This window comes from Lepus europaeus, chromosome 19 (assembly GCF_033115175.1).
Source record: "Lepus europaeus isolate LE1 chromosome 19, mLepTim1.pri, whole genome shotgun sequence".
Classification (NCBI taxonomy): Eukaryota; Metazoa; Chordata; class Mammalia; order Lagomorpha; family Leporidae; genus Lepus; species Lepus europaeus.
In genome coordinates, this window is record NC_084845.1 from 3475440 (window position 1) to 3612089 (window position 136650).

The 136650-nt window shown below is 61.6% G+C and overlaps 5 protein-coding genes across 9 annotated transcripts; 1 reads left to right on the plus strand and 4 right to left on the minus strand.

Moving 5' to 3' along the window:
* Positions 1-10397: 10397 nt before the first annotated feature.
* LOC133748684 (immunoglobulin superfamily member 1-like) lies at positions 10398-38343 on the minus strand. Its single transcript, XM_062177617.1, has 26 exons — positions 38311-38343; positions 38115-38148; positions 37664-37948; positions 37216-37518; positions 36931-37014; positions 36563-36613; positions 36362-36458; positions 33256-33353; positions 32602-32889; positions 32196-32498; positions 31762-32061; positions 30085-30210; positions 25018-25251; positions 24304-24332; positions 23248-23345; positions 19822-19919; positions 18690-18767; positions 17946-17996; positions 17742-17838; positions 13965-14062; positions 13768-13803; positions 13311-13598; positions 12903-13205; positions 12470-12769; positions 10695-10853; positions 10398-10587 (listed from the first exon to the last, which is right to left on the minus strand). The coding sequence occupies exons 1-25, from the start codon at positions 38341-38343 to the stop codon at positions 10717-10719; spliced, it is 3849 nt and encodes a 1282-aa protein (XP_062033601.1). The 3' UTR covers positions 10398-10587; positions 10695-10716.
* Positions 38344-49857: 11514 nt separating this feature from the next.
* Positions 49858-84045, minus strand: LOC133748685 (leukocyte immunoglobulin-like receptor subfamily A member 6). Its single transcript, XM_062177618.1, has 18 exons — positions 83981-84045; positions 83603-83844; positions 82913-83016; positions 61117-61401; positions 60672-60974; positions 60035-60085; positions 59373-59495; positions 59005-59143; positions 58890-58927; positions 58616-58671; positions 57512-57576; positions 53611-53708; positions 52960-53247; positions 52554-52856; positions 52129-52410; positions 51610-51909; positions 50111-50161; positions 49858-50004 (listed from the first exon to the last, which is right to left on the minus strand). Exons 2-18 carry the CDS (start codon positions 83620-83622, stop codon positions 49868-49870), a joined length of 2643 nt encoding a protein of 880 aa, XP_062033602.1. The 5' UTR covers positions 83623-83844; positions 83981-84045; the 3' UTR covers positions 49858-49867.
* Positions 84046-85339: 1294 nt separating this feature from the next.
* LENG9 (leukocyte receptor cluster member 9) lies at positions 85340-87410 on the plus strand. Its single transcript, XM_062177619.1, has one exon. The coding sequence runs from the start codon at positions 85340-85342 to the stop codon at positions 87122-87124; it is 1785 nt and encodes a 594-aa protein (XP_062033603.1). The 3' UTR covers positions 87125-87410.
* LENG8 (leukocyte receptor cluster member 8) lies at positions 87400-96890 on the minus strand. Of its 4 annotated transcripts, XM_062177668.1 has the most exons (16): positions 96766-96890; positions 95236-95325; positions 94701-94872; positions 94342-94437; positions 93911-94021; positions 92962-93214; positions 92616-92757; positions 92185-92388; positions 91724-92002; positions 91302-91442; positions 90933-91218; positions 90622-90723; positions 90470-90538; positions 90243-90372; positions 89753-89960; positions 87400-88294 (listed from the first exon to the last, which is right to left on the minus strand). In XM_062177668.1, exons 2-16 carry the CDS (start codon positions 95271-95273, stop codon positions 88132-88134), a joined length of 2394 nt encoding a protein of 797 aa, XP_062033652.1. In that variant the 5' UTR covers positions 95274-95325; positions 96766-96890; the 3' UTR covers positions 87400-88131. The 4 variants fall into 4 exon arrangements, with proteins under 4 accessions (XP_062033652.1, XP_062033653.1, XP_062033650.1 ...); XM_062177669.1 differs by lacking the exon at positions 93911-94021; XM_062177666.1 differs by having other exon boundaries at positions 88202-89960.
* Positions 96891-101100: 4210 nt separating this feature from the next.
* On the minus strand, positions 101101-114690 carry TTYH1 (tweety family member 1). Of its 2 annotated transcripts, XM_062177700.1 has the most exons (14): positions 114565-114690; positions 112167-112345; positions 110401-110512; positions 109551-109771; positions 106503-106598; positions 105818-105890; positions 104440-104515; positions 104175-104230; positions 103972-104064; positions 103794-103886; positions 101788-101930; positions 101606-101651; positions 101416-101491; positions 101101-101310 (listed from the first exon to the last, which is right to left on the minus strand). In XM_062177700.1, exons 1-13 carry the CDS (start codon positions 114688-114690, stop codon positions 101453-101455), a joined length of 1353 nt encoding a protein of 450 aa, XP_062033684.1. In that variant the 3' UTR covers positions 101101-101310; positions 101416-101452. The 2 variants fall into 2 exon arrangements, with proteins under 2 accessions (XP_062033684.1, XP_062033683.1); XM_062177699.1 differs by lacking the exon at positions 101416-101491.
* Between the last annotated feature and the right edge of the window lie 21960 nt (positions 114691-136650).

Genomic DNA, 136650 nt, shown 5'->3' on the forward strand with positions numbered 1-136650 from the left:
ATTGGAACTGGTCTCTTCTTTGGTCCCTGTGTTTTCTTCGGGCAGTCTTTGACCCAGTGTCCTCTTTCTTTACAATAGGCACATTGATCTCTTTCCACCCAAGGCTTTCGTTTGTCTCCCAAGTCCCTATTCTGTCCTGGTCTACTCCTTTCTGTATCCTGCACTACGGTGGCCAAAATTCTACTAAGCTCTCGATTACGTCTTTTGTCTCTTTTGTCTTCCCTTTCCTCCTGCTCCTTGCGGATCCTTTCCTCCTTCTCCTCTCGGGTCTCCCTTTTGTTGTAAATCTTTTCTGCCTCCTTCATTAAATCTTGTATAGTATACCCCTGAAGCCCCTCTAGCCGCTGCAATTTATTGCGGATGTCCGGCGCTGACTGTCCTATAAAGGACATGATTACATCTCCCTGCCGGTCCTCTGCCAGGGGGTCAAACGGGGTATACATACGGTAGGCTTCCATTAATCTTTCTAGGAAGCCTGTCGGCGTTTCCTCAGCCCCCTGTACTACTGCACGTACCTTGGCCAAATTGGTGGGGCGCTTTCCAGCCCCTCTGAGACCCGCAAGGAGAATCTGGCGGTAAAGACGAAGTCGCTCCCTACCAGCAACGGTGGTGTAGTCCCAATCAGGACGGGTTGAGGGAAACGCCTCCTCGATTTCGTTTGGCAGTAGGGTCGGTCGGCCATCTGCTCCAGGGACGTTTTTCCGTGCCTCAAGGTAGACATGCTGCTTTTCCTCAGTAGTGAGGAGGGTCTGCAGAAGCTGCTGACAATCATCCCAGGTGGTAATGTAAGGCACCTGATCAGGGTGTCCATTGGATCCTGGCTGAAAGACTCGCGCCTTAATCTGTAAAATAATATCGAGGTTAAAAGTGCCGTTCCTTGGCCACGCTACCGGCCTTCGAGGTCGGCTGGCCAAGGAACAGAATTTTGCCCATCGTTTCCTTTTAACCTCCACTGAGAGGTGGCGCGCGCGTTCTCGAACGTCCTTCCAGTGATCTAGAGTGAGATTTAAAGGGGTGGTTATTTGTTGACCCATGGGTGCAAAGATTTCAGCCCAAACAAAAAGAACAGCCAATGCACAGACATATACAGTAAGCAAAACAAACCACATGGCTAGGACAAATCGAACGCTATTGCGCTATTTTTGGGAGCGGCTGCCTGACCAGCCCTCCCCGGGAAGGAGGGAGACTTGGTCTCCGACCCACCTCCAGACCACCCCGGGAGCGTCTTCCGGGGGAACGGACCGAGGGTTTCCCCTACTGGTCTCACAGACCGGAGCGTCCTCCGGGGAACGGACCAGGGGTTGCTGGGCACGCCTGCCTCCCCTACTGGTCTCACAGACCGGAGCGTCCTCCGGGGAACGGACCAGGGGTTGCTGGGCACGCCTGCCTCCCCCACTGGTCTCACAGAGTCAGGTACTGGCCAGTCAGAACACTCAAGACGAAGAACAACAAACAGAAAACACTTAATTATACCTCCAACTGGTCAGCAGGGAATGGGTCTGAGGGCGACCTAAAATCCCCGTACGGGCCACCAAATGTTGGACCTCTCAGTTGCAGAGATGCCCACTTGCTCGGGAGGACGCCCAAGGATCCAGACTCCAGACCAGTTGATGCAAAAAGCACGAGGTTTTTATTGAACGTTTGCGCAAACGGGCCCCCACCTCAGGCGGTGAGGAGCCCTGAGCGGCAGTTTCACACTGGTTATATAGGCAACGAATTAGCATATTCCTAATGCGCATGCATAGGATTGGTCAGTTCAGAGGGACCATTAGCATATGGAATGCAGTGGCAACACGGGATTGGCTGGTTCGGAGGGACAATTAGCATACCGGAGAATGCTGAGGAGAGTGCTGAGGAGAGTGCTGAGGAGAGTGCTGAGGAGAGTGCTGAGGAGAGTGCTGAGGAGAGTGCTGAGGAGAGTGCTGAGGAGAGTGCTGAGGAGAATGCTGAGGAGAGTGCTGAGGGAACGTGCTGAGGAGAGTGCTGAGGGAGAATGCTGAGGAGAATGCTGAGGAGAGTGCTGAGGGAGAATGCTGAGGAGAGTGCTGAGGAGAATGCTGAGGAGAGTGCTGAGGAGAGTGCTGAGGAGAGTGCTGAGGAGAATGCTGAGGAGAGTGCTGAGGGGAGTGCTGAGGAGAGTGCTGAGGAGAGTGCTGAGGAGAGTGCTGAGGGAACGTGCTGAGGAGAGTGCTGAGGAGAGTGCTGAGGAGAGTGCTGAGGAGAATGCTGAGGAGAGTGCTGAGGAGAGTGCTGAGGAGAATGCTGAGGAGAGTGCTGAGGAGAGTGCTGAGGAGAATGCTGAGGGAGAATGCTGAGGAGAGTGCTGAGGAGAGTGCTGAGGGAACGTGCTGAGGAGAGTGCTGAGGAGAGTGCTGAGGAGAGTGCTGAGGAGAGTGCTGAGGAGAATGCTGAGGAGAGTGCTGAGGAGAGTGCTGAGGAGAGTGCTGAGGAGAATGCTGAGGAGAGTGCTGAGGAGAGTGCTGAGGAGAGTGCTGAGGAGAATGCTGAGGGAACGTGCTGAGGAGAGTGCTGAGGGAGAATGCTGAGGAGAGTGCTGAGGAGAGTGGCAGCTCTGCTCTGGGCATGCCTAGAGGTTCTCTGAAGGGGATTGACTTTTCCTTCCCAGAGAACGTCCTGCCCGCTGGACTCTGGGGAACATCTAACCTCTTAAGAAGCCCCTGATATCTGCCTAGGCCTAGTTTCTTGTCTCTCTCCCCCATAAGGGTCCTTCATTTCTTTTCTTTTTATTTTTTTTATTTAATGAATATAAATTTCCAAAGTACAGCTTATGGATTACAATGGCTTCCCCCGCCATAACTTCCCCCCCACCCGCAACCCTCCCCTTTCCCACTCGCTCTCCCCTTCCATTCACATCAAGATTCATTTTCAATTCTCTTTATAAACAGAAAATCAGTTTAGTATATATAAAGATTTCAACAGTTTGCCCTCACATAGCAACACAAAGTGAAAAAATACTGTTGGAGTACTAGTTATAGCATTAAGTAACAGTGTACAGAACATTAATGACAGAGATCCTACATGATATTTTTTAAAAAAGATTGATTACTTTTCTATGTAATTTCCAATTTAACACCAAGGTTTGCTTTTTTTTTTTTTCATTTTCTATTATCCTTATATACAGAAGATCGCTTCAGTATATACTAAGTAAAGATTTCATCAGTTTGCACCCACACGTAAACACAAAGTGTAAAAATACTGTTTCAGTACTAGCTATATCATCACTTCACATTGGACAACCCATTAAGGACAGATCCCACCTGGGACATAAGTACACAGTGACTCTTGATGTTGATTTAACAATTTAACACTCTCGTTTATGGCATCAGTGATCTCCCTAGGCTCTAGCCATGAGTTGCCGAGGCTATGGAAGCCTTTAGGGTTCGCCGACTTTGCTGATCTTCTATTTTTAAATTCTGAAAACTTGGGAGGCAGAGAGAGAGAGTGAGCGAGCTCCACCTGCTGGGTCACTCCCCAAATGCTTGTGATGGCCGGGGTGGAACCAGACCAACGCTAGGGATCAGGAGCTCCATCTGTAATGCCCAGTTCAGTCGTCCCCAAAGGCCACCAAGGAGCCGATACCGCTGTAAAGCACACGAGAGTTTATTACAGGTCTGGCCTGGTCTCTCAATCAACACTGATGCAGTGGGTCTGAATTGAGAGCCCCAACCCATCAGTTAACAGGGTTTTTATAGGGTTTTCAGAGCCATTCTATACATCATGGTACCATTTAGCAAATCATCTCACCCCGCGGGAAATTCAAAGGACATCTCCTAGAATTGATAAGTACATCCAGCGGAGAGAACGGACCTGCTAAAGGTGGTTGGGTGGCTTTGGGGTGGATGCCTTTTGAATTGATTGGCTGAAGCATAGGGTCCGAGCTGCTGGGGTGTACGTGCCGAACTGCAGGGTCTCGGGAAGCTATCAATCACCTTATCTGCCCTGAGAAGACACCTGGGACTCTAGGTATTTCTCTGTTATCTGTTAATTGGCTGTTGCTAGTAGAGTTTATTGCAAGGTGAGCTCATTTATTTACTTCTGGCTTAGGGTTCAGGGCTTGGTCAGGCCCAATTTACAAGATGGAGGCCTAATTTAAAATAGTTACACCTTGATTCGGGCTCAGGTCTCACACATCCACACCCCGCATGCGGGAGGCAGGAACCCAGTTACCCAACCCGGACCATGACCAAGAAGCTGGACCCAGACCTGCAGCTGGGAATCGAACCCGGGCCTCCCTTTGCATCGTGGGGCCTTTGCTTCCTCAGGAGGTCGGTTGATCTCACTGAGGGTTCAGCTGCAGTGGGTTCTGATCCCCGTGGAGAGGGCCCAGTGCCCTTTGTGTGGTCCCCCCTAGTTCCCCCAGGGCCTGGGTGCCCAGCAGGCGTCAGCTCTCTGGCGGACGCTGTGGGTGTGCAGGTTCCCACCCCCCTCGGTCAGACTCAGCCTCGTGCTCTCGTGCAGGCTGTGGGTGTTGGGTTTTCAGGACTTTGCTTCCAGATCTGCAGGTGCGGGCTCCCCGCGTGTGGCCAGCTGGCGTGGTGACCGGAGCTTTTCCTGGAGGTCCGAGGGTCCTGACTGCTTTCTCTCCACAGCACCCTCTCTCTGGAGCTCTGTGGAGACCTTGGTTCCAAGCCCCCTCCTCAGGGGACTTGGGGCGGGGTCTCTGTTCCCTAGGAGTTGCTAAACCCCATCAGGGCCAACCTCCTGGGCAGCGTCTGCCGAGTACCCGCGCTTCGATTCCCACTCCAACCAGAAGGCTTTCAACTAAGCTTTTGTCTCCACCACTGGCTGCTTTATTTCTGTGCCCTTGAGGCCAGATACTTATGGAACCGTTTCTAATGTGTCCTGTTGTGTGTGCACGTGTGTGTGTATTTGTGCCTGCATGTGTCTCTGTGTGGGGTGTGTGTGTGTGTGTGCCTGTGTCTGGGTGTGGGCATTGTCTGCATGTGTGTGTCTCTGTGTGTGCACCTGAGTGTGTGTGCATGGGTGTGTGCATGTGCTGATGGGCGCAGCAGTCCTGTGCGCGCCCTGACCAGCACTTCCTCTCGCGCAGCTCTGTGCCCAGCGGAGGTCAGCACATCGTGGCCCAAGGACCACAGCCGGCCTATGGCCTCTCTGTGGATGGCCTGTGGACTAAGCGTGTTTTTGTGTTTCTGAGAAGAATTGAAAGAAGGCTGTCCTGGGCCGTGCGGACACACTGTGACACGCAAACTTCAGCTCTCACCTGGTTACCTGGGGCTTGTCCACGCTCCAGCCAGTGCACCGCTCTGCTGTCCCCAAGCCCTCTTGGCGCAGCTGACCTCCTGTCCCCAGGGATACAGCCTGGGGGACAGCAGAGGACGTGAGAGAATGTGGGGGGCGAGAAGCCATGCTCGTCTCATCCTTGCCCGAGTCACAAGGCCCTCTGATGTGTTCCCACGCTCCTCTGCACACCGCTGCTGTGGACAGGGCCCTGGACAGCCAGCCGCGAGCCTCTGCCACGGACACAGCGGGGCTGAGAGACAGCTACCTGTGACCACAGCTCCAGGGCACCACTTGGGGCTGCCACACCTGGGGGCTGCCACAGTGGTGACCACAGAGACGCGGGAGTTCCACACCAGAGCCAAGGTTGCCCAGCACCCCTGGCATCAGCGCTATGGCAGGAGCCATTTCCCTCTGGGCTCACTGGAACTTTATCCAAGAGGATGCTGGGGCGAAGTGACATGGCAGGGAAAAGTTCTCTCCTGGCCTCACCCCAGACCCTGAATCACGGACAAGAACCCTGAGAGCAGGGGTGAGGGCAGCACACTTTCTCCTTTTAAAGAATAGTTACTTTGATAGCCAAAAGTTGTATTTGTGTATAGTTGTCATGTAACATCAAAGACACAAACACACACACACACACACAGAGTGGAAGAGCTAACCCAGGCCAGTTAACGTGTGCCTTACCTCACAGACGTATTTCGTGCTGGGAGCATCTGAAACAGTTTTAAGCGGTGTCAGCTGCCCATGCAGTGAGCGTTATTAACTACAGTCGCCATGACGCACACTACACCTCTAGACCTCTTCTCCCACGTGATTCTGTAGCGCTGCTCTCTGACCTGCGGATCCCAGCACCCACGCCCTCCCCTGGTGACCACCACGCTGCTCCCCGAGTCCCTCACAGCCCACACCTGAGTGACTTCCCGCATGGGTTGTCCTCTGTGCCTGGCTTGTGTCACTTCCACAGTGTCCGCAGGGCCTCGGTTTGCTGCAAACGTCCGATTTCACTCGTTCCCCGGCCCAGTCTTATCCACCGTGAGGACGCCTTGCTTCAGGACCCATTCACCTCGGTTGATGACAGCGATGCAAGCTGCGCCGCAGGACGCGGGCGGCAGGTGTCTAAGGGTCTCCTCTCCTGTTAGGTCCTGCCCTGTGCCTGACCTGCGCTAGGAGAAGGGAGCCGTGGGGGTCTGGGCCCGGAGGGCTGGTGCAGCCCAGGATCCCTTCTCTGTCCCTCACTGTGGCGGACACGTGAGCCAAGGAGCCGCCCACGCACTCAGGGAGTGGGCGCCGTCGAGAAGTAAAACCAGGAAGCGGGCGTGGATCAAGGGCTTGAGGGGCCAGGTGGGCAGAAGGGGGAGCTGCCCTGTAGGGAGAAGGTTAATGGTGGACGGACCGGAACTGTCAGACGGGCTCTCCGGGAACCCGGGAGCCTCGGGCGCGGGTCTGGAGACCCCAGGCCCCTCTTCCGGAGACCTGCAGAGTTCAAACGAGCTCTTCCGGAAACCCAGGAGCCTCGGGTGCTCTCTGGAGACCCCACACACCAACTTCCGGAGACTCAGAGACCCCGCACTTCTCCTCCGGGAAACCCAGAAGCGCATTTGTAAAGCAAGGGACCCAGACCCCCCTCAGGATACACGGGCTGGGCCGCCCTGGGGGTAGAGGGACAGCAGAGGCTGGGCCGCCCTGGGGGCAGAGCTACAGCGGAGGCTGCGCCGGAGCTGGTGCATTGCGCTCCACTTCTCAGATGTGGGTTGTGTTGTGCCTAGATAAGTAGGTCCCCAAGAAGCCATCAGCGACCGGATCACACCGAAATGCAAAAGCAAGGTTTATTTTAAAAGTACAAGCCGCGGCAGGGACTTCATCTGACCAGCCGATGCAGCGGAGGTCAGAGGAACAGCCCCGGCCTTGGTTTGGGAGCACTTTTAAAGGAAAAAACCACAGGGTTGCATCAGCGGGGGCTTACAGTACGGGGCTGTTGGTGATTGGACGGGGCTGTTCTGGGTTTGCCTTATTCGAAGCAGGGGGTCTCCGTTTGCTTGGGTTCAGGGAGTTACCTCATTTGGTAATCTCTATGAGCTGCCCTTGGTCTGCTGAGCTGTCCCTGGTAAGCTTTAGTATCTCCGGAATGCCTGAATGCCTGCTTTTACAAGGACTCGGGTCTGCGATGGCAAACGGAGGCTGCTTTTCATTTTCTTTTCTTGAAATGGAGTCACTTTGGCTTTTCAGGTTGCACGCAGACTCCTTCCACACGGAGAGTGCCAGGGAGGAAGCATGATGCCACACTGGAGAACCAGGTGGCCCAGAACCGCAGCAAAAGCCATGCTCATGGGTCCTCGGGGTCTCTGCTGGGCGGTGGTGGGAACAGCTCTTTTCTCCCATCTTCTGCATAGTGACCCATCACCCAGTCCTGTCACACAGCTTCCCAGGTGGGGCATTCTTGAAAGTCTTTGGCCATGTTCCTCAAAACTGTCATCCAGGTCATCACCAACAACGGAATTAGAGGGCCTACAGAGAGAAAACCAGAGGCAGTGTGAGATCCTGGAGAAGATAAAGGATTAGCTTCCAACACAGGAAATCTAAATAAGCCATGGACTAGTTGAGCTAAGGGTGCTGGGAAGAAATATGCCATATTAACCTACAATGCTAACGGGGAGCTGGGTGAAGGGTCTATAGCAACCCCATGTGGTAACTTCTCATTTGTTCCCTAAAACCATTCTAGAAGTCTATTAAAAATCAGGTAAAATTCCCACATGAGGGCTGAAGACCTTGGATGTCTCCTTACCCAACACCACCAACTCTAGGCAACACTGTTGGCTGCCCAGGCTGATGCTCCTCTGTTGGCACTGGTAACACCCTGCAGTGTTGTATCTGTGGGAGTCCTCCCTATGTCTCACTGGTAACTCCCTGCATTGTTGTATCCTGTGAGTGCTCCCTCTGTCGGCACTGGTAACACCCTGCAGTGTTGTATCCGTGGGAGTCCTCCCTATGTCTCACTGGTAACACCCTGCCGTGTTGTATCGGTGGGAGTCCTCCATATGTCAGCACTGGTAACACCCTGCCGTGTTGTATCCATAGGAGTACTCCCTCTAGCACACTGTTAACACCTGGCAGTGTTGTATCCTGTGAACCCTCCCTATGTCTCACTGGTAACTGTCTACAGTGTTACATCCATGGGAGTCCTCCCTCTGTCGGCACTGGGAACACCCTGCCGTGTTGTATCCGTGGGAGTCCTGATGAATCAGCCTCCTTCTGCAACCCCAGTTCCTTCTCCACACCTCGTGTGTGGCTTCCCAGGCTCTCCTGTTGGTACAAGTAAGATACAGGGGGTTCCTGGCACGAGAACTTCAAACACCCATTCCAGGGAAATCACGGAACCTAGTATGGCAGATATGATAGGAATAGGAAAATTCCTTGGAAGACAATACAGCCTAGACTTTGATGGACAGTCAGAGAGAAACCATTTGTTCCCATTCTCGGGGAGGGGGCGGGGCAGAAATAAATTAAGATGAGAGGCCTATCGTTACTTTCTCTTAAAATACTTATAATTTTGTTTGAAAGGGGAAGAGAGAGGGGGAGAGAGCTCTTGTTTGCGGGTTCAACCCCCAAATGCTGGCAACAGCCAGGGCTGTGCTAGGCTGTCAGGAGCCTGGAGCTGCAGCCAGATCTCCCTCCCGGGGGCAGGAACCAAGCACTGAGCCACTGCCGGTCTCCTAGGGTGTGCAGTAATGGAAGCCGCCTCAGAGGTAGATCTGGACCTGACCCAGGCACTCTGCTGTGGGCTTCAGGCATCCCAAACAGGGAATTAACCACTTTACCAAACTCCCAGCCTATAATTCTGTTCTAAACAGTGTTAATGAAACCCTGTCATTTGTGGAGACATGGGTGTCACTGGAGAACGTTTAGTGAAATATGCCTGCCCAGGAATCCAGTGTAAGTTCTCCCTTCCACGCGGAAGTTGGAAAAGTTGATCTCATAGTAGCAGAGTAGGATGGTGATCATTGGTGCTGAAAGGGTCTGGGGGGAGACACGGAGGGAGGTTGGTCCACGGGTCCCAAAGTGGAGTCAGATAGAGGAATGGCTCTGTCTGCACAGCACAAGGAGGCAACTGTCGCTCACATAACCTGTTCTATGTTTCTACAAAGAACTCGAGGAGAGGAGCTGGGGCCCCAAACGCAAGACATGATGAGATGGGAACGCCCTGGAGTGATCAGCACACCTTCGAATCCCACGCTGCGCCTCCTACATCATTATGTGTTCATTTAAAGGGAAAAAACAGGTGGCAAAATGTTGTTGGTATTTGTGTCTTCCTTCTTTGTCGAGCTGAAATTCACACAGCACAGATTACAGACCTCACAGAAATTTACCTCACTGCTGTAGCTCCCTCTCACATCCACTGTGTCGTGTACCACCAGCACCTGACACAAACATCTTCATTAGTGGAGACAGAAACCCCAGACCCACTCAGCAGGAACCTGCACGCTCCCTCCCCGCCCGAGTCCACGTCCTGCCCTCTGAATCTGCACCCCGGGCACCTCTCAGAGCAGAAGCAGACCATGGTGTCTGTGTGACACCGGCGGATTTCTGTATTGTCATATCTTCAGGCTTTCTCCACGACTGTCCAGACCCTCGTTCTCTCCTAACAGGAAAGTATCAGCCGTGTCTACAAATACCACCTGTTGTTCACACATTCACCTGTTGTGCGTATTCTGGTTGCTTGCGTGTTTGGGCTCATGTGAATGAGGCTGCTCTGAGCCGTGGACCAAACAGCTGCCTGAGCTCCTGCCTCAATCCCTGTGGTTATACACGCAGGAGAGGAATTGGTGGATTGTAAGGTAATTCCGAGAATCAAAGACTTCCTTCTTTATTGAGCTGAAATTCACATGACACAAAACCAGCTCTTTAAAGTGTATGGATTGTTGACTTTTACTACATTACCAATGCTGTACACCACTAACTTTTTAAATAATATATTTTATTTATTTGAAAGACTTACAGAGCTAGATAGAGACCGAGAGAGAGAGCGAGAGAGAGAGCGAGAGAGAAGTCTTCCATCTGGTTCACTCCCCAAATGGATGGACCTCGCCCACCCTGAATCCGATTTCGCTCGTTTATTCTGGTACTGGGCGCAAGCTCCGTGTGCTTGGCTGGAAACGCGGGTTCTCAGGGCTGCGCACTGGGAACTGTATTCTCCAGAAACCAGCAAGAGGCTCCGTGAGGGCGGAGCAAAGCGGGAGGCGGGTGCGGATCCACATGCGGCCTGCAGGTGGCGCTGTCCCACCGGAGAGCCAGGCGGCCAGGGCACAGCCACAGGGCCGAAGTCCACAGCTGAATGGAGGAAGAGGCCCTGATAGCAGACAGCTCCCTGCACCAGACCCTGGTCCCCACTCTGCCCCAGACCCCCCCTCCCCCGCCCCAAGGGAGCGGCCTCTGACCCAGCGCTGTCCTCTCTCCAGGTCACTGCCGGCCTGCAGCCCGGGTCCGTCTCTGGCTGTACCAAGCCTCCGCCAGCAGCAGCCCGAGGCCCAGCAGGACCAAGCCCGCCACGCCCAGGCGGATGAGGTTCTCCACGGTGTGGTCCTGGGGCGCTGGGGCTGGGGGCGTGCACGGAGGGGTCACCGAGGCCGGCCAGACCCAGTCACCCAAGCCCCACCTCCCCGAGCAGCCTGAGCCCTGGGTCCAGCCTGTAGCTCACTCACCAGCGGGGGAGCCTGGCTGGGGGTGGGAGGGGCTGCTGGGCTCTGGTCCTCCTGAGAACAGGGAGGGGACATGAGGAGGAGGAGACCCCGCCCTCCCCATGGACTCAGCACTGAGGACCCGGGCCCACGGCTGGCGGGGGCCATCAGGGGCTCCTGAGTGTCAGACACAGAGGGGCAACGTCGAGGGCAGCCTCCCCTCCCCTCACCTTAGCCTGTGTACCTGCTGCTCCGCCCTCTTTATCTGTGGTCAACTAAGTCTTCAAGCACTTGGCCACAGCCACAATGGGACATACACACTCACACACACTCATACACTCATGCACACACACTCACACACACTCACACACACACTCAGACACACACTCACACGCACGCACACACTCACACACTCACACACTCAGACACACACGCACACACACTCACACAATCACACACCCACACACTAACACACACTCAGACGCACACACACACTCACACACACACTCACACACACTCACACACACTCACACACTCACTCACACACACACGTGTTCACTGAGTGGCGGTGCTGCCCGTGTGTTCCACAGTCAGGATTCCTAAGTGAGAAGACCAGGAACAACCAGGTCACCGTGTAGACCAACGGTGACTATGGACAGCTACAAGCACAGGACACCACTCCTCGCGAACATGGACACAGACAGCCAACATCACCGTGGACACTCCGCAGGGACACAGCTATGACGTGCGCACACTGACACAGGCCAGGCTGGGCAGGGATGGCGAAGGGAAATTTCCCTTCCCTCTGGGCTGATGGGAACTTGGTCAGGAAATCAGAGCCCAACCAGGGTCGGGGGAAGGAGGTCCCCACAGTGGCAGAAGCTCCACTGCTGCCCCTCCCACTGAGCTGTTCTTCAGGAGAGTAAAGGGTCCCGACCTCCCTGAGGGGTGTTACGGGGGCGGGGCTTGGGAGCCATGGCACCTGCAGGTCCCCCCCCTCCCCGGCCTGAGAGCCCAGAACTTGTGCAGGACTGGGCCTGGCTCTCCAGTTCTCTGACCTGAGGCAGGGCAGGGAGGGCGCCCCCTTGTGAGTGAGAAACAGCACCATGCCCTGAGCTCTGCTGTGCCCCAGGCCCGCGCTGGGTCTCTGCATCCCCACCTGAGCCGCCCCACCACACAGCCCACAGGGCCACCCTGCCCCTCTCCCCAGGGACCTGGGATGGGGGAGTCCCCGCCAGGGGCCGTGACCCGGGGCTGCGCACCTTTGTGTCTAGGGAGTGCCTCCATCCTCGTGGGCTCTGTGATTGGCCTGCACACCCAGCCCAGTTCCCATCCCAACTCCAGCGCCCTGATCCATCCCCCCCACTGCCCACCCAAACCCATTACCACAGAGGGTGACCCAGGCCCCAAGACTGAGAGCTCTGCTGTTGCTCACACCCTGGTGACCTCCCCCGGTCCCCTCCCCAGCCCAGCCCTCTCCTGGGGACAGCCCTGCACTGACCAGGACGACAGCAGGGACATGGCTGGGCCCTCACCTGACACCTCGAGCTGCAGGGAGTCGCTGGGCTGTGACCACAGGTAGGGGTCGGTGCTGTGGGCGCAGTAGCACCTGTAGGTTCCCCCGTGGGCCGAGGTCACAGGGCCCAGCATGAAGGTGGCCTGAGCAGCCATGGCCTGGCCTGGGACACGCAGGCGCTGGGGAGGGGCGCCTGAGCCCTCCCTGTGCAGGAGAAAGGTGTCCATCGCCTCCTGGGAGCCACAGCGCAGGGCCACCATCGCTCCCCAGGGCACCGAGGGCCCCGGCTGGGCCTGCAGGGAGGGTTTCCTGTACACTCCTGGGAGAGAGGACAGAGGTGTCGAGGGAGCATCCCACAGCTGGCTGGGTCTGAGCTGTTCACCGCCCACGCGGGGTCAGAGTTCCCGATTCCCCTGCCCCCACCCAGGCTCCCTGGGCACTGGGCCCCTCACCTGTGACCTGGAGCTCCAGGGGGTCGCTGGGCAGGGACCACACATAGTGCTCGGTAGTGTGAGCGCGGTAGCACCTGTAGATGCCCCCGTGGGTGCTGCTCATGGGGCCCAGGAGGAAGGTGGCCTGCCACTCCCCAACTCCCTGGGAAATCCTGGCTTCCTGGCTGTGCAGGGGGCTGGCTTCGCCCTCCTTCAGCAGATGGGCAGTGCCTGCCTCATCAGAGCCACAGGAGAGGGACACGTTCCCTCCTGACGCCACCACGGGGCTTGGCTGGGCTGACAGGGAGGGCGCCGGGAACATCCCTGCAGGGGAGGGCAGAGCCGTGTTGGGGTGGGGGCTGCCACATGTGCACCCCACTTGGCTTCCTTCTGTGAGCTGGAGCCTCTGTGGGCAGGGGACCCCCTTACCTGTTACCACCAGGATCAGGGGGACACTAGACTGGGAGAGGCCGAGCGGGGTCTGATACACACACCAGTACTGCCCTGAGTCGTGGGAGCTCATGGACTGGATGATGGCGAAGCTGGCCTTGTGTCTGGAGTCCTGCTGGGGCCGCATTTCCCAGGGCTGAGGGCTGTCCTCTTTATGCACACGATAGACCTCAGCCTGCAGAGACCCCTGGCACCAGAGGGTCACAGGGCTCCCCACGGTGACCAGGGGGCCTGGGTCAGCCCAGATGGAGGGCTTGGGGAGGGTCCCTGGAAGGGAATCAGAGCTGTAGATCCCGGGTGCCGCTCCTCCCCCGCCCCATTATCCAGCTCCACTCCCAGCCCCTCCCAGCCATCACCATCAGCCCAGCCCCCCCCGGGCTCCTTAACCCTGAGCTGCCTGGGCCCCGGGGCTGAGCCAGGTCAGGGGAGGACTCACCAGCCTGTGCCCCATCCCCTGGCGCCCGGCACAGCCCTGGAAGAGAGGTCCCCGTGAGAGCTGCTCCCCACTCCCCACCCCTGCAGAGACGCCCAGGCCCGCCCTGGTCCTCTGAGCCCTGGGGTCCCAGCTGGGGCAGGGCGCTGTCCCCTCCCGCACCTGTGAGGGGTCCCATTCTCCCCGTGTCCCCGGCTCACCCAGGCAGAGGAGGGCAGTGAGGGCTGGGGTCTGGGCCCCGCCGCCCATGGTCCCTGTGGAGCAGAGCAGCTGTGAGGGGCACAGGCCCAGAGCCCGGCTGGAGATGAGCGGGGAGACGTCACGGGTTCCTCATCTGGGGCCTCACAGGAAGGGAGCAGCCCCTCCCCGACCTCCCCCTGCTGTCCCTGAGGACAGGGCCCAGGACACAGCGGGCACTGAGGACAGCTAGGACCAGGCCTCCCCGTCTCCTCTGCCCCCTGCGCTGTGCCTGCCCGGCCTCTCTTCCCCACTCCAGCCCCACCCAGGGGTGCCCCTCGTGGGCGGGGCCCAGGAGCTGCCCTGTTAGAGTTCTTGGTTCTCTCTGCACAGGCCGGGTGGCCCGAGGCAGGCACTTCCCTTTCCTGAGCTGCTGAGTGCAGATGTGGGGGCTGGGCCCCGTGGGGAGGTGACGGAATCTTCCAGGCCTCTCAGAACTGTCAGGAGCGGATGAAGAAGGCAGACACTGCAGGGAGTGGCTGAGCTGCAGCCCAGCGGTGGCTGTGGCAGGTGCAGGAGGGCTGACAACAAGGGACATGGGCCTGGGGTGGGGTCCTGCTGGAGGCTGCTGTGCTGGGGCCTGATGAGGGCTTGAGGAGGGGAGAGTGTCTGGGGGCGGAGGCCCCGAGCTGCCCCGGGAACTGAGAGCATGGGGGTGCCCTAGCCCCAGGCCAGCCGGTCCCGTGCCCCACATCCTGTGCTGGGTTTCTCTGATGGAGGGGGACTGGGAGCAGGGGACTGGGCTCCTGTGGACCCTCACTCCGCGTGAGGCTGGGGTTCCCAGCACCTGTGTCCTGAGCCCCCCACGGCCTCTCCTCCCCTGATCTGAGCACCTGGGCTCCGTGCTCCTGGAAGACACGGGGGTGACGTCGTCCCCCAGCGTCTCTGTGGTGGGGAGATGCCCGATCCTCCCCTCTCTGGGTGGCCGTGGCCGCAGCACTCCGGTCTCAGTGTCCCTCAGTGTCCCTTCCAGATTCAGACGTGGGGACAGCACCGTTTTGGTAGGCAGCGCTCCTCACAAGTCCCTAGCAGCGCCCGCCGACCCCAGAGGTGAATCAGAAGCGGTCTCGGGTCCCAGACAGAATGGAAGACCCCATCCTCAGCCGTGTTTGGGGGTGGAGCTCTCAGCTGCCTGCTCTGGGGCGGGGCCCCACGAGAGAACACACGGTGGCTCGTCACAGCGTCGGGTGCAAAGGCACCGGCAGGCACCTGTCCTTTCCTTAGGCTGCGTCTGGTTGAGAGGAAGTCCCCCTCCCAGAAACAGGAGCTGGCAAAGCGTGCATTCAGTGGCGTTCACATTAAAGCCACACAAATGCTAGGAATACCTCTGTCCTCGCTCCAGGAGGAAGCCCCACACCATGCAGTGGGCAGCCCTGCAAGCCCCGCCCAGCCCCAGGACTCTGTGGGCTCCCAGCCCTGGGTGTTTCTGGGAACGGTGCTACCCAGGGCCTTTGTGTGTGGCTGCACCCCCTGCCGCACCCATCCTGACTTCACGGCTTCCTGGGCTCAGCAGAGTTCCCACGGAGCCAGGGACCCACCTCCCCGAGCCCCCATCCCCGGTGCACATCCGGCTCCTGTCCCTGGCTGGCCGTGCTTGGACGGATGCCTGTGCACACGCAGTCCCTGGATGGTTGTCAGAGCCTCCCCCTGGCCCTCGGCGGTGAGAACCCTCCATGGAGCCTGCACTCAGCACACTGGCGAGCGCTCGCCTGACCCTGACCCTTGTCAGGATGTGGGTGGACAGGAGCGCCTGACTCCGTGCAGGGGGTGGGCTGCCCCGTGCTGGGCCGACGCTGGGTCTGGTGCTTTGAGGAACTACGAGCCTCTTGCCACAGTGGCCGAACCATTGCACATCCAGCCGCATCTCAGGGCTGCGATTTCCCCACACCCTAACCACACTCTGCCTACTTTGTCTTGAGGAGTGAGCAGCGTGGTGGGCATGGGGGTGCCTCTCTGTGGCATTATTTTCACTTCCCTTCCCTTGTGCTGAGTGAGTTGCTCCCTTGCTTTTCCTGTTGTGGCTTCCAGATCTTTACATCATCTGTCATTGTCTTTCTGGCCCTTGAGAGCTGTCCATGGTACACAGAGTTCTGAAATTTGGGGATGATCAATGCAGCCATTTTCTCGTTTGTTCCTTGTACTTTTGGAATCACAGCTAAGACGCTGTGATGAAGTCTGAGGTCATATTTACCCAGGTGTTTCCTTCTAGGAGTGTTTAAAAAAAATTTTTGTAAACTCTGATTTATTTATTTGCGATGTAGAGACATAGAGGAAAGACAGCAACAGAGATTTCCCACCTTCTGGCTCACTCCCCAGATGGCTGGACCAGGCTGGAGCCAGGAGCTTCTTCTAGATCTCCCATGTGGGTGCAGGCCCCAAGCATTTGGGTCATCCTCTACTGCTTTCCCAGGCGCATTAGCAGGGAGCTGGATCAGAAGTGGAGCAACCGAGATTCGAACTGGTGGGCATACGGGATGCTGGCGCTTAAGGTGTTGGTTTTACTCCCCAAGCTACGCTGTGGTGGGGTGGAGTCCCAAGCCCCTTAACTGGAAACACTGGTGCAGAATCCACAGTGCTCTCTCCATCCCACCTCCCTGAACTGTGTGGGAAACACAGACTTGCACCGTACAGACATGCAGAGTAATCAGCCACCAGAGGAAGCCGGGCAGGCATCCGCACTCTCCCAGAACACCGGGTGCTGCCATCCGCCAGAGCCGCTGTGCTGTGGGGTTTACGTTAGGCGAGCATTGAGAAATCCAGATGACCTTGAACTTTCCAGGCCTGAAGAAACCCTGCACACACTTTCTGTCTTTCACTTCTGAGTGCTCCCCTCGGAGGGCGGAATCCCACGGTCATCTGGGATTTTACCTTAGAGTTTGATGAGCCACAAGTTTTAAAAAATATTTATTTAAAAATCAGAGTTACAGAGAGAAGGAGAGAGAGAGGTATCCATCTGCTGGTTTAATCCCAAATGGGCCCTCACAGCTGGAGCTTGTCTGATCTCCAGCCAGGAGCCAGGAGCCAGGAGCCAGGAGCCAGGAGCTTCTTCTGGGTCTCCCAGATGGATGCAGGGGCCCAAACACTTGGGCCATCATCTACTGGTGTCCCAGGCCATAGCAGAGAGCTGGATTGGAAGTGGAGCAGCCACAACATGAACCCGCGCCCGCACGGGATGCTGGCACTGCAGGCGGCAGCTTTTACCCACTAGCCAGAGCACCAGCCCAGATCCATTACTTCTGACCTCCCACATCTGACCCCACGTGTCATCACCTCCCTTGGTGACTGGAATGTTCAATCCATCTTGAGTGACAGGTGTCCCGCCCACGTCCTGGCCCACTTGCTGAAGGTCAGGGGAACAAATCCCGGCGTCGCCCTCTCGGTGGGCGGCTGTGCCCGCCCTCCTGTGGACACCCAGGGCCACTGAGCAACGTGTGGTCCCTGGAGAGCAACAGCACAGAACTGCAGGGAGCCCGCAGGGCAGGGCTGCGGGAGGCCGGAGCCCCTTCCCAGAATGCACGTGGGAGCCGGGGAAAGCAGCACCGCCCCCGGCCCACCCGGGTCCCTGCCCCTGAGCAGGATTCCTGCAACCCCAGGTGAGCTCCGCCCGCTTCCCGCGGCTTCTCACCGCGCATGCCCGGACTCCCCCATCCCCCGCCCCCAGGGCACAGCCTCTCTGACACAGTGCTGTCCTCTCTCCAGGTCACTGCCGCCCTGCAGCCCGGGTCCTTCTCTCGCTGTACCAAGCCTCCGCCAGCAGAAGCCCGAGGCCCAGCAGGACCAAGCCCGCCACGCCCAGGCGGATGAGGTTCTCCACGGTGTGGTCCTGGGGAGCTGGGTCTGGAGGCAGTGCATGGAGGGGTCACCGAGGCCGGCCAGACCCAGTCACCCAAGCCCCACCTCCCCGCAGCAGCCTGAGCCCTGGGTCCAGCCTGTAGCTCCCTCACCAGCAGGGGAGCCTGGCTGGGGGTGGGAGGGGCTGCTGGGCTCCGGTCCTCCTGAGAACAGGGAGGGGACGTGAGGAGGAGGAGACCCCAGTCTGTCCCCACTCCTTGATTTCGGGCCCTCACAGTGCCTGACACAGCTCAAAATGGCCCTCGGGTGAGCCTCCTCCACGTCACTCTTTTGGGCTGCCCTGTGCTCTGGGGCCACCAGCTGAGCTCCACAGGGGCTGATACTGGTGTGTGGACACATGTCACACCCAGCATGGAGGCCACCAGGGGAATTCCGCAGGGGCTGGACCACATGGACCCACAGCCTGGCGAGTTTCTCCCTACAGGAGCAGGTCTGGGGCCCACCCTGGGCCACAGCCAGGCCCCACTACACCTGAGCAGTCTCTCTCCTGGTCTGAGAGGCCCATGAGCCCCCGGGGTGTGAGGCCCGTCCTGGGCAGGGTCCTGTCCAGCGCTGCACCTGCTCCAGCCCCTGTGGGAGCCCGGACAGGGGCTGCCGGCCAGGGCGCTGGGCAGACCCCGAGTCCCTGTGTGACCCCGTCAGGCCTTCTGCAGGGACCACCGAGGGCCCTGCTAGGTCAGGAGGGTAGAGGGGCAGGTCTGCACGCTGGCTCCGCCCACATCCTTTTCCCTCCTGCCCTGCAGGTCCACCGCCCTCACTCTGGGTGCCTGGTCCAGGAGCCCAGGCCCCTCACCCAATTCCCATCTACGCCTCCTCTCAGCGTCCCCGTGACCTACCCAGCTCCTGCTCAGCTGTGGCTTCCTCACTGTCACCCCAGCCCCAGGGCGTCACTGGGCTCTGACCAGCCAGCAGCGCTGAGGCAGACACAGCGGTAGCGCCCCACGTACACCTCAGCCATGAGAGGATGCAGAACGTGGCCTTGTGTCCGGGCTCCAGGGGCATCGCTCTGTCCCAGGGCTCTGGGATTCCCTCTCTATACAGACGGTACTCCTGGGCCTCCAGGGTCCCCAACACCACAGGGTCCCAGGCCTGCCCAGGGCGATCACAGAGCCTGGCTCAGCCCGGAGGCTGGGTCTGGGGAGGGTCCCTGGAGGGAAACCAGAGGCTGGGTCCCAGGACCACGTCCCCTCGAGGCCGGGACCCTCCCAGACGCCCTCCGCACCAGACAGGGCTGCTGTCCCCCCCCCCCCCCCCCAGCTGCCCGGGGTGGCCCTGTCCATGGCGGGGACCCGGCACGGTGGGGGCACACTCACCTGCCTGCACTCGGGTCCTGGGGCCCGCCCGGCCCTGGAGGAGAGCTCCCCGTGCGCGGTTGGCCCCGACCCTGCGCAGGTCCTCTCCTCCCCGGGGCTCCTGTGACTGGGGTCTCCAGGGAGCAGGGCCTGGCTGGGGGCGGGGCGGGGTCCCTCCCAGACCAGGGGCTCCCCTCCCCGTCTTCCAGTCTCCCCATCAGTGCAGGACCACGAGGCGGGGTCAGGCGTCCTCCTTGCCGGCCCCGGCACAACGCCCGCGGGACAGACACACAGCGGGTGTGGACGCTCGCAGGCTGGGTCCTCCCAGCATCGCAGGGCGGTTCCGTCCGCACCCACAGGACGGGGACCTGCACCCACCCAGCCAGGCCCTCAGTGCCCCAGGATGGGGCCGGCACAGGCTCCCTGCAGGGCTGGGGGCCCCGACCCCGCCCTGACCCGGGGAGGCGCCCTCACTCCGCTCCCCCACACACCGCCTCTGCCCTGACCTTAGCTCCCTGTGTGGGCGGGAGACGGACTCTCCCTGAGGAGGCCTCGCGCAGACGCACACCGACTCTGGACTGCGCAGGCGCACAGCAACACGTGACTGCGCAGGCGCACACTTACACATGACTGCGCAGGCGCACACTTACACAGGACTGCGCAGGCGCACACTCACACAGGACTGTGCAAGAGCGCAGCGACATGCGGCGCTCAGAAGCTGCTGAGGGGATGCGCGCGTGCTTGTCGCTGTCTTCGTGGAGGACGATGCGGGTCCTTGTACGAGACGTGAGCCTGACTGCTGCTCCGCGCGGCCCTGCAAGTCCTCGCCAGAGCAGCTGGGCGAGAAGGAGCCACAGAAAGCGTCCGAATTGGGAAGGAAGAAGCCACGTCGGCTCTCTTGGCTGATGACGTCATCTTACTGAAAGACAACCTCTCTTTGCTGATGACGTCATCTTACCTAAAGACAACCAGACGGCTCAACCAGAAACTGCCCTCGCTGGTCACCGTCAGGTCGCAGGACCGCGGTCCACACACGAACCCCCGTCAGCGCTCCCAGGGAACCCCCACAGCTCCACCAGCAGAGCCCAGACATCCAACACCTGGAGGGGATTCCTTCCCTGCAGGTGGGGAGAGCAGAGACCCCGCGTGGGTTCACAGCCACGTGCAGCCCCGGAACAGGGGGTCAGGCCGAGGGGCGCAGGCGCGGGCGGCCCTGGGAGGCCACTGTGCCATCCACATGCAGGGCCGACGGGGGAGGGAACGGGGGTTCCGTGTCCCCCGTGGTAACGCCTCGCGGCCGTGGAGAGACTGGGACTCCGCACGGCACCGCCCCGTCTGGTAAAGGGAGCGCGGGCTTCCTCTCCTTCCTGAGCTACAGAAGGGCAAGGACCGCGGCCGTCTCCCTGCAGGTGCAGGAGGGAGGGTGGGGGCGGGAAGGCGCGTGATCTGTGTCCCAGGAAGTGAGGGCGAACAAGGCCCCCACCCGTCTGCCCGGCTCGTGCTCCCAGGGCCCTGAGTCCCTCCGTGCCTGGGAGCACTCGCCTTGGGGAGCGGACAAGGCTGGATCTCAGAGACAGCGTCGGGACCGAGGCAGGGCCGCTCTGGCTCCGGGGGTCCACACCTGGGGCTGGGTTTCTTCTCCTGTCCTGGGGCACAGGGACCGGCTCACCCCGAGCCCCCCCAACACGAACTCTGTCCAAACCCCGACCACCGATCTCGAGTCAAACCCTGGCGTTGTGAGGATGAGGCCAAAGTTCCCTCGGCTTCTCCCGGGGCGGGTTGGGGGGTCCTACTCTGAATTTCCCATGAGTTTCTGATCTTCTATTTTTAAATTCTGAAAACTTGGGAGGCAGAGAGAGAGAGAGTGAGCGAGCTCCACCTGCTGGGTCACTCCCCAAATGCTCGTGATGTCCGGGGTGGAACCGGACCAACGCTAGGGATCAGGAGCTCCATCTGTAATGCCCAGTTCAGTCGTCCCCAAAGGCCACCAAGGAGCCGATACCGCTGTAAAGCACACGAGAGTTTATTACAGGTCTGGCCTGGTCTCTCAATCAACACCGATGCAGCGGGTCTGAATTGAGAGCCCTGACCCTTCAGTTAACAGGGTTTTTATAGGGTTTTCAGAGCCATTCTATACATCATGGTACCATTTAGCAAATCATCTCATCCCGCGGGAAATTCAAAGGACATATCCTAGAATTGGTTAGTGCATCCAGCGGTGAGAACGGACCTGCTAAAGGTGGTTGGGTGGCTTTGGGGTTGATGCCTTTTGAATTGATTGGCCAAAGCATAGGGTCCGAGCTGCTGGGGTGTACGTGCCGAACTGCAGGGTCTCGGGTAGCTATCAGTCACCTTATCTGCCCTGAGAAGACACCAGGGACTCTAGGTATTTCTCTGTTATCTGTTAATCGGTTATTGCTATGAGTTTATTGCAAGGTGAGCTCATTTATTTACTTCTGGCTTAGGGTTCAGAGCCTGGTCAGGCCCAATTTACAAGATGGAGGCCTAATTTAAAATAGTTAAACCTTGGCTGGTGCCGTGGCTTAACAGGCTAATCCTCCGCCTTGTGGTGCCAGAATACCGGGTTCTAGTTCCGGTCGGGGCACCGATCCTGTCCCGGTTGCCCCTCTTCCAGGCCAGCTCTCTGCTGTGGCCAGGGAGTGCAGTGGAGGATGGCCCAAGTTCTTGGGCCCTGCACCCCATGGGAGACCAGGAGAAGCACCTGGCTCCTGCCATCGGAACAGCACGGTGCGCCGGCTGCAGCGTGCCTACGCGGCGGCCATTGGAGGGTGAACCAACGGCAAAAAGGAAGACCTTTCTCTCTGTCTCCCTCTACTGTCCACTTTGCCTTTCAAAAAAAAAAATAGTTACACCTTGATTCAGGCTCAGGTCTCACACATCCACACCCCGCATGCAGGAGGTAGGAACCCAGTTACCCAACCCGGACCATGACCAGGGAGCTGGACCCAGACCTGCAGCTGGGAATCGAACCCGGGCCTCCCTTTGCATCGTGGGGCCTTTGCTTCCTCAGGAGGTCGGTTGATCTCGCTGAGGGTTCAGCTGCTGTGGGTTCTGCTACCCGTGGAGGGGCTCCAGTGCCCTTTCTGCGGTCTCCCAGTTCCCCCAGGGGCTGGGTGCCCAGCAGGCGGCAGCTCTCCAGTGCACGCTGTGGGTGTGCAGGTTCCCACGCCACTCGGTCAGACTCAGCCTCGTGCTCTCGCGCAGGCCGTGGGTGTTGGGTTTTCAGGACTTTGCTTCCAGATCTGCAGGTGCAGGCTCCCCGCGTGTGGCCGGCTGGGGTGGTGACCGGAGCTTTTCCTGGAGGTCCGAGGGCCCTGACTGCTCTCTCTCCACAGCACCCTCTCTCTGGAGCTCTGTGGAGACCTTGGTTCCAAGCCCCCTCCTCAGGGGACTTGGGGCGGGGTCTCTGTTCCCTAGGAGTTGCTAAACCCCATCAGGGCCAACCTCCTGGGCAGCGTCTGCCGAGTACCCGCGCTTCCATTCCCACTCCAACCAGAAGGCTTTCAACTAAGCTTTCGTCTCCACCACTGGCTGCTTTATTTCTGTCCCTTGAGACCAGATACTTATGGAACAGTTTCTAATGTGTCCTGTTGTGTGTGCACGTGTGTGTGTATTTGTGCCTGCATGTGTCTCTGTGGGGGGGGGTGTGTGTGTGCCTGTGTCTGGGTGTGGGCATTGTCTGCATGTGTGTGTCTGCATGTGTGTGCACGTGTGTGTGTATTTGTGCCTGCATGTGTCTCTCTGTGGGGGTGTGTGCGTGCATGTATGTGTGTGTGCCTGTGTCTGGGTGTGGGCATTGTCTGCATGTGTGTGTCTCTGTGTGTGTGCACCTGAGTGTGATGCGTGTGTGCGTGTGCTGATGGGCGCAGCAGTCCTGTGCGCGCCCTGACCAGCACTTCCTCTCGCGCAGCTCTGTGCCCAGCGGAGGTCAGCACATCGTGGCCCAAGGACCACAGCCGGCCTACGGCCTCTCTGTGGATGGCCTGTGGACTAAGCGTGTTTTTGTGTTTCTGAGAAGAATTGAAAGAAGGCTGTCCCGGGCTGTGCGGACACACTGTGACACGCAAACTTCAGCTCTCACCTGGTTCTCTGGGTCTTGTCCACGCTCCAGCCAGTGCACCGCTCTGCTGTCCCCAAGCCCTCTTGGCGCAGCTGACCTCCTGTCCCCAGGGATACAGCCTGGGGGACAGCAGAGGACGTGAGAGAATGGGGGAGGGGCGAGAAGCCATTCTCGTTTCATCCTTGCCCAAGTCACAAGGCCCTCTGATGTGTTCCCACGCTCCTCTGCACACCGCTGCTGTGGACAGGGCCCTGGACAGCCAGCGCGAGCCTCTGGACACAGTGGGGCTGAGAGACAGCTACCTGTGACCACAGCTCCAGGGCACCACTGCAGGCCGCCACACCTGGGGGCTGCCACAGTGGTGACCACAGAGACGCGGGAGTTCCACACCAGAGCCAAGGTTGCCCAGCACCCCTGGCATCAGCGCTATGGCAGGAGCCTTTTCCCTCTGGGCTCACTGGAACTTTATCCAAGAGGATGTTGGAGGAGGAACAACATGGCAAGGGAATGCTCTGTCCTGGCCTCACCCCAGACCCTGATCCACGGCCAGGCAGGGCTTGTCACAGAAGCCTGAGGGAAGGGGTGAGGGCAGCACACTTTCTCCTTTAAAGAATAGTTACTTTGGCCGGCGACGTGGCTTAACAGTCTAATCCTCCACCTTGCAGCGCCGGCACACCGGGTTCTAGTCCCGGTTGGGGCGCCGGATTCTATCCCGGTTGCCCCTCTTCCAGTCCAGCTCTCTGCTATGCCCTGGGAAGGCAGTGGAGGATGGCCCAGGTGCTTGGGCCCTGCACATGCATGGGAGACCAGGAGAGGCACCTGGCTCCTGGCTTCGGATCAGCGAGATGCGCCGGCCGGTGCGGCCATTGGAGGGTGAAGCAACGGCAAAAAGGAAGACCTTTCTCTCTGTCTCTCTCTCTCTCACTATCCACTCTTCCTGTCAAAAAAAAAGAAAAAAAAAAGAATAGTTACTTTGATAGCCAAGAATAGATACTTTGATGTAAACATGACACTTAAATACACACACACACACACACAGTGGAAGAGCTAACCCAGGCCAGTTAACGTGTGCCTTACCTCACAGACGTATTTCGTGCTGGGAGCATCTGAAACAGTTTTAAGCGGTGTCAGCTGCCCATGCAGTGAGCGTTATTAACTACAGTCGCCATGACGCACACTACACCTCTAGACCTCTTCTCCCACGTGATTCTGTAGCGCTGCTCTCTGACCTGCGGATCCCAGCACCCACGCCCTCCCCTGGTGACCACCACGCTGCTCCCCGAGTCCCTCACAGCCCACACCTGAGTGACTTCCCGCATGGGTTGTCCTCTGTGCCTGGCTTGTGTCACTTCCACAGTGTCCGCAGGGCCTCGGTTTGCTGCAAACGTCCGATTTCACTCGTTCCCCGGCCCAGTCTTATCCACCGTGAGGACGCCATGCTTCAGGACCCATTCGCCTCGGTTGATGATGACAGCGATGCGAGCTGCGCCGCAGGAAGGCGGGTGGCAGGTGTCTGAGGGTCTCCTCTCCCGTTAGGTCCTGCCCTGTGCCCGACCTGCTCTAGGAGAAGGGAGCCGTGGGGGTCTGGGCCCGGAGGGCTGGTGCAGCCCAGGATCCCTTCTCTGTCCCTCACTGTGGCGGACACGTGAGCCAAGGAGCCGCCCACGCACTCAGGGAGTGGGCGCCGTCGAGAAGTAAAACCAGGGAGCATGCGTGGTTCCAAGGGCTCGAGGGGCCAGGTGGGCAGAAGGGGGAGCTGCCCTGTAGAGAGAAGGTTAATGGTGGACGGACCGGAACTGCCAGACGGGCTCTCCGGGAACCCGGGAGCCTCGGGCGCGGGTCTGGAGACCCCAGGCCCCTCTTCCGGAGACCTGCAGAGTTCAAACGTGCTCTTCCGGAAACCCGGGAATCTAGGGCTCGCGTCCGGAGACCCCAGGCCCCTCTTCCGGAGACCCGGGGAATCCAGAGCGCTCTTCTGGAAGCCCCGCACACCCTCTTCCGGAAACTCGGAGAGCCCGCACTTCTCTTCCGGAAACCACAGACGCGCTCCTCCGGAAAGCAGGGGTCCCAGACGGCTCCTCCAGCTACGCGGGCTGGGCTGACCTTGGTTTAGAGCTCCAGTGGAGGCATGGCCGGAGCAGGTGCGTTGCGCTCCACGTCTCAGGCGTCGGTTGCACGTAAACTTCCTTCCATGTGGAAAGTGCAGAGGAGGAAGGGTGACGCTCCTTTGGGAACCCGGTACCCCAGCTCCGCAGCACAGCCACGCTCGTGGGTCCTCTGGGTCCCTGCTGGGCGGTGGTGGGGACAGCTCTTTTCTCCCATCTTCTGCATAGTGACCCATCACCCAGTCCTGTCACACAGCTTCCCAGGGCGGGGCGTCCTGGAGAGTTTTTGGCCATGGTCCTCAAAACTGTCATCAAGGTCAAAACCAACAAGGGAATGAGAGGGCCTAAAGAGACAGAGAGAACCAGAGGCAGTGTGAGATCCTGGAGAAGATAAAGGATTAGCTTACAACACAGGAAATCTAAATAAGCCATGGACTAGTTGAGCTAAGGATGCTGGGAAGAAATGTGCCATATTAACCTACAATGCTAACGGGGAGCTGGGTGAAGGGTCTATAGCAACCCCATGTGGGAATTTCACATTTGTTCCCTAAAACCATTCTAGAAGTCTATTAAAAATCAGGTAAAATTCCACATGAGGGCCAAAGACCTTGGCTGTCTCCTTACCCGGCACCTCCAACTCTAGGGCAATACTGTGGGCTGCCCAGGCTGATGCTCTTCGATTGGCGCTGGTAACACCCCGGGGTATTGTATCCTGTAAGTCTTCCCTAATTCACTCTGGTAACACCCTGCAATGTTGTATCCGTGGGATTCCTCCCTACTTGTTACTGGTAACACCCTGCAGTGTTGTATCCGTGGGATTCCTCCCTACTTGTTACTGGTAACACCCTGCAGTGTTGTATCCGTGGGATTCCTCCCTACTTGTTACTGGTAACACCCTGCAGTGTTGTATCCGTGGGATTCCTCCCTACTTGTTACTGGTAACCCCTGCAGTGTTGTATCCGTGGGATTCCTCCCTACTTGTTACTGGTAACACCCTGCAGTGTTGTATCCGTGGGACTCCTCCCTCCGTCGCGCTGGTAACACCCTACAGTGTTGTATCCTGTGAATCCTCACTCTGTTGGCACTGGGAACACCCTACAGATGTAACCGTGGTAGTCCTCCCTATGTCGCACTGGGAACACCCTGCAGTGTTGTAACCGTGGGAGTCCTCCCTCTGTCGGCACTGGGAACACCCTGCTGTGTTGTATCCGTGGGAGTCCTGATGAATCAGCCTCCTTCTGCAACCCCAGTTCCTTCTCCACACCTCGTGTGTGGCTTCCCAGGATCTCCTGTTGGTACAAGTAAGATACAGGGGGTTCCTGGCACGGGATCTTCACACTCCCACTCCAGGGAATCACGGAACCTAGTATGGCAGATATGATAGGAATAGGAAAATTCCTTGGAAGAAAATACAGCCTAGACTTCGATGGACTGTCAGAGAGAAACCATTTGTTCCCGTTCTCGGGGAGGGGGCGGGGCAGAAATAAATTAAGATGAGAGGCCTATCATTACTTTCTCTTAAAATACTTATAATTTTGTTTGAAAGGGAAGAGAGAGAGAGGGAGAGATCTCTTGTTTGCTGGTTTAACCTCCAAATGCTGGCAATACCCCAGGCTGTGCTAGGCTGTCAGGAGCCTGGAGCTGCAGCCAGATCTCCCTCCTGGGGGCAGGAACCAAGCACTCAGCCACTGCCTGTCTCCTAGGGTGCGCAGTAATGGAAGCCACCTCAGAGGTAGATCTGGACCTGACCCAGGCACTCTGCTGTGGGCTTCAGGCATCCCAAGCAGGGAATTAACCACTTTACCAAACTCCCAGCCTATAATTCTGTTCTAAACAGTGTTAATGAAACGCTGTCATTTGTGGAGACATGGGTGTCACTGGAGAACGTTTAGTGAAATATGCCTTCCCAGGAATCCAGTGTAAGTTCTCCCTTCTACGCAGAAGTTGGAAAAGTTGATCTCATAGTAGCAGAGTAGGATGGTGATCACTGGTGCTGAAAGGGTCTGGGGGAGACACGGAGGGAGGTTGGTCCACGGGTCCCAAAGTGAAGTCAGATAGAGGAATGGCTCTGTCTGCACAGCACAAGGAGGCAACTGTCGCTCACATAACCTGTTCTATGTTTCTACAAAGAACTCGAGGAGAGGAGCTGGGGCCCCAAACGCAAGACATGATGAGATGGGAACGCCCTGGAGTGATCAGCACACCTTCGAATCCCACGCTGCGCCTCCTACATCATTATGTGTTCATTTAAAGGGAAAAAACAGGTGGCAAAATGTTGTTGGTATTTGTGTCTTCCTTCTTTCTCGAGCTGAAATTCACATAGCAGAGATTACAGACCTCACAGAAATTTATCTCACTGCTGTAGCTCCCTCTCACATCCACTGTGTCGTGTACCACCAGCACCTGACACAAACATCTTCATTCGCGGAGACAGAAACCCCAGACCCACTCAGCAGGAACCTGCACGCTCCCTCCCCACGCCCGAGTCCACGTCCTGCCCTCTGAATCTGCACCCCGGGCACCTCTCAGAGCAGAAGCAGACCATGGTGTCTGTGTGACACCGCCGGATTTCTGTATTGTCATATCTTCAGGCTTCCTCCACGACTGTCCAGACCCTCATTCTCTCCTAACAGGAGAGTATCAGCCGTGTCTACAAATACCACCTGTTGTTCACACATTCACCTGTTGTGTGTATTCTGGTTGCTTGCATGTTTGGGCTCATGTGAATGAGGCTGCTCTGAGCCGTGGAGCAAACAGCTGCCTGAGCTCCTGCCTCAGTCCCTGTGGTTATACACGCAGGAGAGGAATGGGTGGATTGTAAGGTAATTCCGAGAAACAAAGACTTCCTTCTTTATTGAGCTGAAATTCACATGACACAAAACCAGCTCTTTAAAGTGTGTTGTTCGCTGACATTTAGTACATTTTCAATATGTACAACTTTAACTTTTTTAAAAAATTCATTTATTTGAAGGTGTTAGAGACCTAGATAGAGACCGAGGCCGAGAGAGAGAGAGAGAGAGAGAGAGAGAGAGAGAGAGAGAGAAAGTCTCCGTCTGCTGGTTCACACCCAAATGGCCACAAAGGCCAGAGCCAGGACTATCCAAAGCCAGGAGCCAGGATCGTCTTCCCCATCTCCCACGTGGGTGCAGGGGACCAAGGACTTGGACCGCCTTCTGCTGCTTTCCCAGGTGCATTAGCAGGGAGCTAGAGCAGAAGTGGAGCAGCTGGGACTCAAACCCACGCCCCTATGGGGTGTTGGCCCTGCAGGCCGGGGACTTAATGTGCCGTGTACAATGCTGGCCCCATATGAACTCTTCCAGCTCCATTGTCACCCCCCCAAATGTCCCTCCCTCCCTAAGCTGCTCCCAGTCCCTCCTCGTCCCTAAATTACCGCTTGGCTTCCATGGCGTTTGCAGTTCTGCTTCCCCGGGAATCCCTCCCCACGCCCCACTGCTCTGCACTCTCAGAGGGCGGTGCTGGCGCTTGGAGAAACCACGCCACTGGCTCAGAACCACACTGAGACCACGCAAGCCCGGTCTGGAAGCTGGGGACATCTCCGTCCAGATTCGGAGCTTTCTACTCTGCAAGGGGCGAGCGCTCTGTCCTGGCACAGTTACAACCACTAATACAGGCCTGCAAAAGTGTGACTCGCGCTTTGTACAGGACAGAGGGTGGGCCGTGGGGACAGTGCCAGGAGCAGGATTCAGCCCGGGCTGTGGGAGGCCGGAGGCACGAGCCAGCAGCCTGGGTGGAGTCATTCAAGCCGCCAGCCCTGCACAGGGATTCCGCGTTGAAGCCCTCTGTTCTCAGCCGGCCCCCGACCTGGGGAGGCGCCCACCTCACGCTGGCTCCCCTTATCCCCGGGTTTCTCTGTTGGCCCCTCAGCACCGAGCCTGACCACAGCGCTGTGCAGAGAGCGAGGGGAGTGTGCCAGGTGCCCCAGGACGGTGTGAGGCAGACACACCCGGTGCAGGTGGGGCCTCCCCTAGAGGCAGGGGAGGATTCCTTGTACCTGGTGCCCTGACTAGGAAGTAGCACTGCCTTCACGCAGCAGGAACCCGAGGGCACAGCAGGCCGTGACGAGGGGGCCGCCGGCACCGAAGCCAGCTCTGGGCGTCTCTTCCCAGCCCGCATCACCGACCTCACAGGGGCCCCTGGAGGGTGGCCGTAGTGACGGCCATCGGCAATGCCACAGAAAGCATGCTTGTATCAGAGCGGCCGGCAAGCGGGGCCCAGACACCAACCCGTCAGCTCCCGGGCACTGGTTCCTGCTCGTGACGCTTCTGAGCCACCAACCCAAGGCGTCCCAAGCCCAGGGAAGGACTGGGGGCCTGAGAGGCCGTGAGCGTCCCGTGTGGGATGGACCTCGCCCACCCTGAATCCGATTTCGCTCGTTTATTCTGGTACTGGGCGCAAGCTCCGTGTGCTTGGCTGGAAACGCGGGTTCTCAGGGCTGCGCACTGGGAACTGTATTCTCCAGAAACCAGCAAGAGGCTCCGTGAGGGCGGAGCAAAGCGGGAGGCGGGTGCGGATCCACATGCGGCCTGCAGGTGGCGCTGTCCCACCGGAGAGCCAGGCGGCCAGGGCACAGCCACAGGGCCGAAGTCCACAGCTGAATGGAGGAAGAGGCCCTGATAGCAGACAGCTCCCTGCACCAGACCCTGGTCCCACTGTGCCCCAGACTCCCCCTCCCCCGCCCCCAGGGAGCGGCCTCTCTGACCCAGCGCTGTCCTCTCTCCAGGTCACTGCCGGCCTGCAGCCCGGGTCCTTCTCTGGCTATACCAAGCCTCCGCCAGCAGCAGCCCGAGGCCCAGCAGGACCAAGCCCGCCACGCCCAGGCGGATGAGGTTCTCCAGGGAGTGGTCCTGGGGCGCTGGGGCTGGGGCGTGCACGGAGGGGTCACCGAGGCCGGCCAGACCCACTCACCCAAGCCCCACCTCCCCGAGCAGCCTGAGCCCTGGGTCCAGCCTGTAGCTCACTCACCAGCGGGGGAGCCTGGCTGGGGGTGGGAGGGGCTGCTGGGCTCTGGTCCTCCTGAGAACAGGGAGGGGACATGAGGAGGAGGAGACCCCGCCCTCCCCATGACTCAGCACTGAGGACCCGGGCCCACGGCTGGCGGGGGCCATCAGGGGCTCCTGAGTGTCAGACACAGAGGGGCAACGTGGAGGGCAGCCTCCCCTCCCCTCACCTTAGCCTGTGCACCTGCTGCTCCGCCCTCTTTATCTGTGGTCAACTAAGTCTTCATGCACTGGGCCACAGCCACAATGGGACACACACACACACACACTCAGACACACACACACTCAGACGCACACACTCTGACGCACACTAACACACTCATACACACTCACACACTCACACACACTCACACACACTCACACTCGCACACACACTCACACACAACTCTCACACACACTCACATGCACACACACTCACACACACACACGTGTTTTCTAAGTGGCGGTGCTGCCCCTGTGTTCCACAGTCAGGATTCCTAAGTGAGAAGACCAGGAACAACCAGGTCACCGTGTAGACCAACGGTGACTATGGACAGCTACAAGCACAGGACACCACTCCTAGCGAACATGGACACAGACAGCCAACATCACCGTGGACACTCCGCAGGGACACAGCTATGACGTGCGCACACTGACACAGGCCAGGCTGGGCAGGGATGGCGAAGGGAAATTTCCCTTCCCTCTGGGCTGATGGGAACTTGGTCAGGAAATCAGAGCCCAACCAGGGTCGGGGTAGGAGGTCCCCACAGTGGCAGAAGCTCCACTGCTGCCCCTCCCACTGAGCTGTTCTTCAGGAGAGTAAAGGGTCCCGACCTCCCTGAGGGGTGTTACGGGGCGGGGCTTGGGAGCCATGGCACCTGCAGGTCCCCCTGCCCCGGCCTGAGAGCCCAGAACTTGTGCAGGACTGGGCCTGGCTCTCCAGTTCTCTGACCTGAGGCAGGGCAGGGAGGGCGCCCCCTTGTGAGTGAGAAACAGCACCGTGCCCTGAGCTCTGCTGTGCCCCAGGCCCGCGCTGGGTCTCTGCATCCCCACCTGAGCCGCCCCCACCACACAGCCCACAGGGCCACCCTGCCCCTCTCCCCAGGGACCTGGACCTGGGGGAGTCCCCGCCAGGGGCCGTGACCCGGGACTGTGCACCTTTGTGTCTAGGGAGTGCCCTCACCCTCGTGGGCTCTGTGAGAGGCCTGTGCACCCAGCCCAGTTCCCATCCCAACTCCAGCGCCCCTGATCCATCTCCCCCACTGCCCTCCCAAACCCATTACCACAGAGGGTGACCCGGGCCCCGGGACTGAGAGCTCTGCTGTTGCTCACGCCCTGGTGACCTCCCCCGGTCCCCTCCCCAGCCCAGCCCTCTCCTGGGGACAGCCCTGAACTGAGCAGGATGACCGCGGGGACAGGCCTGGGGCCCTCACCTGACACCTCGAGCTGCAGGGGGTCGCTGGGCTGTGACCACAGGTAGGGGTCGGTGCTGTGGGCGCAGTAGCACCTGTAGGTCCCCCCGTGGGCCGAGGTCACAGGACCCAGTGTGAAGGTGGCCTGAACAGCTTTGGCAGAGCCCGGGACACGCAGGCGCTGGGGAGGGGCGCCTGAGCCCTCCCTGTGCAGGAGAAAGGTGTCCATCGCCTCCTGGGAGCCACAGCGCAGGGCCACCATCGCTCCCCAGGGCACCGAGGGCCCCGGCTGGGCCTGCAGGGAGGGTTTCCTGTACATTCCTGGGAGAGAGGACAGCGGTGTGGAGGGAGCATCCCACAGCCAGCAGGGTCTGCAGCTGATCACCGCCCACGCGGGGTCAGAGTTCCCGATTCCCCCTCCCCCACCCAGGCTCCCTGGGCACTGGGCCCCTCACCTGTGACCTGGAGCTCCAGGGGGTCGCTGGGCACGGACCAGGCTTGGGGCTCAATAGGATGAGCGCGGTAGCACCTGTAGATGCCCCCCTGGGTGCTGCTCATGGGGCCCAGGAGGAAGGTGGCCTGCCATTCCCCAGCCTCCTGGGAGAACCTGGCTTCCAGGCTGTGCTGGGGGCTGGCTCTGCCCTCCTTCAGCAGATGGGCAGTGCCTGCCTCATCAGAGCCACAGGAGAGGGACACGTCCCCTCCTGACGCCACCACAGGGCTTGGCTGGGCTGACAGGGAGGGCGCCGGGAACATCCCTGCAGGGGAGGGCAGAGCCGTGTTGGGGGGGCTGCCACCCCGTGCACCCCACTTGGCTTCCTTCTGTGAGCTGGAGCCTCTGTGGGCAGGGGACCCCCTTACCTGTCACCACCAGGGTCAGGGGGTCACTGGGCTGGGAGAGGCCGAGCGGGGTCTGATACACACACCAGTACTGCCCTGTGTCGTGGGAGCTCATGGACTGGATGATGGCGAAGCTAGCCTTGTGTCTGGAGTCCTGCTGGGCCCGCCTTTCCCAGGGCTCAGTGCTGCCCTCTTTATGCACACGATAGACCTCAGCCTGCAGAGACCCCTGGCACCAGAGGGTCACAGGGCTCCCCACAGCGACCAGGGGGCCTGGGACAGCCCAGATGGAGGGCTTGGGGAGGGTCCCTGGAAGGGAATCAGAGCTGCAGATCCCGGGTGCCGCCCCTCCCCCGCCCCATTCCCCAGCTCCACTCCCAGCCCCTCCCAGCCATCACCATCAGCCCAGCCCCCCCCGGGCTCCTTAACCCTGAGCTGCCTGGGCCCCGGGGCTGAGCGGGGACAGGGGAGGACTCACCAGCCTGTGCTCCATCCCCTGGCGCCCGGCACAGCCCTGGAAGAGAGGTCCCCGTGAGAGCTGCTCCCCACTCCCCACCCCCGCAGAGACGCCCAGGCCCGCCCTGGTCCTCTGAGCCCTGGGGTCCCAGCTGGGGCAGGGCGCTGTCCCCTCCCGCACCTGTGAGGGGTCCCATTCTCCCCGTGTCCCCGGCTCACCCAGGCAGAGGAGGGCAGTGAGGGCCGGGGTCTGGGCCCCGCTGCCCATGGTCCCCGTGGAGCAGAGCAGCTGTGAGGGCCACAGGCCCAGAGCCCGGCTGGAGATGAGCGGGGAGACGTCACGGGTTCCTCATCTGGGGCCTCACAGGAAGGGGAACAGCCCCTCCCCGACCTCCCCTTGCTGTCCCTGAGGGCTGGCCCAGGACACAGCGGGCTCTGGGGAAGGCTGGGACCAGGCCTCCGCCTCCACTGCCCCCTGCGCTGTGCCTGCCCGGCCTCCCTCCCCCACACCAGCCCCACCCAGGGGTGCCCTTCGTGGGCGGGGCCCAGGAGCTGCCTGGTTAGGGTTCTGGTTCTCCTGCACAGGCCGGGTGGCCTGAGGCAGGCACTTCCCTTTCCTGAGCTGCTGAGTGCAGGTGTGGGGGCTGGGGCAGGGGGAGGGGGTGTTGGAGGGGGGCTGGATCCCATGTGGAGGTGAGGGAATCTTCCACGCCCCTGGTGCTGCCGGGAGCAGATGAAGAAGGCAGACGCTGCAGAGGTGTGGCTGAGCTGCAGCCCTGCTGTGGCTGTGGCAGGAGCAGGAGGGCCCACAACAGGGCACCTAGGCCAGGGGTGGGGTCCTGCTGGGGGCTGTTGGGCCGAGGGCCCTGGTTGAGAGAAAGTCCCCATCCCAGAAACAGGAGCTGGCAAAGCGTGCATTCAGTGGCGTTCACATTAAAGCCACACAAATGCTAGGAATACCTCTGTCCTCGCTCCAGGAGGAAGCCCCACACCATGCAGTGGGCAGCCCTGCAAGCCCCGCCCAGCCCCAGGGCTCTGTGGGCTCCCAGCCCTGGGTGTTTCTGGGAACGGTGCTACCCAGGGCCTTTGTGTGTGGCTGCACCCCTGCCGCACGCATCCTCACTTCACGGCTTCCTAGGCTCAGCAGAGTTCCCACGGAGCCAGGGACCCACCTCCCCGAGCCCCCATCCCCGGTGCACATCTGGCTCCTGTCCCTGGCCGGCCGTGCTTGGACGGATGCCTGTGCACACGCAGTCCCTGGATGGTTGTCAGAGCCCCCCCTGGCCCTCAGCGGTGAGAACGCTCCACGGAGCCTGTACTCAGCACACTGGCGAGCGCTCGCCTGACCCTGACCCTTGTCAGGATGTGGGTGGACGGGAGCGCCTGACTCCGTGCAGGGGGTGGGCTGCTCCGTGCTGGGCCGACGCTGGTCTGGTGCTTTGAGGAACTACGAGCCTCTTGCCACAGTGGCCGAACCCTGCACATCCAGCCGCATCTCAGGGCTGCGATTTCCCCACACCCTGACCACACTCTGCCTGCTTTGTCTTGAGGAGTGAGCAGCGTGGTGGGCGTGGGGGTGCCTCTCTGTGGCATTATTTTCACTTCCCTTCCTGTTGCTGAGTGAGCTGCTCCCTTGCTTTTCCTGTTGTGGCTTCCAGATCTTTACACCATGTGTTCCTTGTCTTTCTGTTCCTTGAGAGCCGTCCATGGTGCACAGAGCTCTGAAGTTTGGGGATGATCCTTTCAGCCACTTTCTCCTTTGTTCCTCGTTTTTGTAATCCCAGCCAATTCCCTGGGATTTAGTCTGAGCTCATATTTACCCAGGAGTTTATCTAAGAGTTTAAAAAAAATTTTTTTAAAGACTGACTTATTTATATCAGAGGGAGAGATACAGAGAGAGACAGAGACAGGTTTCCCATCCACTGGCTCAGTCCCCAGATGGCTGGGCCAGGCTGAAGCCAGGAGCCAGGAGCTTCTTGTGGGTGTCCCACGTGGGTGCAGGGCCCAAGCTTGGGGCATCCTCTGCTGCTTTTGCATGCTCTTTAGCAGGGAGCTGGATCAGAAGTGGAACAGCCAAGACTTGAACTTGTGGCCATATGGGATGCGGGCACTGCAGGTGTTGGCTTTTTCCCTGTGCTACACTGTGGTGGGTGGAGTCCTCAGCCCATTAATTGGAAACGTGGGAGAAGTATCCAGACGCACCCTCCACCCCGCCTCACTGAACTGTGTGGGAAACACAGACGTGCAGGGTAGTCAGCCACCAGAGGAAGCCGGGCAGGCATCCGCACTCTCCCAGAACACCGGTGCTGCCATCCGCCAGAGCCGCTGTGCTGTGGGGTTTATGTTAATTGTGCACTGGGAAATCCAGATGACCTTGAACTTGCGTGCCTGAAGAAACCCTGCACACACTTTCTGTCTGTCACTTCTGAGTGCTCCCCTCGGAGGGCGGAGTCCCACGGTCATCTGGGATTTTACCTTAGAGTTTGATGAGCCACAAGATTTTAAAAATATTTATTTGAAAATCAGAGTGACAGAGAGAAGGAGCAAGAAAGGTATCCATCTGCTGGTTCACTCCCCAATGGGCCCTCCCAGCTGGAGCTCGGCTGACCCCCAGCCAGGAGCGCAGAGCTTCATCTGAGTGTCCCACGTGGGTGCAGGGGCCCAAGCACTTGGGCCATCTTCTGCTGCTTTCCCAGGCCACAGCAGAGAGCCGGATCAGAAGTGGAGCAGCTGGGATGCAAACTGGAACCCACAGGGATGCTGGCACCACAGGCGGCAGCTTTTACCCACTAGCCACAGCGCCGGCCCGGATCCATTAATTGTGACCTCCCTCATCTGACCCCACGTGTCATCACCTCCCTTGGTGACTGGAATGTTCAATCCATCTTGAGTGACAGGTGTCCCGCCCACGTCCTGGCCCACTTGCTGAAGGTCAGGGGAACAAATCCCGGCGTCGCCCTCTCGGTGGGCGGCTGTGCCCGCCCTCCTGTGGACACCCAGGGCCACTGAGCAACGTGTGGTCCCTGGAGAGGAACAGCACAGAACCGCAGGGAGCCCGCAGGGCAGGGCTGCGGGAGGCCGGAGCCACTTCCCAGAATGCACGTGGGAGCCGGGGAAAGCAGCACCACCCCCGGGCCACCCGGGTCCCTGCCCCTGAGCAGGATTCCTGCAACCCCAGGTGAGCTCCGCCCGCTTCCCGCGGCTTCTCACCGCGCATGCCCGGACTCCCCCATCCCCCGCCCCCGGGGCACAGCCTCTCTGACCCAGCGCTGTCCTCTCTCCAGGTCACTGCCGGCCTGCAGCCCGGGTCCTTCTCTCGCTGTACCAAGCCTCCGCCAGCAGCAGCCCGAGGCCCAGCAGGACCAAGCCCGCCACGCCCAGGCGGATGAGGTTCTCCAGGGAGTGGTCCTGGGGCGCTGGGGCTGGGGCGTGCACGGAGGGGTCACCGAGGCCGGCCAGACCCACTCACCCAAGCCCCACCTCCCCGAGCAGCCTGAGCCCTGGGTCCAGCCTGTAGCTCACTCACCAGCGGGGGAGCCTGGCTGGGGGTGGGAGGGGCTGCTGGGCTCCGGTCCTCCTGAGAACAGGGAGGGCACGGTGAGGAGGAGGAGACCCCGGCCTGCTCCAAACTCCATGCTTCCCAGGCTCTCGTCTCGCGATGGTCCTCGAGTGAGTCACCCACACATCACTCTGTGTTCTGGAGCCGCCAGGCGAGCTCCGCAGGGGACGGTCCACATGGCACCCACAGCCCGGCAAGCTTCTCCCTACAGGAGCAGGTCCGGGGACCACCCTGGGCCATGGCCAGGCCCCACTGGGCCTGATAGTCTCTGTCCTACTCAAATAGACACCCCGGGGTGTGAGGCCCGTCCTGGGCGGGTCCTGACCAGCACTCACCTGCTCCAGCCCCTGTGGGAGCCCGGACTGGGCTGCCGGCCAGGGCGCTGGGCAGACCCCGAGTCCCTTTGACCCCGTCAGGCCCTGCTGGGTCAGGAGGGTAGAGGGGCTGGGGCTGCACGCTAGCTCCGCCCACACCCTTCTCCCTCCTGCCCTGCAGTCCCACCGCCCTCACTCTGGGTGTAAGGTCCAGGAGCCCCAGGCCCCTCACCCAATTCCCATCTATGTCTCCTCTCAGCGTCCCCGTGACCTACCCAGCTCCTGCTCAGGCTGTCACTTCCTCACCTGTCACCATGAGCTCCAGGGCATCACTGGGCTCCGACCACACAGAAGGATTCTCCCTGTTGGAGCCATAGCATCGGAACGCCCACCTGCGGCCGGGAGTCACGGGGCCCACAGGGAACAGGGCCTGGGACTGCGCGCCGGGGAGTGGCTCTGAGCTCTGGGTCCTGGCGGCCAAGGGTGCCCCCTCCTCTGTCAGAATGAACCTGTGGAATCCCAGCTGGGAGCGGCACTGGAGGGTCACACTGCCCCCTGCGGTCACCACGGCACTGGGCAGGGCTGAGAGGCTGGGCTTGCTGTGGGCTCCTGGGAGAGGAGGAACAGCCGTGTGAGGTGTGGCTCACCCCCCACGGTACCCCCAGGCTGGGCTGTGCTATGAGAGGGGGACCCCTGGGAGCAGACCCCTCCCTGAGGGCACAGGCTGTGGGCTGGGACCCTGCGTGATCCTCACCTGACACCCGCAGCTCCAGGGCGTCACTGGGCTCTGACCAGCCAGCAGCGCTGAGGCAGACACAGCGGTAGCGCCCCGCGTACTCCACAGCCATGAGAGGGATGGAGAACTTGGCCTTGTTTCCGGGCTCCAGTGGAATCTGTCTATCCCAGGGCTCTGGGATTCCCTCTTTATACAGACGGCACTCCTGGGCCTCCAGGGTCCCCTGACACCACAGGGCCACAGGCCTGCCCAGGGCGATCACAGAGCCTGGCTCAGCCCAGAGGCTGGGTCTGGGGAGGGTCCCTGGAAGGAAACCAGAGGCTGGGTCCCAGGACCACGTCCCCTCGCAGGCTGGGACCCTCCCAGACGCCCTCCTCACCAGATAGGGCTGCTGTCCCCCCAACCCCCAGCTGCCCAGGGTGGCCCTTGTCCCATGGTGGGGGACCCGGCACCGTGGGGGCACACTCACCTGCCTGCACTCGGGTCCTGGGGCCCGCACAGCCCTGGAGGAGAGCTCCCCGTGAGAGGTTGGCCCCTGCCCCTGCGCAGGTCCTCTCCTCCCCGGGGCTCCTGAGCCTGGGGTCTCCAGGGAGCAGGGCCAGGCTGGGGGCAGGGGCGGGGTCCCTCCCAGACCAGGGGCTCCCCTCCCCGTCTTCCAGTCTCACCAGGCAGAGCAGGACCACGAGGGCGGGGGTCATGGCGTCCTCTCCGCCAGCCCCGGCACAGCGCCCGCGGGACGGACACACAGCGGGTGTGGACGCTCCCAGGCTGGGTCCTCCCAGCATCGCAGGGCTGTTCTGTCCGCACCCACAGGAAGGGGAACTGCACCCCAACCCCCGCCCGGCCCTTAGTGCCCCAGGATGGGTCGGGCACAGGCTCCCTGCAGGAAACGTGGTGCCCTATCCTCAGGCTCTGCCAGCTTGCTCTGCCCTCCTCTCCCCAGGTCCAGGACCCAGCATCAAGGACACGGGGCCTCCCTTGAGTGGCCCTGCTAGTGGGCTGACTCCTGCCCCTGGGGGTCTGGTCTCCGCCTTCAGTTGCTGTGCACACAGCATGCAGGGTCCCAGCCCCAGACACATTTCCCGCCAGATGTTTCACAGGGGTCAACTTCCTTCCTGCTGTGTCCGGGCACCACGTCCCCACTGGGCACTGGGCGCCTGCACGTGTAGCCGTGTGCCAGCTGTGACATTTCATGGCCCAAAGTGACAGGGTCCTTCCTGGAATTCCCGGGCCCAAGACTGATGCAGGGAGTTGTGACAAATACTCGGATGGTGGGGGCTGGCCCTGTGGTGTAGTGCGCTGGCACCCATATGGGCAGAGCTTCCTCTTCCAAGCTGCACTTCTGCTCCAGCTCCCTCCATGGCCGGGGAAAGCAGTGGAAGATGACCCCAGTGCTTGGGCCCTGCAGCTGCAGCAGCTCCAGGCTCCTGGCTCTGGATCGGCCCAGCTCCGGCCGTTGCAGCCTTTTAGGGGACAAACCAGCGGATGGAAGACCTCTCTCTCTGCCTCTCTCTAACTCTGCCTCCCAATACAATTTAACAAAAAAGACTGGGGTGGTGGAGAACCCTGCTAGGGTTTTGGAGGTCGCTGTGCCAGAGAAAGAGGGGCCTGGATCCGCAAGGACAGGTGAGTGTGGGGGAGGGGCTTCCTGGGGGTGGTGGCCACCTGAGCCCAGCAGCATCTATGGATGAGCTACTCGGAGCCCCAGTGCCCAGCCCAGCACTCGGGGCTCTCAGGAGCGCTGAGACGGGAGCAGGTAAGGCGCAGCGCATAGGCAACGGGCAGCCCAGGGCTGACGCTGCCACAGGCAGCTTAGGTGGGCGGAGGGTGGGCGGCTGGGGAAGCAGCAGGGTCCCAGGGCCCCAACCCTAGTGCTGCTGGCCAGCTCCAAGCCATTGGCTGCCGCCTGGCCGCTCCGGCTGAGCCTGCACAAACAGCTCCAGAGCCACCAGGCCAGCCTTCCCACGGGCAAACCGCAAGTTCCACAATGTTGTACATGCAGAACTGGGCCAGCTGGCCACACCCAGGAGGGCCCCCTGAGGACACACCCCCGGACGACCATGGGGTCATCCCACGAAATTTCTGTGTGTGGGGGGGTCCTCCCACTCCCATCAGGACCCTCGACTCCCTGACACGTCTGGTTTTTCCAAAAAAGGGCCTGGAAATGGGTGGTGCTCAAGCCCCGCCCCAAACCCCACCCACTGTGACTATTCAATGAAGCCACACCCCAGAGTGAGCCCTACACCTCTGGCTGGCAGATGAGGTATGGCTATGAGGATGGGGCTGGGGACGGTTTTTTCCCAAGGGCCGTTTGGATGTTGGCAGATCATTCCGGGCCCGTCCTGATCATCAGCTCAAAAAATTCCCTGAGTTTGCGTCGCCTGTGGCTGCCGTGGCAGGGCCTGACCACGGGACGTCCTGGTCTCCCGTGGCCTTTGGCTGCGTGCTCCCCTCCCCTGGTCACCTGGGATCGCTGAGGGTCCCCGTGGAGGGTTTTCTCTACGGCGTGTGAGTTGTGCCGGTGTCCTCACCTCTTTCTCTCGCTCCAGCTGGCCTGATTCTGGGGTGCACTAATGAACCCTGAACCCCGCACCCCTGGAGGCCTCCACGGGCACCCTTCCGGGCATCGGGGAGGAAGCAGCCGTGAGCCCAGTCCGGGGACCCTGCTGCCCGCCACGCACGGAGCCGCCCATGAGGGGGCAGCCAGCACCCAGTGTTCACGTGGGCCCTGGGCGTGGTTGTGGTTGGGTTTGCTGTGTGGGGAGGGGACACGCGTGTGGGGGCTGCATCACCAGCAACGAAGGGCAGAGACACTGGTGTCTCGGATGGGGGAGGTGCAGACCGGCAGTGAGATTCAGACCGGGAAGGGTGGGAGATGGGTACGACGGGGCTGGGGGTGTGATGAAATAAAGTATTCACAGGCAGTGAGCAGGTGCATGGGGACTGGGGCGGAGCTGTCTGGCGGGGTTCACGGGTGAACAGGTGATGAGTGAGGGGCCCCTGCCTGTCCTGCTTCCACGCAGACATCACGGGGTCCCCGAGGAGGGGACCCTGGGCCGGGGCTCCTGTGACAGCCACTGACTCAGAGGGAGTGCCCCACAGTCTGGGCGTGTGGTTGTGTTGCTCCCAGCCTCCTCCCTCTGACCTCCTCAGTGCCTCCTCCTCCTCCCTCCATCACCACCTCCCAGTCATTTCTGCCCCTCAGTGCTCAGCCCCCTCCCTGTCTCACATGCTGCCCAGCGGGGCTCCGGGTGAACTGGCCTCTGGGTCACTCTGTCAGCCCCCTGTGCCCTGGGGACTCAGACCCGGGTCTGCCCTCAGGACCAGAGTTGAGCTGAGCCCCGGGGTCTCAGGCTGAGAGAGAAAACGGCCCAGGCCAGCGAGGGCGGAGCCGTGGGCGCTGCCTGCTCAGCCTGGGACACAGCTCAGCCCCTGCCCTGCCGAGCACTGACCAGGACTCAGCGCTGGGACCCGGCCCACGGCTGGGGAAGGGGGTGGCGTCGGGGCTCCCGAGTGTCAGGAGCTCAGAGGGGACACATCGGGGCTGCCACCCTCCCTGCACCTCAGCCAGTGCACCTGCTGCTCCGCCTCCCTCTGTCTCTGGCTGGCGCACAGCTCTGTTAGAAACACAGGCAGCACCCACAGGCGACTCGCGCTAACTGTGCCCCTCAGCCAGCTGCTGCCCATGGTGCACAAAACTGTTGGGGGGGGGGCGGCGCCTGGCGCAGCCAATTACGCTGCCGCCTGCAGCCCAGCATCCCATATGGGTGCCAGTTCATGTCCCGACTGCTCAACTTCCATTCTAGCTCCCTACTGTTGCACCTGGGATAGCAGTGAGGATGGCCCAAGTGCTTGGGCCCTGCACCCATGTGGAGGCCTGGAAGAAGCTCCTGGCTCCTGGCTTCAGCCTGGCCCAGACCTGGTCGTTGTGGCCATTTGGGAGGTGAACCAGCACATGGCGACCTCTCTCTGTGTCTCTCCTCTCTATCTGAAAGATTTATTTATCAGAGGCAGAGTGCGTGCGCACGCACACACACACACACACACACACCCCAGCCACCAGAGGGAGACCATGTTACAAACTCGGCACCGGATGTGATCCTGACAGCCAGACCCACGTCCTCCTGGGAGCTGAGCTCTGAGATAGACACACAGGGACACTGACCAGGCTGGTGAGGTGTCGGGGCCGTGATGGTGCTGCGATGGTGGTGCACGGACACACGTCACATGCGTAAATGCCAACATGCCCCGGGACCTGTGACAAGCCTGGAAAACAAGCACACAGGACAGACGACGGCGCCAGGCTTCCTCTGCAGTCAGGCGTAAACTACACGCACCCAGATACGGGAGAGGATTTCCCACGCTGACGCCACAACCCTGCGCAGGTCCTCTCCTCCCCGGGGCTCCTGAGCCTGGGGTCTCCAGGGAGCGGGTCCTGGCTGGGGGCGGGGTGGGGGGTGGGGGGCGGGGTCCCTCCCAGACCAGGGGCTCCCCTCCCCGTCTTCCAGTCTCCCCATCAGGGCAGGACCACGAGGCGGGGTCAGGCGTCCTCCCCTCCGGCCCCGGCACAACGCCCGCGGGACAGACACACAGCGGGTGTGGACGCTCGCAGGCTGGGTCCTCCCAGCATCGCAGGGCGGTTCCGTCCGCACCCACAGGACGGGGACCTGCACCCACCCAGCCAGGCCCTCAGTGCCCCAGGATGGGGCCGGCACAGGCTCCCTGCAGGGCTGGGGGCCCCGACGCCGCCCTGACCCGGGGAGGCGCCCTCACTCCGCTCCCCCACACACCGCCTCTGCCCTGACCTTAGCTCCCTGTGTGGGCGGGAAACGGACTCTCCCTGAGGGGGCCTCGCGCAGACGCACACCGACTCTGGACTGCGCAGGCGCACAGCAACACGTGACTGCGCAGGCGCACACTTACACATGACTGCGCAGGCGCACACTTACACAGGACTGCGCAGGCGCACACTCACACAGGACTGTGCATGAGCGCAGCGACATGCGGCGCTCAGACGCTGCTGAGGGGATGCGCGCGTGCTTGTCGCTGTCTTCGTGGAGGACGATGCGGGTCCTTGTACGAGACGTGAGCCTGACTGCTGCTCCGCGCGGCCCTGCAAGTCCTCGCCAGAGCAGCTGGGCGAGAAGGAGCCACAGAAAGCGTCCGAATTGGGAAGGAAGAAGCCACGTCGGCTCTCTTGGCTGATGACGTCATCTTACTGAAAGACAACCTCTCTTTGCTGATGACGTCATCTTACCTAAAGACAACCCGACGGCTCAACCAGAAACTGCCCTCGCTGGTCACCGTCAGGTCGCAGGACCGCGGTCCACACACGAACCCCCGTCAGCGCTCCCAGGGAACCCCCACAGCTCCACCAGCAGAGCCCAGACATCCAACACCTGGAGTGGATTCCTTCCCTGCAGGTGGGGAGAGCAGAGACCCCGCGTGGGTTCACAGCCACGTGCAGCCCCGGAACAGGGGGTCAGGCCGAGGGGCGCAGGCGCGGGCGGCCCTGGGAGGCCACTGTGCCATCCACATGCAGGGCCGACGGGGGAGGGAACGGGGGTTCCGTGTCCCCCGTGGTAACGCCTCGCGGCCGTGGAGAGACTGGGACTCCGCACGGCACCGCCCCGTCTGGTAAAGGGAGCGCGGGCTCCCTCTCCTTCCTGAGCTACAGAAGGGTGAGGGCCGCGGCCGTCTCCCTGCAGGTGCAGGAGGGAGGGTGGGGCCGGGAAGGCGCGTGATCTGTGTCCCAGGAAGTGAGGGCGAACAAGGCCCCCACCCGTCTGCCCGGCTCGTGCTCCCAGGGCCCTGAGTCCCTCCGTGCCTGGGAGCACTCGCCTTGGGGAGCGGACAAGGCTGGATCTCAGAGACAGCGTCGGGACCGAGGCAGGGCCGCTCTGGCTCCGGGGGTCCACACCTGGGGCTGGGTTTCTTCTCCTGTCCTGGGGCACAGGGACCGGCTCACCCCGAGCCCCCCCAACACGAACTCTGTCCAAACCCCGACCACCGATCTCGAGTCAAACCCTGGCGTTGTGAGGATGAGGCCAAAGTTCCCACGGCTTCTCCCGGGGCGGGTTGGGGGGTCCTACTCTGAATTTCCCATGAGTTTCTGATCTTCTATTTTTAAATTCTGAAAACTTGGGAGGCAGAGAGAGAGAGTGAGCGAGCTCCACCTGCTGGGTCACTCCCCAAATGCTCGTGATGGCCGGGGTGGAACCGGACCAACGCTAGGGATCAGGAGCTCCATCTGTAATGCCCAGTTCAGTCGTCCCCAAAGGCCACCAAGGAGCCGATACCGCTGTAAAGCACACGAGAGTTTATTACAGGTCTGGCCTGGTCTCTCAGTCAACACCGATGCAGCGGGTCTGAATTGAGAGCCCTGACCCTTCAGTTAACAGGGTTTTTATAGGGTTTTCAGAGCCATTCTATACATCATGGTACCATTTAGCAAATCATCTCACCCCGCGGGAAATTCAAAGGACATCTCCTAGAATTGGTTAGTGCATCCAGCGGAGAGAACGGACCTGCTAAAGGTGGTTGGGTGGCTTTGGGGTTGATGCCTTTTGAATTGATTGGCCAATGCACAGGGTCCGAGCTGCCGGGGTGTACGTGCCGAACTGCAGGGTCTCGGGTAGCTATCAGTCACCTTATCTGCCCTGAGAAGACACCAGGGACTCTAGGTATTTCTCTGTTATCTGTTAATCGGTTATTGCTATGAGTTTATTGCAAGGTGAGCTCATTTATTTACTTCTGGCTTAGGGTTCAGAGCCTGGTCAGGCCCAATTTACAAGATGGAGGCCTAATTTAAAATAGTTACACCTTGGCCGGCGCCGTGGCTTAACAGGCTAATCCTCCGCCTTGTGGTGCCGGCACACCGGGTTCTAGTTCCGGTCGGGGCACCGATCCTGTCCCGGTTGCCCCTCTTCCAGGCCAGCTCTCTGCTGTGGCCAGGGAGTGCAGTGGAGGATGGCCCAAGTGCTTGGGCCCTGCACCCCATGGGAGACCAGGATAAGCACCTGGCTCCTGACATCGGAACAGCGCGGTGCCCTGGCCGCAGCGCACTACCGTGGCGGCCATTGGAGGGTGAACCAACGGCAAAAAGGAAGACCTTTCTCTCTGTCTCCCTCTACTGTCCACTTTGCCTTTCAAAAAAAAAAATAGTTACACCTTGATTCAGGCTCAGGTCTCACACATCCACACCCCGCATGCAGGAGGTAGGAACCCAGTTACCCAACCCGGACCATGACCAGGGAGCTGGACCCAGACCTGCAGCTGGGAATCGAACCCGGGCCTCCCTTTGCATCGTGGGGCCTTTGCTTCCTCAGGAGGTCGGTTGATCTCACTGAGGGTTCAGCTGCTGTGGGTTCTGATCCCCGTGGAGGGGCTCCAGTGCCCTTTCTGCGGTCTCCCAGTTCCCCCAGGGGCTGGGTGCCCAGCAGGCGGCAGCTCTCCAGTGCACGCTGTGGGTGTGCAGGTTCCCACGCCACTCGGTCAGACTCAGCCTCGTGCTCTCGTGCAGGCCGTGGGTGTTGGGTTTTCAGGACTTTGCTTCCAGATCTGCAGGTGCAGGCTCCCCGCGTGTGGCCGGCTGGGGTGGTGACCGGAGCTTTTCCTGGAGGTCCGAGGGTCCTGACTGCTCTCTCTCCACAGCACCCTCTCTCTGGAGCTCTGTGGAGACCTTGGTTCCAAGCCCCCTCCTCAGGGGACTTGGGGCGGGGTCTCTGTTCCCTAGGAGTTGCTAAACCCCATCAGGGCCAACCTCCTGGGCAGCGTCTGCCGAGTACCCGCGCTTCCATTCCCACTCGAACCAGAAGGCTTTCAACTAAGCTTTCGTCTCCACTACTGGCTGCTTTATTTCTGTGCCCTTGAGGCCAGATACTTATGGAACAGTTTCTAATGTGTCCTGTTGTGTGTGCACGTGTGTGTGTATTTGTGCCTGCATGTGTCTCTGTGTGGGGGTGTGTGTGTGTGGGCATTGTCTGCATGTGTGTGCACGTGTGTGTGTATTTGTGCCTGCATGTGTCTCTGTGTGGGGGTGTGTGCGTGTGTGCCTGTGTCTGGGTGTAGGCATTGTCTGCATGTGTGTGCACGTGTGTGTGTATTTGTGCCTGCATGTGTCTCTGTGTGGGGGTGTGTGCGTGTGTGCCTGTGTCTGGGTGTGGGCATTGTCTGCATGTGTGTGTCTGTGTGTGTGTATTTGTGCCTGCATGTGTCTCTCTGTGGGGGTGTGTGTGTGTGTGCCTGTGTCTGGGTGTGGGCATTGTCTGCATGTGTGTGTCTCTCTGTGTGTGTGACTGCGTGTGTGTGCATGGGTGTGTGAGTGTGCTGATGGGCGCAGCAGTCCTGAGCGCGCTCTGACCAGCACTTCCTCTCATGCAGCTCTGTGCCCAGCAGAGGTCAGCACATCGTGGCCCAAGGACCACACCCGGCCTATGGCCTCTCTGTGGATGGCCTGTGGACTAAGCGTGTTTTTGTGTTTCTGAGAAGAATTGAAAGAAGGCTGTCCTGGGCCGTGCGGACACACTGTGACACGCAAACATCAGCTCTCACCTGGTTCCCTGGGTCTTGTCCACGCTCCAGCCAGTGCACCAGATGTAATCGTGGTAGTCCTCCCTCTGTCGGCACTGGTAACACCCTGCAGTGTTGTATCCGTGGGAGTCCTCCCTCTGTCGGCACTGGGAACACCCTGCCGTGTTGTATCCGTGGGAGTCCTGATGAATCAGCACCCTTCTGCAACCCCAGTTCCTTCTCCACACCTCGTGTGTGGCTTCCCAGGATCTCCTGTTGGTACAAGTAAGATACAGGGGGTTCCTGGCACGGGATCGTCACACTCCAGGGAATCACGGAACCTAGTATGGCAGATATGATAGGAATAGGAAAATTCCTTGGAAGAAAATACAGCCTAGACTTCGATGGACTGTCAGAGAGAAACCATTTGTTCCCGTTCTCGGGGAGGGAGCGGGGCAGAAATAAATTAAGATGAGAGGCCTATCATTACTTTCTCTTAAAATACTTATAATTTTGTTTGAAAGGGAAGAGAGAGAGGGAGAGATCTCTTGTTTGCTGGTTTAACCTCCAAATGCTGGCAATAGCCCAGGCTGCGCTAGGCTGTCAGGAGCCTGGAGCTCCAGCCAGATCTCCCTCCTGGGGGCAGGAACCAAGCGCTGAGCCACTGCCTGTCTCCTAGGGTGCGCAGTAATGGAAGCCACCTCAGAGGTAGATCTGGACCTGACCCAGGCACTCTGCTGTGGGCTTCAGGCATCCCAAGCAGGGAATTAACCACTTTACCAAACTCCCAGCCTATAATTCTGTTCTAAACAGTGTTAATGAAACCCTGTCATTTGTGGAGACATGGGTGTCACTGGAGAACGTTTAGTGAAATATGCCTGCCCAGGAATCCAGTGTAAGTTCTCCCTTCTACGCAGAAGTTGGAAAAGTTGATCTCATAGCAGCAGAGTAGGATGGTGATCATTGGTGCTGAAAGGGTCTGGGGGAGACACGGAGGGAGGTTTGGTCCACGGGTCCCAAAGTGGAGTCAGAGGAATGGCTCTGTCTGCACAGCATAAGGAGGCAACTGTCGCTCACATAACCTGTTCTATGTTTCTACAAAGAACTCGAGGAGAGGAGCTGGGGGCCCAAACGCAAGACATGATGAGATGGGAACGCCCTGGAGTGATCAGCACACCTTCGAATCCCACGCTGCGCCTCCTACATCATTATGTGTTCATTTAAAGGGAAAAAACAGGTGGCAAAAATGTTGGTGTTTGTGTCTTCCTTCTTTCTCGAGCTGAAATTCACATAGCACAGATTACAGACCTAACAGAAATTTATCTCACTGCTGTAGCTCCCTCTCACATCCACTGTGTCGTGTACCACCAGCACCTGACACAAACATCTTCATTAGTGGAGACTGAAACCCCAGACCCACTCAGCAGGAACCTGCACGCTCCCTCCCCGCCCGAGTCCACGTCCTGCCCTCTGAATCTGCACCCCGGGCACCTCTCAGAGCAGAAGCAGACCATGGTGTCTGTGTGACACCGGCGGATTTCTGTATTGTCATATCTTCAGGCTTTCTCCACGGCTGTGCAGACCCTCGTTCTCTCCTAACAGGAGAGTATCAGCCGTGTCTACAAATACCACCTGTTGTTGACGCACTCACCTGTTGTGCGTATTCTGGTTGCTTGCGTGTTTGGGCTCATGTGAATGAGGCTGCTCGGAGCCGTGGACCAAACAGCTGCCTGAGCTCCTGCCTCAATCCCTGTGGTTATACACGCAGGAGAGGAATGGGTGGATTGTAAGGTAATTCCGAGAATCAAAGACTTCCTTCTTTATTGAGCTAAATTCACATGACACAAAACCAGCCCTTTAAAGTGTGTTGTTCGCTGACATTTAGTACATTCTCAATATGTACAACTTTAACTTTTTTAAAAAATTCATTTATTTGAAGGTGTTAGAGACCTAATAGAGACCGAGGCCAAAAGAAAGAGAGAGAGAGAGAGAGAGAGAGAGAGAGAAAGTCTCCGTCTGCTGGTTCACTCCCCAAATGGCCACAAAGGCCAGAGCCAGGACTATCCAAAGCCAGGAGCCAGGATCGTCTTCCCCATCTCCCACGTGGGTGCAGGGGACCAAGGACTTGGACCGCCTTCTGCTGCTTTCCCAGGTGCATTAGCAGGGAGCTAGAGCAGAAGTGGAGCAGCTGGGACTCAAACCAACGCCCCTATGGGGTGTTGGCCCTGCAGGCCGGGGATTTAATGTGCCGTGTACAATGCTGGCCCCATATGAACTCTTCCAGCTCTATTGTCATCCCCCCCCAAATGTCCCTCCCTCACTAACTGCTCCAATTCCCTCCTCATCCCTAAATCACCGCTTGGCTTCCATGGCGTTTGCAGTTCTGCTTCCCCGGGAATCCCTCCCCACGCCCCACTGCTCTGCACTCTCAGAGGGTGGTGCTGGCGCGTGGAGAAACCACGCCACTGGCTCAGAACCACACTGAGACCACGCAAGCCCGGTCTGGAAGCTGGGGACATCTCCGTCCAGATTCTGAGCTTTCTACTCTGCAAGGGGAGAGGGCTCTGTCCTGGCACAGTTACAACCACTAATACAGGCCTGCAAAAGTGTGACTCGCGCTTTGTACAGGACAGAGGGTGGGCCGCGGGGACAGTGCCAGGAGCAGGATTCAGCCCGGGCTGTGGGAGGCCGGAGGCACCAGCCAGCAGCCTGGGTGGAGTCATTCAAGCCGCCAGCCCTGCACAGGGATTCTGGGTTGAAGCCCTCTGTTCTCAGCCGGCCCCCGACCTGGGGAGGCGCCCACCTCACGCTGGCTCCCCTTGTCCACGGGTTTCTCTGTTGGCCCCTCAGCACTGAGCCCGACCACAGCGCTGTGCAGAGAGCGAGGGGAGTGTGCCAGGTGCCCCAGGACGGTGTGAGGCAGACACACCCGGTGCAGGTGGGGCCTCCCCTAGAGGCAGGGAGGATTCCTTGTACCTGGTGCCGTCGCCCTGACTAGGAAGTAGCACCTCCTTCACACAGCAGGAACCCGAGGGCACAGCAGGCCGCGACGAGGGGGCCGCCGGCACCGAAGCCAGCTCTGGGCGTCTCTTCCCAGCCCGCATCACCGACCTCACAGGGGCCCCTGGAGGGTGGCCGTAGTGACGGCCATCGGCAATGCCACAGAAAGCATGCTTGTTTCAGAGCGGCCGGTAAGCGGGGCACAGACACCAACCCGTCAGCTCCCGGGCACTGGTTCCCGCGTGACGCTTCTGAGCCACCACACCCAAGGCGTCCCAAGCCCAGGGAAGGACTGGGGGCCTGAGAGGCCGTGAGCGTCCCGTGTGGGATGGACCTCGCCCACCCTGATCCGATTTCGCTCGTTTATTCTGGTACTGGGCGCAAGCTCCGTGTGCTTGGCTGGAAACGCGGGTTCTCAGGGCTGCGCACTGGGAACTGTATTCTCCAGAAACCAGCAAGAGGCTCCGTGAGGGCGGAGCAAAGCGGGAGGCGGGTGCGGACCCACATGCGGCCTGCAGGTGGCGCTGTCCCACCGGAGAGCCAGGCGGCCAGGGCACAGCCACAGGGCCGAAGTCCACAGCTGAATGGAGGAAGAGGCCCTGATAGCAGACAGCTCCCTGCACCAGACCCTGGTCCCCACTGTGCCCCAGACTCCCCCTCCCCCGCCCCCAGGGAGCGGCCTCTCTGACCCAGCGCTGTCCTGTCTCCAGGTCACTGCCGGCCTGCAGCCCGGGTCCTTCTCTGGCTATACCAAGCATCCGCCAGCAACAGCCCGAGGCCCAGCAGGACCAAGCCCGCCACGCCTATGCGGATGAGGTTCTCCAGGGAGTGGTCCTGGGGCGCTGGGGCTGGGGGCGTGCACGGAGGGGTCACCGAGGCCGGCCAGACCCAGTCACCCAAGCCCCACCTCCCCGCAGCAGCCTGAGCCCTGGGTCCAGCCTGTAGCTCACTCACCAGCGGGGGAGCCTGGCTGGGGGTGGGAGGGGCTGCTGGGCTCCGGTCCTCCTGAGAACAGGGAGGGGACATGAGGAGGAGGAGACCCCGCCCTCCCCATGACTCAGCACTGAAGACCCGGGCCCATGGCTGGCGGGGGCCATCAGGGGCTCCTGAGTGTCAGACACAGAGGGGCAACGTGGAGGGCAGCCTCCCCTCCCCTCACCTTAGCCTGTGCACCTGCTGCTCCGCCCTCTTTATCTGTGGTCAACTAAGTCTTCATGCACTGGGCCACAACCACAATGGGACATACACACACACACACACTCACACACACACTCACACACACTCTCACACACACACTCACACACAGTCACACACTCACACACGCGCGCAAACACTCAGACACACACACACACTCACATACACTCACACACTCACACACACACTCTCACTCACACATACACACACTCACACACATACACACACTCACACACTCACACACACACTCACACACACACGTGTTCACTGAGTGGCGGTGCTGCCCCTGTGTTCCACAGTCAGGATTCCTAAGTGAGAAGACCAGACACACCAGGTCACCGTGTAGACCAACGGTGACTATGGACAGCTACAAGCACAGAACACCACTCCTGGCGAACATGGACACAGACAGCCAACATCACCGTGGACACTCCGCAGGGACACAGCTATGACGTGCGCACACTGACACAGGCCAGGCTGGGCAGGGATGGCGAAGGGAAATTTCCCTTCCCTCTGGGCTGATGGGAACTTGGTCAGGAAATCAGAGCCCAACCAGGGTCGGGGGAAGGAGGTCCCCACAGTGGCAGAAGCTCCACTGCTGCCCCTCCCACTGAGCTGTTCTTCAGGAGAGTAAAGGGTCCCGACCTCCCTGAGGGGTGTTAGGGGGCGGGGCTTGGGAGCCATGGCACCTGCAGGTCCCCCCCCCCCCCCCCCGCTCCCCGGCCTGAGAGCCCAGAACTTGCACAGGACTGGGCCTGGCTCTCCAGTTCTCTGACCTGAGGCGCAGGGCAGGGAGGGCGCCCCCTGCGTCCAGTGAGAAACAGCACCGTGCCCTGAGCACTGCTGTGCCCCAGGCCCGCGCTGGGTCTCTGCATCCCCACCTGAGCCGCCCCCACCACACAGCCCACACGGCCACCCTGCCCCTCTCCCCAGGGACCTGGACCCGGAGGAGTCCCCGCCAGGGGCCAGTGACCGGGGCTGCACACCTTTGTGTCTAGGGAGTGCCCTCACCCTCGTGGGCTCTGTGAGAGGCCTGTGCACCCAGCCCAGTTCCCATCCCAACTCCAGCGCCCCTGATCCATCCCCCCACTGCCCTCCCAAACCCATTACCACAGAGGGTGACCCGGGCCCCGGGACTGAGACCTCGGCTGCTACCTGCTCCCTGGTGACCTCCCCGGGTCCGCTCCCCAGCCCAGCCCTCTCCTGGGGACAGCCCTGCACTGACCAGGATGACCGCGGGGACATGGCTGGGCCCTCACCTGACACCTCGAGCTGCAGGGGGTCGCTGGGCTGTGACCACAGGTAGGGGTCGGTGCTGTGGGCGCAGTAGCACCTGTAGGTTCCCCCGTGGGCCGAGGTCACAGGACCCAGCATGAAGGTGGCCTGAGCAGCCGTGGCCTGGCCTGGGACACGCAGGCGCTGGGGAGGGGCGCCTGAGCCCACCTTGTGCAGGAGAAAGGTGTCCATCGCCTCCTGGGAGCCACAGCGCAGGGCCACCATCGCTCCCCAGGGCACCGAGGGCCCCGGCTGGGCCTGCAGGGAGGGGTTCCTGTACATTCCTGGGAGAGAGAACGGCGGTGTGGAGGGAGCAGCCCCTCCCTCCCCTCAGCACAGTGTGGGTCTCCTGGGGTCCGTGTCCTCACTTGTTCCCCTCCTCTCTACCAGGGCCATGACCCCACTTGGCCTCTGGTCCAGGACCCACTCTCTGGTTACCACAGCCCCAGGGCACAACCCCGGGCCCAGCCTAGGGCAGGACTGGGCCAGCAGGGGCTCCCCACCTGCAACCAGCACGTCCAGGGGGCCGCTGGGGGCCGACCATGCGTAGGGGCCCTGGAGTCCACCATAGCACCTGTACCGGCCCCCAAGGGAGCCGCTCACAGGGCCCAGTAGGAAGTCAGGGCTGGGCTGCCCGGCAAGGTGCTGGGGGGGCGTGTCCCCCTCAGGCCTGGTCAGTGCGTATCTGTCACAGCTGGGCTCGCAGCGACACCGCAGGGTCAGGTTCTGTCCTGGGAGCAGCAGTGAGGCCGGCAGGGCCGAGAGGGAGGGCTCCCTGTGCAGCCCTGAGAGGGGCACGGAGCAGGGAGGGCAGGCTCAGCCACGCAGCCCGCAGCCAGCAGGGTCTGCAGCTGTTCACGGGCCCGGAGGGGTCAGAGTTCCTGAATCCCCGGCCCCCACCCAGGCTCCCTGGGCACTGGACCCTCACCTGTGACCTGGAGCTCCAGGGGGTCGCTGGGCAGGGACCACACATAGGGCTCGGTTGTGTGAGCACGATAGCACCTAAAGATGCCCCCGTGGGTGCTGTCCACAGGGCCCAGGAGGAAGGTGGCCTGCCACTCCCCAGCCCCCTGGGAGAACCTGGCTTCCGGGCTGTGCTGGGGGCCGGCCCCGCCCTCCTTCAGCAGATGGGCAGTGCCTGCATTATATGAGCCACAGGAGAGGGACACGTTCCCTCCTGACGCCACCACAGGGCTTGGCTGGGCTGACAGAGAGGGCGCCGGGAACATCCCTGCAGGGGAGGGCAGCGCCGTGTTGGGGGGGCTGCCACCCCGTGCACCCCACTTGGCTTCCTTCTGTGAGCTGGAGCCTCTGTGGGCAGGGAATCCCCTTACCTGTCACCACCAGGGTCAGGGGGTCACTGGGCTGGGAGAGGCCAAGCGAGGTCCAGTAAACACAGGAGTACTTCCCTGTGTCGTAGGAGCTCATGGACTGGATGATGGCGAAGCTGGCCTTGTGTCTGGAGTCCTGCTGGGGCCGCGTTTCCCAGGGCTGTAGGCTGTCCTCTTTATGCACACGATAGACCTCAGCCTGCAGAGACCCCTGGCACCAGAGGGTCACAGGGCTCCCCACGGCGACCAGGGGGCCTGGGTCAGCCCCGATGGAGGGCTTGGGGAGGGTCCCTGGAAGGGAATCAGAGCTGCAGATCCCGGGTGCCGCCCCTCCCCGCCCCATTCCCCAGCTCCATTCCCAGGCCCTCCCAGCCATCACCATCAGCCCAGCCCCCCGGGCTCCTTAACCCTGAGCTGCCTGGGCCCCGGGGCTGAGCCAGGTCAGGGGAGGACTCACCAGCCTGTGCCCCATCCCCTGGCGCCCGGCACAGCCCTGGAAGAGAGGTCCCCGTGAGAGCTGCTCCCCACTCCCCACCCCTGCAGAGACGCCCAGGCCTGCCCTGGTCCTCTGAGCCCTGGGGTCCCAGCTGGGGCAGGGCGCTGTCCCCTCCCGCACCTGTGAGGGGTCCCATTCTCCCCGTGTCCCCGGCTCACCCAGGCAGAGGAGGGCAGTGAGGGCTGGGGTCTGGGCCCCGCCGCCCATGGTCCCTGTGGAGCAGAGCAGCTGTGAGGGGCACAGGCCCAGAGCCCGGCTGGAGATGAGCGGGGAGACGTCACGGGTTCCTCATCTGGGGCCTCACAGGAAGGGAGCAGCCCCTCCCCGACCTCCCCCTGCTGTCCCTGAGGACAGGGCCCAGGACACAGCGGGCTCTGGGGACAGCTAGGACCAGGCCCCCGCCTCCTCTGCCCCCTGCGCTGTGCCTGCCCGGCCTCCCTCCCCTGCTCCAGCCCCACCCAGGGGGGAGCCCTTCGTGGGCCAGGCCCAGGAGCTGCCCGGTTAGGGTTCTCGGTTCTCCCTACACAAACCGGGTGGCCCGAGGCAGGCACTTCCCTTTCCTGAGCTGTGGAGTGCAGGTGTGGGGGCTGGGGCGGGGGGAGGGGGTGTTGGAGGGGGGCTGGATCCCGTGGGGAGGTGATGGAATCTTCCGGGCCTCCTGGAGCTGCAGGGAGCAGATGAAGAAGGCAGACGCTGCAGGGAGTGGCTGAGAGGCAGCCCAGCTGTGGCTGTGGCAGGTGCAGGAGGGCCCACATGGGGACCTGGCCTTGGGGTGGGGTCCTGTGGGGCCTGGCGAGCAGCTGTGAGGGAGGGAGGGTGGGGGCAGAGACCCCGAGCTCCCCCGGGAACTGAGAGCATGGGGGCGCCGAGGGCAGCCGTCCTGTGCCGCACACCCTGTGCCGGGTTTCTGGGTGAGGGAGGGGACTGGGAGGACAGCAGGGGCAGGTGTCTGTCCCCAGAGGGGCAGCCCCGCCCCCTCGCCAGGCTCCTCCTCTGGGCTCCTGCGCTGATCCCTCTGTGTGGGGCCGGGGGTCCCCAGCACCCATGGCCCCAGCACTTCCGCCCTGGACGTGGGAGCACACGGGTGGGGGTGGCCGTGGGGCCCGGGTCTGCTGCGTTGGGGGTCCAGGAGCGGCCGTGCGGGGCAGGGCCCTGTGAGGCCCGGGCAGGGGTGGGGCCCCTGCAGGCACCTCTGCCTGGCCAGGAGGTCCCGGTGCGCGGCCCAGGATGGGGGAGCCCGGACGCCGCCCCCAGCGGACGCCGCCCCCTCGCCCTCGGCCACAGCTTCCCCGGACCCCGACCACCCGCTGCGGGCCTGAGCCTCACAGGACCCTGCCCCGCCCCCCCCCCTGCCCGGCCCTGACCCGGGGAGGCGCCCTACTCCGCTCCCCCACACACCGCCTCTGCCCTGAGCCTCAGCTCCCCTGTGTGGGCGGGAAACGGACTCTCCCTGAGGCCCCTCGCGCTACTGCACAACGAGGAACACACAGGACTGCGCAGGCGCAGAACGACACGTGACTGCGCAGGCGCACACTTACACAGGACTGCGCAGGCGCACACTCACACAGGACTGCGCAGGCGCACACTTACACAGGACTGCGCAGGCGCACACCGACATGCGGCGCTCAGACGCTGCTGAGGGGATGCGCGCGTGGTTGCCGCTGTCTTCATGGAGGACGAGTGCGGGTCCTTGTACGAGATATGAGCCTGACTGCTGCTCCGCGCGGCCCTGCAAGTCCTCGCCAGAGCAGGTGGGCGACAAGAAGCCACAGAAAGCGTCCGAATTGGGAAGGAAGAAGCCACGTCGGCTCTTTTTGCTGATGACGTCATCTTACCTAAGACAACCTCTCTTTGCTGATGACGTCATGTTACCGAAAGAGGACCCAGCGTCTCAACCAGAAACTGCCCTCGCTGGTCACCGTCAGGTCGCAGGACCGCGGTCCACACACGAACCCCCGTCAGCGCTCCCAGGGAACCCCCACAGCTCCACCAGCAGAGCCCAGACATCCAACACCTGGAGTGGATTCCTGCCGGAAACCAGAGAGCGACGCCTGCAACCTGAGAGTCCTGAGGAAGGGAACTGAGCTGGACAGGGAGTAACGGGAGGTCGGCCGTGGTCAGCGCTGGGAGCCTCAGCACTGTTAGGCCCATCAGTGCTGCCCGGATATCTACAGGTCTGATGGAATTCCTGTCAGGATATGTGTGACGTCCTTCACAGAAACAGAAACCAAAACTCCGGATTTACATGGAACCACAAAGCCCCAGATATTAAAACCACCCTGAGACCACAGCCCCAAGCCGAGGTGTCTCACAGTCTGATTCCGGACACACGACACAGCTGCGGTGTCCACACGGCATGGCAGCAAATAAAAACACACGGGTCAGGGAACAGCAGGGAGAACGCAGACGGACGGTCACGTGTTACAGTCTACTGACTTCTACAAGGGCTCCGAGAACACTGGGAAAGGAGAGGATCGGCAGTGTGCTTTGAACACTGTTTCCATCTGCAGAAGACAGAATGAGAGCCCTGGCTCATCGTGTGTGCAAAGTCATGTCAACATCCAGGACACATGAACAGAAGCCCCAAAACTGTGAAACTAAATGAAGAAATTTAAGGGAAGCACTTCTGATCATTTAGGAAAAGATTATTTTGGGGGGATACACCTTAAAAACACAAGCAAAAAAAAGTGAAAGTTGGTCATTGGGAGTTGTCAAACTAAGAAACTTCTGTCCATCAGGGAAGCAATCAACAGAGCAGAGACAACCTGAAGAGTGGGAGAACGTATTTTCACATTATTCATCCGACCAGGGATTCATTTTCAGAGTGAATAAAGAATTGAAACAGCAAACACAGAGACAACCTGATTCAAAAATGGATGCATGACATCAGTAGATGCCTCCCATACGAGGATACAGAGAGGAGCAACGAGTGTATGAAGATGTACTCAACAGCACCAGTTGTCAGGAATGGACATCCAGTCCACAGTTACTGCCTCACACACACGGTCATCATCAAGAGAGGAAAGAGAGTCAGTGCTGGTGAGGATCTGGAGAGAAGGCAATCCCGAACACTGCTGGCAGAACGGCAGCACAGGTGTTCTGGAAAACAACATGGTGGTTGGGGCTAGTGATTGCTGTTAGTGCTGCCAGAGCTAACCTTCTCCTCTGTCGCGGTCTGCTTGTCCTCACAGGTGTTGCCACTATCAACGTTTCCTTCTGTGTGCTCTCATGGGGTATAACTTAGTATTCTTTTTAAAAACTCTTGTTCTGACCCTATGTTCATTGGATTTCTTGGTCTTTTTTCTTTTCTAATGTATCCATTGGTAGTTCTTGAATACCCAGGTTCACAGTTTCACATGTAATGCTAACATCCTCACTCACCTGAAAACATGGTCTGGGGCTGGGGCGTAGTGGGTTAAGCCACCGAAAGCAGTGCCACATCCCATGTGGGCGCCGGTTTGAGACTCGGCTACTCCACCTTCCACCCAGCTCTCTGCTATGGCCTGGGAAGGCAATAGAAGATGGCCCAAGTCCTTGGGCCCCTGCACCCATGTGGGAGACCAAGGAAGAAGCTCCTGGCTCCTGGCTTTGGATTGACACAGCTCCAGCTGCTGCAACCAACTGGGGAGTGAACCAGCAGATGGAAGACCTCTCTCTCTCTCTCTCTCTCTCTCTCTCTCTCTCTCTCTCTGTCTCTGTCTCTCCTCTCTGTGTGTAACTCTTTCAAATAAATAAATAAATCTTAAAAACAAAACATGGTCTCACTCTGTTTTCTCATATTTGACACTTATGGTTGAGAACCCTCTTGCTTTATTTCCAAAACAGAGACATGAGTTATCTGTGGCCGCAGAATCACGTGTGTCCCAGGGTTCCCCATCTCTCCTGCTGCTCTCCACGATGGGTCCAGGCTGGCCAGGGTCCTAACTTGGTGTCCCCCGGGGCAGCTCCTGTGCCCTCCGTGCAGTGAGGGGTCGGGGTCCTTCCTGGCAGGGGTCCAGAGCAGTGAACTCGCTGGGCTCAGGCAGGGCTCTACGGGCAGGAAGCTTGGCAGCTGCCTACTGTGTGGGCGTCAGACTGCACAGCTGGGCGTAGGTCACGTTCAGGGACGCCTCGGGGGCTACAGCCTGGTGAGGGGAGAGAGAGAGGGAAGCTACACAGCTGGGGGCAGGGCGCCGGTGGGGGGAGAGCACAGGACCCACCTGATGGTGCACCTGCCCGTCCACGGGGGCTGCAGCCTCGGGAGTGGAGAGTGAGAGGGAAGCTACACAGCTGGGGGCAGGGCACTGGGTTGGGGGAAGGCCGGGACCCAGGTGATGGTGCACCTGCCCGTCCTCTTCTGCTGGCCTGTCCTTCTCCCCTGGCAATCCCCTGTGCGGGTGGGAAGGGGAGAGGTCCCCTCCCCTCTGGAGTCTACAGGGGTTCACCTGGGCATACGTCACTCCCTGGGGGGCTTCACCCTGAGGGCTCTGCTGGGAAAAGACGGGGGGGGGGGGGCCTCCCTGATTCCACTCTCGACCCTTCAGTCAACTTCCCATCGGCAGCCAGAGTGATCACCTTAAAATGTCGACCCCATGTGTGACCCTCTTGGTGCGGTCTTCAGAGGATTCTGAAGTCCTCTGAGGGTCGGACACTGCCCCCTGCAGCTCTGAGCGCAGCCTGACACCGATCCCTGCCCACCTGGCGCAGACACACAGCTCCGCCTCCTCAGAGAGCCAGCTCCGGCTCAGGGCCTTTGCACAGGCTGTGTGGCTCCTCCGCCCCTGAGTGTGGCCCTCACTGCCCCCACACCCCTCCCCTTCCTGGGGTTACTTCCCTCTGCAGCGCCAGCGCTGGGCGTGGTGCGCGGTGTACACGCAATCTTGCCCACGGGTGAGCCCAGGGAGCTGTGGAGGCTTTGCTCACAGCTGTGCCTGCAGCTCCAAATGGAGCCTCATTAAGAGGGGCCCCCGGGGCCCAGGGATGAATGACTGCAGGGAACTGCGGGCCCAGGGGTGCATTAATTCACACCTCCTCCTAGGCCTGGGCCCTAGACAGGGAACCAGGGGCCGGGTGGGAGGGCCAGCGAGCCCGGAGCGGGGAGCTCACTGTGGACACCCGAGCGAGCTGTGCACAGGGACAGAGGCTCCTGCACTAAACGGGGCCGGGGCTCCTTGGAGGCCTCACCTGGCTGCTGACCAGCTCCAGCCTGCGCCCAGGTTGGCTGCCCTTCACGGTGGCATCTGCAGGGGCAAAGCAAGCGGTCATTTCCTGTCCAGGTCCTGGGAGCTCACAGCTCTCCCCTGGCTGCTCCACACGGGGACACTGGGCAACAGGGAGCGGGGATGTCCCCGGGCACAGTGTCAGGTTCACCCTGAGCCCAGGACGCCGCCCATGCTGTCCCCTCCCCAGCTGTCCTGAAACCCTGGCCCCGCCCCCCCAGGCGGCCCCTCCCTCTTACAGAGGTTTTCTTCCTGGGTGGCAGCAGCTGGGCCGGTGCTGGGGAGGACACAGGCGCGTTAGGGGTGAGGGGGGGCCGTGGGCGGGGCAGGCCGGGGTCCTGGGTCAGGACTCACCTCCTGGGCAGGCCTCCGGCCTTTGGCTTGGGCTGCACAGTCCCTGTGGGATGCTGCGCGCCAGCCTCCCTGTGGTCTGGGTGAGACAGACAGGGGGGCTCAGCCCCGGGAGGGTCAGCGTCGGCCCCTGCCCAGGCCCCTGGGGAAGAAGGGACCGTCACACCCATGATGCACACAGATGCTCAGGGGACTGCACGGAGGACAGCGGGAGCCGGACCCCACGCCGCTGCTGATGCTGGAGCTGGGCTGTGCATGCTGGGCCCTGCTCGGGGGTCCGGTTTCCCTGCGGCTGTACCACTGAGCCCACCCTGGGCCGTCCCACAGGGAACCCCCCGCCCCGAGCCCAGGTCACCGCACGCCCTGCTCACCCGACCTCCTGCGCTTGTCCTGACGCCGCTGTCGCAGGAGGAGGAGGAGGAGGAGGAAGAGGCAGAGCAGCAGGAGGAAGGCCGCGGAGACTCCGATCAGAATGGCCATGGAGCTTTGGGGACCTTGGGCGTGAGTGACGTCGTGGAGGGGGGTCACTGCACACCTACTGTGCGCTGGGCAGCTCAGCTCCAGCCCCACACGCTCTGCAACATGCGATTGCCCTTGCCCCTCCCCATTTCCCAGAGGAAGCAGCTGAGGCCCACAGGGGGCGCATCTCCTGCCCCAGGTCACCCGCAGGAAGTGACGGCTGGCGCTGCCCCGGGGAGGCCGATTTCCAGCCTTGTTCTCTGCGATGCCTCTGAGCTGGAGGGGAGGAGCCTGAGGGACCTGGACCATGGCCCTGGCCCTGCCCCGCCGTGGCACTGCCACAGAACTGGGTCCTGGGGCTTCCCGGGGAGGACGCCTCTCCCAGAAGGTCACAGCTGAGATCAGCACTGGATGGACCTCCAGGCTTGGGCAAGCCCCTCCCTCCTTCCTGTGCACCCAGAAACGCAACCCAGATCGGGGAAGGGCTTGTCCACATCACCATCTCCAGAGCTCAACCCAGAGCAGACCCCAGCCCCTGCCTCCCCTGGACCCCTCCCAGCACGGCCCCACTCACCACTCGGTGGGGCGGGCTCTGTGGGGGTGAGTGGCTGACCCTCAGGGCCTCCTGGGGTGAGGACAGGGACAGGGGAGAGGGCTGGGGCTGCCACGCTCCCCACTCAGCCTGCTGGCTCTCTCCCAGGCCAGGCCCCAGCACCCCCTCTGCCCCAGGCCCACCCTCGTCCAGCACAGCCCCGGGACCCCACCAGCGGCACTGCCAGACCTTGGGCCCCGGTCACAGCTGAGCTGAGACAGGAAATAGCGGGTCAGCAAGGAAGCTCATGGGGACACCAACACCCTTTGGACAGAGGTCCCGGGACCCACCTGCTGCTGAGATGGGGCTTGTGGGTGGGGGGCTGGGACTCCCACAGGAGCCTGAGGCTAAGGACAGGAGACAGGTGAGGGTGGGGGCTGCCCCTGGAGCCCCCCACTCCCAAACTCTTCTCCTGCATGTGCCCACAGCCTCCCAGGACCCTCCCTCACCCTGGACCCAGTATTGAGGCCTGGGGGGCAGTGGATGAGCCTCCCCTCTGGCCCATGAGCCTCCTGGATGACCCCCCCAGCGCCCCTCCCTCCCAGCCCCGCCCAGCACTCTCCTGGGCCAGGGCCCCAGGGACCCACTGAGCTCAGGAGGAGGAGGTCGGGGCCCTCACCTGTCACCCCCAGCTCCAGGGCATCACTGGGCTCCGACCACACAGAAGGATTCTCCCTGTAGGAGCCATAGCATCGGAACGCCCACCTGCGGCCGGGAGTCACGGGGCCCACAGGGAACAGGGCCTGGGACTGCCAGCTGGGGCGTAGCTCTGAGCTCCGGGTCCTGGCGGCCGAGGGCGCCCCCTCCTCTGTCAGAATGAACCTGTGGAATCCCAGCTGGGAGCGGCACTGGAGGGTCACACTGCCCCCTGCGGTCACCACGGCGCTGGGCAGGGCCGAGAGGCTGGGCTTGCCGTAGGCTCCTGGGAGAGGAGGAACAGCCGTGTGAGGTGCGGCTCACCCCCCACGGTACTCCCAGGGCTGCACTATGAGAGGGGGACCCCTGGGAGCAGACCCCTCCCTGAGGGCACAGCCTGTGGGGCTGGGACCCTACGTGACCCTCACCTGACACCCACAGCCCCAGGGCGTCACTGGGCTCTGACCAGCCAGCAGCGCTGAGGCAGACACAGCGGTAGCGCCCCACGTACACCTCAGCCATGTGTTGGATGGAGAACTTGGCCTTGTTTCCGGGCTCCAGTGGCATCTGTCTGTCCCAGGGCTCTGGGATTCCCTCTTTATACAGATGGCACTCCTGGGCCTCCAGGGTCCCCTGACACCACAGGGTCCCAGGCCTGCCCAGGGCGATCACAGAGCCTGGCTCAGCCCAGAGGCTGAGTCTGGGGAGGGTCCCTGGAGAGAAACCAGAGGCTGGGTCCCAGGATCACGTCCCCTCGCAGGCCGGGACCCTCCCAGACGCCCTCCTCACCAGACAGGGCTACTGTCCCCACCCCAGCTGCCCGGGGTGGCCCTGTCCCATGGCGGGGACCCGGCACCGTGGGGGCACACTCACCTGCCTGCACTCGGGTCCTGGGGCCCACACACAGTCCTGGAGGAGAGCTCCCTGTGAGAGGTTGGCCCCTGCCCCTGCGCAGGTCCTCTCCTCCCCGGGGCTCCTGAGCCTGGGGTCTCCAGGGAGCAGGGCCTGGCTGGGGGCAGGGCGGGGTCCCTCCCAGACCAGGGGCTCCCCTCCCCGTCTTCCAGTCTCACCCAGGCAGAGCAGGACCACGAGGGCGGGGGGTCATGATATCTCCTCCACCGGCCCTGACACTGCGCCCAGTAGAATGGACACACACTGGGTGTGGATGCTCGGAGACTGGCTCCTCCCAGTCACGAGGCTGTCCCATCAGCAGCCCCACAGGAAGGGGAACCACCACCCCCCACCCCCGGAGCCTGGCCCACATTCCCCCAGGGCTCCGGCTGGGGCGGGCACAGACTCCCTGCAGACTTTTCACACGCTGAGATGGGGCCACCCATCCTGGCCCCCGGGCTCTGCCGGTGTGGTTTAACTCTTTTTTATGCCCCAGTGTCAACAGATAATTATGAAACGTTTGCCACGTGCAGATTCCTCACTTGGAAGGAAGATTGAAACCTCAGTAGGGCCGGCGCCATGGCTTAACAGGCTAATCCTCTGCCTTGCGGCGCCGGCACACAGGGTTCTAGTCCCGGTTGGGGCGCCGGATTCTATCCCTGTTGCCCCTCTTCCAGGCCAGCTCTCTGCTATGGCCCGGGAAGACAGTGGAGGATGGCCCAAGTGCTTGGGCCCTGCACCCCATGGGAGACCAGGAGAAGCACCTGGCTCCTGCCATTGGATCAGCGTTGTGCGCCGGCCGCAGCGGCCATTGGAGGGTGAACCAACGGCAAAAATGGAAGACCTTTCTCTCTGTCTCTCTCTCTCTCACTGTCCACTCTGCCTGTCAAAAAAAAAGAAAAAAAAGAAAGAAAGAAAGAAAGAAACCTCGGGCTTACTGTAGTCAGGTTAGCATGGGTTAGTGACTTCCCGCACACCAGCTCGTGCTGTGCTCCGAGAAGTCTCCTCCAGCTCGCTGGCTGGCGGAACGGTGCAGGTGTGTCCCTCACCACTGCGCGGTCTCCCTGGGCTGGAGTCCCGCTGTGCTGGGGGCCCGAGAAGGCTCCTCCATGTTCCTCATGCAGCTCCTTCGCGTCTGCCTCTCGCTTTGCCTCTTCACCCGCTCCATCTCCATAGTCCAGGCTCCGCGTCCGTCCTCCCTAGCCCCCTCGCTCACCCGGACCCTCCTGCCTTCCTCTTTGACTTCTAAGGCGGCCAACGGTGTTGAACCCATGTCCAGGGTCCTTAGCTCCATCGCATCTGCCGGTCTCTTCCGCGTACGAGGTGACAGATTCACAGGCTCTGGGGATTGGCACGTGGACATGGTGGCAGGGTGGGGAAGGGGGCTCTTTACGCCCTGGAGAACCTCATCAGCCAACTCCCACACAAGCCGCCTGCCCGTCTGATGCCAGGGTGCTGCGGTGTCCCCGTCAGGGCTTTGTTGGTCAGTTGACACCCAGTTCACGACGGGCAGCTCGGGTCCAGAGGTGACCTGGCTACTTGTGGCGCCCAGGCAGCGACAGAGAAGCTGCTGCACAAAGTGAGGTTTATTCTCTGTGGAAACGGTGTGGGCTGGCCAAGTCCACGAGTGCTCCGCGGTGCGTGGAAGCTGCAGGCACTGCGAAGATGCAGAGAGCAGGAGAGGCCATCACAAGCTCGTAGCGGGACAGAGAAGGGGGGCAAAGCTGCAGCTGCTCGGCGGCCGGGCTCCAGTCTCCCACGCCCGATGGACGGCGGCAGTCGGCGATGACGCACTGTGCGTTTCAGAATCACCAGCAGGCACGACTTTGAGTGTGTCCTACCGGAAGAAGAAAAGCGGCCACGACTGAGGTGATAAATGTGCCAGCCGGCCTGGCTGGATCCTTGCACAGCGGCTGCAGGTGTCACAGTCTCACACTGTATCCCAGAAATGCAATTCCCACCTGTCAATCAAAAAACCTCAGTTCTCACCAACAGAAATGCTGAGGTAACACGTCTGTGATTCAGCCCATTTTCAGCCATCCCGCAGCGTACACACACTTCAAAGTCCCCCGTGCTACACCACCAACATGAAAACTTGTGGGAAATGCAATCAGAAGACAAGTTTCAGGGCTGGGTGCTGCGGTGCAGCGGCTCAGTCACCCCCTGCGACACCGGTATCCCGTAGGGTGCTGGTTCCCCCCTGCTAATGCACCTGGGAAGGCAGCAGAGGACGACCTTAGCCTCTGCCACCCACATCGGAGACTTGAATGAAGCTCCCGGCTCAGCCTGGCCCAGCCCTGGCTGTTGTAGCCATCTGGGGAGTGAACCAGCAGATGGAAGAATTGATTGATGGATCACCGATGCTCCATTTAGAACACGTATTACAGAAGAACCAGGTGACACCACGTGGGGATAATGGATGAGCAGGAACATGGTTAATGATTGGCCAATTTGTCTCAGATGCTTGATTCTCAAATATGTATAAAGAAACTTTGGAAGTCACATGCCAGTCAGAAGACGGCGGGATGCTATGTGAGTAGTGAAATCACTTGCGGCTGATTCCGTCGTCACCAACACCTGCGTTAAAACACTCACCGCTACGTGACGCATCAGTCACACGCCGGCCAGATGTCCCATTGTGGGGAACTGCGACCACGCACCGCGGGGCTCTTCCGGACACGGCGGGAGCGCGCGGAGCATCGGCCCTGCGTGGGTGTCCGTTCCTCGCCCTGATATGATCACAGGAAGCCGCACAGCGATTTCCCAACATCAGCCTCTGCTGTGGTCCCCAGAAGGCTCCGACTTCTGCTTTTATGAAGGCGATTTCTGGTGTAAACGCTCAGCCCATGTTTCAGACACTTTCCAAAACACCCCCACGAAGAAGGACCGGCAGCCGAGGCCTCAGCTGCAGGGTGGGCTCTGTGACGTCACCTCTCCCCACACCCCAGTGTCTGTGCCACGCCTCCCTGGGCCATGGAACCTGTCTGGATGAATCCTGTTTAACGCAAGTGTGCGAACAGAGCCTTTGGGTGCCCTTGTCCCTTGTTTTAATTATTAAAGATTTACTTAGTTATTTCAAAGACAGAGTGACAGAGAGCGGGATGCTATGTGAGTGGTGAAATCACTCGCCGCTGATTCCATTGTCACCAACACCTGCGTTAAAACACTCACCGCTACGTGACGCATCAGTCACACGCCGGCCAGATGTCCCATTGTGGGGAACTGCGACCACGCACCGCGGGGCTCTTCCGGACACGGCGGGAGCGCGCGGAGCATCGGCCCTGCGGGGGTGTCCGTTCCTCGCCCTGATATGATCACAGGAAGCCGCACAGCGATTTCCCAACATCAGCCTCTGCTGTGGTCCCCAGAAGGCTCCGACTTCTGCTTTTATGAAGGCGATTTCTGGTGTAAACGCTCAGCCCGTGTTTCAGACACTTTCCGAAACGCCCCCAGGAAGAAGGACCGGCAGCCGAGGCCTCAGCTGCAGGGTGGGCTCTGTGACGTCACCTCTCCCCACGCCCCAGTGTCTGTGCCACGCCTCCCTGGGCCATGGAACCTGTCTGGATGAATCCTGTTTAACGCAAGTGTGCGAACAGAGCCTTTGGGTGCCCTTGTCCCTTGTTTTAATTATTAAAGATTTACTTATTTATTTCAAAGACAGAGTGACAGAGAGCGGGAGAGAGAGACAGAGAGATCATCCAACCCTCTGGTTCACTCCCCAAATGGCCACAAAAGACAGTGCTGGGCCAGGCCGAATCCAGGAGCCAGGAGCTTCCTCCAGGTCTCCCACGTGGGTTCAGGGGCCCAAAGACCTGGGCCATCTTCCACTGATTCCGCAGGTGCATTAGAAGAGGGCTGGATCAGAAGTGGAGCGGCCAGCGCCGCGGCTCACTAGGCTAATCCTCCACCTGTGGCACTGGCACACTGGGTTCTAGTCCCGGTCAGGGCGCCGGATTCTGTCCTGGTTGCTCCTCTTCCAGTCCAGTTCTCTGCTGTGGCCCGGGAAGGCAGTGGAGGATGGCCCAAGTCCTTGGGCTCTGCACCCACATGGGAGACCAGGAGAAGCTCCTGGCTCCTGGCTTCGGATCAGCGTGATGCGCCGGCTGCAGCAGCCATTGCGGGGTGAACCAACAGCAAAGGAAGACCTTTATCTCTGTCTCTCTCTCTCACTATCCACTCTGCCTGTCAAAAAAGAAGGAGAAGGAGAAGGAAAAGAAGTGGAGCAGCCAGGACTTGAACACACGCCCATGTGGGAAGCCGACCTCATGGGCAGCTGCTCAGCCCACAGACACAACGCCAGCCCCTGCACACTGATTTGTAAGTGGCCCAGTTTCCCTCAAGACTGCAGCACCTGCGCCAAGGAGCCGGTGCCGACTCCGCCTCCGTCGCCGAGCCCCACGGGCCCTGCACTCAGGCAGCCCCCCAGAGAATGTCTCTCTCCTGCTCCCAAGCTCCCCTGCAGCCGTCCCTCTTCAAGCGCACCTGTGGCTTGCCAGAGGCTGCACCCGGGATTCTAATCATTTTCATTTTTTTTAAATTCCCAAATACGTTCTTCATAGGAGGGGACTTTATAAAGCTTGTGGGAAATGGAACTAAGATAAGCCCATTTTGATGCAAAAGTATTTTGAAATCCATACCTGGATTTTTCTCTTTTTTAAGATTTATTTATTTAGAATCTTGATGTGAATGGAAGGGGAGAGGGAGCAGGAGAGGGGAGGGTTGCAGGTGGGAGGGAAGTTATGGAGGGGAGAAAAAGCCATTGTAATCCATAAGCTGTACTTTGGAAATTTATATTCATTAAATAAAAGTTTAAAATGCATATTATGAGAAAAAAATTTTAAAAAGATTTATTTATTTATTTGAGAGGCAGAGTTATAGAGAGAGGGAGAGACAGAGAGCAAGGTCTTCCATCCACTGATTCACTCCCCAAATGGCTGCAGCAGCTGGAGCTGGGCTGAACCCAAGCCAGGAGCCAGGAGCTTCTTCCGAGTCTCTCTCATGGGTGCAGGGGCCCAAGGACTTGGGCCATCTTCCACTGCTTTCCCAGGCCATAGCAGAGAGCTGGATGGGAAGTAGAGCAGCCGGGACTCGAACCTGCGCCCACATGGGATGCCAGTGCTGCAAGCAGAGGCTTAACCTACTGGAAGCCCCTGGATTTTTCATAATGTGCATTTTTTCCATCAACTTCTTGAAGACCCACTTATTTGGAGACATTTTTCCCTCCGTTGTTTCTTCTGAGCCCCAACTAAAGTGGCCCACACCAAGACAGGGGCTGGAAAATGCCACGAGGTTTTGCCCTGGCGCTATCCCGTCCCAACCACAACACCCCTCGCCTTAACCAGGCCAGGCTTCCCGTATGTTGCTCATTCATCCATTCACCCCTCTCCACTTCAGAGATGTTTGAGGATGTCAACCTGTGGCCATCCCCGACATGCAGATGAAACCGCGCTGATACATTTTCTGCCCTCTTGGGAGGCCTAGTGTCCCAGGGGAAAAGGAGATTCATAAAATGACTACCCTAAACAACTCTAAGGTCGGAACTAGAATTCATCCTGTGAGGGAAATGTATAAAGTGGTGATAAAGACAGAGAGACGGGGATAAAGACAGAGAGATGGGGATAAAGACAGAGAGATGGGGATAAAGACAGAGAGATGGGGATAAAGACAGAGAGATGGGGATAAAGACAGAGAGATGGGGATAAAGACAGAGAGATGGGGATAAAGACAGAGAGATGGTGATAAAGACAGAGAGATGGGGATAAAGACAGAGAGATGGGGATAAAGACAGAGAGACGGGGATAAAGACAGAGAGACGGGGATAAAGACAGAGAGATGGTGATAAAGACAGAGAGATGGGGATAAAGACAGAGAGATGGGGATAAAGACAGAGAGATGGTGATAAAGACAGAGAGATGGGGATAAAGACAGAGAGATGGGGATAAAGACAGAGAGACGGGGATAAAGACAGAGAGACGGGGATAAAGATTAAACATAGAGACAGTGATGGAGATAGAAACAGACATGATGGAGACAGACAGAGAAATAGGGGACCACGAAGTGTTTGAAGTGCCTCTCATATATGGAAGAATTTTTTTATCTGGAATTTTCCCAAGTTTTCAGTTTGTAGATGGCCTTTTGAGTGTGGGAGACCAACGCAGTTTAATTTTTCACAAAACCTCCTTCCATCAAATTGTCCGTTCTCAACCTGAGTCACTCCTCTGCTCCACATGCCCAGTGTCTCTGAAACACTGGGCGTCTCCAGAGCTCCCAGGGGTGGACGCTCCCTCGACTTCCATCTCACTGCTGGTTTTAGGCTGTGGTGTGCAGGCTCCCCTCCTCCACTCTGTGACCAGGCAACACCAGTGCCAAACCCATGGGATGGCTGGAGCAGCATCTGCTGAGTGTAAGAGCTGAAACTCCTCCACCCCAGCACAGGCGACTGGAAAGGAGTACTGATGTCGTCTGCTCCTGGGCAGGATCCAGAACCCCCCAAGTATGCGTTCCACAGAGAAAGAAGAGAGGAGAGGAGGACTGGTCGGAGTTTACAGGGGAGTTGACAGGACCTGGGAGGCCAGGAAATCACTCCTCACACTGTTATCTATCTATCTATCTATCTACCTATCTATCTATCTATCTATCCAACCATCCATCCATCCAACTACCCATCCATCCATCCACCCACCCACCCATCCAGCCAGCCACCCACCCACCCATCCAGCCAGCCAGCCACCCATCCACCCACCCACCCATCCAGCGAGCCAGCCACCCATCCAGCCAGCCACCCATCCAACCAACCATCCATCCATCCAACCAATCAACCATCCATGCATCCATCCACTCACCCATCCAACCATCCATCCATCCATCCATCCACTCATCCAGCCACCCATCCATCCATCCATCCACCCACCCATCCATCCACCCATTCATCCACCCATCCATCCATCCATCCACCCATCCATCCATCCATCCATCCACTCATCCAACCATCCATCCACCCATCTACCCACCCATCCATCCATCCATCCATCCGTCCATCCACCCATCCATCCATCCATCCAACCATCCAACCAATCAGCCACCCATCCATCCATCCATCCATCCAACCACCCATCCACCCACCCATCCATCCGTCCATCCAACCATCCATCCATTCATCCGTCCATCCAACCATCCATCCATCCATCCACCCATCCATCCATCCAACCAACCATCCATCCATCCAACCAATCAACCATCCATGCATCCATCCACCCACCCACCCATCCATCCATCCATCTACCCACCCACCCACCCACCCATCCATCCATCCATCCACCCATCCATTCACCCACCCATCCATCAGTCCATCCAACCAACCAACCATCCAACCATCCACCCATCTATCCACCCACCCATCCATCAGTCCATCCAACCAACCATTCACCCATCCAGCCACCCATCCATCCATCCACCCACCCACCCATCCATCCATCCACCCATCCATCCAACCAATCAATCATCCATGCATCCATCCACTCACCCATCCACCCACCCACTCATCCAACCATCCATCCATCCAACCAATCAGCCACCCACCCATCCATCCATCCACCCATGCATCCACCCACCCATCCATCAGTCATCCAACCAACCAACCATCCAACCATCCACCCATCTATCCACCCATCCAACCATCCATCCATCCAACCAACCAGTCACCCACCCACCCATCCATCCATCCATCCATCCAACAAACCATCCATCCATCCAACCAATCAACCACCCACGCATCCATCCACTCACCCATCCATCCATCCATCCATCCATCCAACCAACCATCCACCCATCCATCCATCCATCCATCCACCCATCCATCCATCCATCCAACCATCCAACCAACCATCCACCCATCCATCCATCTATCCATCCAACCAACCATCCATCCATCCAACCAACCAACCATCCATGCATCCATCCACTCACCCATCCATCCATCCATCCACCCACCCACCCACCCATCCATCCATCCATCTACCCACCCACCCACCCACCCATCCATCCATCCATCCATCCACCCATCTATCCACCCACCCATCCATCAGTCCATCCAACCAACCAGCCAGCCAGCCAGCCAGCCATCAATAGTCTCTGTTTTTCTACCCCTCCATCAATGATCTATCTGGACATCTGTCTAACCCTCATGCCTTCCAGACACACAGATGGGTGCTACACTTCTTTCTCAGAGACAGTGGTGCCCTGGGTTCCAATCCTGATGCAGCCTCTCGTGAGCTGCATGTCACCAGCCAATACCACTTCCCTTCTCAGGGCCTCCGTATATGGGAATTTCTTCCCTGCCTTCAGTCACTCATCTGGCTGAATTTTTGCTGAGCCCTTAGAATGTTCTGGGCCCTGGACATGTACCAGTGAGGTGTTCACATGCCGCAGAGCTCCCGTGGTCAGAAGACAGACGCTCAGTACCTGATTGATTATTCATCGGAGAAAGAGAAGTATACAGAAAAATGAAAATGTGTAGTAGGAAATATGAGTTGTATGCCTGCATCCTATGACATTCTTTATTCTTTAAGATTTATTATTTATTTGAAAGGCAGAGTTATAGGGAGAAGGGGAGAGACAGAGATAGAGATCTTCCATCTGCTGGTTCACTTCCCACATGGCCACCATGGCCAGGGCTGGGCCAAAGTAAAGCCAGGAGCTTCTTCCAGGTCTCCCAGGTGGGTGCAGGGGCCCGAGCACTTGAGCCATCTCCTGCTGCTTTCCCTGGCCATCAGCAGGGAGCTGGATTGGAAGTGGAGCAACTGGAGCATGAACCAGTGCCCATAGGGGATGTCGGCACTGCAGGCGATGGCTTAACCTGCTGTGCCACAGTGCTGACCACAAGTTATATACTTTGAAAAAATCAACCCAGAGCCCTCCTGTTTGGTGTAGGAGTTAGGCGGCTGCTTTGGATGCCACACCCTGGATCACAGTACCTGGTTAGAGTCGTGGCCCCTCCTCTGTTTCTGAGCCAGCTTCCTGCTGATGTGTACCCCGAGAGGCAGCAGGTGAGGGTGTAAGTGCCTGGACCCCTGCCTCTGTGAGGCTCAAGGTCCTCGCCTCAGCCTGCCATACTCCTGGGGGGGTGAACCCACAGATGGACGATCTCTCTCTCTCTCTCTCTCTCTCTCTCTCTCTCTCTCTCTCTCTCTCTCCTTCTCTCCCTGTTTCTCTGCCTCTCAAATAAAAATGAAAATACATCAATACATTTTTAAAAATTTTAATCTAGCACTGAGTGCTACATGGGCATCCTTCTAAATGAGTCATGTAAACTGTGCTGAGAGGATAGGTCCTCTCAGGAACAAGAGGGAGGTTGGGAGGTGAGGGAGGCGTTTATGGGCTTGATGACAGCAGTGTCTCACAGGCGTAACCGATCCAACACGCAACAAGATGTGTAGTAAATACAGCCTTTTAAAGCTTCAGTTGTGGCTGGCGCCGTGGCTCAACAGGCTAATCCTCCGCCTGCGGCACCGGCACACCAGGTTCTAGTCCCGGTTGGGGCGCTGGTTCTGTCCTGGTTGCCCCTCTTCCAGTCCAGCTCTCTGCTGTGGCCCGGGAGTGCAGTGGAGGATGGCCCAAGTGCTTGGGCCCTGCACGCCATGGGAGACCAGGAGAAGCACCTGGCTCCTGGCTTCGGATCAGCGAGATGCGCCAGCCGCAGCGGCCATTGGAGGGTGAACTAATGGCAAACCAACGGCAAAAAGGAAGACCTTTCTCTCTGTCTCTCTCTCTCACTGCCCACTCTGCCTGTCAAAAAAAAAAAAAAAAAAAAAAAAAGCTTCAGCTGTGGAGTTGGGGCTGCAGCACATCAGGCTAAGCCTCCACTGGCAGTGCCGGCATCCCATATGGACGCCGGTTCAAGTCCCGGGTGCTCCTCTTCTGGTTCGGCTCTCTGCTATGGCCTGGGAAAGCAATAGAAGATGGCCCAAGTCCTTGGGCCCCTGCACCCGTGTGGGAGACCCGGAAGAAGCTCCTGGCTCCTGGCTTTGGGTCGGCACAGCTCCGGTCGTTGCAGCCATCTGGGGAGTGAACCAGTGGATGGAAGATCCCCCCCCCCCCCGCCGCCGCCTCTGCCTCTCCATGTAACTCTTTCAAATAAATAAGTAAATAAATAAATCTTTAAAAAATGATAATACTTAACATTCTTTGAAGAGGAACCGATCATGTGCTCAACAGCACTGAAAATGACAGAAATGCCAATCAAAGCCGCGGTGAGAGGTCCCCTCCCACAGGCCAGCTGGTTGCTCAGAAGGACCAGAGAGAAAGGGTTGGGAGGGTGTGGAGAAAGCGGAGTCTCTGTGCTCGCTTGGTGGCAACGGGAATCAGGCCGGCCATTGCAAATTAGAGGTGGGTAGGAGCCCAGGCGTCCACTCTGCTGGCCAGAGCAGAAACTTCAGCCCAGCGGGCGGCCAGCCCTGGCCCCAGCCCTGGGAGCCCCACTTCTCTGAGTGAAATGGGGGCGATCAGGACGGCAGCCCAGGAGGGCTGTGGGGGGAAGAACGCACTCCTGTTTGCGCAGGACTGAAACAGCAGGTGCTCTGCTGCGTGAATCCTGTTTCATTCTTAGAACACGCCTCAGCGTCCATCAGGTGCAACACTCCCAACACCAGCCTGCACTTGGCATGCGGCGTTCTTTCCCATAGCCAAATTCATCAAGATGACACTCTCGCCCCCTACTGGTCGGCAGGGAAATTTTCTGTTTAATCCCAGGGAGGGCCGTGCCCTGAATCTGCAGAGTGCGGGGCTCTGCACCCCAGCTCCTCCACTCCAGATCCGGCTTCCCGCTCCTGTGCACCCCGGGACGCAGCAGGTGGCGGCTCACGCAGGGGGGTGCCTGACCTAGACTGAGCTCCCGGCTCCCGGCTCTGGCCCGGCTCCTCCCTGACTGTTGCGGGCATCTGAAGAGCGCACCAGTGGACGGGTCTGTTTCTCTGCCTTACAAATAAATAATTTTAAAAAATCTAACAGAAAAATAACATGCAAATAGTCAACAATGCCAAAAATATATAAATACTTCCAATACATTAACAAATAAATATATTGAAGCTCTCTGTGGGGAATATGTGAAAATTCTACTGAAGAACATGAGACTGAAGTCTAAATCCCAACGTCTATCACGCTCATATAGAACACGAGAAACTCTTTTTTTAAAAAAAAATTATTTATTTATTTATTTGAAAGGCAGAGTTGCTGAGAGAGAGAGAATCTCTTCCGTCTGCTGGTTCACTCCCCAGATTGCCAGTGGCCAGCACTGGGCCAGGCTGAAGCCAGGAGCTTCATCCGGGTCTCCCACACAGGTGCAGGGGCCACTCCTGCTTTCCCGGGCACATTAGCAGGGAGCTGGATCAGAAGTGGAGCAATCGGGACACAAACCAGTACCCCTATGGGATGCCGGCCCCGCTGTGCCACTATGCCATAATGCCGGTCCCCACATCATGTTCCTTTATCAGCAGGCAAGCAGCGAGAGGAGGCCCCCGTCACCATCACTCATGGACGCTTACTCTCAGTGTCCTCACACACTAACTGCGCAACCGCCGAGCTTACAGATAGCGGCAGGAGGCGACCCGATGAACGCGCGCTCTGCAGGGACGCGCAGGGGCCACACAGGACACCCGTCCCCCCACCTGGCAGAAGCAGAAGCCGGTGTCGCTGGGACCAAACACCAGGGAGGAGGGGCCCAGGACCCCAGGCTGGGGTTCCGGGTCTGAGCTCCACAAAACGACAACACAGAAGACAGCATGCGACAGGGGATGGACGCGCTCCCCAGAAGCTGGACGTGCGCTGCTGTGAATGTGTGGCGCCCACGCAGGACGAAGACCGCGAGGCCCAAGCACAGCCAGGCAGCGAGGCAGGAGCCGCCGGTGTCCCCAGCGGGGAGAGAAGTGGGAGCTGCACACCTGCCGCACGCCCCTGGCGCTGCTGTCGGCCAGCCCCACACCTGACAAGGCCGCGTTCCACACAAGACGCGGGACGCAGCGGGGGAGAGAGCAGAAGCCGGCAGACCCTGCTGCTCTCCTGACCTCCGGCCTCCCAGAGGAGCCGGCGCGAAGCTTGAGGGCCTGGACGCCACTGAGGAGGCCACTCTGTGTGAACAGAAGACGACGTGACGGCCAGACTCATCCGGGAGAGACGTCAGCCCCGACCCCCCCGCTGCCACTGGCAGAGGGACCCCGTTAAAGAAAGGACCGCGTCCAGCGAGTGGAGCTCGAGGCTGTGCAGCGGGCAGGGTTGCCCAATGCAGGCCCGGGAGCAGGAACGCCCCTGGTGAGGAAGGCCGGGCCCCACCCAGCCTGGGTTAATAATGAGCCCATCCAGCAGAAGAGGTACTGGAGGCATGGACTTGAATCAGACTGGAGACTGAAACACAGACAGAGTTACTCTCGTTGCACCCAGAAAACCACCGCGGTTCCAGGTGAGTGCACACACAGAGCACATCAGGGCAAGTGAGGTGGGCCAGACAGAGACAAATACCCTGGGCTCTTACACACACGGATCCAAGAAGTCACACTCCCGGGCGCAGGCGGGAGAGAGGTCAGCAAGGGATGGGGCAGGACAGTGGGGAGAAGCTGGCCGAGGGTACGAGGACCCTGTTGTCCCGGGTGGTGAACCTGGAGACGCAGCACGGGGACTGCAGCCAGCAACACCGTACCGTGCAGGAGAAATGCCTGGTGCTCCCACCACGCCCACGCCCGCGAGCTGTGCCAGGTCACGCCGCTGCAAAGGTTGCTTCACGCTGTACAGACATCACAGCATCGAGCTCTGCTCCCTGCATACGCAGTGCCAAGGCACACCAACGACACGCACCTGGTCCTTGGACGAGATGGACGGACCCCTCCCTCCTGATCTCAGAATCGAAGGTACCTGAGAAACGCCAAGAGAGCGCTACCTCCTGCACCGCACTGCCTTTCTTGCTCTCCATTCCAAGGGGCGCTCTTTCCAGCATGCGGAAAGGAACCAGAAACAGGACGACTTGGCTGAACGCCACCATTTGCAGAAATTCAAAATCTCTCTTACACACAACCGAGAGGCAGAAAGGAAGAGAAAGACACAGACGTACGTCCTGGCAGTCACAAAGTCACCTTTTAATCTTTGGAAATAACCCCTGCATAGTCGCTAACTGAATTGCTCATTGCTAAGTAAAACAAAGTGTGTTTGGTTAATAGTCGTGAGTTTTGAAAACACACACATGCCAAGTAAAACCATAGATTACACTTTTTAGAGATGATGTTATCTTTGAAACGGCAGTGAAAAACTTATGAAAATGTGCTATTGTACCAATGAACCACGCAACTAAACAAACGTGGAACAAATATTGCAAGAAAACAGGTGTGAATGAGTCCCAAGGGAACGCGGACAAGCCACCATCCCGCATGCGGCACCACGACGCCTTAGATCATTCGACCAACGACGTATGTGCGCGTAAGCAGTGTGCTCTATAACCAAAAGCTGACGTTCCCAACTGTCCCGTGCAGATAAGCACAAATGAATGAATGAATGAGGAGAGGTAGCCAGAGATGAGGCTGATCGTAACAGGAGGAACGGTTTTACCAAAGATGTCTAAAATTAAAAGTATAACATGGGCCGGCGCTGCGGCTCAACGGGCTAATCCTCCGCCTAGCGGCGCCAGCACACCGGGTTCTAGTCCCGGTCAGGGCGCTGGATTCTATCCCAGTTGCCCCTCTTCCAGTCCAGCTCTCTGCTATGGCCCAGGAAGGCAGTGGAGGATGGCTCAAGTGCTTGGGCCCTGCACCCGCATGGGAGACCAGGAGAAGCACCTGGCTCCTGGCTTCGGATCAGTAAGATGCACCAGCCGCAGCGGCCATTGGAGGGTGAACAAGCGGCAAAAAGGAAGACCTTTCTCTCTGTCTCTCTCTCTCTCTCTCTCACTATCCACTCTGCCTGTCAAAAATTAAAAAAAAAAAAAAAGAGTTCTGAAATCCAGGCATGCAAGAGGTCCTCAAAAAGTTCATGGAGAAACTGCTGGGCGCCTTCTGGGCACAGTTACAGAGGACAGGTTAGAAACAGTCAGACGGGGAGAAAAGAACACACAGGCCACGCGCAGGCACAGACCTGCTCACTGTGTTCCTGGGAAGGAAACGTTTTAGGACATCAAACAGAAAAACAGCAAACGTTTAGGAGAGAGGGATCAGCAGGTGCTTACGACAGGGAGCAGAGGAACCGCACCAGCGAACTTCGGTTCCAGAGAACTAAACCCACGGAGCTGGAGGGAGAACAAACAATGGAGACGAGAAAGTGTCTGTGAGCCCTGGACGTCTGTGATCGGAGGTGCCCTGTGCCTTTAAGAACTAAAACCACTCCGGGGGAAATAAGGACTCTTCATTCCCTCACTTTTCTGAGGCACAGTCAGGGATGACTTCCTGCCTGGGAGGGCAGCAGTGCCCCAGCCGGGGCCGGGGCCGCAGTGCTCAGACAGACCACACTCACTCCTACAGGCGAGTGGAGAATTTGATCTCTAATCCCAGCAGATCCGGAGCAGGTGCAGAGGTCTGTGTGTCAGAGTCGCCTGCAGACCCCAACCCACGTCCTGTCCCAGACTGTGCGGGCTGGGCCTCCTCCCTACGCCTGGAGGGCGCTCGGTAACTCTCTGGGGAGGACATTTCCATTTCTCTAAGTGGGAAACAGGGTTTCCTCCTTCACACATCCTCTGTAAAGACAGAAGTATTGGTGCAAGAATAGTGTGTGGATCCTCAGAACCACGAGAAGGGGACCGAGGGGGTGCTTCTGCACTCACCCCAGGGGGGACCGAGGGGGGTGCTTCTGCACTCACCCCAGGGTTTTCAGACTGCCACAGCCAACCCCAACATGGCCACCAGAGTGTGAGAAACGTCCTAAGTAGCAATTGCCGTTAGCTACCGAGTCTACGAGCAGCAATAAATAACAGTAAAATATTAATATTTTGGAGTCAGCTCTGTGGCGTAGTGGGTAAAGCTGCCACCTGCAGTGCCAGCATCCCCTATGGGCACCAGTTCAAGTCCCGGCTGCTCCACTTCCAATCCAGCTCTCTGCTGTGGCCTGGGAAAGCAGCAGAAGATGGCCCAAGTGTTTGGGCCCCTGCACCTGTGTGGGAGACCTGGGGGAAGCTCCTGGCTCCTGGCTTCGGATCAACTCAGCCCTGGCTGTTGCTGTCATCTGGGGAGTGAACCAGCAGATGGAAAACGTTTCTCTCTCTCTCTGTGCCTCTGTCTCTCTGTAACTCTGCCTTTCAAATAAATAAATCTTTTTTAAAAAAGTAATAATAAATGTTAGCATGATAAGCGCACATACACACACACACACACACACGTTACTTCTCTGGAGAGCCGTCACTCACACAGTGAGTGTGGGGTTTCCTTTTGGGGTGACGAAATGTCCTGGAACCAGAAACACTTGATGGTTGCACGAGACTGAACTCACTAAGCGCCATGGAGCTGTGTAGTTTTAAGTGGTTAATGGTTAATTCCACTTTACGTGAACTTCACCACAACAAAGAAAAGCCAATGTGATATGTGCCGGCAGGCAGCAAAGGCTGGGCGTGTTCCGTAGCATGTCCATGGCGTGTCTGTGGCAGTTTTCGTGGCGTGTTTCGTGGCATGTCTGTGGCGTGTCCGTGGCGTGTTCTGTGACGTGTCCGTGGCGTGTTCCATGGCGTGTCCGTGGCGTGTTCCATGGCGTGTCCGTGGCGTGTCATCGCTCTCACAGCACACACTCACAGCGCGATGCTCCACAACCGTGCCACACCAGCAGTGCATCTCCGTCTGCTGCCTCTGCCTGCTCCAATGCAGAGCAGAAATGACCTCCCCGGACAGCGATAACCCCAGGTCCCTGTGGGCCTTGTCTACCCCTCCTGCTGACCCCGGCTCCTTCTCTGATGTCCCCAGAACAGTTCCCATGATGTAGAAACCTTTCTGCTTGCTGGTGGGGACCCTGCCCCAGGACAGTGTCTACTGGGGCTGCTGTCCATAGTGCTGGTGGGGAGTTACCATCCAACCCTAGTTCAGCACCATGGCCAGAGTGCACCATTTCCTGGTCTCTCCGTGGCCAAGTTTGGGGTCCCCATCTTTGCTCCTCCAACAGAGCGTCTCCTTGTAGACTCTAATAAACAATATCTACCCAGAGCATAGCATCCATCAGATGCTAGGCTAGGGGGTGCCCACAGCTAACCTGGATCCAAACTCCCCACACACCCCACAGGCCCTGAACAGAGCTCAGCGGCTCAGGGCGTTTGCTCCTGTCTCGGTCTATTCTCTGTGGCACAGACTGGGTAAGTTATAAAGAGAAGAGGTTTACTCTGGCACACGGTTGTGGTTCAAGGCCGAGGCACTGCATCTGGTGATGGTCTTGCTGCCGGCAGACCCCCGAGGGGGCTCAAGACACCACACAGCAAGAGACAGGGAGTAGGAGAGATCTACCCAAGCTGGCTTTCAGACAGACCCACTCTGGAAATGACCCATTAATCCATTAGCCCGTCGACCCCATGAGCAGATTAACCCACCCAGATCACCTTGGACGATCCCTGCTGTCCCCTTCTATCTCCTAATGAGAATATGAGGGGACAAACCCCTGCCTTGACAGAAATCTACAGGCGATGCCAGAAGCCTGGGGGCTCCTGAAACACAAGTCACTGAATTCTCCCCAAAGGGAGAGGGAAGGTTTCTCAGGATGGCAGCTTCTCGGATGATCCCAGGAGGAGAGGGAGGGCGGAGAGCACCCCTCACGCGCGAGGGCTCGATGGGTTTGGGGCAGGAGTGGCGGAGCTTCCAACAGGATCTGAGCCAAACACACTCAGGTCCAGCTATAGAGAAAAGCTTGTCTATGCAAATGGTGGGGAGGAGAAGTGATGACCAAGGGCCTGGGTGAGAGGGGCTTGGGCCTGGCTAAGGGGAGGTGGCACCGAGAGAGAGAGGAGGACGTGGTCTTAGGTGTTAAGCGAGATTTCTGCCATTTTCCATGGGAGGGCTGAGCACTGGGAGGGAGATACCCCAGTGCTGCAGTGAGAGAGGCTCCAACAGTGAGCACCACACAGAATCCGCTCCATGCTGGATACACGCCGGCACCCCAGGGCATGGGGTTTCATCCTGTGGGCACCAGGGAGCTCTGGACAGGATCTGAGCCAAACACACTCAGGTCCAGCTATAGAGAAAAGCTTGTCTGAGCAGATGGTGGGGAGGAGAAGTGATGGCCAAGGGCCTGGGTGAGAGGGGCTTGGGCCTGGCTAAGGGCAGGTGGCACTGAGAGAGAGAGGAGGACGTGGTCAGAGGCAGAAGCAGAAAAAACGCCATGACTGTCCAGGAGGGAAGAAGCCAAGTGTGGCTGGCCCACTCCAGGCAGGATACCCAGGAGGCCACGCGAGGGGACAAGCACCTGGGGTGGACACCCACACTTTTGGCCAGCCGTCTATACTTGCTGAGTCTACACCTTGCAAGCTCGCCTCCCCAGCGCCCCCTGCAGGAAAGGTGCAGGCTGTGAGCTGCCTCTCTCAATGAGAATGCACGCAGTGAGGCGTCTGGACGTCCAAGCCCTGGAGAACCAAACCCCACACAGAATCCCTCGGCACAGAAGCACTGAGGCCCAGTTCTCAAACGCACCTGTGGCAAAGTCCTCCTGCCGTGTCCCCGGCACCGGTGCAGAGCAGCTGAGTGTCCCAGCCCTGTGGGGGCAGCACTGGCACCTCCAGAGCAGTTCTGAGTGCTAGCCCGCCTGCTCCCCACCCCGCACGCCTGAGTCTCTGGTCTCACAGGGAGTTCTCCCCGTTCCTCTCAGATGCCCACCTCCCTAATCATCCTGATCGATTCGTACTAGTTGGGTGCCCTCGGTAGTTTATCTCGCTGAAGCCTCACACAAATCCTTAGTTTTCCCACTGTACAGACGGGAAGGCTGAGGCTAAGCTGGGTGGTGACCAGCCTGGGGTCACTCAGCCAGGACTTGGGCAGGCAGGATCCTGGGGTCCCCTCCACCATCCACAGCCGGGAGCCTGAGGCCCGTGGCACGGGGGCCGGAGTTCCCCTCTGCCTCCTCACTGTTCCTGCCGCCAGTGACACTCCCTGCCCTCAGTGAACCTGCCGTGGGCCCCCAGAAACTTTTCCTGATGGGATTGGACTGGGGTGGGGTGCGTGGAGGGGGGAAGGGCAGATGGCCCAGCGCCCAGGAAGCAGGAAGGAGCAAGGAACCGGGGCACCAGACAGCGCTCACTGTCCTCTCGCTGCCCCTCCTCGCTCCCTCCCCTCCTCTCTCACCCCCTTTGCAACCCTGGGTGAGCCCCACACTCAGCGGCCTCTTCCTCGCCTCTCCGGGGCTGCTGGAGAAAAGCCCTTAGCCGTCGCTTGGCCGTCGCTCACTGCAGCTTCTGGCCATCAGCTCAGGGTGGGGTCACAGTGAGGACTACACCATGGCCAGCTTGCAGCAGGTGCTCAGCCCCTGTGGACCTGGGCTGGGACCCAGCCAGCATCCCCTCCCTCCCAGCCCTGCTGACCTTCAGCTTGGTCCCACCCGCTCCAGCCTCCCACGTGCTGGGGCTGTCCGGCAGTGCCTCCCTGGGTGACCCTGCCTGGGCTGCAGTCCCCACCCCAGCCCCCCACTCTGCCTGTTTCCAGCCTCCCTCCCCCTGGGCTAAACCCTCCTCAAGACCCAGGCTGGCCAACTACTGCCCACTGGTGGCTATTCCAAATCAAGCCAACTAAAGGTAAATACAATTAAAATGTCAGCTCCTCCATCCCACTAGCCACACTGGAGGTGATCGACAGCCGTAGTGAGTGTGGTGTTGCACCCTGGAATCCCACCATTCCAGAACATTTATCGGGCTGGTCCCTGTCTTCTCCCCCCTCCCCACATGCCTCCCTGGTACCCCTCCGTCTTCTCCCCCTCCCCACATGTCTCCTTGGTACCCCTCCGTCTCTGTCAAGGCCAGCTGGCCTGACTTCAAACCCCACAACTCAGGCACTGGCTACACTGCCACGCGTACACTTCCGTGCCTGTGTCTCCACTGTAGCAGGGGAGATAACCCCGACTCCCACATCCTCCCGCAGAGGGGGAAGTCTCTGGAAAGGGCTTCCGGTAGGTCCTGGAACACTGGAGCCCTTGACCAATGCTATCGCCCAATGCTGAAACAGGCTCAGCCCCTTGGAAAATCTGTGAGTAGCAACAAAATAACCCAGAAGCCCAGATAACACAGAAGCGAGCACTCCCAATCACCCCACCCGTGTCAGGTGTGCCTTTAGCGTGGCACTCACTGCTCTTCTCCGAGCAGCGTCTCCGAGCAGCGTCCGCCATGCTGGCTCTCCACAGGGGAGATTCTCCCACCCAGGGGTGTTGGGGCGATGGCTGCGCCCCACCCCCATGCTGAAATGCTCTCTCTGGTGATGGGGGTGGGGCTCCTAAAGGAGACCCCAGAAAGACCCCCTGCCATTCGCACCGTGAGCAGGCCCCGCCGGAAGACAGCTGTCCACAGGAAGCAGCCCTGGCCAGACCCCGAATCCGCCAGAGCCTCCATCTCCGGCTGCCCAGCCCCAGCACGCCAGAGACAAATCCTGCTGCTCCCAGGCCCAAGGGCTCGGGGCGCTCCTGCGTGGGTGGATTGGGCTCCTGCCGCCCAGCCCTGGTGGCCCAGCTCAGGCGGGCAAGTGCACGCCCAAACCAACCCCAGGGCATGTGAGGAGGCCACCAGAGCCTTGTGAACCCCTCCTCTCTCCACAGGGAGGAAGTCTCCTTGTACCATGTGTTTCACTGCAAGTTACTTTAAAACAACGTGGTAAACGTGGTATCAATGTGGGCAGAACCAAAAGAAACAAAGCGCTCTCCCGGCCACCCTTGCACACAGCCCCGGGAGCCCCCTTCACAGGGGCTGTCTGAGCCACCCGCACCCACCACACACACACACCCTTGTCAGGGCCCCCAGTCAGGGAACCAGTGCCTCTCTGCGCTGGGCTCCAGCCAGCCAGCATCTGTGCTTAACCCGGACCGCAAGGAAGGGGCTGTGCACCGCCCCGGGCTTCAGTGAAAACCAATCCCCCACCCCCTCTCCTGCCTCAGTGACTCCCCCACCCCCCCTCCTGCCCTCAGTGACCCCCCACCCCCTCCCCTGCCTCCAGTGACCCCCCACCCCCCTCCTGCCTCCAGTGACCCCCCACCCCCCTCCTGCCTCCAGTGACCCCCACCCCCTCTCCTGCCTCAGTGACCCCCCACCCCCCCTCCTGCCTCTGTGACCCCCACCCCCTCTCCTGCCTCCAGTGACCCCCCACCCCCCTCCTGCCTCCAGTGACCCCCACCCCCTCTCCTGCCTCCAGTGACCCCTACCCCCTCTCCTGCCTCCAGTGACCCCCACCCCCTCTCCTGCCTCCAGTGACCCCCACCCCCCTCCTGCCTCCAGTGACCCCCACCCCCTCTCCTGCCTCCAGTGACCCCTACCCCCTCTCCTGCCTCCAGTGACCCCCACCCCCTCTCCTGCCTCCAGTGACCCCCACCCCCTCTCCTGCCTCCAGTGACTCCCCCACCCCCTCTCCTGCCTCAGTGACTCCCCCACCCTCTCTCCTGCCTCTGTGACCCCCCACCCCCTCTCCTGCCTCCAGTGACCCCTGCACCCCCTCTCCTGACTCTGTGACCCCCCACCCCCTCTCCTGCCTCAGTGACCCCTGTACCCCCTCTCCTGCCCTCAGTGACCCTTGCACCCCCTATCCTGCCTCAGTGACCCTCCCAACCCCTCTCCTGCCTCAGTGACCCCCCACCCCCTCTCCTGCCTCTCCCCACCCCCTCTCCTGCCTCTGTGACTCCCCACCCCCTCTCCTGCCTCCAGTGACCCCCACCCCCTCTCCTGCCCTCAGTGACCCCCCACCCCCTCTCCTGCCTCAGTGACCTCCCAACCCCTCTCCTGCCCTCAGTGACTCCCCACCCCCTCTCCTGCCTCTCCAGCCTCTCCCCACCCCTTCTTCTGTTCTCGCAGATGGTGAGCTTTGTCCCAGGCCTCTGTCCCCCCCTGCACTTTCCTCTGGAACTGGTGACTTACCTGTGGCGTCCACATCAAATGAGCCTGGACAACGGCCTCTGCTTCCAAATGATGACAAGTTTCAAATGGGCATCTGTCTGTCATTAAATGGCCCGGCCCTTCTGCGAGTGGGACCAGGACGCTGGACCCCTGCTGCACCGCCACTCCGCCCCTGACCTGGAGGTCACTGTGAGGAGCAGAGTGCCCCCACCCCTGGGAGTCCCTGGACCCGGGAGCCCTCTGCCACACAGCTGCACACGCGGTCGAGGCTGTGAGCCTCACTCAGCCTTGGTTTCCAGCCGCCCCGTGGAGTCCAAGCTTACCGGACAGGACCGCCAGCCCCGCGCTGTCTGCCGCGCTCCTCAGCTCTGCATGGATGTCAACATACGTGTGCGCGGCCCCCACACACGCTGCCATGTGATGGAACCTGGAAGACAGCAGAGCAGCTGGGCTCGCAGGGCTGCACGGGGCGTGAAGCCGGCACGGGCTCCATCTGTGGGCTGGGGAGAGACAGCGTCGAGGGCCTCCTTTCACATCAATCAGAAGTACTTAAGAGACTTGGAGACATCGTCTGCTCTGGGTGCTGATCCAGCCCGGGTTCTCGCGTGGCTCCCAGCCAGCAAGGTCCAACACATGTGCTGACCCCACGGCTTCCGGGCCAGACTGATGCTCCGCCCCTGTCCAGGCCGTTTTGGGAAATTCTACGTTGGGCAGGGGCAAGCCAGGGGCGCACCCCATCCAGCCCTGCCCGGTACACCCAGCCCAGCCTTGAGCCCCTCACTCAGCACCAGAGGCCCTGGCTTTCCCAGCTTCCGATCCTAGAGGCAAACTTTTAAGGGCTGGGAAGGCTGGGAGGGGCCTGTGCCTTTGCCCTCTCAGCTTGGGGGACTCCCCTCTCCTGGGTGCATGGTGCCACATGGGCCTCTGAGAGGGGCTCACACTGAGGTCACCCCCACACAGGTAAGGAACTGGCCGGGGTGCTGGCGCTGTGGCATAGCGGGTAAAGCCGCCACCTGCAGTGCTGGCATCCCATATGGGCAGCGGTTTGAGTCCCGGTGCTCCACTTCTGATCCAGCCTGGGAGAACAGTAGAAGATGGCCCGAGTCCTTGGGTCCTGCACCCACGTGGGAGACCTGGAAGAAGCTCCTGGCTCCCGGCTTTGGATCCGTGCAGCTCCGGCCACTTGGGGAGTGAACCATCGGATGGAAGACCTTTCTCTCTCCGTCTCTGGCTCTCTTTCTCTCTCTGTGTAACTCTTTCAAATAAATAAATAAATCTTAAAAAGAAACACATCTACACATACACAGATCTTTTAAAAAGTTTATGGAAAATGCGTATTAGGAAAAACTACACATGGATTTCAAAATTCTTTTGCACCAGAATTAACTTACCTCTAAAGTTATTTATTTATTTATTTCACTTTATTTAAAAGAGAAACAGCGAGCGAGCTCCATCTTTCACCCGCTGGTTCACCCCCCACGCGGCCCCAGCATCCGGAGCACAGTGCAGGTGTCGCGCGTGTGCGGGCCCGCGCCGGCTGGAAGCCGGGTGGGCAGCAGAGGGGCAGCCCCGAGCCGCTGACGCCGCCCCACGCGCGGCCTAGGGGCCATCCCCACGGCACCTGCCACCTCCCGGGCCAGGGAGTGGGGTCGGCCACGCCCCTGCCCAGCGTCCGGCACGGCCGCCCGGACCCACCGCGGCCCGAGGTCACCAGCGAGCGAGTCCAGCGCTGCACAGGTGCAGCCACGCGAGCCCGCTCAGCGGAGCGCCCCGGCCGCCGCTCCACGGACGCGGGGAAGCCGGGCGGCGGGCGCGGGCAGCCCGGGCGTGCGCGTGCCTGAGGGCGTGCGTCTGCGCGCGCGCGCCCCGGCCGCCGCTCCCGTCCGTCCGTCTGGGGATGCGCCCCGGGGGTGCGTGAGGGACGACGCGGCCGCCCGGCCCGCGGGGACGCTCAGAGCTTGGCTGGTCAGGGCGTGATCAGGGCGTAGCCAGTTGGTCCCTCCCCGGGGGCGTGGCCAGGCCGGCAGGGGCGTGGTCACACGGTGGCCCTTCCCAAGGGCGTGTCCGCGCCGGCAGGGGCGTGGTTATATAGTAGTCCTTCCCAAGGGCGTGGCCAGGCCGGCAGGGGGCTTGGCCATCTGGTGGTCCTCCTGGGGGCGTGGCCAGGCCGGCAGGGGCGTGACTACAGTGACAGTCTCAGATGCTGGCCCAGCGCCGCCGCGGGCCGCACGGGGTCCCGGGTTCGCACCGCGGGCTGGACGACTGGGGCCAGCCGAGGACTATGGCCCGCCGGCCTCCTGCCCGGTACAGCTCACGGGGAAAAGCCGGGAACTCTGGCCTGGCCGGGGAGGGCGGCGAGTAGACTTACCTGGGCAGGTTAACGTCCCCAGCCCCGCAGGCCGGGAGGGGCGGGGCGCACAGGTTGACGCCTGGGTGGGGGCGGGGCGCACGTAAAACAGCAGGGTTGGGGGCGGGGCCAGGCTGGGGCGGCCCCGGGGGGCGGGGCGCACACACGCCACTGGGAACGAGGCGGGGCCAGGCTGGGGCGGCCCTCCAGGGGGCGGGGCGCACACACGCCACTGAGAACGAGGCGGGGCCAGGCGGGGGGCGGCCCCGGGGGGCGGGGCTGTGACCGGTGCGGCCCCCAGGGGGCGGGGCGCGGGGACAGCCCTGGGCGGAGGGCCCAGGCGGCGCAGGCGGCTCCTCCGCGAGGGGCCGGCGGGGTCAGAGTCCCGCGAGCGCCCGGACCCATGGCGGCGGCCTCCGCCGAGCCCGCGCCGCCCGCCTGCCGCTTCTTCCTGGAGGGCCGCTGCCGCTTCGGCGCCCGCTGCCGCCAGCCGCACCCCGGCGCGCCGGCGCCGCCCAGCCGCGAGCCGCAGCCCGGGGCCGAGGCCGGGGCCAAGAAGCCGCCCATGCGCACGGCCGCGGCCGTCGTCCAGCGCATCCGCTGGGACCCGCGCCTCGACCCCGCCGACTTCACGGTGGGCTACGCCGACCGCTTCCTGGGCGTGCGCGAGGAGCCCTTCACCGCCTTCTGCTGGGACGAGCCGCTGGCCGCGCTCGGGCCGGGCGTGCTGGCCGTGCCGCAGCACCGCGTGCGCTACTTCCGCTTCCGCGGCCGCACCGTGTGGGACCGCGCCTCGCGCACCGACCTGGTGTTCGGCTCCGGCGCGGCGGCCGGCCGCGGGCCCACCATCCTCGACGCGCTGGACGCCGGCGGGGACGAGCGCGACGGCGGGGGCGCCCAGGACGGCGGGGGCGCGCACGAAGACGGGGACGAGCATGAAGGAACAGACGCCCAGGACGGCGGGGGCGCGCGCGGAGGCACGGACGCCCAAGACGGCGGGGGCGCGCACGGAGGCACGGACGCCCAGGACGGCGGGGGAGCGCGGCAGAACACAGACGCCAAGGACGGCGCGAACGGGAACGAAGACGGGGACGAGCATGAAGGCACGGACGCCCAGGACAGCGGGGGCGCGCGCGGAGGCACGGACGCCCAGGACGGCGGGGGCGCGCACGAAGACGGGGACGAGCATGAAGGCACGGACGCCCAAGACGGCGGGGGCGCGCACGGAGGCACGGACGCCCAGGACGGCGGGGGAGCGCGGCAGAACACAGACGCCAAGGACGGCGCGAACGGGAACGAAGACGAGGACGAGCATGAAGGCACGGACGCCCAGGACGGCGGGGGCGCGCGGGCGGCCCTGAACAAACAGAGGCCCGCCACTGGTCCTGCGGGACCGGAGGCCCAGGTTGCCCAGGGCGGAGGGAGTAGAAAGCCAGCATGGACAGGGCTCGGGCCGGGCAGGGTTCACGACCCCGGAACCCAAGCTCAGACACCGACCGCGGAGCTCCCAGGCCTGGAGGAGACGCAGGCCCCGGCAGCCCAGGGGTGGGGCTCGGCGGCCTGGCTCGTGGATGTCGGAGACACGGGTGGAGACACCGGTGTGGGAAGGGCGGCAGCGCCTCGTCAGCCCCGCCCCACGCACTTCGTGGCCCTCATGGTGACCGAGCCCAGGCTACAGAACGCGGTGGCCGAGGCCCAGCAGCAGCTGGTCCAAGTGGCCCCGTCCTGCGCCCCATTCCTGGTGCCCACACAGGCCCTGCACCTGACCGTGGTCCTACTGCGACTGGTGGGCACCGGGGAGGAAGCGGCGGCGACCGACGCTCTGAGACGGGCGCTGGCGGCCCCAGGCCTTCAGGCACCGCCACAGCTGACGTTTGGCGACCCGGTGCTCCTGGGCCACCATGTGCTCTGTGCCCTGCCCGACCCCCCCATGGACAGCATGGCGCAAGCTCTGAGCCGGAGGCTGGAGGCCGAGGGGCTTCGGGTACTGCAGCCTCCCGGCGGCCTGCGCCCCCACCTCACTCTAGCCAAGGTACCCCGCGGGTCCAGCGCCCGCCTCCCGCTCGCGGGGCGCGGCTGCAGCCTGAGCCGGGAGCTGTGGAGCGGGGCCCTGCGGAAACTCTGCCTGTGCCGCATGGGCAGGGCGGGGGGCGCCTACCAGCCCCTGGCTGAGATCCCCCTCGGCTGACCTGGGGGCGCCTCACACTGGAAGGGGCAAAGCGCGCTCTCTCTCTTTCTCTTTAATTTGGTTTCTCTCAAGCTTCCAAACGGTGTGCAGCGCTCCAAGGAAAGAATGGAGGGAGGAGAGGGGAGGGGAGGCGGAGGCGGCCGTCCGGAGGCGGCGGCCCGGTTTGCAAGCTCGCGCCTCCGTTACATGGCAGAAGAGGGAGGGAGGGCCAAAAGAAAGGGGAGGGAGAAGAAAAAACAACTGAAATCCACACACACATAAAGAAAGAGAAGGAAACATGACGTGAGCGGTGATCCATGGGGGGAGGGGCCGCTTTACCTGTGCTGAACCGAGGGGGGGAGGGGAGGGGAGGGAAAAATCAGAAGACATTGGGGCGGGGAGGGGGACACGGAGACAACTTAATACAACTTGAGACGAGGCGGCCCGGCCGGCGAGCTCCCGCGATGGCCTCCGGGGTCCTCCGTGCGCGGCGGCGGCGGCGGCGGCGTTTCTGGGGTGGGGGCGGGGTGGGGCACAGTCTCTACGCAGCTCCCCTCACCCCAAACGCTGAGGCCCCGGAGGGCTGGCAACAAGAGTCTGTGACGAGGCGGGCGGTGGGCTGGTTTGCGGCGCCCCCGCCGAGCGGGCCGGGCTGGACGGCCTGTCTTCTTCCCGCTGGCCCCCCGGCGTGGGACGGGCCGGGCGACGGCCGGGTGCCGGAGTGCAGCTCGAGAAAGAGAGAGAGAAAACACTGAGACAGCATTAGTGGAGGCCGAAGGCGGGCAGCCAGCCTGCGGACCACACCCGCCCGCCGCCCCGCCCTCCTCCCGCAACCCCACCCCATGAGGCAAAAAATAAAAACGTAGAAAAAATCTCTGTACAGTGCCCCGAGGCGGGGCGGGGCAGCCGCTCATCCTGGAGCCTGCGCCCCACGACTTAATTTACAACCCAAGTCCATGGCTCAAAAGCAAAATCTGCGGGGTGGCGCTGGGGGGCCGTGCCCGCCCCCGCCCCGCGCCGGCGGGTGCTCAGAAGGCGGACAGCTGCGCCAGGCTGAGGCGGCAGTCGATGCTGGAGTTGTCGGGGCCCGTGTAGGCCAGGCCCAGGGGCTCTAGGAAGGCCTGGCAGGCGGCCTCGCCCTCGAAGGCCAGCTCGGCCTGCAGGTAGGAGACGGGCAGCGCAGGGCGGAAGCTACGGAGACAAGAGGAGAACGTGATGAGGCGGGCAGGAGTGGGGGAGGGCCCCACCGGCAGGGATGGGCGCCCCCCATTCGGCCCCCCGGGACTCGGCACACTGTGCTCTGCTGCCCCAGCCACCCCACCTCCCCACCTCGGGGCTCGGGGGGGCCCGGGGTGGGGCTGGCGGCCCGTCCCCAGCTGTGCCCCCCCTCGCCCTCACTTACCTGCACAGGGGGGCCAGGAGGAAAGGGGGCGGGCAGGGGACGGCGGGTCTGGATGCTCGCTCACCAGGGGCCGGCCAGCAGCAGTTCCCTGAGCTGCCGCTAACTCGGGTTCCTGGCCTACGATGGCACCTGGCCACCCGGCCCAGGACTCGGGGGTGGCCGTGCACCCGCCGGCAAAGCCCAGGCTTCGCCGTGGCCCTGGGACAGGAGGGCCCACTCCCACCCTGCCCCACGCCAGCCTCTGGGCCCCCACAGGAGTGGTCACAGGCACGCCCCAAGGGGAAGGGCGCTGGGAGAGCATGGTCCAGGACGGACCAGGACTCCACCACAGGGGACACCCGTGGTTGTGTGGCCCGCCAAGGCAGCCGCACACAAAGGAGGCACGCGGAAGGCCGTGCGCTGGTGCCCAACGCTGGCTCCACATCTCCCAGGTGAGATCCTGGACAGCGGCTCTAGGCCACGCTGTGGCTCCCTAATCCCTCCCTGGAAAGGCCAGGCCAGCCAGCTGGCATTCAGGGACCCCCGGAGCAGCCACCAGCCTCTGGCCAGGGCTGCTAACCTCAGCAAACCAACAGGCAGGCCAGCGGACTCTGCATGGACACGGTGTCACCACCCCAGCTGTGACAACAGAAGTGTGTCCTGACACTGCCCGGCGTCCCCGGGGGCATCTGAATCCCAGGGCTGACAACCCTGGGTCTCAACAGGAGTCACGCCTTTCCACCAGCCCCCGAGGCCCCACCCCACAGACACCAAAGCCCAGTGAACCAAAGGATGGGCTCAGTGGGCGGGGCCCGGCCCATCACTGGCCATGCGCGCTGCCCGAGGTGTGGCTGGCCCGAGTCCCATCCGTGTCCCTACGCTTTTCTGGCACTCTCACAGGGAGAGGGAACGGGGCCTGGCCCCATGGGACCAGAAGCAGCCGGGAGCAGGGGTCGCCTGGTCTGGTTTCTCTCTAGAGTGGGGGTTAGCCAGAGGCTGCATGAGACCGGGCAGATCTCACAGGGAAGACGACACAGCAGGTGCAGGCTGCCCGGAGCAGGAGGAAGGGAGGGGCAGACGAGTGGGGGAGGGGGCCCAGGACGCAGGAGGCGGGCGTCCAGAGGCCCACGTGGAAGGAAGCAGTGAGGAGGGAGAGCTGACAGAGCAGCGGGGAGGCCAGCGGGCCAGGAGTCGTCAACGACAGGTTCGGGGGACCAGAGGCCGCGGGGCCACGAGGGCAGAGGGCAGGAGGGCGCAGTGCCACATACGTTTTGATCATTGCCTTGAGGGCAGCTTTGCGCTCCCGGTCTGCAAACTTGTCCACAAGGTAGCCAGACATACAGGGCGCGCGGCCATAGAGCCGGAAGAAGCGGTGATAGTTGCCCAGGGCCCAGGCCGCCCGCAGCGCCAAGGCGTGAGCCACGCAAGGGTCTGCCTTCAGCTCCCGCGTGAGGTACGCCAGCTCCGTGGTGATGTCTGGGCGAGACAGAGGAAGCGCAGCTCAGCCGGGCGCGCCCTGGGCGCTGTGCGCACATGCGCAGACACAGACACACAGGCACACACCCCACACATGCATGTCCATGCACACCCTACACACACATGCACACACCCCACGCACCACAAACACCACACCCGTCACATACATACACACGCCCACACGCACAAACACCACACCCGTCACATACATACACACGCCCACACGCACAAACACCACACACGTCACATACACACACGCCCGTCCAGGGCCACGCCTCTCACCTCCTGAGTTCTTGGTGAAGATGTAGTAGAGGATCCGGTAGGCCGTGAACTCGCCCACGTTGCCCGGCAAGTTCTCTGCGTACAGCGACTTGAGCTGTGTCTGGCACTGGTTAAACTCTTCATGGTCACCCTGGAGGGCAGGGGCATGGAGGGCACGGGCAGCAGCTGAGGCCAGGGCGGCGGAGGGGCCGCGGCAGGGCAGGGGCAGGCCCACACCGGCAGCTCACCTTCTCCAAGGCGATGCGGGCGTGGGTCTCGTACACCTCCACCGTGAACTCGGTGCGGACGCCTTGCACCTGGGGCAGGGGAGAGCGCGCGGGTGAGGCCGAGCAGCGCAGGGGCAGGATGGCCGCCGCCAGCCGCTGGGCCGCTGCCTCACCGTCAGGTCCTGCCGGATGGACTTCATCTGCTCGCAGGCAAACGCGTAGTCCTGCTTCTCCTTCCAGTGCGCCTTGACCATGCACAGCGACTTCTTCAGGACCTGGGAGGGGCCCGCGGCAGCTCAGGCGGCAGCTTCAGGGGAGAGCGGGCACCCGAGCGCGGCACACTCCAACCCAAACCCCCGGAAGGACGGCCGCGAGCCCACAGCTGAGTGCATCACACGGGAACCCCCTCGCAGGCAGGCAGGCCCGGACCAACAGGTGACCCTGCGAGTGCCTCAGGCCAGGCCCCCCCCGCCCCCCCACTCACCGCCACGGGGCGCACGGTGGAAGGGTCCGGGGCACAGGTGAGTCGCAGGTAGTGCTTGGTGATGTCGGGGCAAGTGCCCACGATCTGCAGCTCCTGCCAGTCGGGGTCGGCCCCACTGCTCTCCAGGCTGCCCATCTGCAGCACCAGGGGCTCCAGGCGCAGGCGGCGCGAGTGCCCGTGCTGGAAGCGCGCCGCGCGCCTCTGCTTCTTCAGTTCCCGCTCCGGGTCCTCACACTCCAGCGCGGCCATCTTCTTGCGGCTGCGCTTGGTGGGCGCGAGGTCATGCCTGGGAGGAGGGCAGGCGGGTGAGGGGCAGGCGCGTCCAGCTGCCCCCGGCCTCTGCCCGCCAGCCCTCCTCCACGGGCTCACCTCTTCCCGCGCTGCGCCCGGCCTCGGCCCCGGTCCATGTGGGCGCCCCGCCCGCCCCGGCCCTTGGCGGGTGGGTTCCTGCGGCCCACAGGGTGGCACTCGTTCCCCGAGTAGGAGCTGTCAGAGTCTGAGTGGGAGTCGCTGGGGGAGAAGTCGGAGGTCAGGCCCGCTGCGCACCCCCCACCCCGGGGAGCCCTCCCACCTTCTGCGGAAGTGGCAGGCTGGGGACCAGGAGGAGAAGCGGGAGTGGGAGCGAGAGTCCGAGGTCAGGCCCGCGCGCCCCCAGCCCCCCACCCCGGGAGCCCTCCCACCTTCTGCGGAAGTGGCAAGCCGGGGACCAGCAGGAGGAGCGGGAGTGGGAGCGAGAGTCCAAGGTCAGGCCCGCGCGCACCCCCAGCCCCCCACCCCGGGAGCCCCCGTACCTTCTGCGGAAGTGGCGGGCCGGGGAGCGGGAGGAGGAGCGGGAGCGGGAGTCGGTGCTGGAGGAGGAGCTGTTGTCCTTCATGAACACGTTGCGGTTGCCGAACTTGGCGAAGCTGCTGCCCCGGGCCCGGCCGGCGCCCCCAGCCCCCGGGGTCCCTCGCTGGGCCTGGGCACCCCCGCCCCTTGCAGCCGAGCCTGCCCCGCGGGGAGGGTGAAGGCTGCTAGGGGCTTCCCACCGCTTCTTCTTGGGGCTCTCGGCCACAGGCTCCCGGGTCAGCCTGAGGACACAGCAGGGCGGGGCGTCACCAGGCCGGCAGCACCTGCAGGAGCCTGCCCACCGCACCAGCAACCCCGTACCCAGGGCCCCCACCCAGGAAGCCCCCTTGGGGCCCTGCAGCCCAGACCTCCACTGCCAGGACCTGGCTTCGGCTCCCTCCTCTCTGGAGCTGCTGGCACTCACCCCGGCAGCGGCTCGCGGCTCCAGTCGATGGTGTAGGCCGAGCCGTCCTGCAGCCGGGCCTGCAGCACTTCCTTGAGCAGCTTCTCCGTGCGGTCCTTGTCCTCCTCCGACTCGCAGGCGGTGAAGCAGCGCTCCACATACTCCTTCATGTCCTGGGGCCAGTCGTCGGGCTTCCCAGACAGGCCGCCCCGGGCGGCAGGCCCACTGCGGTCCAGAGCAGACACGCACTCACTGGGGGCCGACCCCGTGCCAAAGCACCCAGGTGGCCGCGGCTCTGTCTCAGCGTGCCCAGGGACCCCGGGAGGGACCCTCTCCCGTTCCCACAGCGGGGCTAGAGGTAGGAAGCCAGCTGCTGGGCCGCAGCAGACCCGAGGGCATGCAAGACACGGGAGGGGCAGGGCAGGGCGGGGCGGGGTGGGGCGGGGCGTCACCTGTGGTTCTGAGCTTTCTCAGGGCTGGGCTGGGGGCCAAAGCCGCTGTGCTGGGCCTCGGCGCTGGAGCCGAAGCTCTGGTTGGTGACAGCAAACGGCCGCTTCTGGATGTTGAACTTGAGGCCTCCAGTCCCAGGGGCTGCTGTAAGGGCAGCAGGAGCTAAGGTCAGCCGCGCGCGCGCACGCACGCACGGGGCAGGGGGCGCCTAGGAAACGCAGAATGGGCCCTGCGAAGACGGGCAGAAGGCCAAGAGCAGCACAAGCCTCCCTGCGCCAAGTGCGGCTCCAGAGCAGCTCAGCCCGGCACGCCGGTGCGTCACCCCTGCCCCCCTGGTCGCCAACTCACGCTTCATGCGGTTCCACAGCTGCTGACCCTTCTTGGGCTTGGCCGGCTCCGTGTAGTTGTGCGGCCCGTAGGCCTGGCCCACGGCGGGCCCCGCCTGGCTGTGCTGTGTGGTGGGGGCTGTCCCGGGCTGAGGGCCGCTGCTCAAGGCGTGCGCCCCATGCGAGGGGTTGGAGGGCTGCGGGGGCTGGGCGGCCGGCAGCTGCTGGGGCGGGGCCTGGTAGCCCATGCTCTCCTCCAGGCCGGGGACCGGGGGCTGCAGGAGGAAGCAGGCGCTCAATGCGGGGGCGGCCCTGCTGCCGCCCTGTACCCACAGCCCTCAGCGCCCAGCTCGCCCTGGCCTTCCCAGGGACCCCTTCTGCACCCTGGGCGGCGCGGAGGGCCACGCGCTGAGAAGGCTCAGGCCGGGGACTGGGCAACTCCCCCACGGCCGGCCATTAGGTGGCAGCCACCAGCACCTAACAGCCACCCACGGCACGCCACACTGGCGGTGTCACGTCAAGACACACGCGTGACCACCAACGCTCAGTGAAGCGACGGCGAGGCTGCCGGCCCCCACCGTAGCTGAGAAACAGAGACAGCTACTGGCCTGAGTCGGAACGGGTGTGCGTGTGCGCGCATGCGTGCGCAAGCCTGGCCCAGACCCATCTACTGGCCTCCGGTGTCAGCTCCACCACTCCTCTGAGCTGCATGCCAGGCGGCGCACACGCGTGCACGGTGTGCGGGGCAAACAGGAGACGGGCTGCCCACGACCTCTCTAACACCTCAGCCCTGGCCTTGCCCGAGCCCTGAATCCACCCTGGGCCCAAGAACGTCACTCTGTCCCCTCATTCCCGGACTGGGCGGTGCTTGGCCAGAGACAAAACGGGGCCCCGAGCAGCTACATCATGCGGGCGACTCCTCACCACCAGCCCGCTCCAAACGCACGGGGCGGGGCGCGGCTGCGGGTTACCTGGTTCAGAGCCCCTTGGTGCTGGGGGGCTGACGGCTGCTGGGGTGTGGCTGAGCCATAGGAGCTGCTCATCCCATACTGCGAGGGGGAGCCATAGCTCTGGTACATGCTCTGCCAAGGGAGGGAGGGAGGCATCAGGGGCTGCGCGAGCCGCCCCACGCTCCCGCTCGGGGCCTGCACACCCAGGTCCTCCGCTATCCCTCACCCCTCGAGTTCTCGCCTCTATCAAATCCCCTCAGGCGTTTTCAAGAAAAAAAAGAAACAGAAGCCTCCCTCACCCCACGGGGGACGCTCCGACAACTGCTCGGGTGCAGCTCTCCTAACAGCAGGAGAGAACAGGAAGGGAACGGCAAAGCTGGCGCCTCCATGAGGGCCGCACTCAGAACACGCAGACGGGCGCCGGGCCCAGCGGAAGCACCAGGCGCACTCACCATGGGGTAGTAGTAGCTGTAGGGGTAGGCGTAGCTGTACTGCTGGTACCACTGGTAGTAGTGCTGCTGCTGCAGGGCCTCCGCCTGGGACACATACTGCGGAGACAGAGGCCGGCGGCGTGAGCCCCGCGGCCACCAGGGGAGCCTCTCTAGGGCGGTGACCCCTGCCAAGGCCGGCACCAAGCCCAGCCTGTCGGGAGCGCGCCCAGGGCCCTGCCCAGGACCACCACGTCTCAGCTGGATGCTTCCCCCTCGTGAGACTCTGTGACATACCCCCAGAGCGCTATCAGGACCCCAAGCCCTGGCTCCCCCACAGCAAGCCCCTGCTGGGGGTCCCCAGCCCTGTGCAGCCTTCTCACTTGTGCGCTGGTCACAGGCCCATTGCTGCTGGCCTTGGAGCTGCCGGCGGCTCCCGCCTTGCTGATGCTGGCCAGGGCCTGGCGAGCCTTCTCCCACTCCGGGTTCTCGTGCATGGGGGTGTCCATGCCATTCTCGCGGCCTGCCCCAGCCACCATGCTGTACTGCGAGGACCTGCGGAGAAGGGAAGCCGCGTCAGCACACAGGAGACCGAGTGGGGGCAACGGCCGGATCCTGAACCCCTGCGTGGGGGACAGAGACCGCCCAGGGAAGGTGCCACCCAGGCCCAGCACGCGCAGGCCAGGGTGAGCCGTGCCGAGGACAGACACGGCAGCCCGCGCAGGCGGCGGGTTACCGCGGTCTTGGAAACACGGGACTCAGTGCCGAGCACCGGAGGCCGCCTCCCAGTTGTAGCGGCCTGCGTGACTCTCACAGCTCCGTGACAGGAGACGGCCCCTCTCCTCACAGCACGCAGACAGCGGGGCGGCCACCCCCGCCCCACCTCCCCAGCCGGCCTGTCCCTCCAGCCCCACTGACCAATCCGTGCCACGCTGGTCACCCACGTTGGCCGCCATCTGGACCTTGGGGCACGAGGGGTGGACCTCGGGAGCCAGGCTGCTTCACTGTCTGTGAGAAGAAGGACGAGTTAGGGAGATCAGGGAGCGGGACCCCGTCAGGGGACAAGGGGCAGAGCAGACGCGGGCAGCACGGGCGTGGAGTGGGGGGGCTGCCACGACGTGGACACAGGGAAGCCAGCGAGACCCCCGAGTCTGAGGTCCACCTGGGGGGGCTCTGTCAAGGGGCGAGGGAGCAGGGAACCCCGGTTCCGGAGGCAGACACTGGAACCAGCAGGGGCTGAGAGCACTGACGGGGAGGGGCTGGCATGGGGAGACCCGGGACGGGGGGGGGGGGGCACGGGGCACCTCCCCGCCTCACCCCCAGCCCGGGGAACCCGTGTAAGGAAACCGGCCTAACAAAAACCTAGACTGACTTCAGAAAGACCCCCTGAGGGGGGAGAGTGAGAACCAGGGGTAGGCCTGGGTGAGAGCTGGCGTCCCCTAAGTTGGGGGTCAGGAGGTAAGGCCTTAGGGCTGCCTGGCCAGGCCCAGGACATCTTCAGGAAATCATTAAGTGAGGTGAAGGGGGCCGGCACCGTGGCACGGCAGATAAAGTCGCCGCCTGCAGTGCCAGCATCCCATGTGGGCGCGGGTTCGATTCCCGGCTGCTCCACTTCCCATCCAGCTCTCTGCTGTGGCCTGGGAAAGCAGTAGAAGATGGCCCAAATCCTTGGGTCCCTGCACCCATGTGGGAGACCCAGAAGAAGCTCCTGGCTCCCAGCTTCGGATCAGCGCAGCTCCAGCCGTTGTGGCCATCTGGGGAGTGAGCCAGCGGGTGGAAGACCTCTCTCTCTCTCTACCACTCCAATAATTAAATCTTCAAAACAAAAGAGTGAGGTGGAGAACACACGGACGGAGGGGCCCAAACTCCCAGGGGCCTGAGAAGCCGGGGTGGGGTCAAAGGTGAATCCGGCTGGGGAACCCAGAGGTCTCACAGGGGAGGGGAAGCACAGGGCTCTGGGGCTGGGGAAAGCCCTAGGGCCGGGCAGACGGAGCCGGGGCCCCGCGGGGAGGCTGGGGCGGCCCGGGATCCGAGGCTCACCCGCCGGGAGCCCCGCAAGGCAAGCGAGGGCGCCGGCTGCAGCCAGAGGCCGCGCGGGTCGCCACGCCGTGCCTGCGCGCCTCGTCTCCCGGAGGGCACCGCGCTCGGGCCGCCGGTCGCCCGGACGACACTGCCCCCACCCTAGAACCGCGAGGTCAATGGGCGCCGCCGAGCATTCCGGGGGGGGGGGGCGGGGGGCCGGGGCCCTCTGCGCACGCGCGCTGGCGGCCGGCCGCGCGCCCCCGACGCCGGGGCGCAGGCGCAGTGGCGGCCCCTGCTCCGCCACACCCTGGCGACGCTCGCGCACGACGTCCGTTGCGGCGACGGCCGAGGGCCTCGGGGCGGCGGGGCGTCTGTCCGAGGGGAGAGGCGGCTGCAGCCCACCCGCCCCCGGCTCCCCGTCCCTACCAGAGCCGTTCGCTCCCGAGATTCGTCTGCAACGGCCCAAGGCGATCCCACCGCGGCCGCGACACCGCTCGGCCACCCGGCTGGCTCTTGTCTTCCTTGGGCTTCGACGTCCTGACCGCCGCGTCCTGACGTCACACGGAGGCCTGGCCCCGCCTCCATCGGCCCGGCACAGCCAATGGACGCCGCCCGCTTGACTTGAGCCCGCCCCCCCGCCTACGCGATGACGCGGCGAGCTGTTTAAGGCGAGCCGGAAGCCGGGCCGGGGACGGTGGCCCGGAGGGGACAAGCGTGGCGCGTTGGCCGCTCCCGCGCCCCGGCGCGCAGGCTTGTTTGCCTGTGCCTTGTTGTGACCGAGGTGGTGTGACGAGCCTGAGAGGAGGCCGGGCGCGGGCAGACCCCGAAGGACCAGCCACGTCCGGCGCCGGAGCGCGGGCCCCGCGCGTGGCCGCTCCGCAGGTAACCTGGCGCGTGGGCCGCGCGGGCGGCGGCGGCGGCGCTTGGGCTGCTGGCCGCCCTGGTGACCAGGTTCCGCCGCCCCGGACAGCGGCCGCCACGCTGGGCTACACTGCGGTGTCGGCCTGCTGCCGGGTTTCTACTTAGCCCGTCGCCTTTCCCTGCCCTCCCTCCGCTTTCTCCTTGTGCTTCCGTCTTTTGCTTTTTTTGTGTTTTTAAAATAGTTTGAGGGGCAGAGGTCTTCCGTCCGCTGGTGCGCTCCCCAGACGGCCACAGCACCCGGGCTGCGCCGATCCGAAGCCAGGAGCCAGCAGCTCCATCCGGGTCTCCCACGCAGGTGCAGGGCCCAAGCGCTTGGGCCATCCTCCACTGCCCTCCCGGGCCACAGCAGAGAGCTGGGTCAGAAGTGGAGCAGCCGGGGACCTGTGTCCATGTGCGATGCTGGCCCTACCACGTTCTGCGTTGAACTTGCAAAGCGGCCACCTGGGCCGTACTTCTGGTTTGAGGTTCACCACACCCTGTGGAAGCAGAGTTTCCCCAGCGGCGGCCAGCGTGGCCCTGCGCTGCCACAGGGCGTGGGTCCCTGCAGATGCTGTCACAGGCCCGAGCTGGCGCACGTCGCCGAACGGGAACACGCGCCTGTTTTCACTCAGGAATGCGCACCTGGGGCCCTGGCCGCACCCCGAGGCCTGGTGTGGCCCAGTGTGGCCCCGGCAGCACCCCATGGTCTGACGTGGCCACTCCATGGTCCAACGTGGCCCAGCGTGGCCCCTCCGTCCCCCTGGCCCCGGCAGCACTCCGTGGTCTGGCGTGGCCCCTCCACCCCCCTGGCCCCGCAGCACTCAGTGGCCTGCCATGCCTCGGCTGCCTGCACTGCCGCCGGTGAACCCTCACCCCCGTGTGCCGGCGCCGGGCCGGGGCTGGGTCACCAGGGCAGAAGCTTCCCACGCGGAGTCCCGAGAGCTTGCTTTTCCCCACACCCGGTGAGGACAGCTTGGGGGGGCCAAAGGTGGCCCTGCAGGCCGTGGTCTTGCACCCCCCGGCTGTGTGAGAACTATTTCAGCCGTGTAGACTGCCCAGGGGAGGGCGTGGGCCTAGGGGACGCCCTGGGCTCAGCTTCCTGGGAACGCGCACCCCGGGAGGCAGCCCTGGTGGCTTGGTCCCTGCCGCCCAGGTGCGAGACCAGACCGCGGTCGAGTTCCAGCTCCTGGGTCAGCCCTGTGCAGGCGTCTGGGGAGCAGAGCAGCAGGCGCACTCTCACGCGTTCCCTCCCCTCGCGCCTCTGCCTCGCAGGTGCACAGGTGGGTTTGTGAGGTGCGGCAGGGCTTCAGCAGACAGCAGGTGCTCCTGGAAACCACGGAGGCTTTGCTGTGCTGGGGAGCTTTTCCGCTGCCCCGTGGGGAGCCGGCTGCCTTTGCATTCCTGAGCCCAGGAGGTGCTGTGACCCTGGCGTGGCCATGGGAATCCTCCCAGGGCGGAGCCTTGGGCGAGTGATGCCCCCAGACTGGCGCTGTGCCCCGTGCCAAGGCCTGGGTGAGCGCAGGGTGGGCGGTGCTCCCTGTAGCCCCCTCTCTGGCAGAGCACCAGTCTCACGGTGCTGGGGCTGCAGGTCCAAGAGGAAGGTACTGGCAGGTCCGGGGTCTGGTGAGGACCTGCTTCCTCTCCGGGGCCAGCTCCCATCTATCACCTGGGGGCCAGGATTTCAGCGGGGGGGGGGGGGGCACAAGCGTCTTGTCCTGGACACAGCCTTGAGTTCATTCCTCACCCCCCCACACCAGTCCCCGCAAACACCAGAGGCCCCTCCCCTCTGAGCCTTGCGGCCCCCTTCTCCCTGGCGCCCACCGCCTGCTCCCCTCCAGGACCTCCCCTGCCCGGGACTCAGCCCCCCACGGCGGCCTGTGTTTGCTGTTTTGGGTGTTCCTAGGAGAGTGAGCCCAGCGCCTGCTCCTCCGCGTTAATTGGAAGTGTGAGTGACTCTGTTAGAATAAAAGCCAGATCTCCTTTCAGAAGCCCAGCCGCGTGGCCTTCCCAGGCCGTGGCGCCTCCAGCAGCTCGCAGCACGGAGAGCAGTGTGACGGCCGGCAGCACAGCGGGTGCTGAGCGCGCCAGGCAGCCCCAGCGCTGTGACAAACACCCGTGCACTCCCCACACGGCACGAGGTAGCCGGACACTTGGCATCAGCACGGCCCAGCCTCTGGGGCCACTTGTGCTTTGGGATTGCAAGGGCAACAACACCCCGATGCCCAGGTGGCCGTCTGAGGTCCCTCCTTAGCGTTCTGTGGAGACGGGGCGCCCGGCGGCCACGAAGCCCAGAGTGGCTGCCCCGCGAGTCGGCGACGCTGTCTTCAGAGCTTCCTGGATTTAACTTAACTACTCAGGACCCCCATGTGATGGGCGTGGCGCGCAAGGCCCAAGCCCACCCTGGTCCCCTCTGCTGTTGTCTGCCACACCGAAGCCTCCACCAGCTCCCCCACGAGCCCCCCGCCCCCCGCCGGCATTGAACTGATAAAGGTGTCCTTGTCACACACAGCTCTGGACAAAGTGCTCTCTAACCTGACTGCCAAGGGCCGGATGACCGGCGGGGGTGGGGGGGGGGTGGGCTCGGTCCTAACCACGTGGGGGAGGTGGGCTTCGAGCCGTGTGGCCTCCCGCGGCCCTGGCCAGCACGGGGGTGCCGCTCTGTGACGTGGGAGAGAATAGCCTCCAGTCGTCGCAGGTTGCATCTTGTAGTCATTGGGATCTGAACGCTTTTTTCTGTTTGTGGGCGTTGGAATTTTTGCTTCATTGAGTTTTCATCTTGCTTGCTTTTAAACCAGACTGTCTTTTCCTTAGTTTCCAGAAGCTTTGGGGATTGTATTCTGTATTAAGAACAATATAGGAGGGGCCGGCGCTGTGGCCAGTGGGTAATGCCCTGGACTGAAGTGCGGCATCCTGTATGGGCACCGGTTCGAGTCCCGGCTGCTCCACTTCCCATCCAGCTCTCTGCTGCGGCCTGGGAAAGCAGTGGAGGATGGACCAAATGCTTGGGCCTCTGCACCCGCATGGGAGACCCAGAAGAAGCTCCTGGCTCCTGGCTTCGGATTGGTGCAGCTCCAGCCACTCTGGCCATTGCGGCCAATTGGGGAGTGAACCATCAGATGGAGGACCTCTCTCTCTCTCTGCCTCTCCTCTCTCTGTTACTCCAACTTTCAAATAAATAAACAAATCTTTAAATAAAAAAAGGAACAATATAGGAGATGGGTTTTCAAGAAGTTCATGGAAAATGCATATTTTGACAACGCTGTGTGTGGATGGCATTTTTTTTTGCACCAGAATAAACTGACCTTTCAGTCGCACGTTCCATGCGCGCTCTGAAGTGCCTCGCGGTTCCTCACCGTGTGTGTGGGGCAGACACGCATCACCGCGTGTGCCAGGCAAGCGCCCACGTGCACGCGCACGCACACGGTTCCTAGAGTAAGAGTCTGCCTGCCTCCCAGCCGTTTGCCAAGGAAGCGGCCTTTCCCAGCCCCGCGGTGACGTGCTGCCCACCCTCCGGCCGCCAGCCCCCCTGGTTCTCGCACGTCATGTTTAGAGCTTTGCCCAGCCAGCCAGTGAGCCCAGCACTGCCTCCCAGCCGCGCGGCTGCCTGCCCCCTTCCATCGGGCACGCACACGCTGGGAGCTATTTCTGGGCCTTGTGTTCTGTCGCAGGGAATCTGCTTCCTCCCGCGTCAGGACAAGTGGATCAGTGTTAGAACCAGGGAAGAAAGGCATTAAAAATAGACATGAACCCCTCTGCAACCGTGGTCCAGCACCGGGCACCCACAGGACCACAGATGTGTGCAGGGGTCCGGGGGAGGCGCTGGAAGGGCCCAGGTGCTCGTGAGATAAAAGTCTTCCCGTTTATTTCAAACCAGCCCTTGTCGCGTTGGCACCGCAAGTTCAGATCTGGGACGCGGCAGAGCCGGGGGGTTCGTGTCCCCCAGCCCTGGTCCCCGGCCGGCCCCCTCTGAGCCCAGGCTAGGGACGGAAGGGGGCAGCCCGGCGTGGGTGTCCGTGGTCAGAGCCCCGCCGGCCAGGTTAGTGGGGTTTCCTCCGGCAGCCAGGGGAGGAGCTGCAGAGAGAGGCAGAGGGGCCTGAGGCGGGCTGGAGGCCCGGGCGGTCACACCCACCCGGCCTGGCTGCGGCCCGCGGGGCTGGGACGCCCCTGGGAGCTCACCGGAGAGGCGGGCAGGCTCCGGGCCGGGAGGAGGGGCTCAGATAGACGACTGCCACTGCACAAAGCGCTTGGACTCCTGCCCAGAGACGGGGCCTGAGCGGCTGGCGGGGTCTGCCTGCCCCGGGCCAGCCCTCCTCGTCCACCCCGGGCCCCGCCCCCGCCCCCGGCCCCGCCCCCGCCCCGCCCGCACCTGAGGGTTGAAGGGGTCGTCCTCGTCCGCGTCCTCGTAGTCGTCACTGGGGTGCGATGCGGGGCGTGGCAAAGAAGCAGGACGGGGGACCCGTCAGGAGGCCGCCTCCCCCCCAGCAGTGGTGCCCTGGTGCTGCCCGCCTGTCCCCTCCCCCGGGGCTCTGCGCGCTCTCCCCTCCTGACCTGGGCGGGAAGAGGGCCCAGGCGCGGGGCAGGCTGCACAGGGCGGTGGCCAGGGCCCCCGCCGACAGGAGGGAGCAGAGCAGCAGGAAGAGCAGGCCCTCCAGGGCGTCCTCGCACAGGCCCCGCAGGGCAGCGCCATAGTCCTGGGGGCGGGGGAGGGGGTCAGCCCAGGGCAGCTGGACCCCTCCCCCAGCCGGAGCCGCCCAGTGACCCCCCGGCCTAGTGCTGGCAGCCCCTGTGCCCACAGAGCCCCAGGACGGCCCCACAGCGCTGCCTTGGCCACAGCGCAGCCGAGCAGGGGCTCCTCTGCTGGGTCCCACGGGGCCTGGCACGGGAGCCAGCAGCTGCCCCTTCCTGCACCTGCGACCACACGTGGCCAGCATGGCGTGGAGGCGAGGAGCACGCAACACAGGGTAACACAGGACAGTTCCACTCGGCACGTCGTGCACCCCCCACTGCCCCGGACACTGGTGCCACAGCCATCATCCCGGAGTCCGGCGGGCTCCGTTCACCGGACATCACGTGGACGTCACGACGCAGGCAGGCGCTAAAGGCCCGCACCGCCCCCGCGGGCCCCAGACACCACTCCCGCTGACGACCAGCCGGCGCGAGCAAGGATTAGAGAGCCGGGCAGAGGCCGCGGGCCGATGTGCGCCCTCCGGAAGGGGGCCCTGGGCCGTGTGTGCGCGAGGCTGGAGCCAGGCGTGGCCAGGGCTGGCCACACAGGCCCTGGCAGGTCAGGGGAGGGGCCGTGGGCTTAATCCACGGGCAGAGGGACTCCAGGGCTTTAAGCAGAGGGAGCTGATCGGATTGTTTCCAAAGCACCATGGGCTGCTGGCCGTGGCGTGGCGGAGGGGGCGGGGAGAGGCCCCGGTGTCACAGCAGGGCAGAACCGCGGTCCAGTCCAGGCGGCCGTGAGGGCTGGGGCTGCGCACCCGCCTGGCCCCGTGGCAGGCGAGGGGCAGTTCTGCCTGCAGGGCGCCAGGCGGCAGCGAGTTTGTTCCCACAGCAGCCCTTTGCAGGGCCAGGAGGCCGCTGCAGGCCCAGGGGGCAGCCACTGGCCCAGGATCACACAGCCGGGACACCCTCACATCCCTAGGGGGCCCTGGAGCCCGCGTTGCTGGCAGCAGATTCCAATCCATCTCCCCGCCGCACGTGGCAGTCTCGGGACCCTCGTTCCAGTCCCGGCCTGCTGGGACCACCGAGACGTTCCCCCGTGGGGCCTCATGGGGGTGTCCCCAGCCCTTCTCAGCTCACTCCAAGTGCTGAACGCGGCCCTGCAGGACCGAGCGGCCACGTCCACCAGGGGGCGCTGGGCCGCCTCGGAGCTTCTGGTGTCCAGCCAGTAACCCGGGTCCCGCAGCCCGGGAGCAGAAGGCCGAGGACGCGGTGCAGGTCCCCTCGGGGACAGGGCAGGTGGATGAGGACTTTCCTGAAGCAGAAGGGGGGCCCGGGAGGGAGCTCTGCGGCCCCCATGAGGACCTGTCCCCTGTCTGCGGCCCTGGACTCCGGACTCCACCCCTGCCGCCCTCCTCCCAAGTCCACAGCAGTGATGCTGGGGGAGTCAGGGGTGCGGGCGGAAGACGGCAGAGCAGGTGAGCGCGGGGAAGCCGCGGGCATGCGGGGGCCCAGGCCTCACTCAGCCGCCCCAGCAGGGTGAGGCCACCAGCAAAGAAGGTAGAGGCGGGAGACCACCGCCCAGCCCACAGCACAGACACGCTGTTTCCCCGAGTTCCCTCCTGCCTGCTCGGCCCCGGAACCCCAGCTCTGGGAGTGCGCACCGGGCACGCAGGAGTTGAGGCACCTGCCAGAGCCAGGCCTGGGGCCCAGGCGGTCTTGCTCCAGAGGGGGGGGGAGGGGCGGGGGGGGCTGGAGGTGACAGGTAGACAGCAGGTGGCAGCTAGGGAGAGAATAGATAGGTGACAGCTATAACACGGGTGGGTGGGTGCCGAGGCAGTGGGAGGAGGCCCCTGGGGAGCAGCAGCTGGGGAAGCGCTGGGGGTCACCTTGTGCAGGCCGCGGCAGTGCAGCAGCGCCACCAGCTGGTGGAAGTTCCCTTCGGTCACGTTCAGCGTCTCCTCCAGGGACGACAGGGGCGTCTGCAGGACAGGCAGCGGTCCCACCTGCTCACCCGGCCCTGCCCACTACCCACTCAGGTCAGGGCGGAGCCGGTGTGCCACTGACCTGCGCAGAAGGAAACTGAGGCACGGCTTCCCGCTCCAGGCCCTGCAGCTGCGCGTGGATGTTGGCCAGCGCTCGCTGGGACAGGGTCAGCCTCTGCAGAAAGACAGGGCCAGGGGGGCCCCCCGTTGTCGTCGGCGCCCCAGGCCCCTCCCTGCGGCGGCCACCTCTGGGTCCCCTCAAGCCCGCCCTTGCCCCGCCCTAACCTGTTGGAAGGGGTTGGAGACGGCCTGGTTGCAGAGGAAGTAATAGTTCAAGATGTCTGGAACAGAACAGAGGGAGAGGCCGTGAGCGGGACCCCCCTGGGGTCCCCAGGGCCAGGCACTGAGACCCCACGTGCCCTCCCTCCCCGCCCCCCGACAAAGTGCTGCCTCCAAGGCCCAGGCCCACCCAGGGAGGCACAGAGCGGACTCCCCCCCCCCCCCCCCCCGGCCAGGCCTGTACCCACAGCCCTGCGGGCTCGGGCATCACCTGAGCTCAGCCCGGTCTCCTCCTGGGTCAGGTTCAGCACATAGGTGTCTGGGTTGGAGCAGAAGTCGCTGAGGCCCTGAGCGAGCAGCAGGAGGTGGGGCTCAGACACCAAGGTGCCCAGTTCCCACCTGGCTGCCCAGCGCCTCCCCCAGACCCAGGGGCCAGGCCCAGTCCCTCCTCCCCCAGACCCAGGGGCCAGGCCCAGCCCCTCCTCCCCCAGACCCAGGGGCCAGGCCCAGCCCCTCCTCCCCCAGACCAGGGGCCAGGCCCAGCCCCTCCTCCCCCAGACCCAGGGGTCCAGGCCCAGTCCCTCCTCCCCCAGACCCAGGAGTCCAGGTCCAGCCTCCTCCCTCAGGCCCAGGAGTCCAGGTCAAGCCTCCTCCCTCAGACCCAGGGGTGCAGGCCCAGCCTCCTCCCTCAGACCCAGGGGTCCAGCCCCAGCCCCTCTTCTCTCAGACCCAGGGGCCAGGCCCAGCCCCTCCTCCCCCAGACCAGGGGTCCAGCCCCAGCCCCTCTTCCCTCAGACCCAGGGGCCAGGCCCAGCCCCTCCTCCCCCAGACCAGGGGTCCAGCCCCAGCCCCTCTTCTCTCAGACCCAGGGGCCAGGCCCAGCCCCTCCCCCCCCAGACCCAGGGGTCCAGCCCCAGCCCCTCTTCCCTCAGACCCAGGGGCCAGGCCCAGCCCCTCTTCCCTCAGACCCAGGGGCCAGGCCCAGCCTCATCCCTCAGACCCAGGGGCCAGGCCCTGCCCCTCCTCCCCCAGACCCAGGGGTCCAGGTCCAGCCCTTCCTCCCCCAGACCCAGGGGTCCAGGTCCAGCCCTTCCTCCCCCAGACCCAGGGGCTAGGCCCAGCCCCTCCTCCCCCAGACCCAGGGGCCAGGCCCAGCCCCTCCTCCCCCAGACCCAGGGGTCCAGGCCCAGCCCCTCCTCCCCCAGACCCAGGGGCCAGGCCCAGCCCCTCCTCCTCCTCAGACCCAGGAGTCCAGGCCCCAGCCCCTCCTCCCTCAGACCCAGGGGTGCAGGCCCAGCCCCTCCTCCCCCAGACCCAGGGGTGCAGGCCCAGCCCCTCCTCCCCCAGACCCAGGGGTGCAGACCCCACCTCCTCCCTCAGACCCAGGGGTGCAGACCCTACCTCCTCCCTCAGACCCAGGGGTGCAGGCCCAGCCCCTCCTCCCTCAGACCCAGGGGTGTAGCCCCAGCCCCTCCTCCTCAGACCCAGGGGTGCAGGCCCCACCTCCTCCTCAGACCCAGGGGTGCAGGCCCCGAGCCTCTGCCCCCAGCCGCAGCACTGTCATTGTGTCCTCCACGTCCTCTCTAAACCCAGGCACCGGCAGCCACCTACCCCACGACCCAGGAGTGGGCCCCGGGCCCGGCACTCACCACGGCCGTGGCCGCCTCCAGGCCCATGGAGCCCCAGCTCAGCACAAGAACCAGGAAACTCATCACGGTCATCCTGGGGGGGGGGGGGGGGAGGGCCTGGTGTTGTTAATCCCCCCTCCCCCCTGGGGCCGGGATCAGCACTGGGGGCGGGGGCGGGGGCTGCTGAGGGCAGACGACATCTGGTGCCTCCTAGAGGGGTTGGCGTCCCCTGGGCCTGTGGCTGCCAGACCCCAGCTCAGCCTTCCTGGGATGCTGGCGGGGGAACTGCCCGCTCTGGGCTCACTGTCCTGGGCCCAGCAGGAGCCGGCCCCCCCACCGCGCCCAGTCTGTCCCCCACTGCGGTGTCTGGGGCTGGAGGCTGCCTCCTGGGCGGTTCGGGGCTGGGGCAACTCTGGAGCCGGCAGTGGCACAGGAACCCTGGGGCCCCGCCCACACCTAACCCTTCTGCCTCAGTGGGCCGTGGGTAGCGGGACCAGCGGAACACAGCGCTCCTCCATGGACAGGCTGGTCTGCCTTGACCCCAGACCGGAGGTGCCAGGCGGCGTCACGGTGAGCAGGGAGCCTCCCGGGGCCTGCAGGCCTCACCCTGCAGAGCCGCCTGCTCCTGTCCCCCTGCCTGGCCAGGACCCTGTGGGTCCCCCCCACCGCGGAGCCCACTGCCCTCGGCGGGGGCTGCCCCACTCACACGACCACCAGCCACTTGCTCTGCTTCGCCAGGCCCAGCAGGGTGAAGAGGCAGACCAGCAGCTCCAGCAGCAACAGCAGGACGTAGGCCAGCCACCTGCGGGGGGGACAGCAGAGCCGGCCTCAGGGCCCGGCTCCCAGTGCGGGACTCACGGACACCAGCCGGCCCCATCCGCCCAGCTCAGCCCAGACCCGGGGACACCAGCCGGCCCCGTCCACCCAGCTCAGCCCAGACCCGGGGACACCAGCCGGCCCCGTCCGCCCAGCTCAGCCCAGACCCGGGGACACCAGCCGGCCCCATCCGCCCAGCTCAGCCCAGACCCGGGGACACCAGCCGGCCCCGTCCGCCCAGCTCAGCCCAGACCCGGGGACACCAGCCGGCCCCGTCCGCCCAGCTCAGCCCAGACCCGGGGACACCAGCCGGCCCCCGTGCACCCAGCTCAGCCCAGACCCGGGGACACCAGCCACGCCCCCGTGCACCCAGCTCAGCCCAGACCCGGGGACACCAGCCGGCCCCGTCCGCCCAGCTCAGCCCAGACACAGAACACCAGCCAGCCCCCCGTGCACCCAGCTCAGCCCAGACCCGGGGACACCAGCCGGCCCCGTGCACCCAGCTCAGCCCAGACCCGGGGGACACCAGCCACGCCCCCGTGCACCCAGCTCAGCCCAGACCCGGGGACACCAGCCAGCCCCGTCCACCCAGCTCAGCCTGGCTGTGTAACATCCTTGCTGCCCAGTGTCTGTTGGCCGCAGCCCAGCGCGTCTGTGACACGGATGCACGGGGACACTGGGGCAGTCTAGAGTCCAGGCCCTGGTGTCCAAATACCTGAACGGAGCCCACACGAGCCCTGTGAGCACGCACGGGATCCAGACTCTCTGGGCCCCGCCGTGCCCACCCAGCCCCGCAGAGCAGAGCAGCTCCCTCTCGGGCACGCACCAGCATCTCCTCACCCGGGTGGGGGCAGAGGCAGCCCTGCCCCTCCAGCAACCAGCCCTGTGGGTCTGCTCCTCCCTACAGGGAGGGACGAACAGCCGGGATCTGCTTGGGAGACAGGCCCACGGGCGCGCCAGTGTCCGCTTGGACACCAGTAAGGGAACTGTAGACGTCATTTAAGAATCAAATAAGAGGCTGGTGCCACGGCTCACTAGGCTAATCCTCCGCCTACGGCGCTGGCACCCTGGGTTCTAGTCCCAGTTGCTCCTCTTCCAGTCCAGCTCTCTGCTGTGGCCCGGGAAGGCAGTGGAGGATGGCCCAGTTCCTTGGGCCCTGCACCCGCATGGGAGACCAGGAGGAAGCACCTGGCTGCTGGCTTCGGCTCTGCGCAGCACTGGCCGTGGCGGCCGCCACTAAGGGGTGAACCAACGGAAGGAAGACCTTTCTCTCTCTCTCTCTCTTACTGTCTAACTCTCCCTGTCCAAAAAAAAAAAAAAAGAATCAAATACTAGGGGCCAGCGCTGTGGTGCAGCGGGTTGACGCCCTGGCCTGAAGTGATGGCATCCTATTTGGGCGCCGGTTCGAGACCCGGCTACTCCACTTCCAATCCAGCTCTCTGCTATGCCCTGGGAAAGCAGTAGAAGATGGCCCAAGTCCTAGGCCCCTGCACCCAAGTGGGAGACCCGGAAGAATCTCCTGGCTCCTGGCTCCGGATTGGCGCAGCTCCGGCTGTTGTGGCCAGCTGGAAAGTGAACCAGCAGATGGAAGACCTCTCCCTCTCTCCCTCTCTCTGCCTAATTCTGACTATCAAATACATAAATACATTTTTAAAAATAAAAAAGAATCAGATATGAGGGGCCAGCGCTGCGACACAGTGGGTTAAAGCCCTGGCCTGCAGTGCCAGCATCCCAAATGGGCTCAGGTTCAAGTCCCAGCTGCTCCACTTCTGATCCAGCTACCTGCTGATGACCTGAGAAATCAGCGGAGGCCGTCCCAAGCACTTGGGTTCCTGCGCCCACGTGGGAGAGCCGGAGGAGGCTCCTGGCTCCCGACTTCGGATCGGCTTGCGGCCATTTGGGGAGTGAACCAGCGGATGGAGGGCCTCTCTCTCTGTCTCTACCTCTCCCTGTAACTCTTTCAAATAAATAAAATAAATCTTAAAACAGGTATGACCGAGCACGTCCCCGTGATAAAAGGAGAAAGTCCACGATGCTAAGGCACCTGGCCCGGCACCAAGCAAGCATCCAACTACCAGCATCTCTCGGGCAGGCGCCCCGCCTGCAACCCTGAGACAGCCGCATTTGTTTGCCGGGGCCTCTTACACCGGTGCTTCCAGAAGGCACTTCCTGGGACGAGGGGCCTGTCCCACCCTGCCGTCCTCCTCAGCCACCCCGCGCGTGGCCGCAGCACAGGCCCTGCCTGCCTCCCGTGGTCGGTGCCCTCCGGTGCATCCTCTGCTTGGCCTCTTTCAGCTCCATCTGCCGGCCCCAGGAGCACAGAATCCAGGCCTCAGTGTGCCCTGTGTCAGCCCGAGCCCCGTGGGCAGGGTCCCCAGGGCGCTGCGTGAGTGAGAGCAAGCCAGCAATGAGGACACGGTCCTGCGGGCCGCTGGGAGGGACGGCTGCCCCTTCCTCTCGTGGAAGCATGGCCTTCCTGCACGCCTGCGCACGCCTGGCTTGGACCCCACCCCTGTTCAGTGTGTCTCGAGCCCCCTCCCAGACGCCTTTGCTGACTGCCCCCTATGCCCCCTGCACTTGCTGGTGGCTCCATCCCCACCCCGGCCGCCCTGCGCTGGCCGCTGTCCCAGGCGCTCCACAGACGCCGGCTCACAAGCTCCCAGCAACCACTTCACGGGTGGGGAAACCCTAACCCTAACGCGGGGCGGGAGGGGCCTGTGAGAGGCCGCGGGGTGCACCAGCAGGTGCCACACGGTCAGTCCGTGAGACAGGGCTGAGTGAGCCAGGTGTGGGTGCTGGGCGGGAGGAGGGATCCCGTCACAGTGACAGGTGGGACTGGACTACCCTGCTGGGGGAGGGGACCACACCCCTCCCCCTAGCTGACGACCGAAAATGGCTCCGGCACTGTCCAGTGTTAGAGAACCCTGCCGCCGCTCACCTGTACTCCTCCACGAAGGACACGTCTTCGGCCACCTGCAGGGGGCTCAGGGGCACGCCCTGCCAAAAGGCCAGCCCCCGCAGCTGCAGGGCCACCACCTCCGCCTGCCGCCGGGCCCCCCGGGCGGCGGCCACCAGCTCCGTGCGCTGGGCGAGCACCTCCTCCAGGGTGGTCAGCTCTGTGCTCACCGCCTGGCCCAGCCTCTCCACCGTCTCCAGCGCCTGTGGGAGGACAGGGCTCAGCCGTGGGGGGCCATCCTCAGGGGCGGGGGAGCCGAGGGCCAAGGGGTGGGCTCGGGGGAGAGTGGTGAGCGGTCACTGGGTCTGGGGTCTGGCAGGACCCTGGGTACTGGTTGGTGGAGATCTGTGTCCTCCAACAGGAGCTACAGGTGATCAGGACTGGGATTACATCGGGGGTCTTAGCCCTCCCAAGTCTGGGACTTGGGCTCCGATGCCCAAGGTCTCTGCCCCTCAGGGTCTGGAATTGAGGCTGGGTGGACCCTCGGGCTTGCATTGGGCCCCTGTATCTGACTGCAGGGCAGGAGCTGGGGTCTCCGGTGTCTGCGCTCTGTCTGTGTTTATAACCTCTAGTCCCAGGCCAGGCCAGGTGTGTGAGACCCAGGCCCAGCGGGGGTTCCGCAGGCCCTGGGGGACCCCCTCCATCTTTGGTCAGGGCAGGGGTGGGGAGCAGTCCCAGGCCTGCGGGTCTGAGTGTGTCTGGGGCCCTACAGCTCACCGCCGGGGTCTGGCTCTGAGTTTGGGTCCCATTGTCCCTGGGCACAGCCCCCACCGCCCCCACCCCCGCCGCTTTCCCTGTGGGTCTGGGGTCTGGCCCGGCCCTGGCCCCTCACCAGGTGGTCAATGGCGCTGAGCGTGTGGTTGGCATGCAGCAGTGCCGAGCTGAGCTGGGACACACCATCGCTAGTCTCGCTGTTGCCATAGAAACCGATGCCAATGCCGGTGCTGAGAGGGAGGGAGGGGAAATCTCATGGTCCCAGGACTCTAGGAGGGGCCTCCACCCCACCTCCTCATCCACCCTTCCACCCACCCCGGCTCCTGCCCACCCCACATTGGTCCAGTCCGCCGTGGGAAAAGATCTGCTCCAGCCAGGCCCCCACCAGTCGCCAAGGCAACAGGGAAGACCTCCCTCCCCCAATGCAGGGACGTCATTGTGATGCTAATGGTGGGCGGGGTGGGTGTCGGAGGGAGGGGAGGGAGGGAGCCCCATTTAACTCGCGCCTCCCTGGAGGGGGGGCCCACCCAGTCCAGCCCTGGGAAGAAAGGTCATGCCCTGCTGTGACCCCTTCCTCTCCCATCCCCACCATGTGCCAAGCGTCTGGCGTCCTGTGCACCTGCTCCAGGCGGCCCTGGGCCACAGGTGATCCCTGCCGCACCACCCCAGTGCTCCCCGGGGGCAGGGGCTCCCAGCCACCACCAGCTCCTGGGCACCAGAGCCTGGGGCTCCCAGCCTTGGCTCGGCCAGCAGGGAATGTGGGAGGGAGGGTGGAGGACGGGCCGGGGAGGGGGCCGCCCAGCCAACACACAGAGCTCCATTGTGGGCCTGAACACCCCCCTACGCCCCGTCTGTGTCCCGCGGTGGAGGGGGCGAGAGCTGGACGCCCTCACAGTTCCCAGCCTCAGGGCTGCACAGGCCCCCACCCCATCCCTCGGGTCGGACGCCCAGTGCCCCCACCCCATTGTTCAGAGCCCCACAAAGCTCCTCTTGTTCCCGGGCTGTGGGGACTGGGCTGTGTCACTCCCCCACTGGGCCTTTGTCCACCGCCCCATCCACCACCACTCTGAACGGCCTAATGAGGTGGCATCGCGGATAGAGGGTACCCAGCCCCCACTCACCCCCAAACAAACAGTGGCTGCCTGGGGGCTGCTGGAGTCACCGTGCAGGCTCCTCCAGGGCGCCCTGTGGGGTCCAGTGGTGCCCGAACCTGCAGCACAGGGCAGCGGCCCGAGAGCCCGTGGCTGCTGCCGCCAGGAGGGGCCCTGGGAGTTCACAGAATCAGCCCCCCACCACGAGTGCCGAGTGCCGGAATCCACACGCCCTGTGATGGAGACTTTGCCTCCTCTGCTCCCCCTACCCCTCCTATCTCAACACTAGGCAGCACCACCCTGGACTTGAGCACCCCGCTCAGCTTTGCCCAGGTCTCCCTGACCAGGCGTAAGCTGCACGAGGGGTCCCTTGTCTGACTGGCTCAGGATCTGGCGCACAGGAAACACAAAATAAATCGCTGTCGTGTGAACAGCCGAGTGGATGAGTGAGTGGCGCCACGAGGCCACACGTAATGACAGCCATGAGTCACGCACTGTGCCTCCTCTCACACGCTCTCGCCGTAACTGCAGATGCGTGGTGCCAGAAGGCCCATTTCACAGGTGTGGAAACTGAGGCCCCGGGGATTCCCACGGCTCCCCAGGCCGCACAGCTGTTCAGCGGCAGAGCCACCGGAACCAGACAGTCTGACTCCTCCCCCCTTCCCTCTGCAGCCTCAGTTTGTTCCTCCATCAAATGGGGACAACTGGGACAGGACTGGCTCAGCTCCAGGCCAGCGCTGGGGGGCTGGGGGCGCCCTGCCCCCACATCCCACCCACCCGGGGACCACATTACCAGCCGACGAGAAGGGCGGTGATGCAGCTCCAGGTCACACAGCCTCCCCCGGGCGGGGGGCTCTTAGCCCCCGGCGGCTCTGGGGGCCGGCAGCAGCAGAAGCGGATGAGGTAGACAGCGATGAAGACGAGGCTCAGGCCCAAGCCCAGGCCCGCTAAGGCCGCCACCAGCAACAGGGCCTAGGGAAGGGCAGGGCAGGGCATCAGGCGTGTGTCCCGGATCCAGGGTGTCACTGGAGATGGGCGGCAGCCTGGCCAGACTGGGGCCAAGCCTCTCCCAGGCTGGCAGCTGGGCTCCAGGACTTAGTGCCGGGAGCTCCCGACTTGGGGCAGGGGGGAGCACTCGGGCTCCAGCCCTGCTCGGCCCTGCGAAGGCTGTGTGGCCGTCAGCAGGGGCCTCCTGTCTCTGGGCCCGGCTTTCCCTCTCCTGGCAGCCGGGAGCCTCTCCCCAGGACCTGGTGCCGTGTGCACCGCGGGGAAGGCACCTCCTCATCCCTCCTCCCTGTCCTCCCCACTCCCACTGCAGGGTGTGTCTGTCACCCAGGGGCTGGGGCTGTGTGCAAGAATCAGAGATGGAGAATGGGTGAAGATGGGTGAGAGAGACAAAGAGAGAGAGAGAGAGAGAGAAGATGGGGAGAGAGAGAGAGGATGGGCCGGGGGCGGGGGGAGACAGGGGAGGATACAGGCAGAAAGGCACGGCCAGGAAGAGAGACAAGAAACTGTGGTGCAAAGACGGAAAAAGACAGAGACCAAAAGGGTTCAAGTCAGAGATGGAGAGGAGAGCAGGGAGCGGGAGGGGGCGGGGGAGGCTGGAGGGGGCCTGTGCGCTGGAGCTGCCTCGCCCCAGAGCAGGGCTCTCTGCAGGTCAGGCTTCTGCCCCCACCTGCACAACCCCACCTGTACAGGCCCAGAGAGGGCCGGGGTTTGCCCTGAGCTGCACAGAACACAGGGCAACCTCAGGATGGGAGCTCACCTCTGTCCTCACAGTGTGTGTGTGCATGTGTGTGTGCGCGTGTGTGTGTGCACGCACGTGCGTGTCTGGCATGAGTCTGGGCATTTTATCTCTGAATGAAGTTGTCTGCCACGAGATCTGGATACACCCGAGTGTCGAGGGCACACCTGTGTCTGCAGGTGAGCGCAGCTGTGTTCTGAGCACGGCTGCAAGCCCCAGTGGTGTCTGGGGCCGTGCGTGTGTGCGTGTGTGTGTGTGTGTGTGCGGCGCGGGGCAGTGTGCCGAGTGCAGCCGGCTCAGTGTACGTGTACTGCGAGTGTGCAGCCTGTGTCTGTGTCTCCAGCTGTGCCCCTGGGTATGGGACGGTGTGACTGTGAGTGCACTTGTCCCCGGCCGTGACCCTGCTGCGACGGTGGGGGCAGAGTGAACCTCCCGGGTGCCCTAGGCGCCGCCTGGAGCCGCAGGACCCCTGTGTGGCCCGGAGCTGGGGAGCGGCCTTGGAGGTTGCGATTGTGTAACGGGCGGCTGTGGGCGAGGGGACGGCCGTCCCCGCTCGGTGGGGAGAGGGGGCGGGTGGAGGATGCAGGAGGAGCTCAGGGCTGTGCCAGCCATGACCCAAATAGCTCAGGATACAGCGCACGTCCCCTCCCCCGCCGCGGTTCCCGGGACCCCCCACTCCTTCTGAGCGCGCCAATTCCCAGCCCCCTTTCCCAGGGAGCAACACTGGACAGACGGGAGGGGCTCAGGCCCCCGCAGCCAGGGCTCAGAGCCCATCCTGGGCCCAGCAGGACTCCCCCCACCCCCTACACACACACACCTGGTCCAGCCAAGCCCTTCTCCTCATTAATCTCAAAGTCAAGGTCTTATATTAAACTGGGTCAGGGGACAGCTCCTTCCCCCAGGGCGGCTGGGCCCCTTCCCCAGGGGCCTGGGCCTCTGTAAGGTGCCCTCCCACCCTCCAGGACCCAAGTCCATCGTCTCTCCCCCACAGCCCCCTGACCACCGCTCAGTCCTGGGACAGCTGGGAGCGACCTGCTCCAACCTGCTCCACTGCCTGTCCTGGCCCTAGTCCCCCACCCTCCCCCACTCCGGCCGTACCCTGCCTTCCTCCTCCCTCCTGGGTCCCACCCTAACTGGGACACATTCACCTGCTCCAATCCCATGGGGGCGGAGTCCTCTTCCGTGACACCCAAAGGACCTACCCCCGAGGCTGGCTCCCCAGGCAGCCCTCAGAGACGCCTCTGCTCAGGAACTCCGGGGCCCAGGCCCCCAGCCCTCGCCTGGTCCCCCTGTGCCTGTCCACGTATGGGTGCCCTGCACTCCTCCTCCCTCGGATACCCCAAAGTCCTGGCCCAGCCCCCAGCCCGGGAGAGCCCAGGAGTCTGAGACCCAGTCCCCCGCCCCCGCCTGGGCCGCTCCGGGCCCCAGGACCCCAGCCCAGCCCCACCTGCTGGTATCCCTGCTCCTGGGGCGCAAAGCCGCTGGGCACCGGGCGGAGCTGGAAGTCGGCGCGGGGCAGCTGGTGGAGGAGATGCACCCAAGCTGAGGGCCGGTAACCGGGGGGCGCCCCCATGGCCCCCGGGGCGGGGGCAGCGGGGCGGACACCGGGGCTGCGGAGCCTCCGGAGCCGAGCGGGGCGCGGGTGGAGCGGGGTCTGGCGGGGCTCTGGGGAGCGGGCGCGGGGGGAGGGAGGGGGCGGGGGGCGGAGATTGGGGGGAGGCGCGCGCCGGGCGGGGACGGTGCTGCCCCTGGCGGCCGCGGCGGGCACTGCGGGCGCTCCGCCCCAGCCCGGCGGCGGCCACCTGCTGCCGGCTCAGGTGTCCAACGCAAGGCGCCGGTCCTGCTGCCCCGCCCTCCAGCCTAAGGACCCCGGCACCCTTACGGAAGAAGCTGAGTGCCCGCTGCTGTGTGGGAGCTGCTCTTGGCTGGGAGGGAAGCCTCCACGGGGGAAAAGCCGCCTTCCGATTAAAACAAAACAAAAAAAAACCCTGCTGGGACACAGCTTCTACAGCCCTGTGTGGACAGAGCTTTCAACACTCACCCCGGAGTCAGGCTCGGCACGTCCGCGCGAGGACCCCTACCTCCTGTGCGAGGCCCCTCCAAACCGACTCGGGAACTTCTTCCGTGTAGACGGCCCCTTGCCCCCTGCCAGTCACCGTTCCCAGCTACTGCCCACGTGGACTCTCACCAGAACCCATGATTCCCCCCCCCCCGGGAGGGACTGGACTCCCTGACCGCACACAGTCACTCGCCCCCCTGCATTCCCCTCGGGAAACACCAGGACGCCCTGAGCCTCTCTCGGCTTGCCCCTGGCTCCCGTGTCCCTCAGGTCACCTGTCGCCCAGGTGGTTCGGGTCCCAGGAGACAAGCCCCTCTAGAGAGCGGCGCTGGCGCGCACTGCGCAGGCCCCCGGCTTGGTACAGGTGGTTGCAGCTCTTTGGTGTGAGTCAAGGCTCGCCACGTGGGAAGAGGCACCCAGCCTCCCCAGCTGTTCCAAATTTCCCAAAGACAGAAATCTGGGTATTTTTAAAAGCAGAACCCCTCAGCTCTTAAATGTTAAAACTAATTCAAATACAAAAAAATAGTACTGTGTGGGCCAAATAAAGCCTGCCTTGTGGGCTGACGCTGGGCTGGCTGGTTCGTAAGCTCTGGCAAGCCAAGGAGGGAGGCAGCCCAGCGAGGCTGGGGAGGAGCAGCCAGAGGTGCGAGGGAACCAGGGCGAGGGGCTGCGCCACCTCCTCCAGGGAGGCCACCTGACCAGCCTCTCCTGGCGGAAGGCAAGGGCAGGGCTTAGCTGAGGGACTCAGTGTGGTCACAAGGGGCCCAGGACAGACAGCTGAGCACCGAGTCCCACACCCAGGCCACCGTCAGCGCTCGGTAGATGAGAACCACGCGCGGCCTGATCCTCTGATTCGCTGCCTTGCTTGTCCCACACCTTACAGTCTGGGGAAGCCTCCCACCGAGGCCGCTGACGTCCCCGGAGTGGGCAGGCGAGAGGCAGCAGCCACAGGATGCTCACAGCAGGCCCGGGCCCCCGTGAACCCTCGCTCTGCCGCCCTCGTCCTCGCCCCTCCACGTCTCAGTCTCTGTCCCTGGGTAACCTCAGCGGCGTCCACGGACCGACTGTGACGACCGAGGGGCACGGGGAAGGGGTTCACACCGCAAGTGCTCAATGGCCATCAGCTGACCCCGATGACTTTTCCATCACCGCAGGGGCCCAGCTCCCTGACAGGGGAGGACAGGGTCGGTGAACGTGCCCACAAGGAAATAGGAACATGTCAGGAGGAGCACAGATGGAGACCCACCCCGGGTCCCTCTCATCCTGAGAGCAGTCTCTCTTTCTCCCCGCCCCCATCATCTAGTAAATGTTGAGCACCTGTGTTAACAAGCCCTGGCCTCTGTGAATTAAAAACGCCAACTCCTGCACTCACTCGTTCTGCAGGACTCAGGGACGCCCACCGCTCGCCAGGTGCGGCCCAGGCCCTGCAAATCCAGCTGGGAGCTGGACGGATGGACACCCCTGGTCTCATGGAGCTTCCGGCTGGTGGCGGAAAGAGGGAGCACACTAAGAAGCCAGCTTCGTGGGCTGCTGCCCTGGTTAAGTGCGTCCGTTAGGCCTGAGGGACGCCGGGCAGAGATGCCAGCTCAGCTGTCTCTGTGGAGATGTGTCTGAACCGCTCGGCCTCTGATTCAGCCCCTGAGCGATGACAGCCGCGCTGCCCAGAGCCGGGGCATCGTCCGACCTGCTGAGGGCCTGGCCGGGCAGGGGAGGGGACTCCTCTCTCTCTTCTGGAGCTGGGCCCCCATCCTTCCCTGCCCCCCGACACCACAGCGCCTGGCTCTCGGGCTTGCACCATACTGCCAGTTCTTCAGCTCGCAAGTGGCCTATCACTGGGCCATTTAGCCTCCAATTTGCATCATGAATCTCAGGCTGGAAGCAGCCCGCATGTGCCCGTGGCGGGAGGCATGTGAGCCCGTGCGCGTCCACACGTGGGGCAGCATCCCGCACGTGGATGACACGGGCCTCCAGAGGACGGTGCCGAGCCAAAGCAGCCAGACTGGAGGAAGCGCCTACTGTGCACAGCCATGCGGGGGCTGCTCCAGCACCCACAGAACTAACGCACGGTGCTCGAGGTGATCAGAGCAGCGGTGTCCCCCAGGAGGGCGGGGGCAGGGCTGACTGGCCGGGGGCCGCAGGGCTCTCGAAGGTGAGCGCTGCTTCGTGTCTCAGTGAGGGTTGGGCTGTGCCAGAGTCTGCATGTGTGGCTCGCCTGAGATTTGTGCGCTCCACCGCGTGCGAATCTTCCTCATGTGCTGACGATGTGCGGGCTCCGGTACATGGGAGGATGCGCTGTTGTCTGCAGTTTCTCTGAAATGGAAAAAAAAAAAAAAAAAAAACAAGAATGGTTGGCGGGATAGAAACGTGATGGACAGAAAAATGTTGTTTAAAGATTGATTGAGGCCGGCGCCGTGCCTTAACAGGCTAATCCTCCACCTTGCGATGCCAGCACACCGGGTTCTAGTCCCGGTCTGGGCGCCAGATTCTGTCCTGGTTGCCCCTCTTCCAGGCCAGCTCTCTGCTATGGCCTGGGAAGGCAGTGGAGGATGGCCCAAGTGCTTGGGCCCTGCACCCGCATGGGAGACCAGGAGAAGCACCTGGCTCCTGGCTTCGGATCAGCGCGGTACGCCAGCCACAGCGTGCTGGCCGCGGCGGCCATTGGAGGGTGAACCAACGGCAAAGAAAGACCTTTCTCTCTGTCTCTCTCTCTCTCACTGTCCACTCTGCCAGTCAAAAAAAAAAAAAAAAAAGATTGATTTATGTATTTCAAAGGCAGAGAGACAGAGAAACAGATCCTCTCTCCACTGGTTCACTCCCCTAGTGGCTGCAACGGCCGGGGCTGGGCCAGGCGGAAGCCAGGAGCCTGGAGCTCCATCCGCGCCTCCCACTTGGCTGTGGGGGCCCCAGCACTCAGACCATCCTCCGATGCCTTCCCAGGCGCCCTAGCAGGGAGCTGGATCAGAGGTGGAGCAGCCGGGACTAGACCCAGCGCCCATATCAGATGCCAGGGTCACCGGCGGTGGCTTTTTCCGCTGCACCACAGTGCTGGCCCCCCAACAAAGAAAAATGCTGACAGACTCCAGGTGGTAGGGATCTAGATATTCACCATAATATTCTCGATTTTTTAAATGTGCTGCTTAATTTTGGGGATAAAATGAAGAGAACAGGGCAGGGCAATTGAACTATAACCAAAGTATGAAAAACACACATCTAGGAGCCAATAATGACAAAGAGGGCAGCGCTGTGGCGTAGTGGCTAAAGTCACCACCTGCAGTGCTGGCATCCTCTACGGGCACCAGTTCAAGTCCCAGCTGCTCCACTTCTGATTCAGCTCCCTGCTAATGGCCTAGGAAAGCAGCAGCAGTAGATGGCCCAAGTGCACCCGTGTGGGAGACCTGGAAGAAGCTCCTGGCTTGAGCCTGGCCCAGCTCCGGCCATTGTGGCCATCTGGAGAGCGCAGATGTCTCCCCCTCTCTCTGTAACTCTGACTCACAAACAAACACATCTTTTTTAAAAATAATAATGATATAATGACTGAGTGAAGAAAGTAGTACATGGGGGCAATGGGCAAATAGCTTAGCGGACTCCGGTCCTTGAGTGCGTCCCGGGCAGCGACTGCCTTCCAAAGGGCACAGCCCAGGAAGGGGACAACGTGAGGCTGAGAAACTGAGACACACGCCCGGGCAGGGCGGAGGCCAGGCTGGCCCCTCGGGGTGGGGAGAAAGCATCGGCAAACTCTCCCAGCGGCCCGACCGGCAGCTCTCAACCCCATCACGGTCTCCAGAGACAAAGAGTCTCAGAAGCCGCCACCGCCGAGGAGCGGGAGGAGACGTCCCCACAGCTGACAGCAGTGACAGGGCCCGGGACAGAGCCGTGAGCTCGGGACAGAAGCCCCCGGCGACGGGGCCCGGGACGGAGCCGTGAGCTCGGGACAGAAGCCCCCGGCCCCCCTCGCAGCCCTTCTGTCCATTTAGAGCCACCCGGAGTGTGAAGTCTTACTTTCAAAGGCAATCTGAAATTGCGTTCAGTGATGGAAGAGTTTAAACATGAAGGAACTTCCTGGCTGCCCCACTGTCAGGGACCAGCAGACCAGCTGTCCGGAAGTCCATGCGTTGTCCAGTGCACAGCTGTCCCCTTCTCCTGGTGGACACTGGTAGCTTTGGGATCCGCATGGAAGGAAGGCCTGTACTTCCGGGAATCGAAAGACCCTACCTGTACTTGTGGGGAAGAAAAGTCCTTGTCCCCGCATGGGAGACCGGGAGAAGCGCCTGGCTCCTGGCTTCGGATCAGCGCGGTGCGCCGGCCGCAGCAGCCATTGGAGGGTGAACCAACAGCAAAAAGGAAGACCTTTCTCTCTGTCTCTCTCTCTCTCTCACTATCCACTCTGCCTGTCAAAAAAAAAAAAAAAGAAAGAAAGAAAGAAAGAAAAAAGGAAAAAGAAAAGTTCTTGTCAAGGTCCCTACGGGTGCCTAAAAGTCAACCAATGAGGATCAGACCCGCCCCAACCTTTAACCCCCATGCCCTGAATCAATAAAAGGAGCCCTCCCAATCTCTGACGCGCGACTTCCCCAGCCCCCGCTGTGTTGCTCTGTTGGGGCCGTGGAACCTGGCCCGGGAGCGGAACCCCAATAAAAGCCTGTGAATTAGTTGATTCGTCTGCCTGGGAAGATTTGTTACGCACCAGACACCTTGCAGACACCCCCGCCCACGTGCTGGTCTGTTTTCTGTTGCTATGACTGAGCACCACACAGAATCAGAAACGTCTTGGTCCAGGGTTTTGGGGACTGGGAAAGCCCAGGGGCATGGTGAGGGCCTCACGGCTGCGCCCCAATGCGGCCAAGCGCGTCCCCGGTGAGACAGAGCAGGTGCACTAGCGGGGGGCTCTTCTCATACCGCCACCAACGGGCCCCGCCCTCGGACCTCTCCTAGCCCCCACTCCGAGGGCCATGGACATGTGACCCGGGGGTTGAGTTTCCAGCGCATGGGGACACATTTGCTCTGCAGCTCTGGGAGGATGGAGCCGGCGCTACAGGGGTGGACGTGCAGCCAAAGGTCCTGTCTCGTGGCGGCCCTGAGGAAGCTCCCTTCCCCTTGCTTGGCCCGCCCTGCCTTCCTTATTTAGCGTCAAACCACGGCTGCAGCTTTTGTCACCAGGAGCCCTGCTGTAGGTGACAGACCGGGGGGGGGGGGGGGGGGAGCTGTCACGCACGTTAGCTACGAGGATGCAGTGGGTGGAAATGTGACGCCCTAATTCATACACTGGAACACCAGCCCACAGCCTCTCAGATGCAACTGTGTCTGGAGGTCGCGAAGGGAAAGGAAGGGCGTCTGACCGGTGGGCCCCCATCCTTCCCTGCCCCCCGACACCACAGCTCCTGGCTCTCGGGCTTGCACCATACTGCCGGTTCTTCAGCTCGCAAGTGGCCTATCACTGGGCCATTTAGCCTCCAATTTGCATCATGAATCTCAGGCTGGAAGCAGCCCGCATGTGCCCGTGGCGGGAGGCATGTGAGCCCGTGCGCGTCCACACATGGGGCAGCATCCCGCATGTGGATGACACGGGCCTCCAGAGGACGGTGCCGAGCCAAAGCAGCCAGACTGGAGGAAGCGCCTACTGCGCACAGCCATGCGGGGGCTGCTCCAGCACCCACAGTTTGAGGTCCCGACTCAGAGCTCCCGCCTGGCCCAGCCCCGGATGTCTGGGGCATTTGGAGAGTGAACCAGCAGGTGGAAAACCTCTCCTTCTCTCTCCCTTCCAGATCCATACAGTTGAAGACGTGAATGGCAGAACGTGGGTAGCGCGCGTTCACTGTAGGATTGCTTCCGGTCTGTATGTTTTAAGTTCTTCATAAGAAAACGCTGCGGAGAAACTCAGCCAATGACAGTCTCCTCCCCCGGGTTTTTCAGTCCCTTTTAGTTCCAAAAAAAAATCTTTGGGTACCTGGCAAAAAGCGTGTGGGAAGAGAGTTTTATTTAAAGAGTCACCTTGGCTGCGCGGCACAGCGGCAGAGCAGACGGTGGCGGCATTTTCAGCTCTCCACGTACGAACTCTTTATATATAATCTGAAAAGTAGAGCAACAGACAGACAGAGATCTTCCATCCACTGGCTCACTCCCCCAGATGTCCACAACGGCTGGGGCTGCGCCAGGACAAAGCCAGGAGCCGGGAACTCCATCAGGACCTCCCACGCGGCTGCCAGGGACCCTCCTTCTTGAACCATCATTGCCTCCTCCAAGGGTGTGCGTTAACAGGAAGCTGGGTGGCAACTGCGGCCGGGACTCGAACCCAAGACTCTGATACAGGATGCAGGGGTCCTCTGCCCCTGCCCTGGAAGCCACCGTGCTTTCTGTCCTTGTCCTCTGAGCCAGGGATTGGCACATGTCCTGAGTTCCACCTGTCACACCAGGGAACTTCAGAAAGCTCAGAGAAAACGAGTATCAGGAAAAAAACTAGGCATGGATTTCAAATTTGTTGTGCATCAAAATAAACGTAGCTTTTGATTGCGCTTTGCAAGCCCTCTGCAATAATTCTGCGTCGTCACACTTGGACCTTAGCGTCCACTCCCAGTGTAGACCCTTCCTCCTAGACACCAGCGCCAAGACGTAGGGAACAGTGCTCGCGCCCAGGGGCTGCGCCATGGCCCGAATCCGGCTCTGGGTCCCCTCCCATGCCTCCTGGGCTCGAGCTTGATTCTCACCCTTTCCTGAGACCCTGAGAGCTGCCCAAGGGCCTCGCCATCGATCCCTTTGTTCTGCCAAACCAGCCGGAGCCACTGTCTTTTTGCCGCACCTGTGTTTGCCCGTTCTGGAATTTTCCTCCCTCCGATCTGATGGTACATGTGTTGACCAACATCCACCCCGGTCACAGCCGCCCTGACTCTGCCTCTGCCGACCACTTGGCGCCACTTCCACGTGAGCACCTTTTTCGACGGCTTTCTGTGCCTGGCCATGTCATTTACCATCCCTTTTCGCGGCCCAGTAACACCGCACGGTGTGTGCGCCCCACATCTTATGCCCCAGCCGCTGGGACTGTGGCGGGGACCCGGAGCACAGGAGTCCCTCTGGCTTCAGCGCTGCCACGTCTCCAGACCCACACTCGGTGGCGGGATTGCTGGGTCACAGAGGGGGGTCCTAAGTAGGCCAGAGGCACGGGGTGCTGCTGGGCTTCAGACAACGATCAAACAGGATCAAACCGGATCAAGCAGGTTCAGGACAAGGTCCTGGTGGCCGCCGCTGCGTCACAGCCTCGGGTTCCTGTCCATCCCAGTGAGTGGCACCATATGCCCAGTCCAGCTGTCGCCTCCTGACTGGCATGAGCCGTGTGCAAGCCCCCGAGCTGGGACTCAGGGGACAGAGCCTCTGCGGGTCACTCCCACCCCCAGGCACTCACCACCTCCCTCCCACGGCTGCCTCCCCGAGCCGGGCCAGGCTCCTTCCCTTCGGTCTCCCGTGTGAACAGCAGACCCAGCCAACGCGGGTGGGGATCCTGGACCAAGGCGAGGGAGACGCTGGTATGACGCGGCAGGGCGTGTTTCCCGGTCCGCCCCCGCCCCTGGCGAAGCCCCTGGATCAGGCAGCCTTCGGGAGGCGGACGGCGCGCACCCTGTGTCCATCGGACAGTGGACTGGCCTCAGGACGGAGGAGGGATGAGCTCTCAAGCCTGGAAAAGACTCAGAGGGGCCGGAAATGCTCAACGGGCAGACGGTGCCGGCCTGCTCGCAGGGCACCCGTCTGAGTCCCACGGGGAGGCGGAGCTCCGCAGACAGCACCCTATCAGCTGGGGCCAGGGCCGGGCTCGGGGGATGGGCAGGCGGCGCTCGGAGGCCGCTGTCCCCACACACCTGCCAAGCCCCCCAACCACTGGAGACCAAGCGTGAGCCCCGGGGACGGTGTCGCGTGCATGCAAACTGATGGATTACGACAACCGTGCCCCTTGGGGGCGGGGGTGGCACTGATCACAGGGGGCACCTGTGGGGGATTTCTGTTCCTTTCGTTCAGTGTTGCTGTGACCTTAAACTGCTCTAAAACAAAGTTTTATTTAAAAAAAGAAAACCTTTCTCAGCCTTGGTGCCTCTGCCATTGGGGCTGGGTGATTTTTCTTTTTCCTGGTGGGCAGGAGGAGCTGTGTTGTGGGAGGCTCGGCAACATCCCGGGCCTCTAGCACCAGGATGCTGGGAGCGTGCCCTACCTGGCTCCAGATGCCGTCTGGGGGGCATCACTGCCGCTGGCCCGACTGCAGGGTCAGCTCCTAGCCCAGGCTGGGTGCTGTGCTCCCTCACCGTGCCTGACGCCCTAGCGGAGCCGGGCAGCGATCACAGGCCTTTGAGAGAAACCCACTCAAGCCAGCAGGGCACATTGTTGACTAAGTAGAGGCCAGGGAGGCCCCCCGGGTTTCAGCCCCTCCCTGGGTACCAGGGCAGACAGGGAACAGGGACCCCACCTCATCCGGGAAGAGTCTGCAGGGAGGGGGGTTCAGACAGAGGCAGCACAGGACTCGGCAGGAAAACAGGAGACGAGCACAGACCACTGTGCACAGCTGTGTAGGTTGTGTACTGCACAACCCTGTGGGTGTGAGTCACGAGCCTTGGAGGGTGCTAGGGCAGGCGTTTGGGGGTCATTGGGTGCAGGCCTGGGGCAGGAGGGAGGGACCCTGGCCTGGGAGGGCGGGGGCATTGAAGGCTAACAGGAGAAGCAGCTCAGCTGCCCGGCGGGAGGGAGACGGTCTCCAGTGTTGCATGTTTGGCAGGGGTCATGCGTGCTGCGTGCCACCCCGCTCAGGAGGTGGTGACCGTGGCCCCAGCTCGCTCTTCTCTGAGCTCACCTGCCGCAGCCCCCACTCTGCACCTGCCACTCTGCTGTCCTGGGCTGACCTCTGCCCCCTCCAGGAGCCCTGGACCCCTGCTCCGCCTTCTCATTGTTCCAAGTTTCGTTGGTGGATGGTGAATTTTTTTTACATTGATTTATTTATTTGAAAGGCAGAGTTACACAAAGAGAGAAGGAGAGGCACACACACACAGAGAGAGAGAGAGAGAGAGAGAGAGAGAGAGAGAGAGGTCTTCCTTCTTCTGGTTCACTCCCCAGATTCTTCTGCTGCTTTCCCAGACTTTAGTAGAGAGCTGGATTGGAAGTGGAGCAGCCGGGACTAGAGCCGGCACCCACATGGGATGCTGGCATTGCAGGCGGTGGCTTTACCTACTATGCCACAGCGCCGGCCCTGGTGAATGTTCTTACAGTCACCCCCCTTACCCACAGTGGGTGCACTCTAAGAACCCCCTGTAGATGCCTGGAACAGTGTGGGAAACTGAACCCTGTATCTGCTGTGTGTTTTTTTCTACACACACAAATCCATGATAAAGTTAAGTTTGTAAATCAGCTACCATAAGAGATTAACGATGAAAATGTTGAATAATTGGGCCGGTGCCGTGGCTCAACAGGCTAATCCTCTGCCTTGTGGCGCCGGCACAGCAGGTTCTAGTCCCGGTTGGGGTGCCAGATTCTATCCCAGTTGCCCCTCTTCCAGGTCAGCTCTCTGCTATGGCCAGGGAAAGCAGTAGAAATGGCCCACGTGCTTGGGCCTCTGACATCCACATGGGAGACCTGATGGAGTTCCAGGCTCCCAGCTTCAGTCTCCCTGCCCTGCCCCCACCTCCAGCTGCTCCAAGTATTTGGGGAAGTGAACCAGCAGGTGGAAGATCTCCATCTCTGTTTTTGTCTCTCAAATTAGTTTACATTTAAAAAAAAAGTTTCATTTAAAAACTTCTGACTTGCTGATTTCTGAGATTTTCCATTTAAATTCTCAGACCACAGTTGACTGCAGATAACTGCGGTGGGGAGGGGGGACTGTGGGGAGGGGGCTGCTGTGTCCTGCCCCTGGCTTGGGTCCTCTCGCTGGAGGGCAGGGCTGGCCGGCTGGTTAGGGATGGATTCCCGCCGGAGCCAAGTACTTACTGAATGCAGACGTGGGCGCGTTCGCGCGGGTTCAGAAGGGGTTCAGAAGGGAGTTTCTCCACCGTGCCACAAGAGGGAGCCCAGGCTACACAGCAAACTCCCGCAGCCCCAGGAGGCGTGGCCTCTGCTTCGCACCTGCAGATCCAGGCGGCAGAGCTGGGTCTGCAGCTGCCAGGAGACCACGCGGGCACTGGCTTGTATCCGGAACCTAGGAAAAAGTCGAATACACGGAATCAGAGTGGACAGGTGGTTAGCAGGGGTGCGGCGGAGGGGGGAGTGGGACACGAGGTCAAGGGGCGCAGACTCGCAGGTGCACAGCCGCCTAAGACACTCCCCCCTTCCCCACCCAAGCCAGCAGGCGCTCCCAGTTCCTTACAGGTGGCAATCTTTGTTCCTCAGACGTAGTTCTGGACGTTAATGCTGTGAACAATTCAAATGTCCCCCCAGAAAGTCCTTCCCGTGAACGTGTGTGTGCACACAGCTGACTGCGCGCCCACGTGGACCCAGTGTGCCCGCTGCTTGTTCAGCAGCGCCCTCAACCTGTCAATACAGGCACAGCAACCACGGCTGCTGCACAGGGCTCCCGCGCCCTGATTTATTGAAGCCTCGTGTGTCTTGTTCGACAAGCATTTACTGGGCGCCCTGTTCTCAGGACCAGTGATGCAGCAGTGCCCAGACAGCCAAGGCTCCTGGCCAGCGAGGGAGACCGCAAAAGGCAGAGGCATGGGAGGGGGTGCACGTTTAGAAGGAAGAGACAGTCCTCGGGGCCGGCGCTGTGGTGTAGCGGGTAAAGCTGCCGCCTGCAGTGCTGGCACCCCACGTGGGTGCTGGTTCAAGTCCTGGCTGCTCCACTTCCGATCCAGCTCTGCTATAACCTGGGAGAGCAGAAGATGGCCCAAGTCTTTGGGCTCCTGCACCTGCATGGGAGACCCGGAAGAAGCTTCTGGCTCCTGGCTTCGACTCAGACCAGCTCGGGCCATTGTGGCCATTTGGGGAATGAACCAATGGATGGAAGACACCTCCCTCTCTCTCTCCCCCTCTCTATGACTCTTTCAAAAAATAAATAAATCTTTAAAATTAAAAAAAAAAAAGGAAGAGACAGTCTTGCTGAAGGACTGGGCATCAGAGCATTGGAGAAGATGGTCTGGGATGGGCCTGCAGCTGTGGCACTGTGGGTTAAGCGGCTGCACTGTGATACCAGCATCCCAGATGAGCGCCGGCTTGAGTCTCGCTGCTCCATTTCTGGTCCAGCTCCCTGCTGATGGACCTGGAAAAGCAGCAGAGGACGGCCCACGTGATTGGGTCCCTGCTACCCAGGTGGCAGACCTAGAGGGAGTTTCTGGCTCCTGGCTTTGGTCTGGCCCAGCCCTGGCCATTGGATCCACTTGGAGAATGAACCAGTGGAAGGAAGATCGATCTCTCTCGCACTCTCTCCTCTCTGTGTAACCACCTTTCGAGTAAGGTAAGTAGCTCTAAAAAATAAGTACAATGGTCTGGGACAGACTCCCTGGCTGAGGTGACATGGAATCGACACCTACAGCCTGCTGTGGTAGCTGGAGGTGACAGCACCGTGGTAGGGGACACAGCAGGTGGAAAGGCAGCGAGGCAGGCAGGGATCAGCACCTTCAGAGAACAGCGGGAGACCGCCGAGCTTGAGGGCCCATGGAGAGCTGGTGGGGGCCCCTGTGGGTCTAGGCCTTGTGGTGGGTTTGGGTTTATTCTAAGTACACTGTGAGGTCGCTGGAGACATTTCAGGGGTGACATGTGGCATAAGCCAGCTTTTCAGTGCTACAGCAAGTGCCCGAGGCAACTAACTTTGTAACGAGGGAGGGTTTGCTCGGCTCAGTTTTGGAGGCTCAAGTGCAAGACCAGGTGGCCCCACCGCTGTGTCCTCGGCTGACGGCGGCCCATGTGCAGGGGACGGATCACGTGGGAGCCAGAAGGCGGAGGCACGCTGGCCCCAAAGTCAAGCTCATGACTACCCTCTCCCAAGAGCTCCCTTCTGTGGGAGGTGCCCCCCATAACCCAAGGACCACACCTCCTCCCCCCAGGCCACACCTCCTAAAGATTGTACCACCCTGGGGGACCAAGCCTGTAACACATGGGCCCCCCGAGGGACAAGGAGGGGCAGCCGAGGTGCCTGGAGCCCACTTAGGCTTTGGGAGAGACAGTGCCTAGGACAGCAGTGCTCAGTGGAAGTCTGGATCAGGGCTGCTCTGGAGCTGAAGGGGGACAGGGTGGGCAGGGGGAGAGGCCGCCAGGGGCCTTCCAGGCCTGGGGCTCCAGTAGCCGGGCAGAGGGAAGAAACATGCACCTTTAGTCTGTCCCATTCATCCCCGCGTGCCCTCAGGCGAGCGTGAGCAAATGTGGCTGGCAATCTGATCCTGCGGATACAGACGGGCCCTGACCCTGCCTGGCACCTGCTGGCACATCCTGGGACACAGACAGCCGCCTGCCCCTGCTCAGCCCCTCACACCGCACTCAGCTCTTTCACGGTTGGCACGCAGGTTAGAGCGAGTTTCTCCACCGATGAGAAGTCCAATGTGACGACGACGACAGACGCTTGGCATAAAATCGTCTTTCCTCACCTCCAAGTGTCTGGGTGACTTCCTTTCCTCTCCATTTTCTGCAAACGTCTTGACAATGATCGCCCTCCCCCTCCCTTGCTTCCTTTTTCCACTCCCAGCTCAAGTTGCACGCTCAGCAATTATTCTCCCAAATTGCACATTTTCTCGAAAAAGTCTGTTCAAAGCCATGAACTTCTCCTCTGACTTTGATTGCATCGAATATGAACACTCTTGTTTATTTCTTGCTTATTTTGCAGTTGATTTCTCAACAATGTTGCAGTGGATTCATTTCTGAGAGGAGGAGCGTGGTGGGGGCAAGAGGCGCGGAGTCACCACACAGACCCCGGGAGTCGGGTGAAAGCAGGCCAGAGGTGAGCAGCCCACAGACTCATTTATTTCAATTGGTACAGCAGTTTATATAGCCAAGACCAGCCAATCCGGTCAAGGGGCTGTCCATGCCCCAACCAATCACAGCCTGTTGCCAGGCAGTTTCCAAAGCCATCCAATCACAGCCTGTTGCCAGTCAGGCTCTTGTTGCCAGGCATTTTCTGACACCATCCAATCACAGCCTGCCGTCAGTCAGGCTCTGTTGTCATGTGGTTTCCTCTGTTGTCATGTGGTTTCCGAAGCCATCCAATCATGGCCTGTTGCCAGGCAGTTTCTGTTGTCAGTGGCCATCTTGGCATGAACTGTTCACCCCAGTGGCCATCTTGATATGACCTTTTCACCTCATTCCACCACATTTTTTAACTTTTCCAAAAGTCTGGAACTCATAAGTTGTGCTGAAATATTATTATTTTTTATGGGAAAGGTGGGGGAGGGGTGGGGAGATCTTGCATCTGCTAGATCACTCCCCACATGCATACAACAGTCAAGGCAGGGCCAGGCCAAAACCAGGAGCCCCAACCTCAATCCAGGTCTCCCAAATGGGTGGCAGGAACCCAACTTCTGAGCATGGCCCACTGCTTCCCACAGTGTGCACTAGCAGGAAACCAAAGTTGGGAGTGGAGCTGAGACCCATACCCAGGACTCCAGTATGGGAGGGGGTGTCCCAAGAAGAGGTCCAACTGCAGATCCAAATGCCCATTCCTCCTTTTCAGTATTAAAATACATATTTTTAAATCTTTCACTGTTTGCTTTCTAATATAGTTTTATATAGCTTTTTTGAAATGTTTATTTATTTATTTATTTTGACAGAGTTAGACAGTGTGAGAGAGAGACAGAGAGAAAGGTCTTCCTTCTGTTGGTTCACCCCCAAAATGGTTGCCACAGCTGGCGCGCTGTGTGGATCCGAAGCCAGGAGCCAGGTGCTTCTCCTGGTCTCCCACACGGGTGCAGGGCCCAAGCACTTGGACCATCCTCCACTGCCTTCCCGGGCCATAGCAGAGAGCTGGCCTGGAAGAGGAGCAACCGGGACAGAACTGGCGCCCCAACCAGGACTAGAACCTGGAGTACCGGCGCCACAGGTGGAGGATTGGTCTAGTGAGCCGCGGCGCCCGCCTTTATATAGCTTTTTATAGTTTGGTTCTACAGCATCACAGAGCTGTGTCCTAGTCAGTGAGACACATAGCAAAGCACATTGTTGAAATGCGTGCAAGGTGACCGGTACCCACTGAAGAGACAGAAAAGCAGCAAGAGGCGCTTTACAATCTGGAGGGAGTGAGCGATGTTAGACAGGAGGCTCCAGGAAGACCTCAGTGAGGGAGGAAGTCGGAGTCCAGCCTGCGGGGTGGGGGGGGCTGTGCATTCGGGATGGAACATTGCGGGCACAAAGGTCCCCAGGGAGGTGCCTGCCTGGCGAGTCCCAGGACCAGCTGGGACTCGGAGCGTCTGGACTGGAGGGAGCGAGGAGAGGGTGGGAGGGCACACAGCCTACAGAAAGCCATGGGGTGGGGTAAGGGCAGAAGACAGAGCCTGTGAACCCCACAGAGAAGCCCGGAGGCCTTGGGAGAGGTGGCACAGAGCGGCTGATGAGTTTACCAAGGCCATTCCATGGCGATCGGCGCCTGTCACCAGCAGTGAGCCGTGAGCAGTGAGTCGCATGGGTTGGACTGTACTGCCACTTTACGCCCAGGCTTCCCCTCTGAGGGCTGCGGGTGTATCGCCCTCCTTCCCTCCCCGGAAGGCATCCGGGTACTTCTCGCCTGGCTCCTCAGGGCCCGGCCTGCCCAGCCTGCACTTTGTCTTCACCACAGTCCCCAGCCACCGACCTCACTGCTGGAGTAGCCGCCACTCCTCCCGCTGGAGCGCTCTGCTCCGAGGACGGCTCTTCCCAAAGCTGCCGCCTTTTAGGCAGTGGTTTCCGAGAGCCACCGCTGTCAGCCCCCAGCTGGTGCCCCTCACTGCCCCACCGTCCTTTCCATCACTCACTGTTACCTTCTTTTGTTAAATAAAAGTGGGGCTCTCGAGGGACCAGCTTCCTAAAGGCACAGCCTTAGGCGGCCCCACTGCTCTCTCTCATCAGGACCCGCCCACACGCCAGGGACCCGCAGCTGGCACAGCACGGGGCAGTATGCCTCCTGCCTCAGGCCACTGCTGGGGCTGCTGGGTGTAGCCCTAGCTCTTGGGCGAATTGCTGTTTTGAGCAGGACCACAGCGCTACCCCGTGGAGAACAGACGGAAGGAGGGTCCAGGTTAGAAGCAAGAAGGGGAGTAGGGGGCTCCTGGGATGCTCCCAGCAGGTGCGCCAGTGTCCGCGCAGCTGTGCGCAGTGGTCCCGGGCCAGGGCAGTGTCAGGCAGTGCAGGTGCGAGCAGTGAGGACTTCCGGGCGGCTTTCTAGGGAAACCCACGTACGGTGCCGGGCAAGTGGAGTCTGAGGAAAAGGGAGGAGTCGAAGATAACACTGATTTGTTGTAGCCTGGAATCCTCATTGGCTGAGCTGGGGGAAGCTGTGAGCGTGTCGGGCGTGAGCTGCCTGCCGAGTAGCCAACCCGGGGCCTCCTCTTTCACGGGTTCCAGGAATCTCCTCAGGGGATTCCAGTCACACACATGTCTGGCCGTCTGCCCTGGGCCACACATGTCTCGGGCCCTTTCCCCCACGGTCTCCGTGCTCTCTCACAATGGTGACTCCTGATCCAGCCGACTACCACCTGCTGTTAACTGCACCGCTGTAACCCGATTTCAGTCCCTACGTTTCCCGACGCCAGGGTTGTCCGTGGTCTGCTTTCGGATTTCCTAGCTCTCTGTTGCGACTCTCCAGCCAGCTTCCACTCGGCTCTCTGTCTTCTGCTGCTTTTACTTTCAGAACCAGCAAATGTTTGGCCGCAAACCCCCATCTCGGTTTCCTTCCTCTTTCGCTTTTTGGGGCCTCCAACTCTCTGCCTTGGAGACACTTCAAGACCTACAAATAGCCGGCGCCGTGGCTCAACAGGCTAATCCTCCGCCTTGCGGCGCCAGCACACCGGGTTCTAGTCCCGGTCGGGGCACCGATCCTGTCCCGGTTGCCCCTCTTCCAGGCCAGCTCTCTGCTGTGGCCAGGGAGTGCAGTGGAGGATGGCCCAAGTCCTTGGGCCCTGCACCCCATGGGAGACCAGGAGAAGCCCCTGGCTCCTGCCTTCAGATCAGCATGGTGTGCCAGCCGCAGCACACAGCGGCCATTGGAGGGTGAACCAATGGCAAAGGAAGATCTTTCTCTCTGTCTCTCTCTCTCTCTCACTGTCCACTCTGCCTGTAAAAGAAAGATAAAAAAAAGACCTCCAAACAGATGTTCTTTATTTTTAGTTCTTTCTCTGGTTTTTACAGTGGAAGATGAGTCTAAAACAACCTAGGCGATATTTCGGAGTCGACATCCTTCCAACATGAAGGACTGCACCTCCCGGGCACCTCCCAGCCAGGGACCCACACCATTGCCAACCCCAGTCGCAGCAGCACCCAGCCCAAGCGCCCATCCCCCTCTCAGAAGTCAACAACTTCCCACCTGGCCTGTTCACACCTGTTTTGTTTAAGTTCTTCCCTGAACACAGGGGCAGAGCAACAGTAGGGAAGAGCACGGCGTCGGTCCCGGCTGAAACCCAGCTCCCTCCTGGCTTCATGCACAGGATAAATTCACTCTTGGAGCCTCCGTGTCCTCTTATTTGAGAGGCAGAGTTAGAGAGGAGAGAGAGAGAGAGAGAGAGAGAGAGAGAGAGAGAGAGAGAGAGGTCTTCACCCGCTGGTTCACTCCCCAGATGGCCACAACAGCTGGAGCTGGGCAGATTCAAAGCCAGAAGCCAGGAGCCTCTTCCGGGTCTCCCACACAGGTGCAGGGGCCCAAGCACTTGGGCCATCTTCTGCTGCTTTCCCAGGCCATAGCAGGGAGCTGAGTCAGAAGTGGAGCAGCCAGGACTCAAACCGGCGGCCACATGGGATGCCAGCGCAGCAGGTGGAGCCTTGGCCCACTACACCACAGTGCTGGCCCCTCTCAGAATTCTCTTCTATAAAATGGATCTAACAAAGGACGCACACCCACACAGAGAGCCCAGAACAAAGCCCACCATGCCAGTACTCACAAAAGCAAGCGACTCTTTGCATTGCTCCCTGAGATTGTCTCCCAGAGCTGTTTATGTGATTATGTCATGCCTATGCTAGAATCTTTCACATTTTTTTTAAATTTTTATTTTTTGACAGGCAGAGTGGACAGTGAGAGAGAGAGAGAGACAGAGAGAAAGGTCTTCCTTTTGCCGTTGGTTCACCCTCCAATGTCGCCGCGGTTGGCGCGCTGCGGCCGGCGCACCGCGCTGATCTGAAGGCAGGAGCCAGGTGCTTCTCCTGGTCTCCCATGGGGTGCAGGGCCCAAACACTTGGGCCATCCTCCACTGCACTCCCGGGCCACAGCAGAGAGCTGGCCTGGAAGAGGGGCAACCGGGACAGGATCGGTGCCCCGACCGGGACTAGAACCCGGTGTGCCGGCGCCGCAGGCGGAGGATTAGCCTCGTGAGCCGCGGCGCCGGCGGATGTTTCACATTTAACACTCACGTCCAGGATCTTTACTCGTGTTTCTGACAGCCCCGCTCAACGCTCGGGCTCTGCTTCACTGTCTTCCCGTTGGAAGTGGAACTGACTCCTGAGAACAGGCAGGACCGCCTCCGGTTGGAGCCTTCCTCACCCCTTGTCCCCTGTGCTCGGTGCTCCCCGGCCCTCGCGCCACTCTCCCCGCTGACGCCCTCTGGGAACTCGGCATGGTTAGTGAGGCCTCCGCCGACCTGCTCCCAAGGTCAAGCTTTCTCTTCACACAGGACGTCTGAACTTGTCCATCAGCTGCTTCGACTGGAGTGCCCACAGCGCCGCAGCCTCCCCATGTGGTGCGGCGCAGTCACTGCGCTCCTGGCCTCGCGCGCCACAGTGGACTCAGGACAGCGCTCACCGTACGGTGTGAGCAGCAGCACACGTGCACTGCACAAGTTTTGGTTTTTTAAAGATTTTTTTATTTATTTGAAAGTCAAAGTTCCAAAAACAGAGGTAGAGGGGGGGGGGGGGTCTTCCATCCGCTGGTTCACTCCCCAAATGGCCACAACAGCCAAACTGGGCTGATCCGGAGCCAGGAGCTTCCAGGTCTCCCAGGTGCGTGCAGGGGCCCAAGCACTTGGGCCGTCTTCCTCTGCTTTCCCAGGCCACAGCAGAGAGCTGGATGGGAAGTGGAGCAGCCGGGACCCAAACCATTGCCCATATGGGATGCTGGCACTGCAGGCGGCGGCTTTACCTGCTACACCACAGCACCGGCCTCTAGAAGTTTTAATAAAGATGTAGACACACCATTTTCCTTCCTTCTCCTTCCCCTCAGTAGCAGCAGAGTGCCCCATGGTCCCACAGGATGCTGGAGCCCAGAGCTGGAAGAACCTCGGGTGACTGTGTCGCCCCAATGGGGGCCCTACTGCCAACGCAGGTCACCGTGTGGCAGTGCTGGACGGGTGAGAAATAAGCAACATCTTTGGTGACCCCCGACCGGGGTCCGGAGGGCACTCTAAGAGCTGGTGTCCCTGCGCCAGCCGTGCCTGGCTCCCCTCACCGGACTGTGCACTCCGCCGGCTTTGTAGCTACGCACCCGCTGCACACCACAGCCCTCCAGATGCCCCCGACAACTATGACCACAGCAAGGAAACCAACACGGTTGCGTGTACGACGGCTCACTGGGGAGGTGACTTGAGGAAAGTTTGCTCTCCACGTCAGGGCTCAGAATCCGTCCCCACCGCGGCCGGTTGGGGTGCGGGGCTTGGGTCTGGGCTGACCTTCAGCTGAGGCTCGGTTTCTTGACAAGAGGACAGTTCCTGCCCCCCCCCCCCAGGAGGAGGAGCTAAGCCTTGTGCTCTTGATAAGAAACCGCAAGACAGAACCTGAGTCTCTGGGGAAATGACACCTGCTGTGCTGGCGCCCGCTTCTCCTTCCCCACCCGGGGGAGGGCAAGGTCTCTCCCTGCCCTGGCTCGTATTCAGGGCAATGCTGTAGGACCCTCGGGATTCCGAGGAGGCACGATCTAGGCTTAGGCTGCCCTGTCCGGTGCTCAGGGACTCCAAGTGGTCCCCACTCAACTCATGATCCCCACTGTGAGATGTACAGAGGACAGGAACGTAACCCCCCTGCAGCGAGCAGAGGTGGAGACCTGGGCCGAGAACTCACGACTGAATCCTGGTGGCTTCATAAGAAGAGGGAGGGGCCAAAGGCCGCGCGCACACGCACACTCCCACACCCCCGTCAGGGGACGCCTGCCCTGCCTCGGGACTGCCAGCAACACCAGCCCTTGCCCTCGGACCAGAGCCAGGAGACCACATACATCGCTTCCTTAGGACCTACCTGTCTGTGGTATCACGCTCCCAGCAACAGAAAAGGCAAACAGAAAAGGAAACTTCACCAAGCACAGATTTTGACTGAATTTTCTTTTTTTTTTTTTTTTTTTTACAGGCAAAGTGGATAGTGAGAAGCCAGGAGCCAAGTGCTTCTCCTGGTCTCCCATGGGGGTGCAGGGCCCAAAGACTTGGGCCATCCTCCACTGCCTTCCCGGGCCATAGTAGAGAGCTGGACTGGAAGAGGAGCAACCGGGACAGAATCCGGCGCCCCAACCGGGACTAGAACCCGGTGTGCCGGCGCCACGAGGCGGAGGATTAGCCTATTGAGCTGCAGGGCTGGCCTTTGAGTGAATTTTCAATCTGAGCTTCCGATCAATGCAACTGAGCCCCTCGGGGCTGATGCCAGATAAGGAAGGGTGGGCAATGGGCTAGGTCGGCAGTGGTGTTAGAGTCCGCATTCCTCAGGGCTTCAAACCCCTGAACCCCAGATTCTTTTTTTTCCCCCAAGATTTATCTTATTTATTTGAAAGACAGAGTTACGGAGAGGTAGAGAGAGAGAGGTAGAGGTAGAGAGAAAGAAAGTCTCCCATCCACTGGTTCACTCCCCAAATGGCCACAACGACCAGAACTGAGCCAATCCAAAGCCAGGAGCCAGGAGCTTCCTCTGGGTCTCCCACGCGGGTGCAGGGGCCCCCGCACTTGGGCCATCTTCCACTGCTTTCCCAGGAGCATTAGCAGGGAGCTGATTGGAAGTGGAACAGCAGGACATGAACTGGCGCCCATACGGGATGCCGGCACTGCAGGCCGGGGCGTTAACCCACTGCACACAGTGCCAGCCCCGAGCCCCAAATTCTGGTTCTCTTGAAGAGATGTCTCCGGAGCTAACACCCACCGGAAACGCTCTGGGCCTGCGGGCCGGGAGCCTCTGTGGCCGATGAGATCTGCCCGGTGGAGAAAGGTCTCGAATCCGAGCACACAGATCTCCCTGGAGTCCAGGAAAACGTCGAAGCTGGCCTTCACGTCCACTCAGCAGACCACTGAGGGCTGCGTCACGCTCAGCCGGCGGCTGGGCTGCACACGGCCCAGAGGCCGCCCGGGCTCATGTTCCGCCCCGTGTGCTCAAAGAAAGGGGGAATGAGTGGGGCACTTGGAACCACGAGGGAGTCGGGCGGGGACAGGCGGCCACCCTCGCTATACTCCCCTCCTCTAGTGGCTCCGTACAGAGGCTTGCTCCCTGTGTCCGAGCTCAATCGAAACAACGTGGACAAGGCTTGAAGAGAAGGGAATAAAAACTATCGGCAGACGAGGCGATGGCGCACCGTGGGGGTGACGTGGGGTGTGTAAGCGGGCCGCAGAGGAGGCTGGGTGCCGAGCCAGCTGTGGTCTGACAGCCCGGTATCTCGGGTGCCAGAGCGGTCCCCTGAGAAGCTCGCTCAATGCCCAGAGTTCACACTGGACGTTCTGCGCAAGCAGCTACCCAAGGGCATCGGGCAGAGACGGAGAGAGGCAGGGCCCACGCTCGCTGTGCCCGTGGCTCTGCGCTCCCGTTTCCCCTCCTTCCCGATAAACTCAGACCTCCAGCCGCGCTGGCGGGAGTCGCTTTGTCAAGGCCCCTTTCTGGAACGCACCGGCCCACGTTATTTATCTGTTCCAACAGACACTCGCGTAGGCACAGGCTCAGTCGTCAGAACGTGAAAAAGGAAAGAAAACATAGGCTGCAGCTCGCCACAGCCTCCTTCAGGGTAGCTGGCACCGGCTCCTGGAGAGAGCACGGGGGCATCTCCTGCCCTTGGCATGGGAGTGTTCACCTGGCGAGCTTACGGGGGGGGGGTTTACAAGGTGGGGGGGCTTACGGGGGGGAGGCTTATGAGGGGGGGAGGGTTGTAGCCACTCCTTTGCTGCGTCCTTCGGTTCCCCCGGCTGCCGACCAGACAAAGCTGGGCCTTGTCCCTTTCACAGTTGTTAGGATCGCCAGGAGGCAGCCATGCACCAGGAATTTTTTTTCCCTAATCTCCCTTGCGCCCACATGTGACCACATGACCAAGGCCAAGACATCCGAGCAGAAACAGTGTGTCACCCCCAGCCAGAGACTTCCACAGCGGTCATCTGATCTCTGCTGTCCCTCTCTGCTTCTGCCAGCCGGACACAGGGGATGTCACTGCCCCTGAATTTGCATGGTGGTGGCCTGATCGTCGCGTTC

What these genes read in the sequence shown, in the direction of transcription:
- LENG8 (XM_062177666.1), bottom strand. Translation starts at nt 95,273, where the DNA reads ATGGCGGCCAACGTGGGTGACCAGCGTGGCACGGATTG. An exon ending in GAGAAAGCTCAGAACCACAG is followed by an intron (nt 92,389 to 92,615) that starts GTGACGCCCCGC and finishes TCTGGACCGCAG; the next exon opens with TGGGCCTGCCGCCCGGGGCG. An exon ending in CTTCACCAAGAACTCAGGAG is followed by an intron (nt 89,961 to 90,242) that starts GTGAGAGGCGTG and finishes TGTCTCGCCCAG; the next exon opens with ACATCACCACGGAGCTGGCG.
- LENG9 (XM_062177619.1), top strand. Translation starts at nt 85,340, where the DNA reads ATGGCGGCGGCCTCCGCCGAGCCCGCGCCGCCCGCCTGCCGCTTCTTC.
- LOC133748685 (XM_062177618.1), bottom strand. Translation starts at nt 83,622, where the DNA reads ATGGGATGCCAGCACTGCAG. An exon ending in CACCCAGGAAGAAAACCTCT is followed by an intron (nt 58,672 to 58,889) that starts GTAAGAGGGAGG and finishes TTGCCCCTGCAG; the next exon opens with ATGCCACCGTGAAGGGCAGC. An exon ending in CACTGCCCTCCTCTGCCTGG is followed by an intron (nt 53,248 to 53,610) that starts GTGAGCCGGGGA and finishes ATTCCCTTCCAG; the next exon opens with GGACCCTCCCCAAGCCCTCC.
- LOC133748684 (XM_062177617.1), bottom strand. Translation starts at nt 38,343, where the DNA reads ATGACCCCCGCCCTCGTGGTCCTGCTCTGCCTG. An exon ending in CAGGACCCGAGTGCAGGCAG is followed by an intron (nt 37,949 to 38,114) that starts GTGAGTGTGCCC and finishes GTTTCCTTCCAG; the next exon opens with GGACCCTCCCCAGACCCAGC. An exon ending in GAGAAGGACCCGGGCTGCAG is followed by an intron (nt 25,252 to 30,084) that starts GCCGGCAGTGAC and finishes GGTTTCCGGAAG; the next exon opens with AGAAGTGCGGGCTCTCCGAG.
- TTYH1 (XM_062177699.1), bottom strand. Translation starts at nt 114,690, where the DNA reads ATGGGGGCGCCCCCCGGTTACCGGCCCTCAGCTTGGGTGCATCTCCTC. An exon ending in TCAGCGCCATTGACCACCTG is followed by an intron (nt 109,772 to 110,400) that starts GTGAGGGGCCAG and finishes GTCCTCCCACAG; the next exon opens with GCGCTGGAGACGGTGGAGAG. An exon ending in CTCAGTTTCCTTCTGCGCAG is followed by an intron (nt 103,887 to 103,971) that starts GTCAGTGGCACA and finishes CCTGTCCTGCAG; the next exon opens with ACGCCCCTGTCGTCCCTGGA.